The sequence below is a fragment of the Sceloporus undulatus genome, chromosome 5 (assembly GCF_019175285.1).
Source record: "Sceloporus undulatus isolate JIND9_A2432 ecotype Alabama chromosome 5, SceUnd_v1.1, whole genome shotgun sequence".
NCBI classification, from domain to species: Eukaryota; Metazoa; Chordata; class Lepidosauria; order Squamata; family Phrynosomatidae; genus Sceloporus; species Sceloporus undulatus.
Window position 1 is genome coordinate 113,349,383 of NC_056526.1, and position 144,179 is coordinate 113,493,561.

Here is a 144,179-nt window from a genome sequence, read left to right on the forward strand (position 1 = left end):
ACTTTTCTTGTATTATCTGGTATTATCTGAAAAAGAAACATCATACTAAGCAAAATGATCATTTTTACCATCGTCATTTCCTCAATCATGACAAATTTAATCTCTCCCCTCTTAACATGTCCTTCTCAGTCATCTTCATTTAGAAATGAAATAAAATTCAGATTCATCATAACAATGCCCAACTATTCAACTTTCTTCTCAATTTATGTTTATTAACCCACCTTTCCTGTTAATCTTTTGACTGTTAAAGAAACTCAACTTTCTCACTCTTGTTCAGAGAAAAAAAGAACTCACCGAGGCATCAGTCTCACAATGAAAAAGGAAGATCTCTTTTCAAATGTAGAATAGATATGGAGCTGACAGCAGGAATATCAAATCACCATTAGTTGCCGTGATTCCCATTTTGGGAGAAAGGTGGGATATAAATGCCATAAATAAATAAATAGTCCCCACCTGAAAGTCCAGTGGCCAGTCTCTGGAGCTACTGTTGTACTTGAAGGAGTTCTGTGGACAGGCCACATAGTGCACTGCAGCATCTACAGAAGGTGGGCTCACCAGTACAACCAATGAGGAGAGATGGTAGAGGGACACCTCAATCACATGCCCAGGTGCCCTGTGCACAAAATTCCTAAGGTAAAACAGTTGCAGCCATGGCTGTAGGGATGGAGATGAGCCAATGATGATGATGCAGTGTTGGCTCAACTGGCCGTGTGAACAATGCTGCACGACTGCACTAGATGCAGCCACACATTTTTAAAAGTATTAGCTCTGTAGACAATTGAGTTCCATTTCAGAAGTAGAATTCTGTATACACTGGTACCCCGGGTTACGAAATTAATTCGTTCCGCCGCCGCTTTCGTAACCCGGGATACTTCGTAAGCCGAATAGCCCATAGGCGCTAATGGGGAAAAAGCCGCGGCTGCGCCGCGGCTCCATTTAAAACAGCGCCGGGGTTTTTTCGTAACCCGAAAAAACCTTCGTAAGCCGAAACAATAAATCCCTATGGGATTTATTCGTATCCCGAAAATTTCGTAACCTGGGTATTTCGTAACCCGGGGGACCAGTGTATGTTCCTTTCCTTTCCTTTAATTTCCTTCTTCTTTTTTTTTTTTTGGTCACATAAACTAGCTTAAGGTCCCACACTGGGGAAACTGGGGTGTGAATAAACCAATGCAATGCAATATTTTCAATGTGCAAATACCCTCTAATAGTTCTTAAGATAGAGAACTGTTATTTTGGGAGAGAAGAAGCCATGGCTACCCAATCCTTCTTAAGTGAATAGGAGAAACCTCTGTAGGCAATTAGGTCTCTCATTGGAACAGTGAGAGTTAAAATACATAAGCTGCGCAAAAGCTGGGCTCCATTCCTTAGGACTGGATCATGGCTTTGATGCAACTTCTGGACTCTTAGTACGCATGCATCATTTAAACAGCATTCCTTCAAAGTGACCCGATTTTGGCCTGTCTGTATGGGGCGTCAGTCTTTAACTACTGCTCTGCAAAATTCTCTGGCTCCTTGAGAATTTTGGCTGAATATGCACAACTGGTGAATTCACACAGTGTTGTCCTGGTGGTTTCTGGATCCTTAACCCTTGTTCGTACTGGCGTACAACTGTGTCCACATCCAGAAGACTGCCAGCCAGGAAGGCAAACACCACTGCCGAGTCTGGAAGTAGTTCAAAACTGCTGAGGTTCTCCCGAAGAGGCTTTTAATCTTTGCTGCAGCAAAGATTTACAATCACAATACAGCAGTATTTACACAAACCAGCACAATGCCCCCCCCCCATCAACCGACATCCACACCACCAACCTGTGTATTGGAGGATTCATCCTTACACACACAAACACAGTTATGTTTCTGATCCAACCCCCTGCTAGTGTTTCATCAGCTTCCTGTCATGTAGCCACAGTCACAGTGCAGCTTTGGCCTGCTATGACTCATCTCCATGCTCACATTGCATTAGCTTCCTCTGAGTCAGCATTGCCTCTTTAACCCATTGATTCACCTGAGACATTTTAGACAGCCCGTGGCAAAAATATACTGCCATTTTGCACAAGCTGAAGCTTCCAAGTCTTCTTCAAGAGCAGCCCCTTGTAGAAAGCATTACAGTAGTCTTTGGCTGCTTCAAACTCTTTTGTGTTTCACCTGAGAAGGAACATTCCAATCAGGGGTTGGAATCAAGGACCTCACTGCTGGTCATATGTTGAGGCAAACATCAGGAGAAGACAGCATTATTTCCAGTCTACCTTTTCTCTTTTTTTGCTGTCATTGGCTGTATCCTTTCTATTCCTATGCAAGGAAGAAGTGACAAGAGCAAGGAGAAGGATTAGTATCCTCTAAGCTCATTTGTCCTCCCCTATCACTCAGGGTAAGGTATACATTTCCCAAATTGAGATGGAAAATGAATGGACACTAGTGACATCAATGTAGACAAGGTGAGCTGACTCAAGGAGGAAAATATCTTGCCCAAGTTCCCTGCCCATATCGGAGTCACATTGATGGCACTGATGCAGTTATTTTGGAAGTTCACTTTGGGTAAATGTGGGTGACAACTCCCTTTATTTGATCTGACTTTGTCAGGAACAATAAGAAGGAGAGCAATCTAAAACCAGGCAACAAGCTATAATGTTGCTAAGGAAGGTGGCCCCTAGAACCAATTTAAAGCAATTATGTTTGTTGGGAAAAGAATCCTGGGCTGTAAAAAGAATTTATTAAAGCATTTGGCAAGTATGCCCTCAGCCTTTAGGATGGTTAATTCCTTGCCTCTGCCTTTTTCCATTCAGCTCCCTTGGTGCATTGCAATAATGATTTGTCTTTATTTATGTCCCAACTCACTGTCTTTGAAGCCAGGCAATAGCCACAAATCAAACAGTATATTCTCCTTCCTTGTCACACATATACTGGGCTCCTCAAGAACAAGTCTAAACAGACTTGGCTTCACCAAGGATTGTCAGCAATATATTCCCTTCCATACTTAGAAATTGACCTATTAATAAATTGATATAATGAAAGGAGACCCCTTGTTCTTTCACAATGCACACACACACTTTTTTAAAAAGACACCAAACTGGATAAACAAGCCTATACAGCATGCAGAAAGCCTTAATGTAGAAAGAAATCAGTTGAATCTATTTGTCTTACGTTCCACAAGAGAACAACATTAAAGAGGACAGGCAACATTAGAATAAGAAATGAAAAAAGGAGAAAAATAGCTCACAGTGAGAACTATGCAGCAGTTTGGCACAGCAATGTCTAAAATTAGTACTGCATCAATGCTATAGGGTAAAATAATAATAACAAAGTTACCTCTCTGAATTTTGTATCTTTGTAATGTCCCAAGTGTGATCATGAATATGCATATATATTTTTTACAAACTGAACTGTTTGTCTTTATCACCCACTCAGCAACTTGGTAGGAGCAAAGACAGCAAATGGGGAGGATAAAGATTGACCATTCCTACTGGCCAAAAGGTTCCTATTATGACTGCATGCAAATAAACCCTTAAATTCTCCATCCGATTTTTCTCAACGTATTTCGGAGGATAATTTCACCAAATTTCTCCAGGGGGAGAAAATTTCCTGTTACCAGAGGTGAGATTCATCATTATCACTGTGCACAGCTTGTTTCCATATCTCTAAGGGTCATCATTTTGTATTTTCTGCAATGGCTCATGCCTAGCATTGTTCCATGGCTTGGAGCCAAGGAAGTATCCTTATATTTCTACATGGGTGTAGTGTGACAAAAAAAGTTCAACTTTTTCCTAAAAAATATTTCTGAATTTTGTTTTCTTGAGAAGGTTTGCTCAATTGTAGTTGTCATTTTACAAAGTTCAGTTCCTTCAGTTGCTTCCCAAATGTTACACTTCTGAAGGATGAATGTTGCAGACGCTTATAGTATTGCTGTCTATAGTAGTGCTATTTCCTTCCCTGATGTGAGGATTCTGACATTTCTGATGTTTGGTGACATTTTAGTCAATGGTAAGAAAACATCATGGTTACAGTGGATTTTATTCCACCCTGAGTGCTTTATGAAGTTTGCACTCCTGGATAACATAACCTTTCCATGACCCAATAAAAATCAGTAACTGTTACCCTCATATTCCACAAATCTCAATTTTGGTTCTCCCTTCTTGCAAAAGCTAGATGGAACCAACACATTCACAAACTGGCCAAATACCCTTTGGGGTATTTCAAGTTGGGTGACCTTCCATACAAGAGGAAATATGGAGTCTGTTGGATTGCAGAACTCCACATCCAGTTTATGATATGGCATGCTGTTAGCGTAGCCTCTCCCTGCATGCTGGGAGGTGCATTCACATCCAGCATCATACAGTCATGCATCTGACTGATGGCCCCTATTATTCTTTCTGCTAAGCCATCTTCCTTTGGGAGAGCAGGATTTGAGGTACAGTTGGCCCTTCTTATACACAGATGTTTTATACACAGATTCAAGCAACCATGGTAAATGTTAAAATATATATATATAAATTTCAAATATCAAACCTTGATTTTCTATTTTTTATAAGGGACACCATTTTGCTATGTCATTATATTTAATGGAACTTGAGCATACATGGATATTGTTATCCATGGGAGATCTTAAAACCAAACCCCAGCGTATAACAAGGGCCCAGTGTATTATGGAACATGCCTCTTTGCTTCAGCCAGTTTTGCAGACAATGGGCCACCCCTATCAGTAACCAAAGAGCCTACTTTGTACTGAAATTCCCTTTCAATGGCATTTACTTACACCAGCCGACAAAATGCTCCGCTCATCCACTATATACAACACCACCATACAGGGCATTGGAGCTCCTCCCTGATATACATATTCACTGGTAGAGATTTTAATCCAACCCCCCACTGGTGTGATACACAGTTTCCTGTTTTACATGTGCCATGACTTTGCAGTCTTGAAGTTTGGTGACTTCATGCTCTGCCTTTGTGTCATCAGCTTCCTGTAACACCCTTCCATCTGCTTACTCATCATGACTTTCTTTTGAACTTGGGTTACTTTCACCCATGTCCCATATTGTTACATCTGGGACATTTTCCTTCTGGATGTATCCAACCTGACATGACAGTGTTTTGCACAACTCTAGAGAAGATGTGGAGTTAGTGCTAAGTCAAAATCCGCCCTCTACTTTCTTGGATTCTTGCCCCAAAGAAGAGGTTTGAAGCCTTTTGCCTCATTTTTAGGGCAACGTACAGGTTTTAGGAATGTGCTGTATTATTCATTTTCATAAAGGACAACAAATAATTTAATCCATTTTCTCCCTAGTTCTAGACATCTTTGAAAACTGGTTATGTCCTCAATTGGTCCTATGCAGTTTTCAAAGAGTTATCACAGAGGCAGAAGTTCTCTGGCAGTGGGCCAGGAAGGGGCTTTCTTATAGCATATTCCCACATGACACTGGGACAGAGGGCAAGGAAGCCATGTCAGAATATGTCTTCAAGGAATCTTTCCCAGCTCCCACCACCTCTTCCTAATATGACATCACTCACTTCTTTACTACCTCATAAGGAAAGTCAGCACAAGAACCTCAAACCTGGAACACTGTGTCCAGTTCTGGGCACCACAATTTAAAAAGGATGTTGACAAGTTAAAGCGTGTCCAGAGAAGGGCCACCAAAATGGTGAAGGGTCTGGAAACCAGGACTTATGAGGAGAGGCTTTGGGAGCTGGGTATGTTTAGGTTGGACAAGAGCAGGTTAAGAGATAATATGATAAACCTGTTTAAATATTTGAAGGGATGTCACATTGAGGATGGAGCAAGATTGTTTTCTGCTGCTCCAGAGACTACAACATGGAACAATGTATGCAAGCTACAAGAAAAGTGATTCCACCTAAATATTAAGAGGAACTTCCTGATAGTGAGAGCTGTTTGACAGTGGAACACACTCCCTCAGAGTGTGGTGGAGTCTCTTTCTTTGGTGGTCTTTAAACAGAGCACTCTTGGAGGTGCTCTGATTGTGATTTCCTGCATGGCAGGGGGGTTAGACTGGATGGCCCTTGCAGTTTCTTCCAACTATAATTCTGCTTTTTCTATGTAATGTTACCCCAAAAATTTACCCCTTCCAACCTTTCTTCAAAAGCAATTTATTTTCTATATATTTGAATAAGAATGGCCTAAAATATAGATATAGTTTCAAAAGTTAGTATAAATAAAATAAAATGGTTTGGATAGGTGGCTATCTTGTGGTCCCACTAAGTTTTGTCATGTTTTCCCCACATGTATTTAAAACATTGTTCATCCATCTTCTTCCCTTTAACAAATAATATAAATACAGTTTACCGAATAATACTTTTTAGAGGTTTTTTTTTTTTTACAGTTTTTAGAATTTTTACAGCCCTTTTTACAGTTGCTGACTCACACAGGGAAGTCAACAAGTGAAGACAAGTCTATTGCTCAGAAATAAAACTGTGTTGCCTACAATAGCTAATGAATTACTTCTAAAATGTAACTTTCCAAGATCTAGATGAAACACTTAGAAAGGGCAAGATTATTTAAACAAACAAGAAAAAGAGAAAAAAAAACCCTGGCAAAATGGATTAAAGATATAGAATTTCAACTGGTTGGAAAGGAAGCATACACAAATGGGATCCTTAAGGTTAAACAAAAATATTGCTATTGTAATAGCAGAAACCCTTTCAGTATAGACATGTCTCTGAGAAACTAAGGATTTGGAAGATATCTCTTCATAAAAAAGGAAAAGCAGCTGTCTTGTTTCATCTGTGCACAGGAAGGTTAGGTGAGTTCAGTTCTGCCCCAAGAGAAATGAGCCATCTGCCCTGTCTGGAGCACAGATAACACTGGTATGAAAGGAATGGTGGTGTGGGAGGCAAAAAACAGAGAAATTACCACCAATTGACAAAGTCCTACAGGAGTGGTACGACCTGCACTGGGCCTAGTTTTTTGTTTTTTATTCCCTGGCGTCTACAATTGCATGGGTTACATAATGAGTTCTACTAAATGAATATAATAAACAAGATGTTAATTAATATAAGATGATGTTTCCAAAGCATGTCATATAACCTTTCACATAGAAAATATGAATCTTATATACAGCCACACAGACATGTACCATAAAATAATCACACAGCCACACAGACATGTAGCATAAAGGGAAAAAAATGTTTATAAGCTTGAAGTCAGGATATGTTCTGCAAGTGGGAGCCTGCACTGTTTTATCTCTATTCTTTCAGCTAGATGTTTTTATGATCCTGAAAAAAGAGCTTTGATTGTACCAAAGTGTGGGTATAATAACACAGCCAAAGGCCTATATCAAATTGTTAGTCCTAGGCAGAGTGGAAGAGAGATGGTGTAGTGTAGTTTTTTGAGCACTGGACTATAATTCTGGGACCAGGGTTCAAATATCTGCTTGCCCATGGAAAACCACTGGGTGTCCTTGGGCAGGTCAAACTCTATCAGGCTCAGAGGAAGGCAAAGATACACCCTCCTTGAACAAGGAATTTTGCTAAGAAACTCACCTTGGATTAGCCAAAAGTCAGAAATTACTTGAAGGCATAAAACAACAACAACAGCAACAGCTAGAGTGGATTCACTGGATAAGTGGAACTTATATAAGTATTGCCTTATCAAGTTCCCAATTCCCTGGTGGAAATGCCAACCTCCTTGGTTCCTACTCTGAAGCTGAAAAGATCTTTTTCACCCAGTCTAGTGGCTGGCTGTTAAGATAGACTGGGGGAGGTCAGACCAGGTGATGCTACGTAGTTATGCAGATGTAACTAAATAGCCAGTCTAGGATACCAGCAACTCTTTCTTCTTTTAGTCTGACTTTTTTTTATTAACTTTAAGCATTGTTAGGAGTCCTGATGAGCTCTCTGTTCTTTTTTGTCCTTCATGCCCCAAGCTCTTCTGCCATGTCCTTCAAATGTCCTTCTTGTCTGTCCACTTCTTCATTCTTTTAGTACACCAGCTGGCAAAACCAGTTCCCACATTTTTGGGAAGGAAAGAAGATGGTATATCTCATATACTAGTTGTGATTTATGTTTAGTCATGCTAAAAGTAGAAACTTCAGCTGCATCTACAATGTAGCAATAATGCATTTTGACACCACTATGGAATCCTATTGAAGTTTACCAGGTCATTAGCTGTGTCTGCCCAAGAGTGCTGGTGCCTCAGAAAAATATATATATTGGGCGAAAGACAGGATGATAAATAATAATAATAATAATAATAATAATAATAATAACAACAATAACAGTTAAAGTGGTGTCAAACTACATTATTTCTACAAAGTAGATGTACCCTTAGAAATCAATAGGGCCAATTAATTATGGCTGCCTTAACTCCTACTGATTTTTAATGCTCATAGTTGAGTCTGGATTTAATATTATGCAGCGTCTCTTCATTGAATGTCCCTGTGTACTCCCTGTCCTTGGGTTCCCCAAGTCCTATTCCTGAGCTTTCCTTGAATAAAGCTGGTTCTCACCCTAGGCCTATATGAAATTATTGTCACAGCCAAAATGACAACCTCTCCTTTTCAGAAGTTTGACATTTGTTCCTGAGGAATTTGAGTGTTGGCATTTGACATCCATATACCACTTGATTTAATCATTTGTCATGGACTTCACAGTATTTGATGGGTCAAAAGTTCTCCTTTATCTCTGCAGTTCCCTGCTGTGGACAAAACGATAGGGAGGCATTTTCATCAACTTTGGGGATGGGCTGGAGATTTATAGAAGAAACAAAATCAGTACTAAGGATCTAAGTTTCCAATGCTTAGCAGTTTTCTGCTGTTTACTTCCATCCTACTCTTTCCAGCTGTATAAATAATACATTTTGATGTCATGGAGAAGAGAGGTGGTGCTTTTCTTTTGCTCTGTATCTATGTTTCCCCCACATATTAACATAATGGATTTTATATTAAGTTAGTGCCCCATCAGGATTTGGCCCACAGTGTCCTTCCCTCTCTTGGAAGGACAATGTGGTCCAAATCCTGATGGGGCACTAACTGAACATAAAATCCATTATACAAGCAGTTGGACATTCTCAAAGACTGGATAAGTGCTATTGCAAGAGCAACCAGTTATTTTAAAAGTACACACAACTCTTTCACTATATTTTAACTTGGTGTGTTGCTAGCTAGTTGCCCATTGTGCAGTGGATGAAGTCAAAGTGATGACACCCACTGAACAATTGGTTGTAAAACTGATAATTTTAAGGTACAACATTCTTCAAAATGCTTGCAAAAAATTCAGCCTGAATTTGGCAGTGAATTCCAAAGCTCCTTTCAGGTAAAAACCAGCCATAATTTTGAGACAGCTAAAATATATGTTGGTAATATTGGCAAGGCAACATTGAGGGATGGGGTTGTTTTGTTTTTGCACATCTTCATTCTAATTGTTTTCCAACAATGAGGAAAGAAATATGAACTCCAAAGCACAGAATGAACTTAAAAATTATTGGAAGTGGAGTTTTTTGCATTGATGCTTATCTCTACGATAATTAGGCATAAAGAGAATTTCTTTAATTCCCTATCTTTTCAAAAAATCTCATGTTCCTTTGGTTAAGTTAACCTCCTGAAAAAGTCAGTTCCAATCTTCTCCCCTTCTCCACTAAAGGTTAAGAGTTAGGTTTGTGACTCTTTGTTCTCTCTTCTTAATTTATTACTATTCTTTATGATATATATTTTTGTCTCCCAGTTTTTTCCCCATACTGAGATTCAAAGCGGCTTACAGTACAATTAAGAGGGGGAAACAGACAGCTTGAAGTCACCACTTCCGAAGATAGATTGGGGCTGTGGCCCCAATTCACCTTGAATCCATCCGAAAAAGGAGAAGATATGATTTGCTCCTGTTTTGGCCAGGGAAAAGCTGGCTGTGAATTGCTGTGATCCCATGGTGGCTTTGTGACTCTCTGGTGTCATGCAGCATGTAAACACTGCACCGTCAGATTATCATGAAGCCGCCCACATCTAGGCAGCCAGATGGCTTCAAACGAGCTTCCTAGTGTCATCAGGATGTGCAGAGTTTAAGCATCGTGTGCCGATGATGCCCAGAAGCAGGCTTGTTTGAGCCATCTGTTCTGGCCCTACAAACATACATTAAAATAGAATCAAATTATTACAATATTAAAACAGATTGCTCATTAAAACAATAAAATACATTCAAAAATGATAAAAGTGGTAAAACTGTACACTTTAAAACAATACAACACCCAGCCCATTTTAAATGCCTGTTTTAGTCTGCTGATGGAAGGCCAACAAGGAGGAGGCCATTTTGGACTCCTGAGAAGGGCGTTCCAGACTCAGCAAGAAGGACCTCTCTTCTTCCTGTCCTTAGGTCTGAAAGGATGGTGGCATGAGGCTGTGCCTCAAAATGCCTTCTCCTCTCTCCATTATTCATGAGAGTCAGTTTTTAGAGACTCTTTTACCAAGTATAGGTTTTCTAAACCTATTTACTCTCCTGGATATTAGATGGATTCTTTGTAACAATAAAGTAAGTCTTTTTTATTTATTTTTGTCTCACCTTACTTATGTTTACTACCAGATGCTCAGGTATACTGGTGTATACTGCTGTTCTCTTTAATACATAAATTACCAAATACTAAATTCCAACAAAAAAGTCCATAATTCAGCCCATGGTTCAAAAGTCTGTTGTTGCATTTAAAAACAAGAAAAATGGGGGAGAGAGCAGGATGTCTTTCTTAGCTGCTCTCATGAGTGAGTTCATGCACTTAGTGATACTATGGCCTCTTAGCCTTTCTCTCAATTGCCTCATCATAGCTGAAGAGAAGCAGGCTTCCTGCTGAGTTCTTACATGTTGTTTCTGCCAGGAAAGCAGCTAGATCACATACATCTTGAAAAACACAGGTCTGCAAACCAGAGGTTTCCAGGGAGATGGAACATGGAGGGCAATAGGTATTTCTTCGAGTCTTTCTTAGCAAATAAATACAGAAAAGATTATCTAATAAACATATTCATACATGCAAAAGCCCTTCAACATTCTACACAGTCAAATATGATTTTCCCTTTCAGTCTTATGAATCTCTTATTTTAATACAGATAATTTGTGCTGCCCCCACCCTCTTTACCACATTCCTAAAGGCTTTATTCATTTATTCTGCAATAACCAGTCCCACAGTGTTCTCCAAATCAGAATATTTCAGTAAAGAGGTCATAGCAGCTGCTTTTGCTTTAAAGTGGGGAACAAAAAACTTCAGAAGGTTACAGACTGCTTCATCTGACATTCAGCCATACCTGTTAAAGACCAGTGGCATTAAAATACTTCTTAAAGCATTTCAGTACTTGTTTTGTGTTTTCATGTTATTGCCAACTTATTGTGATTTTAAGGTAAACTTATCAAGGGGTTTTCTTTCCAAAATTTGTTTGGGAGAGGGGGGTTCTCATTGCCTTCCTTTGAGTGTGTGACATGGTCAGCTACTGTGCTTCCATGGCCAAGCAAGGATTTGAACCCTGGTCTTGAGAATCATTTCCCCTTTCCCTACAGAAAAATAATAATGTGCATAGATGATTTCTAGGGGAAAGTCTGTATTGGGGACTAGGAATGTATTTATATTTTTTCTCATCCTTGTTGAAACAACCTGTTGGGGGGAAAATGTCAACAGTCACAAGATTGTTCTGCTCTGCACAACAAGAAAAAGCCCAACCATTTTTCTGTCAGCATCTGCAATAGCAGAACATGTTTATGTACAAAAAAATTGGCTGGTATCCTGTTGGTAACAAACACAGACATATATCCCCTACAGAAGTTAATGGACATTTTTGTCCAATGTAGAATTGCCATTTCTCTGCTCAAGGTTGAGGAAGTAATGTTTCACACATGGTGTCATTGCTCATAGTTGCACATTGCACATTAATGTGTGTTTGTGCATGTGGTTTGACAACATCATAATTCTCTAATAAGGCAGAATCGAACAACTACCACATAATTTCATGAATATGAAATTACCTTACACATCGTTAATATAGGAACTTGCCTACATTTTAAAAAATGTGTCAGATAAGGTTTTTTCTGAAAGCCATTGTATTTGGCACAAATAGATTGGCCTAAATTTTTAGTCCTAACAAGAGTAGTATTTATTTACATGTTGATTCACTTTTCATGTGTTAATTGAATGGGTCTACTCTAGTCGAGACTAATCTACAAGATGCCAGTGGGGTTGGTGGGGTTTGAGAGTTTCATAGAAAAAACTTCATGGAATTTTATCTAAAAATTCCCCAAAATGTAGAAATCATTGAAAAATGTACAAAACTCTCACAATCTTTTGCATTGAGAACACTTTATTTTATTTTAATTCTAGATGTGACAGTAAAATTTACATCTCTACAAATACACTAGGCAATTCCTTGAAATACTCATCTTAAATGCCTGTCTCAGAGAGTCTTGAGGTATTTGGTTGTTGGAACAGATGTTATATATTGCAAAAAGCAATTGTGGATATAGTCTCTGATGTCCTTGTTATTTGCCTTCAAGTTGACTCTGATTTATTGTAACCCCATCAGAGGATTTTCATGGCCAGATTCGTTCAGGTGAGGTTTGCTGTTGCCTGCCTCTAAGGCTGAGAGAACGATACTGGCTCAGGATCAACCAATGGATTTCCATAGTGAAATGAGGATTCACATCCTGTGCTCCCACCTGCACTGCAGAAATAATGCAGTTTGAGATCACTTCAACTGTTATGGCTCAATGCTATGGAATCCTAGGATCTGTAGTTTGTTATGGAACCACAGCCGTCTGACAGATGGGGATAAATAACTCACAAATCAAAAATCCCAGGATTCCATAGCACTGAGCCATAACAGTGTGCAGATGCAGCTCTATTCTGATATTCAAGCCAGTATACTACACAGACACACTGTTATCAGTCTCTCATAGAATTGCAGAAAGCTGAAACAAGCTACAGCCTCCTGTAGAAGTGATTATTGTTCTAAATATGGAAGAAAAACATATGTATAAATTGAGGAAGCAATGATGAGGGAAACATTCAATGACAGGAATGGAACAAATCTATTGATTTCAAGTTTTACCATTTTTTCAAAAAAATTGCTCAAATTATTTCCATAAAGTATATGAAGAAAAATGCTGATTATGGTAAATTCTTATTAGAAAACAAATAAGTCTCCACCATCTGTATTTGCTAATTGCAACATATATACCTATCACGAAGCTTTTGTTGAACTTGCTCACCATGTTCTAAATAAAGACAAGGAAATTTTCCGTGAGCAGAGCACTCAAAATAGGTTTAAATACTCAAATTCAAAGCTATAAACCTCGATCCAATACAGGGAGAGACGGGATACAAATAAATATTATTATTATTATTATTATTATTATTATTATTATTCTACTTTTCAGAAAGATGCACTGATGTCCTCTCCCTATGTGGGTGAATCTGTTCATTTTACTTTCTCCAATTAAAAAAAAACCCAAACTCAATTTCTTTCTAACAAATGCATCAAGAAATTGTCAAAATTAGGAAATTCATATAAAAAATGAATGAAGCAAACACTCTCAATCTCAACCGTTGTTTTGCCATTGGCAGCTTTCACAGATATTTTCAAATAGTTTCTTTAAGGCACTGCTGAAAAGAATGGAAATTCTTTGCCATTCTATAACTACCTGCATGTTTCTTGCTCACAAATAAAATCATAACATCTTTGCACATGGTATCAACAGTGTGGTGTGCTTTTTATAATTATCATATTGTTCTATATTTCCATCTCAAAAGATGCCATTTCCAATGTTTAATACAAAATGAAATCAAATCATCCAAATAACTGACGTGGAACAGCTTAGGGGGAAAGCACACACCTCTGAACATCTTTAAATGCGCAACTTCTTAACTCAATCAACTTTTCCTTAGGAATTAATGGGCTGTAATACAGTTTATTTTTAAAGCTATCTATCTGAAATGTTATCACAACATCGAGCTACAGCTTTTCCTATGACTTTACACCTCATCTATACTCCACTCCTTCTCTTATTAGTAATTCTAAATCAGTAATTTATAACAGGTCTGCCTTTAGCTACAATTGCAGCACTTGGGAATGAATTTCTTCATATCTATTCCAAGCCTCTGAAAAGTATTATACAAATTTATGTAGTGCATATAATTTACATAGACATCTGGCCAACTTATTAGAAATGTTGGCCACAAACATGTATTTCAGCCACAAACCTGTATTGCTCAGTGTAATGGGGAAGGTCTGCATGTGTAGGTATACTAGGCTAAGCCATATATCAACCTGGAGGATCTTAATAGTGATGTCATCATTTTTACATCTAGCTATGGCAATGTAGCCAGATGTTTGTACAGTCTTGGCTGATCTGCATGAAACATGGAATGATCATCTGGGGCTTTCAGAGATGTTCAATAAATGGGAGAGAACTTAAGTAAAGGAGGAAATACCAACTGCAGCAACATCTCCCAGAAAGGACATATGCACATATAAGGGAACCATATGCTTCTGGCTGTCCTTAACAGGATACAAGACATGATGTGTAAACAGAAAATAAATGAAGGACCAATTCTAACAATCTTCTGAGATGGCACATCACAAAATATGCTGGATAATGAAATGCATCAGGGAATTCCATAAGAAAAATCAGCATGCACTTTATAGACTACAGCAAAGTGTTTGACTGTATAGACCACAAAAAACTATAGTTTGCTCTTAATGAAATGGGCTTACCATCATATTTCATTGTCCTGATGCACAACTTGTACTCAAGAGAAGAGGCTGCAGAAAATATAATATGCAGAATAGGTTTAGATTAGAGGAACGGGAAGTGAAGATTGGAGGAAGGAATATCAACAGTATAAGATAGGCAGATGACACCATACTACTTGCATAAAACAACAAAGATTTGGAACAATTACTAAAGAAAGTAAAAGAATAAAGTGCAAAGGCAGTTTACTTTTGAACATTAAGAAAAATAATAATGGCCACTTAGGATTTACGCAAATTCTAACTAGGTGATGAGGAAATCAAAATATTTTAAGATTTCACATACCTTGGATCAATCATTGATCAGAATGAAGACTATAGTCAAGAAATCAGAAGAAAACTAAGACTGGGAAGGACAGCTATGGGGAAAAATAGACAAGGCACTAAAGTGCAAACATATGCACTTACCACATTACCTCACTACACGACACTACACTGCTTCTATTCGACTTTAACTGCTCTGTTTGACTCCTATTGCATTCTGAGATGTGTAGTTCAGTGAATCCTAAGAGTTCTCTGTCTGAGAATTCCAAATGCCCCTCCTTAAACTGGAAATCCCAGAATGCAACAGGAGGCAGCCAGAGCAGTTACAGTGGAATAGTAGCACTATAAGAGTGTAATGCAGTATTCAGTTTGAAGACTAAATGGAGGATCTTCCAAACCATAGTATTCCCCATCACCATGTGGTGATATGAATGCTGGACAGTGAAGAAAGAAAATCAATTCATTCAAGATGTGATGCAGGAGAAGAGAGCTGAGGATACTGTTGATGACCAAAAAGACAAACAGATCCTAGAACAGATCAAGCTTGAACTCTTCCTGGAAGCCAGGGCCTCATTCCCACTACAAAATAAACCATTTCTTGAGTCGAATCGATGAAGCGATTTAATGCCAAATAGACATTCACACTATTCATTTTATATTATATATCACATATTACCATTTCAATGTAATCCACTTCACGTTCACATTCATCAGTAGATCGATTCAACATGAAATTGCATCACAGGGCTAACTGTGCCACAGGGAACTGATTCAGACCTGCAGCATGTTCACACTAGCGCTGAATTGATCCACCTGTCTGCATTGAGCACTGATTTTTAGTTGATATACTCCCTGACCTTGGGTTTTCGGGTTCTATTCTTAACTGGTTTAAATCCTATCTGTATCACAGATCTTTCGCAATAGTCACTGATGGTCAGGTTTCGTCTTCCGTCCCACTCTCTGTTGGAGTTCCACAGGGCTCTGTTTTGGGTCCCCTATTGTTTTCTCTCTACACACTGTCTTTAGGTAAGCTTGTTAGTTCCTTTGGCTTTTCTTATTATCTGCATGCTGATGACACCCAGCTGTATCTTTCCACCCCTGATCTTTCCTCAGGTCTTGAACAGCAAGTATCTTCTTGTCTTGCCACTGTTTCTCAGTGCATGCAGCACCGGCGCTTAAAGGTCAATATATCCAGGACTGAGCAAGTTGTTTTTCCTCCAAAGCCTACGGTTTAATACTCTTTTTCGGTTCTTGTCGACAGCATTTCTACTTGTCCTGTCCAGATGGCCCACAGTCTTGGTTTTACTTTTGATTTCTCCCTGTCAAATATTCCCCAAATTCAAGCTATAGCTAAGACATGTAGATTTTTCTTTTATAGCACCGCTAAAATTTGACCATTTCTTTTGGCTTCCACTGCCAAGATTCTAGTCCATGCCTTAGTAGTCTCACATCTGAAGTTCTGCAACTTTTCTCTGGTGGGGCTTCCTCTTTCTCATCTTCGGCCTTTGATTTCTATCCAGCATTCAGCTGCATGTATTATTATGTCGACTCACCACTACAATCATAATTCTCCTTTGTTGTGATCCCTTCACTGGCTCACCTCCCCCTCCATATTTATTATAAACTCATTAATGACTTTTAAAGTCCTGCATGGGCTGGCCCCTCCTTACGTATTGCATCTTCTTTCCTCGTACCTTCCCACTTGTGCCCTCCATTCTGGCAACCAAGGAATGGTGTCCCAGTTGAAGTTTTCTACTTCTCCAGCTTGGATTCCCCCCTTTTTCTTTGGCCGTTCTTTACTCCTGGAACATCCTTCCCTCTCAAGCATGGTTCATCTCCTGTTTACCCAGCTTTAAAACTGGGATAAAGACTATTCAATACAGGAGTACTGTATTGGGGTCCACCCCTCCAAGAAAGACCGGAACCACTGCATAACAGTTCCCCCAAGTCCCGTCCCAGAAAGGTGGCTCAGAAGAGTACCATGGTTGATGGTACTGAAAGCCACTGAGAGATCCAGAAGGACCAAGAGGGACATACTCCCCCTGTCCAGTTCCCTGCAAAGGTCATCCACCAAGGCAACCTAAGCCATCTCTGTGCCATAACCAGGCCTGAAGCCAGATTGAAATGCATCTAGATAATCTGTTTCATCCAGAAATCCCTGGAAAAGGGACACCACCACTCGTTCCAGAACCTTGCTCAAGAATGAAATATTAGAGACTGGCCGGTAGTTATCAAGGATGGCAGAATCCAGGGAGGTCTTTTTCAATAATGGCTTCACCACAGCTTCCTTTACGCAGGATGGAAATTTTCCTTGTTGCAGTGAAGCATTCACCACTCCCTTTCTCACTTGGCCAGTCCCCCTCTGACTGATTTCAAAAGCTAGGGAAGTCAAGCAAAGATAAAGAAATGGAAAGAAGAAAAAGAGAAAAAGAACAATCTCACCTCCAAAATATATAACTAATATACTGGACTCTGTGCATAATAGGTCTCTGAGCACCACCACCACCCATCCTTACTGTAACAAAAAGAAAAATAGAAAAGAAAGAAAAACTACTCTTCTATTTTCCACTCTCAAGGCAAAATTTCATTATATTACATCAGTGATAACTATTTGTATGAAGCACTGGGGGGAGGGAAGCTAAGGAAGCCATTTTCAGTGCTGCTTTGAGATATTTGTCATTGACTATTTTAGAGTAGCAGAATGTGTCATTAGTTATTCCTGGCCTTGTTTATTTTCTCCTGAATTTCAATTCTCCATTATCTTTAATGAGGCTTGTCTTAGAAACCCAAGAGCTTATGGAACATTAAAAACTAGTTTGCTTGCCAAGCAGGTGTTCCTCACTATTCTACATTTAAAGGAAGGATAGTTACAGGCACAAGGAGCAGTTTAGATGCTCGTCGGTATTATGACATAAGAAGCTCACTTAGGTCAGGCCTGCTTTACACATTAAAGCTGAAATTTGTACCTTCTGGTATGGGCATAAACCACATCTAGCTTAATGTATCTTATTTCTGAATAGACACGCATATAAATCTGCTAATGACATCATGGATGGATTTGTAATCTAATGCATGCCAGCCTTAGCTTCTGGTAAACATATCCTTATGATGCACATCTTTGCAAATTTTAGGAGTACAACTGAAAATCAACAGTATGAAGGAGCCCTTGAAGCAAAAATGCATACAGTACAATCAGCGGGCTGCATGTGTCCCTTCTCCACAACTTTCTTTTGTGTGCCCCAAACTTCACACATATCTCCACGGGCCAGATCCCCCACTTATTTACTGATGCATTCAAAACAGTATTAAAGTCCGGCCTTTTCTGGAAAATTTACTCAGATTATTTTTAAATTATGCATGTTTTAGTAGTATCCTAACAGAGTTCATTTTATTTGCTTCTTTGTGTTATCATTAGAAATCCAAGAGAATTCCCCAGTGATGAAATACAATGCAATTTAAAGTACTGAATTATTGATTTTAATGTGTGTGTGTGTGTGTGTGTGTGTTTAATGCTCTTTAACAGGTATTATGTGTTTAATGTATTGTTACTGGGGAAGAAGTTGTTATGGTTCTTATTGTGATTAGTGATTCCCCCCCCCCCTCAAAAATGGTTCTAAACACCCTAAATCCATTTTAAAATGGTTTGCTTCTTTTACCATCAATAAACCCACAAACTTCTTCAAACTCCAGAAAATTGTTCCCAATCATTCCAAGTAGGAACTAGAAGTGACATGATATTACTAACATACCATTGTGACTTGCTGGGGGTATTGTAGGGTGGAAATTGCCCCCTGATGCCTGTGTAGTTGGCCATTTCTTTTTAAAAACAATTTAACAATATACATAAGTATATAAACAGTATGTGTTGTTGTTATTGTGTGCCTTCAAGCTGTTTCCAATTTATGAAAACCCTAAAGTGGTTCAAAATGGGTTTTTCTGGGGGTTAAGGTATGTGGCTCACCCAAGGTCACCCAGTGGATTTCCCTGGCTGAGTGAGAAATTGAACCCTGCTCCAGAGCCATAGTCCAACATTCAAACCACTGCACCACACTGATGCATTTGCAAGTATATACATCTAGGGAAATTCCATAGTTGACTAATCCTATCAGTGATTACAACCAGCCCTCCATATCCATGGATTCTGCATACACCAATCAAATTATTAATGGCTTGTATAGTCTACATATCACCCCATGCCCCCCAAAATCCAAAAAACAAAGACTTTGCCATTTTATATAAGAGACACCACTTTGCTATATCACTGTATATAGAGGAACTTGACGAGACACAGATTTTGATATTCACTGGGATGCCTGGACGAAACCCCACTGTATAACTGTTATAATTCCTGCTTAAAGAGGACATAATGATCTTCCCCCTACATATCTGCTTGTGTTGTGCTTTGGCAAAATTTAAAAGAGCACAAAACCATAATATATTTTAGAAATATGAACACCTAAGAAATGCACACCACTGGAAAATAGAAACACATTTTAGTCAGTAGAAAAATATACAAAAAATCTGGCCAAAGGAAACTTGCAAACAAAACAATTGGGGGAAATGTTAGGAAATTTGGACAAATGCATACACCCCTTTCCCGGTATAAAACAAAAAGGTAGAATTGCAGCAAATCTGAGACTTCCCATAATTGTATGGTTAGTCTCTGTAAGGAACAGGAAGCATGAGTAGGTAAACCTTTGGTCTGATTCAGCAGAGTTTATCTTGTGATCTAAATAGTGAGGCTATTTTTTTTTTAATTTTACAGATTCTCAAATGTTAAGAGTAAAGTTCAATTTCATTCCAGCACATACATGCCTCAGTGATCAGAAGTTTTTGAAGTTTCAGCTTGTTTATAAGTGATGATAGTTGACATCTGCATTAAGGAATGCAGAGGCATAACCTCTCATGTTCATTCGGCCTTTCAGTCCACTCACACAATTTTTGCTCAGTTAAATAAGATGCTGCAAGAGGTTTTTCGTGTCACTGAAGAGCTGCTGAGGTAGCAGGAATAAACCAGTGACTATATGTCTTCCATTTCCTGAGGGCTCTTGACTTCTCCTGATATTATCTCTGTTTAAAGTTGTGAAATAGAACTTCTCAAAACCATAAGGGAAAACCTTGCCCAAAACCTGCGTTTGGGATCACAGTATGATAGCTGATGATGACAGGCCCTGTATTTCTGCACACAATGTCCCTGACGAGAGCTTATTCAATGAACAACAACAATACAAAAGCAAAAACAGTTCTGAAAAATCCTAATTCATTCCTGGCATAAATAAAAGGAAATGATTTTGGCTCATTAAATATAAACAAACAAGCAAACACATGTGCAAATGTTTGCTTGATTGTGCTGGAGAATGCCATTAGATGCCATCTAAATTTGCTTAGAATTCTGAAAACTCTGTTCAGCAGACTGCAATTTATGACTTCCTCTTTTTGTCTTTTATTTAATCAGTGGATAGTCTGGTAGAGTGTTTTGTTCATCTGTGTTATCCTGAGGTCACCTTCCTATTTTCTTTGTTTTATATAATATACGCATCTGCCATACTTTACAGATGAAAATCCCATTTACAAAATCATTTATTTTATTTTATTTTTCAGTAGAAGCCCTCGAACTATAGAGCAGCCCTCTCATTAAATGATAGATTTCAAAGCACTAGGTCTCAGTGCCATGACAAATTACTTAATTGAAGGGACATTGTGTAATGGGACCACACCTCTGGTTCTGCTCCAGAGTTGCCTTGATTCTCTTGGACTGTCCCTACTGGCCACACATAGTATTGACTTTCTAGAACTATGTACTGGTTTTTACTGGTCTAGGGGAAAAGCGCTTCCAGGCACTATCTCTGTCTGCAGGACCTTGCAGGTTGAATGCTTCAAAATGGACAATTAACCAAAGTGACTCTAAGTGAAAATGAGGTGGCAGGATAAGCTGATTCTGCAGCAAAAATAATTATTTCTTTATTTTAAAGACAGAAAAAAGAGTAGCAGTAACCAACAGTTATGCTCAGTGCAAGCTGTTTCCCAGAATAAAAGAAGGGGAAAGACAGAATGGAGACTAAAACAATGAAACAAAACAAAAACTTCTCCTACAAAACAAAGAAGGCTTAAGCTAAGCTTAAAATGATACAGGCTAAAACGTACCTATGGATTTTCTCATCCTCCGACATTAAAAAGGCTAGGATGGCTGAAGGGAAGAGCAGGGAGCCAAGTCTCAGAGAGGTAAGCAGGTCAAAAATAGAGGTTCCAGAGAGACAGAGGGGGAAAAATATTTCTGTCTGTCTTTGTTTTTAAGGAAATGCCTCTGGGTGGGGCAAACATAACTTCAACACGTGCCTGAAAATGTTGTACTTGTGGCTCTTAAGTGGTCCGACCAGGACCAAACCATGGGGCTGCATACACCAGACAAAAAGCTGATCAAGTATAACTCTTTTAAGGTAAAAAGGTAAAGGCAGTCCCTTGACATGAATGTCTAGTCATAACCGACTGTAGGGCGTGGTGCTCATCTCCGTTTCTAAACCAAAGAACCAGCGTCTGAGGACTGCTATGGTGGTCATGTGGCCAGCATGACTGCACCAAACACTGTTACTTTCCCACTGAGAAATGGGACCTATTTATGACTTGCATTTGCATGCTTTCAAACTGCTAGGTTGGCAGAAGCTGGGACTAGTGATAGAAGCTCACCCTATCATCCAGCTCTTGGGCCTCGAACTGCCAGCCTTCTGATCTTCTGATCATCAGAACTGGCATCTTAATCACTAAGCCACCTCATTCCTATTTACTCTCTTTAAAAATCCAGATAGGTTGGCCAACCTCTCTGAAGGCTGCAGGACACTTGATTATGGGGAGCTTAAGCCAGCTCGGCAGGTCTCCATTCTATGGAAGTAAACAAGACAGTTAAGCACTGATTGCTCTCAGTCAATGCATGGGGGTGGGAGGGTTTGGAAATTTCCAGTTTGCCTTTAGAATAAGGCTTGGATTTTCTCCGATGGACAAAGTGTTCAGGCCACTATCAACCTTATATATAAGCAGGAACTAGGGTAGGAAAAACTGAGAGATGGGGGGGGGGGGGGGAGAAGAGAAGAAAGAAGAGATTAAAAAAAAATTCCCAGTCTCACTCTGGGAAAAAGCTGTGTGTGATAAGGGAATATATATATTCTCTTCTCTCAGAAATGCAGTGGCTCCTTGGTATTTGCTGGAGTTTGGTTTGAGGACCCTCCAATGGATACCAAAATCCATGGATGTGCAAGTCCCATTAAATACAATGGCATAGTAAAATGGTGTCCCTTATATAAAATGGCAAAATCGAGGTTTATTTTTTGGGATTCATTTAAAAAAAAAAATTCATGCTGTGACAAGATGAATCCATGGATAAAGTGTTCCTCGATACAGATAGCTGACTGTATTTCTGGTTATATTTGTTTGTTCCTTCCTTACCGTAGGGAATCCATGACCTATGAGGAGCTGCTTAGAGCGCTGGGCATATTTAGTCTGGGGAAGTAAAGTTTAAGAGGTGAAACAATAGCCATGTTTAAATATTTGGAGGGATGTCATACTAAGGATGGTGCAAGCTTGTTCTCTGATACTCCATAGAATTGGACATGGAGCAATGAATTCAAAGTATAGGAAACGAGATTCCACTTGAACATTAGCAAGGACTTTCTGATGGTAAGAGCTTTTCAACAGTTGAATATGCTACCTTGGAGTGTAGTGGAGTCTCCTCCTTTGGATGTTTTAAAACAGAAACTGGATGGCTATCTGTTGGCAGTGTTTTGATTGTGTATTCCTGCATGGTAGGGATTGGACGGGATGTCTCTTGTGGTCTCTTCCAATTCTATGATCCCTTCCTTTCTTATCTCTCATCCTAATTCTCTTTCTACTCCCACATCTCCACTTCATTCCTTATTTTTTCCCCTTCTTTTTCTCTCTATCCCAGCAAATCTTTCTCCTGTGTCATCCCCACAAAGAAAACCTTGAAACCACAGCTAGAATATGTTAGACTTTCATTATTGTAAGGTTCTACATCCTACTGAACGTAAGGGGACTTGTGTTTAAAATAGAGTTGGAAAAAGTTTCATTTTTATGTTTAACTAGCTGTACCTGATCACGTGTTGCTGGTTAAATGGAAAAGAAAGAAAAGAGAAAGCGCACGTTTCTGAAATATTTAATTTCACAATGCTTGTGGGTATACAATATTTTTTGTTGTTCTATTGTCTGTGTAGATATAGAGATTGTCTGGTTTGCTGACTCTAGAACATGCAACATATAATTGTCCAACTAGAGAAATATTTTTCTCCTTTATTAGAATCTGTTTACACACACACACACACACACACACACACACACACACACACACACACCATGCTCTAACTGTGGATGATGCTTAATATATCAAATCATAGACAGACAGACAGACAGACAGACAGACAGACAGACAGTACCAGCATCCTTTCTACATTGCTAATCTACAAGTACAAAACTTATTTCTCTGATTACACATCATATTTTAAAGTATGTAAGTTTATCGTTACTTTACTTCTCCTCATACCAAGGTGCACTACCCACAGGCCTTGGTGGTAAGGGTATGAGTGGTTGTGGTGGTGAGGCAATAACCGGCTATGCTGAGGGCAGGGGAGCATGTAAATTTATACTTTCCCAGCACAATGCAGGCCCTCTTTTTCAATAAATAAGAATCACTTTGTGCACAAATATTTTGTATGTGGGTACAGGAATACTGGAGTAAAAAATGTGTACTTAGGGTCCAGGTAAGTCACTCCTGAGCTTCTTCAGCTCCCCAGTTGCTGGCCCAGCCCTTGACTCCGATTCCTTCTTGCAAATAGTTTGTTTGTCTTGTCTGTTGTTTCTGTACTGGGTGAAAGCTCTTCATCTCCCCCTGACTAGATGGCACACCTCTCCCACATCAATGGTTTTTCTGCAAGAAAACGTCTCTTTGTGTTGCACCATTGGCCCTGTGGCTGTTGGTGTGTTGATATACCACCACAAGAGTTCTGTCTGTGACGCTCACAGAATTGCAGAAAGCTGTGCATCTGTTGTGGGCCATTTGAATCAATCAATATTGATGGAGAGGAATGTCACGGTGACTGTTTGGTTTAGCTCTAGCTATAGGCCTGTTGTGTGAGTTACAGAGGGGAACACAGCTTGCCTGTGTTGTTCAAAAGGTCAAACTAGATTATCATAATAGCCTGAAAATCTATGAAAGAGTAAGGGCATTATCCAGCAGTCAATGAGCCTTGTGAGTAGCTCAAGCCTACTCTAAAAATCTATCCACACTGCCTGGCACTTAATCAATCCCTCCAGGTGCACTTAAACATCAGAATTGCCTCTTGGACTGCAACAGGTAAAGTCCTTCCTGCATAAGAAACAGAAAAGAACACCCCTGATTGTGGAAATGTTACTCCAATTTAAAAGAATATGACCGAGATCCTGATCTGGGAATATACTGAGTTGCAGAGGAAGCCAATATTTTCTAGCTTGTTTGGGTAAATCGTCTTTACTTCACCCCATGATTTTAATTCCAGATAAAATATTGGAGAATGATTTATCTTGTAGTAGATCTAAGATGCTCCTCCAAATAAAATCGAATGTTTTACTCTTACCTTCATTTGTGTTGCAGTGACTTTTTACTTTTTACATTTAGGCATAATCCAAGGAACTCAGCAATTTGTGCTTGGAGTACAGATGAACAAAGATGTAATTTGATTGTTTTTGACTACAATTTAGCAAACTACAAACAACTTTTGTTTGGAAAGATGTTGAGATTTAAAGAGTACAAACGTGAGGGAAACTCACGAGATTCATTCACCTAGGCCTAGACCTTTGATCACTTAAGTGGCAAAAACCTGAGTTTGAGTCCCTGTGTTAGTGATGAATTCGAATTCTCAATTTCTCACTTTCTTTTCCCTGAAAGGTTCATTTTTATTCTCATTGTAGTATGAGTGTCTGCCTCATCAAATGGCAGACAAGGTACAACATGGTCCTTTCCATCATGAGAATTGTTGGGTGAAGTTGATTCGTGCAAATGTGAGTGGATTTCATTTCATTTTAGCAAGATGCACAAATGTGTTCATATTGAGGAACAAAAGAGCTGAAGATATTAAAATTTGAATGTTGGAGAAAGCAAAACTGACAGATGTCCCCTAGCATGACATCCTGTTTTCTCTTTACAGCATTATGGGGTTGGTTGAATTGAAAAACAAAAGAAACACAGCGACATGTCCAAGTACATCCAATAATTTAAAACCAATCAAACAAAACGCAACAACCTCTCAGCCAATATTTGAACCCATCTTTCTCTGTCCCAGAAGCAATACACTCATTTTTACGTACTGAAAAAGAGGGTAATTTCTGTTTAAAGAAAAATAAAATAAAATAAAAATAAAACAAGCATTTCTTATTATACTTGATAGTTTTCAGAGTTTACTAGGTCCTATAGCAGGAGACAGTAAATACAAGTCTGAAGCAGACATTCCAGAAGGAGCTGCCTCTGGCTGCTCCAGCAATGATCGCACCAGGACCACTGTGACCCATGGCCACCACAATCCCAAATGGGCAGCCAGCAGGAGCCGATTTAATCTGCTCCTTTTTAAGATGCCTGTTTTTGCCTTGGCATGGCTTCTAGCTGCTTTGGGGAGCACTATATGCCACACCCCCAAAGTGGCTTGAAACTGCTTTATTTGACCCATCTGTTTTGGGCCACAGTTCCTTCATCTCACACTTTCCCAGTATGAGGGCAGTATAGTCTGGCACAATACGCTAGCTTCCTGGCGGTGTGGGGTTGTGGCGTACAGACGCTGCATTCCCCACGCCACCGTGAAGCTGGCATCATATTACCCTGCTCAAATGAGGACAGCTTTTCAGGGCTCCAGTGAAATGGCATTTAGATGCTGCATGCTGCAGGAGTACCAAAAAACCACAGTGGAAGCAGAAAGGGCACCTTTTTTTCTGGTGCAAAATGAGCAGCATTTTGCCATTTCTTTTTGGGCTGGAAAATGCTGGATCAGGGCCGCAGTGTATGGTTGCCACAGTCCTAACAGGGTGATCAAAGGGGCAGCATCAAGTCATCCCCATCTGTTTTGGCCCTGTGACTCCTTTGGGTTAGAGGACATTTTTGGGGCTAGATTATAGCCCTCAGAGCAAAACTTATTTTTCTAGAGTTTGCAAAATGAGCACTTATATATCAGTGATGATATTCTGTTCTTCTTACCTTCCCTTATTTCATGGGAAGCTATAACTGTGTTCTTGGTCGCTTCCTCAGTAACAAGTTGCCCTGAATCAGGAACTAGTTAGCCACTTTTCAGGGTAGTCCTTGTTATCAAAAATAATCCTGTTCTTCTCTACCACATTCATTTAGGTTTGTAACTTTCTCGAAGAACGACTGACAGGTATCTTAAAAACATGGATCAAATTTTGGAAGATGGAAGAAAGTAAAATAAATCCAACACTGTCAACTTTATGTTAACAGGATTTCTTCGGAGCTCGACTATGGGCTATTCACTGGATTACCACTTAAACAGATCATCTGTCTTCCCATTAGGAATGGCAGTAGCATAATCTCTTCTGGCAGAAAGCGCCTGTTCATGTCTATTTCATACACTTGTTCATCATCAGCTTCTGAAGAAGAAGTGAAAAAGTTTGTCCAGACTAGTCATGTATAATTTAGATTGAGAAGCTATTCGGGTGATTTCTCCTCAATCCAAATGTCTTGTTTTGCACTGAAAAATTTAAAGGAGAGTCTACTACTAGTTGTAACAACTTGTTTTATGCATTTGAAGAGCTATGTTCCATAATGCTGAATTCTGTCACTAGGTGTCGTTGTTTGCTAAGTTTAATTTTCCTCAACAGAATGAATTGATGAATATAGTGTTAATAATTCTAACATAGAAGGTGAAATCCATCCTTAGTGGTGCTAGGTTTTTTTCATAGTATACATTGAATGCACTTCAATTTGTACTACAAACTGATATTCAAAGGGAAATTGCTCAGGGAACATCTTTCCTGATAAACATATTGCTGTCCAAAAGCTCTATAGTCTGACAAACTCATAGCCAAAAATAATTTTAAAGTGTTCAGAGAACATGTGTGTGTATATAAATATATATCTGCAGGTAGTAAGCAGAGCAGTGGAAGACAGGGGGCTTGGAGATGTCTCATCCATAGGTTCATCATGAGTCAGGGTCAACTTGAGGCCAGGTAGCAACAAACAAAAAATGCCACCTTTGAAAAGTGGCCAGAAATTTCAACTGGTCCAATCTACCATCAGATTGCTAATGGGTTCTGTTTACAGAAGCACACAACTCCCTTGTTGCAACAGCTCCCCTGGCTGCCAGTCTGTTTCTGGACACAATTCAAAGTTTGGATTTTGACCTATATGTAAAGCCCTAAATAGCTCAGGCCTGGACTATTTGAAGGGCTTCTCATATGAGCCCGGCCAAGCTTTAAGATCTTTAGGGAAGGCATTTCTTTCTATATGATGACCTTTACAAGCCTGGTTGATGGGAATGCAGGAGACAGCTTTCTCTGTGCCACCTTCCACAATTTGGGACTCCCTCCCTAGGGAAGCAAGGAAGGCTCCTTCTTTGTTGACCTTTTGGCCACAAGTTAAAACCTTTCTTTTCCAGCAAGCCTTTGCAATTGATTTTTTTTTTACAGAAAGACAATTCTTTTAAAAGAATTGTTTAATGCAACTTTATTGTTTCTAATCTTTGTTTTAAAGTGAGATTTTAAATAGTTTTAGTTCTGCTGTTGTTCAATACTGTTCTAATCATAATTTTGTATGTGTTTAGCTATGTGGGTTTTTATTGTATTTTCTGCCTTTTCTAAGTTGCCTTGAGTCTCAGTCTAGGACAAAGGCAAGATATAAAGTGATGGATGGATGGGTGGGTGGATGGATGGATGGATGGATGGATGGATGGGTGGATGAATGGATGTTCTGCAATTCGATTCAAGAAGGAACAGGCCACGAGGCCAACCATATATGAAGTAATATTTCCATCCTTATTGTATACCACAGCCCAGGGAAAATCTATCAAGTTACTTTGGGTCTGGGAGTTTTACGATAGGTGAAGTGGCTGTAGTTTGATGGGAAATGTTTTAGGCCAGTGCTACTCAGATTGGCCCATGAGCTATCACCTACTAGTCCATGGCAAGTTTAATGGAAACAAACGATTATGGCCATAAATATGAGATGGGTGTCTGGTCCATTGAAAAAAAGGCCAATCTCCCAATTCAGATAGCTTGGGAAGCACTCTTCTAGACCATGATGTAGTTTAATTTTTCATTTATTATTGAAATAGATTAAGAGAGAAAGAGAGTACACCAGGTACTGATCTCAGTCTGGGAATATTTTTGCTCCTAGTGGAAATTATGATTCCAGTTTTCTAGGTGTGGCCCCATCTCTCTGCCACCTTTGAACAGGAATGTATATATTTTCAGATAAGAGTGTGCACATAAGAGACAAATGTGATCTGGTTCTCCATTGAGGGGGGGGCAGTTCTCTTGGTGCCGTTAATAACTACTATAACTACTAACAGTTGGGTAATAAATCCACAAAATAAAGGCTGCATTTCGCGCATCATCAGAGAAAATAAAGAGCAAAAACAACAAAAGGGCCAGTGACAGTTTTAGAATGTGAAGGTGAGTTGTTAGACTAATTGCATTACTTCTACAATGCATCTATTAAACATGTTATTTAGCCTCACTAAATACATTAGTAAATCACAAGTACCTTCCCATGAAAGTGATGGTGAGATTAATTGCTGACAAAGGAACTGAATAATCAGACATATGATACAGTGCCCTGTGTATAATCTTTAACACAATCTTCTCTATATAATTCTTAGACTGTGAAAGGAAAGGTATTCTCAAATTGTCATAAAGTCAATTTATGGAAAGCCCAAACTCAACCTGCTCCTTGGTACTGTACCAATCTTAAGAATTGTCCTTTAAAATTAGAAGACAATAAACAGACTGTAATCTCAGCATGTTGAGGGCTTCATAGTGTGGATGGATAAAAATGTTCAGCATATGTCTGTTTATAAATACAGAAAACATCTGAGCTTTCAGTGCTATGGAACTTGGTGAATGATATTATCATTATGCAAAAGAAAGGCAAGCCTACAAATATAGGAACTAGAGAAACAATGAAAGTAAGGAAAGCAATAAACATGGAAAGTAGTATCTGGTTATCAATAAAGAAGGGGAGAGAGAGAGAGAGAGAGAGAGAGAGAGAGAGCAAGATAATTCCCAATCCTATTAGAGAGTTCTCTGGATGGGATGATCAGGAGTAGCAACCACAGTGTTGATCGCAGAAGCTTTGACCCATGAATGTAAAGGGTTTTGTGCCATCCCCTTGGTCATTAAATTATAATTATATAAATAATTGTACAAATAATTCAATAAAAGGATTATATAAATAAGTATAAATATACATTATATTTCTAAATTAAATTATATAAGGTGTTATATTTTTTGCTTGATTTATACCCCACCATTTTTTCAACATAGATGCTCAAGGCAGTTTACAAGATAGAAACAAATACAGATAAGAACAGATGTAGAAAAATTATACCGTAATATGCTTAAAAATGACATTTAAACCATCTATAGAATTAAAAAAAGTGAGAACATTATTTCAATGGTAGATTTTTTCAGGCTTCTTTTAGGTAGTTTTTGGAGGAGGAAGTGTTAATCCTCCCCCCCTTATCCATCAGCCACTGCTGGAGATAAACTGTGTTGAAACATGTGAAGTCAAATGGTTTCATGGCTGGCATCCATAGCTTTTTGTGGGCTTTGGGGGCTATGAGGCCATGTTTTAGAAGAGTTTATTCCCGACGTTTCTCCAGCATCTGTGGCTGGCATCTTCAGAGAATGTTGGCATGAAAGACCCTGCAGACTGGGTCAGCCAGAAAAACCAGCAGTAGCAGAACATGTTATAAACCATCCTGGGCATAAAATGCTGTTTGAAAACACTGCAGTTCTGGACCATGCCAACAACTATCAGGTCAGAATTCACAGAGAAGCCATTGAAATCCATAAACATCTGGACAATTGGCTACCAGTCGTGAAAAACACCAAAATCAAAGTTTTGGCATTGGCAGAGCTACCATCCAATTTAGAGCAGCTATAGCGGGAGCAGTGACATAGAACTTTATTGCACACCTTTTTCTGCCCGTTATGGGAACTGGAAGAGATCATTCATGAGGCGCGTGAAATGTTCTGGTCGGAAGTTTTCTGACCGAGCGAAATGGTGCCCATCAGCACTGAATGGGGACGGCTTGGCACCCGGGGATGGAACGTGGCCTTTTGGAGGATGCTTTGGCATGTGGTAAAATCCGCTTTTGGCAGGTTGCGCATGCACACACGAGCATCCTCTTCCAGTTCCCGTAATGGGCAGAAATAGGTGTGTGATAAAGTTCATAGTCAAGATTGGATTTGTTACTTCATTGATTACAGATCCATTGGTCACACCTGAACTCATGCTAAGCTGGTCTAGACTAATGATATGCCTCTGCCTTCTTAGGCTGAAACAAAGCATTTGCATCTGTTGAAGTTCAAGCCAAGTTATGGTAGAAGAATGGATTTTTAAAAATGTCTTTTAAAACTAGTCAGACATAGAAGAGTGGTCTAGAAATATGTATGTGTGCATTTAGCTGTTCCAGTTTATAATTTGTTTTGTATTTATATTGATTCATGTACAGCTAATTTATTTTATTTTATAAGCAAATAATATTTTGTATGGTTGTTGCTTTCCTGATCTGAGATTCCTTGTTTGACATTAATAAAGTCAGAAGCCTGTGGACAGTGCCGGGTGGAGAGGAAATATCCATCACTTAGACCAAGAACTACTACTGATTCTGGTATTGATTAATTGGTCTTGATTGATCTTAAAGGTCAGATGAATTGTGGAAAGGAGTAAGTTTTCTCTGAATTGCACATATACCTGTGCATAAAGTTGTCCACATGCACACACACATGTTAACAGACAGACACATACACACACACACACATAGAGAGAGAGAAGTAGATCCTACCTTGTATGAAGCTATCTATCTATCTATCTATCTATCTATCTATCTATCTATCTATCTATCTATCTTTTATAGGCATTTATATCTTCGGACATGAAAGAATTTAGATTTACTGACACAGATCTGATCAATTTTCAGTTTTTCATAACACAGTATAGCATACAACATAGTACTGTCAGCAGTATTCAACTTCATACACATACCTATGCTTTCCTCCCTCTCTCCCTCCCTCCCTCCCTTTGAAACATATCTAGCCCTTTAAAGTGTAGTTTATGCATGCTATAGCAATGGGGGCAAAATTTTCAGCAATGGTATTCAGAATAGCTTCTTGTCCCCTAGATCCCAAGATCATTCGTCCACAATACAAATAAGTACAAAAAACCTGAATAAATTACATAAGTTATACATTCTAAGAAGATTTAATTGAATTGGCTCAATTTGTATAATTTATAGAGGTCATGTAATTCAGTTTTTCTTGCCACAGAAGCAAAATTGCCTTGGCATAAAATTTTAATTTTAGCGTGGGGTATTTTGATCTCTGCTAATTCAGCCTTAACATAGTTGAAAACATAAAGATTTAGACTCAGATTTTAAAGATATAAGTATTCAAAGCCCTGAATCTGCATGGCTGAATCCATCAGTTTCAATTCTTCCTGTGTTAATTTTTTTATAAACAAACAAACAAACAAATAAACAAATAAATAAATAATCTAAGGGGTTTTTTTCCATTTCAGAAATAGCCAAATTTAGTAAATTCTTATAAAACATACACTCAACTGAAATCATCATTAATCTGTAAATGTAAAACTTAAGCCTCAGTCCTATACGTAACATTTTATTGTCATTTTCTGAAAACAAAAATAATCACCATGGAAGATCTTAACAAGTTCAATCTAAAGCACTGGTTCTCAACTTTGGGTGCTCCAGGCCTTTTAGACTTCAGCTCCCAGAATCCCTGATCATTTGGGCAAGCTGACTGGGAGTTCAGTCAAGATATCAGAAGTAGACTAGGGGCTCTACAGACTGCCCCTAAGAGGTGGCGGGAGGCCACCCCTTTCCTGTCTGGATCGGGGCCATGGCAGCTTCATATCAGGTGCAAAAAGGAGCTGCAAAAATCTGATCTCTTTTTTTGATAGAATTACAGGCTTGATAGATGAAGTGAATCCTGTTGATATAGAATATCTTGATTTTACTAAGGCTTTTGACAAAGTTCCCCATCATATTCTTACAAGAAGCAGTAAAATGTGCCCTAGACAGTTCTACCGTTATGCGGGTTTGTAATTGGCTGACTGACTGAACCCAAAGGGTTCTTTTCATCCTGAAAAGTGAGTGTCACAGGGATTTTTTACTATGCCCTTTGCTATTCAACATCTTTATCAATGACTTGGATGAAGGAATAGAGAACATGCTGATTAAATTTGCAGCTGATACCAAATTGAGAGGGGTTGCTAATTCCCCAGAGGACAGGATTAAAATCCAAAATGACCTTGCAAGATGAAGGGGCTGGGCTAAAGCTAACAAGATGAATTTCAATTGGGAAAATGTAAGGTTCTCCAACTAGGCAGGAAAAAATGAAATATAACAGTTGGCTAGACAACAGTTCATATGAAAGCAATCTAGGAGTCTGAGTAGACTATAGACTGTAAATGGGTTAGCAGTGTGATGCAGCAGCCAAGAAAGCTAATGTGATTATTGGTTATATCAACAGGAGCATAGTGTCTAGATCAAGGGAATTGATAGTACCACTGTATTCTGTTTTTGTCTGGCATCGCCTGGAATATTATATCCAGTTCTGGTCACCACAGTTCAAAAAGGACATCGACAAGCTGGAACATGTCCAGAAGAGGGTTACCAGAATGGTGAAATGTCTGGAAGCTATGCCGTATGAGGAGCGGCTTTGATAGCTGAGAATGTTTAGCCTGATGAAAAGATGGTTAAGAGAGGACATTATAGTCATATTTAAATGTTTCATATTGAAGAAGGAACAGCTCCAGAAACTAGGCCAAGGAGCAATGGATTCCAACTACATGAAAAGAGATTCAACCTAAATTCCTGACAGTCAGAGTTGTTCGACAGTGGAATATGATGCCTCAGAGTGTGGTGGAGTCTCCTTCTTTGGAAGTTGGGTGGCCATCTGTTAGGGGTGCTCCTGCTTGGTAGAGGATTGGACTTAATGACCCCGTGGTCTCTTTCAACTCTAGGATTCTATAATTCTATGATTCTACCAGCCACTCTCACTGGATATAGGGTTTCATAATTAAAATCTTGCATTGGACATGTTTTGAGAGGTCAAGATGACCTTCAGAAACTAGGAAATTACATATGTAAGGATCACACTCCCCTTAGGAAATGTGTGAGGACTAGATACAAGGAAATGGGTTTGTTTAGCAACTTGCACCCTCCCAGGCTCTTTCCTTTTGCAATGGAGAAAAAGGAAGTCCCAGTGCAAAGCAATAATAACCCACACCTTTCACCTCACTTCATGCTGTGTTCTTATTCATCTTTCGTACTTGACATTCCAGGGATTGACACAGATCTAATCAATGTTTTGATTGCTAAATCAGAGCAAAAGCCAACAACCATTCCAGATTCCTTTGCCAACTCCCTGGGAAAGTCATCAAGGCATTTATCACATCACATATCATACCAAACACCCCTTGAATGTTTGAAATGGGAGATAAATATCCCGCTCAGCACTAGCCACTTTGTTCACAGAGAGAGTCTCTGTTCAAAGACCAGCACTCCATTTCACTCTCTCTGTGTAACCCTCAGTTCCTGTCTAGGCCACTCACCATTTTCCATGGACCTCTCTTTAGGATTGACAATCATGGCCCTCTTGAATTTCTGATTATTCTCTATCCAACCTTCCACAGTTTCCTTTCTGAGAACCTTTTCTTAAGGTTGCATTGTTTTTGTAGGTTTGTAGACATGCTTGCACATTTCTAAACAAAACCATTCTATTAACTGAAATTGGGCTCTCTGCCATTAGCACTGATATACACAGGTGAAAAGTTACCCTCTTCTTGCAGGCTTTCTTTTGAGCTATGATTTCCCCAAACTTTCAAGGAGTTACTGACATTGCAAGTAGGAACCCACAATATTCCTCCCACCTTTTAGGCTAGTCGCAGGAGAAAAGCAGCAACCTCTGACAACCTTCAATGATGGTGTATCTTTGCAATGGGCTCATTGGATACAGGCTTTGCTGTGGAATTTATTCATTGCCTATGTAGCATATGACAAAATGAAATAGTATTAACACATGGTTGTAAACAGCCTGGGCTATGAATTATCCTATAGAACACAGGTGGCTCCAAGCAGAATGCTATGAAGAAAGCACATAGGATTTCCCAAGCCACCTTTTCATCATCTGGGTATGGTAAGATGTTTCTTTTATTGTCTACTGTTACTAAGAATTTCTGCAGCCAAAAAGCTAACTCTGTTCATTTGGTGGCCCATTCACCTCTTCGCTGAGCTTTTCAGGCATGAAAAAGTCAACATTAATCTGACATTGAAAATTAAGAGGGAAGCATACTGCCGCTATGTGCTGGCCTGGGGGTGCAGTCTGAGCACTGCATTTAGATGCTGCCTACTCTGATGCTGCCCCAAGCTGGTGCCACACTGCCCACCCCATCCACATGGTAGGCAGCTTTGCGGTGCTCTGGTGGTGCAGCGTTTATATGCCACACTTCGCAGGAGCACCACAAATCTGTGGCAGTGGTAGAAAAGCTGACTTTTTTCCAGTACAAAAAGGAGCAGCATTTTGCCACTTCTTTTTGCACCAGAAAAAAGGCAGAGTGGGCAATGTGTGTGGTTGCCGTGGCACCCACCCAGCCTTTTCAGGGGCGGCATAACACCATCCTTTTGGGGTGGTCTATTTCACCCCTAAGTTCCATCTGACACTTCAAAAATTAGAGATCAAGTGTATTCTGTTGGCCTTTGAAGGTGATGTGTGACTCTCAAAACCTATTTTGAACCCAGCATCTGACAATGGCAAACACTTCTTGTTTATTTCAGCAGAGCAACAACTCTCCCAGGATATGTTACGTTGCAAAAACCATAAGCCAAAAGATGTTTCTTGAACTGTGTCGCTGTAGCATTTTGTGAACCACTTTTCATTTGTAACTTCAGAATCATCATTATATACATTGTTTCCAAATCCCTTGGAAACACTGTAAGAAAGTCAGCAATATCAAAACAGATGTTTGCAGGGATAATAGAATCCCCATAGAAATTCTTTTTCCATGGTTAGTAACCTTTAACTTGGTAGCAAAAATATCCACAAATCCTAGAAATACAATGGGGTGAGATTCTGATGGGCACAAAATTTAGAGTAACTTCCATGAAACCAACTGACTGTAATACCATTGGGAAGTTCGTATAACACCAGACTTGATTCCCTGGTTTCCATGTAGAAAGCTTTTCCAATCCACAGATTCAAAGTACAATACATACACACAATTTACTTCAATTGTTTGGTAGGGCATGGAGCAGTACTTTTCGGTGTGACAATGCATCCCTTTTCTTTGCTTACTTTGTCTTATAGAGAAAGACTTCAGACATCATAGTCTTGTCAGGTGTAGTGGAAATGCACAGGAAAAGTGCAGGATAATTTATATTGCTGGAATGTCGAGCAGAATTTGTCTTATTCCTATCAATCTAGCTTCTCTAGCATTATCAGAGGCCGCCTAAAATAGGTTTCAAATACAAGGAAAAGGTATCAAATGTAGAAAAGTGCACTGGGGACATTAGTTCACCAAGCTTCCGATAAGGAAATGGCATTCATATAATTAATTGCTCTAGAATTAGAAAATACCAGGTGAGTGGTAGAAATGCAATAAGATTTGTATTTAGCTGGAGAGAGAGAGAGAGAGAGAGAGAGAGATATCCCATTTTACCTTGTTTTTCTTGAGGATTATCTAGTAATGTATTTATTTCATTTCATTAAAGATTTATGTTTCACATCCAAGGTCCCCACAACAATCCAATGAGTATAAGATAGGAGAGGAAGAAAGGGAACAGGCCCATGACACCCAGCCACTTCTTCAGAATAATGGATTTGAAACTGGATCTCCTCAGAAAAGTTCTGTTCTCTTTAAGGATGGCTCAGTACTTTGTTTCAGTAAACAATAATTTACTACTTTTTTTAAAAAAAATCCTTTTTATTGAAAATTATTCCACATACATAGTACATCATATACAGTTTTCTCATCAAACATTATTATAATTTCCCATAATCCCTTCTTTTCTTTATCTCTTAGATTTAAATTCATGGTAGTTTCTCAAACACACTTCCTTTCCCATTGGTAACTGGAATTCCCTCTACCTCTATTACCTTTTCCATCTTCTTAATATTTTCTTGTGACTCTAGTAATCCATAAAAAAATAAAACTCTAAATAGTTTCCTCCCACACTATAAGTTTGCTTATATTACATTCTATTGATCTGTATTAGAGGGAGCTCTTCTCCTATACACACAGTAATCTTAATTTCCTCCCTCTTAAATATCTACCAATTTCCATCAATGATTATAAAACAACAGGATTTCTCCATAAAGTAATATTCATTATTCTTTGTACTTAAACTCCAAATCCTCCTTGAGATTATCCTTTCATCTATCAAGCTTATTACAATTACATACCATCTTATTATACCAGTAGCATAATTATATACAAAAACTTATAATATCACAATATTGAATCTATGTATTCATAAAAATAAAAGATATTTAAGCTTTCAAATCGGTATGTCTTGATCAGATAGCATGTTTTCAACCTTACCCCACTTTTTTCCATATAACTCATAGTTTTTTCCCAACATATCCTCCAAATTTTGTATGCTTTTATTTATTTCATGTATTTTTATAGTTAGCCCTCCATATCCATGGATTTTTTATCCATGGATTCAGGCATCCATGGCTTGATTTTTTTTTAAAAAAAATGTAAATTACACAAGTCAAATCTGGACTTTTCCATTTTATATAAGGTACATCAACTTGGCATCAAGCCTCAGAGAAAACCAAGGGCCCATTGTACTATTGTAGATGCACTGAGTGGCATTTATGAAATAAAAATGGGATATAAATGGAATAAACAAATGCATAGGCCATGAAACTCACTGGATGACCTTAGGGGAGTCACATGGCAAACCTTCTCTGACCAAATCTTGCCAAAAAAAAAAAAAACCCATGATAGGTTCGCTTAGGATCATGATAAGCTGAAACAACACACACATATACACACACAAACACAAACATGAATGGAATTGATGACTGAAGCCTCAATTCCACTGAAGTAGTGAGAAATAATAGTGCTTACCTTTAGATAGAACATCTACATTTGTCAACACATTTAAACTTATTTACCGTATTTCATTACATAACTGACATAAGATAATGTTTAAAAACTAGTGTTTGAAAATAGGTGTCAAGTGTCCAGACTGCTTTCCATTTCAGTTTCTATGTACTCATTAATCTGCATGCTTATTTACTAAGAGTTGTAGAACTGTGTCAGCAGTGGCAAAAATGGTACTCTGTGGTGCAAAAACAGTGGCAATCTTTTTTTAAACAGAGGCTGGATGGCTGTCTGTCAGGGATGCTTTGATTGTGAGTCCCTGCATGGCAGAATGGGGTTGGACTGGATGGGCCTTGTGGTCTCTTCCAACTCTATGGTTCTATATGAGGATTGATTTTATTTTGGTGTGCATATTCCACTGCAGAAAGTGGTGGGAATCATGCAGTTCACTGATTAAATAGTCAATTTATCTCCAATTGGTGTCCAAAAACAGGAGTGTTCATTTGGACATACAACAATTACTCAAACAATTCCTTCCCAGCATGATGAAGATGAACCCCCTACCTCCTGAAATGATAATAAAAAATATTCCATGGGCACCAATGAGATAGTGGCCTCTGTTTTGTGTTTTCCCTAAGGATCATTCCTCTGTCAAAGAAATTAGCACAGATAACCACAAAAGTTAATTCTTTTCTTTCTTTAAAGAAAGAAAAGAAAAACCAGTGGAAGGTGAAAATCTGATATCTATGAGAGATAGACTCCTGCACTTTCTTTTATCATTGCACCCTGGAGGCTTCTTGTGAATGACATTTATGTAGGCAACTCATGGGAGTGACATGTCATCGTAACATCACAGCTGATGCACATCTATCAGTATGTGCAACTCTAGTGCACAGATGTGAAGTTCAGCAATGGTCTTGGGCCTTTAGATGTCTAACATGATCTATTTAAATTCCATCTCGCTACTCACTGTACCTCCCTGAATGGTATGTGTCATTTCCCATAGCAAAGTGAAGATTTATTGACACGTTCATGTCCTATCTATGCTATCCAGGAATGAGAGCAGACAAATAATGGATGCAGATTGAAATGAATCTTGCAGCTGCCAAATATAATGAATGCAGAATCAAAATGAACTGTGGACCTGCCAAAAGGGCCTATTTCAAACTTGGGAACAGGAACAAAGAAATATAATTTTAGGCATATCAAATCTGAATCTAGCTCATTGTCCTGTCTCTCCTGTGGTCAGTGTTCAGTAGGAATGGATGAATCAGTCTGATTTCAGTCAGTGTCAGTTCTGCATGAGATCAGTCATAAGATTGTTCTATTTCATTTCTGCATCCGTCTCCATTTAAAAAACAAAAACAAAAAGCCTACACATTTATTTTGTATGCTATTTCACTTGAAATAAGGATTTTTGTATGTGTGCAGTTATCCTTATTAAAGAAATTTTTGTGCCATGAAAAATAAAAATCAGAAAATTACAGAATCTGAAGTATAACAGCTCTCTACTCCTAAACTAAATTAGTTTGAAGACATTTCCTTTTTGGACCACATCTTCCAGAATCAACAGCCAGAACAGCCACTTGAAAACATGCTGGAAAGAGTAACTTGGGAATTGTAGCCCCAAAATATTTTTGTCTAAACTCTGAAATTTAACTATGGAGATTATCACACAGAGAAAAAGGACAGGAGAGAAGCTGGATGCTCCCATCCCTATTACATGATTGTACTAAGATTATCACATACTATCCCACAACATCACACTCATCCCATCCTTCTCCCATCAATGAAGTGGATTGGTCCTGTCACTTTTCATTAATGGGAAACTACCATTAATGAAAAGTGACAGGACCATTCCACTTCATTGATGGGAGAAGGATGGGATGAGTGTGATGTTGTGGGATAGTGTGTGATAATCTTCACACAATCACACGATAAGGATGGAAGCATTAAGGGGGAAAATTGAGACATAACATTGAATGTGGACATTTTAATGTGTTGTGAGCCACTTTGATTGTCTCGTCAAAGAAAAGTGAGATAAAAATAAAAGTTTTATTTATTTATTTGTATCCCACTTCTCTCTTGACTTTTTTCTCCATGTGATAATCTCCTATTATGTTCACTTAAAATACAGACTGGAGAAAATACTCTCCTCTCTTTCAGTATCAGAGAAGTCAGAGAAAACATTCAAAATTTTAAGACTATAAACTTCCCGTTCTCCTTCCCTCTCTCCCCTCCCTCCCTCCCTCCCTCCTTTCCTTCCTTCCTTCCTTCCTTCCTTCCTTCCTTCCTTCCTTCCTTCCTAATTTTAAAGTTAATATTAGCATTTGTTTGTTGCTGTACATCTTCAAGTTGGTTCTGACTTATAGCAGACTTAAGGTGAATTTTGCCAGCGCACAAAGCACTCTGGTCTTGAAAATGCCATGGATGTGTGAACTGGGATAAAGATAACAGGTTTACTACAGTTCAAGTGGCAGGTATCAGGAATCAGTATTTGGGAGCTATGAATCATGGGAAAGCTGATGCCACAGGCACTGGGGATGAAACCAGCCAGTTTCAATAGTGCAAGTCATAGCTGTCACATGACCCCAAGGGGGCAACCTATATAAGGGTGAAGAACAAAATCTCCCTGTTGGTTGTTGTTGGTTGTGGTGATTGGCAAAGCACTTTGATAGTGGGTATAGCAGTTGTGAGTATTCAAGATGGAGCAGTCTGTTACTCTGTACATAGTTTGTATTTACTCTGAGACCAAGATTAAAGCCCTCATTGAGTGAGTCCTGCTGTCTGGCAATCCATTCTTCAAGAGAAGCAGCAGTCTGTGTGGGAGGATTTTTCATGTGCAGCTTGGAGCAGAACCTCACACAGAGGCTATCTGCTAGGCATTTCTGCCTACATGCATCAACTCTGAATGTGTGTATGCTAGACTCCACTTGTCTACATACTCCAATCTATCATGGGGTTTTCTGGGGCTGAGAATGTGTGACTCACCCAAAGTTACCTTGTCAGTTTCCATGACAGAGTGCAGAATTGACATGAACTCTGATCTCCAGTGATGTAGTCCAACTTTCAGCTCTTGTCTCATCTTAGTACAGCCTTTCCATTTTTTAAGTCCCCATACCTGAGTAGCATAGATTTGCACATTATGCAAATTTCCATAATATGGAAATGAAGTGCATTACACACATCTTAATAATGTGCCAGTTAGTGCATGGGATTGCCTTATTATAAGGCAGAGTGAGATGCCTTCCTCAGCTAGTAGGGTGAATGATAAACTGAAATGCTTTGCTCACTGAAAGGATTCCAGTGGTTCTGCTTCCCAATTCAATCCTACTCACTTTGCTGCATTGTCCACCCACTACCTCTCTATGTCTTAGGTTTCTAGTCACTCTTGTGGTGCTCATCTTCCTTCTTGCTTTTCTATCACCTCATCCATTTCCATTTCCTGCCCCACTATTGGCCACTTGTTTACCCACCCACATGATCATGGCTGCTGTTGGTTCTTGCTGCCACACTCCCCGTTACCTCTGTTGTTTGAACAGTGGTGGTGGGTACTCTTTGCTTATCCTTGATGCTCCATCTTCCCTTTGCCCTCTTCATGTGCTGCTCATGTGTGCAGCAGTGGCAGATGTTCCTCCTCCTCTTTGTTGCTGCATACTATCTGACACTCTCCTCCACCTTTCTCCTACTCACTTGCATGGATATTGCTGTTCCTTCTAGCTAGATTTGCTTGTCCAGAGTTGGAAGGAATAGGGCAGCACTTTCTAAAATAACAGGACAGTTGTGAAAAGGTAGCTTCAAGAAGGGGATAGTAGCAGCTGCGTTTATCTCACCTCAGAAAATAGGAGAGCTTACAAAAGCCCTATCTGTAAAAGCTTACAGTTGTAAATAACTATGGGATGCAGCTGGTGTGATTCAAAACAGTCCTGAGTCAAGAAGCTCATATCATTTCTCCACAGCCAAGTAGAACAAACTGTGTGGAAGAATGGGCAGAAGGACAGAAAAAGCCATTACCAGAACTCACCAAAAGGCATAGAAAGCTGTGGCTGCATCCTTATCAAAGAGAAGTATATCACCTGTGCCAAATACAGGTTTAAGATATTATGGCAAGCAGAACACTTACTAGTGTGTGATGAAGGAATCACATAACAGGTAGGAAGTAAAGGAACCCAATATAAAGTAGGACAGAATTAATTGCTTTTTTGCTGCATCAGACAAACATGTCAATCTCCCTGAAAAAAATTGAAAATGTCATGTATGGAAAATATATATCTTTCAAAACAAGTACAAAATAATGCAGGATAATTTTTTCCTATCACAGAACACCAACCTCACATATTTTACTTCTTTTTCTCATCTCTTTATATATATCCTTTTTTCCATCCCCACCGTGAAGTAGTGAGTGACTTTCATGTCACTGGGATGCTGGAACTACTCTAGGATTTAGTCTATACCTTTAAGGACTTATTGGCCCAATACACATGGGCATGAAGCGCTGTGTTGGCGCAGATTCTAGGGTTCCGGAAACTGAATGGTCCAGAACCCTAGAACATGCAGATGCCATCATCATGGCCTCCTCCCATCCACATGGGGGCTGCCATGATGATGTGCACGACGCATAGTGTCCACATATCTGCAATGTGAAGAGATTTAAGGGCTGCGATGCAGCCCTTATGACATCTCAGGAAGAAGCTGCTTATGTTTTACCTTTCGTTGTCCAAATATTTTGTTCTGTGGCATTCCCAATGAGTCATTGTCATTGCTCAGTGCCATTGCCTTTGATGTACTGTTTGCGGGAAGATCTCTAAAAAGAACCCTTAGCTCTGTACAGACTAAGCTTTTCTCCAAAATTGCAACATCTACCCAAGGAATTAGGAGAGCTGCATTATACATTTAAATCTATATTAAATTGTAAGACCTTATTCATTGACCAAACACTGAAATGCAGTAGCACATTTTTTCTCTCTCAAAACAAGCAATATATTTTGCCTCATAATTTGGCTTCCAGAATGGCTAGAGATTTACTTAAAAGAAGAAACTGGGGGTAGGGAGGAGGGGAGAGAGCTTGTTTAGAGTCTGGTTAATATAATCTGGCCAACCTGTATTATTATCATTCATAATGTTTCAGTTACTTCCAGCCCACTTTCTTTGCACAGTTGCAGTACCTACATTACCATTAATTTAACACTTTTATACTGGGGCTAAATGTTGGATTTTAAAAACAAAATCTTCTTCTTTGACAACTCTGGACTTCATTTCATTTATAGCCTGTTGTTTAATGAAATGAATCTATTTTAATATATTGAATCCATTTGTGAGGCATCTGACTGTGAGTACAAGAATTGGCTTATATGTGAGAAAAAGGAAAACAACAATAAATCGGTGATCCTAATTTTTTAAACCTGAGTAGAGTTAAAAATAAAGTTTTAATATGTTCAGTATTTTATTCAGTGTGTCATTTTTGCCATTTTAATAAAGAATATGAAACATCATCCTGCTCATAATGTGTGGTCAATTGCAGAGACTCTCCCAAGAATGTTCCAGGGGTGGAAGGGCAGCTTGAAGATACCCAAGTGTGTTCCCAGAGTGGTTGACTGGTTGGGGAATGGAAATACCTCTGACAGCCATGCCAGCTACTGTGGTGCACCCAGGACAAAAGAATGTTCCACAGGATGGTTCATGATACCTCCTTCTGCAATACTTCAGAAAAGATTGCATTGGCATAACCAGATGTTATGTTAGTTTATGTAACCAACTCATTTCTAAAAATACAGTGCATCCTTGCTATCCACAGGGATCCGTTCCGAATCACCCCATGGATAGTAAAAAATGTGGGACCTTATACCTGTTGTTTTCAATGAGCACATGCTCCTGCTTGCACTGCAGTGTGCACTTGGCCCATTTAGAAAACCAAGGATTGTCATCCATGGAAACTCAAACCGCAGATGGCAAGCCCGTGCTTGGCACACGTGGACTATAAATGTCATTGCAGATCAACTACTAAATACCATGGCTGTCACTCACTCAAATCATCTTCTTTTATTAATCATATAGATTTTAATTGTCCAATAACTATAGAATCTCTTTCAGAAACAAAGGACTATTGTGTATTCATTCCTGGAGCTCTGAAAAGCAATACTGGCCACCTCCACTAAACAAACTTAAAATCCCAACCCTAAAATCACAATTCATAAACACTGAATAATATACAGTAAGATCAACTATGCAAAAAGGCATGAAGACAAAAGCCTGGCTTTTATCTCAATTTCTCAGACCTTCCTTGACCATGGGTGAATTGATTATTCCTATCAATGAACTGAAGTTTTTTTTTAAATCCCCCGTTTTATTCTTTCCCTATGATTTTATTATTTTAATATGTTTTAAAATATCATTCTAGGACTTTTAATACTTAACTGTAGTGTGCAGATTATTTGTATTTTATATTGTATTCTTCAGCCATTGGTTTTCTTCACATTTCTTTTAAAACATTTATGTGGTCAATATTTTTCAGTCATTCATTAGTGTATTTTATTTAATCGGAATCCTAATTTTTCTTTTGCTTATATAGGTGGCATACTTTATATCAGTTTAGAGCAGAGGCCATGGGATTCAGTGGAAAATAAGAGATCACCAGGGCAAAAACACTGGCAGGACACTCTAGATGTTTTGGCAGAGCACTCTGCCTGCACAGGAGCCCTAGTGGTGCAGTAGTTAAATGCCTGTACTGTAGTCACTCCTTCACAAACCATAAGATTGTGAGTTCAATCCCAGCCAGGGACTCAGTGTCAACTCAGCCTGGCATCCTTCCGATGTCACCAAAATGAGTACCAGCTTGTTGGGGGCAATTAGCTTACAGTTGTAAACCGCTTAGAGGCTGCTAAGTGTAGTATGAAGTGGTATATAAATGAAGCTGCTATTGCTATTGCACAGCATGTGAACATACAGTGGTGAAATGTTTTCAATAGGATGGAATTATCATGGCAGATATAAGTTTTGTAGAAACGTGCACAAGAAATGGATCAAAGTATTGGTTTCCCTGGCTACAATCGTATATCTGTTTCCTTGAAATTAGACACATTTAAATTCAGTGAGATGCAGCTGAAAGCAGTGTGAGACTTAAAACACAACTGTAACTGGCCAGGAAATCCAATGACCAGTTTAGTCAACACTAGACCAGCTGAAACTGTGTTGAATCCAAACTCCTTCCACTTAGGGGTAAAATTACCTTAGAACTACCTTGATACCAGTTTAATCTTGTCCTGACATTGTAGGTGTGTCTCTGGACCAGTGGACTTTGCTTTGGTGGGTATAACTCAGCTTCTCCCTCAACTTGCCCCTTCTCTGCTCCCTTTTGGAGCTGTTTGTATGTAGCAAAGTAAGTTAGTTGGGACCAGGCTCCTCTGTTAGCAGATCTCTGAGATCAGCTGGTAGAATAAGGTTCTGCTGGCAGGCAAAAGAGCCTTGTGACTATCTAATGATAGCCCTTACATATGGTCCATCTTTGGGTTTAGACCGAACTGCTCCCTTCACAGAAATAAGATTGTGCCTTGTTGAAATTTTTCAGATGTTGTTGCTTTTGTTGTTGTGTGCCTTCAATTCATTTCTGACTTATAGTGATCCGAAGATGACGTTTAGGCAAACTTACAATGGGGTATTCTTAATAGGATTTGTTCAGAGAAGCCTTGACTTTGCCTTCCTCTGAGGCTGTGAGAAGGTGACTTGACAAGGTCACCCAGTGGGTTTTCGTGGCTGATCTAGGATTCAAACCCTGTTCTCCAGAGTCCTAGCCCAAGGCTCAAACTACTAAACTATGCTGGCTCCTATCAGATTGCAAAGACTTGCAGAGTTTCAAATAGAATGAAGCAAGCACCTTTGGTAATGCAAATCCACCAGTCTTGCCATTGTTACTGCATATTTCAGCTGGAAACCTGAGATTTGTGAAAACTGTGCTGATGATTATATAGTTCCTTAGCCAAATCCAAGGCACTTCATTGAATCAAAACCAAGGCTGCAGCTTCTTCCATGTATAAAATTGATTGGAATCCTTCTTATTTGAAATAGGAATAATTTTCAAAAATATTCCAAAACAAATTGACTAAAATGTGTGAGAAAACTCAGATTGGAATGGCAAAATTCTTTGCAGTTCAAGACTAATTCTGCAGAAAATTCACAATATAGTATAGAAAATGCTACTTCCTATGCAAAAATGTGTGAATTTGAGGCAAAATAAATCTGTGAATAATGTTTGAAAATTTTACAGTTTTTGAAGACTTCCCCACAACACAAAGAAGATTGCCAAAATTAGCCATCACTTCCTTCACAAACAAAATTAGTGAAGAATTACATGCCTATTTCTGATGGGACAACATCCTCTCCAGTACAGACTACCGTATGAGCTTCAGGATAGGTCTTTTGGAGCTTTCCACTCCAACAGATGTTAAGAGCTACATACTGTCTCATAGCAATTGCAACTTGATCTGATCTGACTGCTTCACTTTTTCTAATAGCAAGTTTACTTTGAAAAAGAATGTCAGCCAAAAAAATGGTTGAAATCTTATTGAAAAATGTATGTTTCTGTTTACAACCAATGAAATTTGAAAACCCAGGTGGTTTAAATGAGCATAGGTTCAGATTTTAAATGTATGGATCACTTCCCAGAACTAACTACTATCACTAATTGTTACCTGGAAATAGAGGGAAATAACATATGGATCTAATTACTGAATTTATACTAGCTAAAGATATAGAGAGCAAAATCTTCATTCCATAAGAATCATTCCCCCCCAAAACACACACATATTCCCCAGGCAGAAGCAGGTCTAGTGGAGTTATCCAAGTAGTGGCTAGTTGTAAGACATAACAAACAAACAAACAAAAACATTTTAACATGTAATCATCTGATGATTCTCTTGAAAATATTTGTGCTGAAAAAGTTGTGGCTTGATTCCTAAAACTGCTTAAGCCAACTGATCCTCAATGGAGTTCATTTAGGAATAGTGCCCATGTTGGCAATGGAAGTGAGAAGCATTATTTCACATGATTAAGAATAGTATCAGTTTTGACACCTTACCACATGCTCACGTACAGTGCTATAATTCATTGTCTTCTGTCATCTGGGAAGCTTTTGGCTCCAGCGAAAGTAGCAGCCGTTTTGCATAAATGAACTGTAGAAATTCAGGATTTTTCTTTCTTTCAACTGTAACTTGACATATTTTGGGGGAATGAAGTTTTACATTGAAACAGTGCTTGCACAGTTCCTTACAGAATAAAGATTTCATTCTATGGGACTTTGCCTAATATGAATTCAGCTATTGCATCCATTCCTCAGATCTTTGTAAAGCGAGTGGAGTACAAGTCTTCACTAGAGTACTTTAATGGACAATGTAAGCAGCCAGTCTAATGGTCCTGAGGCAGTTTGGAGGGTAGCTTTCCAGCACATTCTCTGACTCTTTAGTGGTCATTTGTCAAAGGGAGGGGCTCAGCTGTTCTTCTGCATTTCATTCTATTGTACTGAAGGTGGACAAGGAAATGTCCTGTTCCCATGTAAGTTCACAGGTTTCTCCTTATGCAATCTTATAAAAACTAGAACAACCAAGATATAAGCTAGTCTAGTGTCATAATATAATTTTGTCCCATATATTGGTCTCCCTTCTCATTTCTATGGAGTTTATCGAACAGGGCACTTAGCAGGTTCTTTAGTTTTTAAGTTTTGCTTAATTTTTGAAAGCTTGCATAAATAAAAATGTCTTTGCTTGCTGTTAAAAGAAAAGCAGGGAGGGATCCAGACTAGGCTCTCACATAAGGGAGAAACCTTAGGTTGCATCCGCTCTGCCAAAATAATCCAGTTTGAGACACCTTTAACTGCCATGGCTGAATGCTATAAAATTCTGGAACTGTAGTTTGATGGATGCCCCACCAAACTACATTTTTCCGTAATTCCATTGCATTGAGCCATGACAGTTAAAACAGTATCAGATGGGCTTATTTCTAGGTGTGGACACAACCCTATTCTGCTTTAATGTGGTAGGGGGAAATATAATTTTAATTCACTTTGCTGCACCTGTAAAGCCTCCATCACACATTTAGTTCATTAGCTTAGAAGAGTCATTGAGGGTAACGTGCGTCAAGGGTTTAGTCGTAGTGTCTATATTTCATCTGTTGGGCTGCACAGCCTGACATACATAGAGAATCTTAAATATACAGTGGGCCCTTGTTATCCACTGGGGCTTGGTTCCAGGAACCTCCGTGAATAACAAAATCTGTGGATGCTCAAGTCCCATTAAATACAGTGGCATTGCAAAATGATGTCCCTTATATAAAATGGGAAAATCAAGGTTTGATACTTGGAATTTATACTTTTTTGGAATATTTTCAAGCCATGGATGCTTGAATCTGTGTATTAAATCTGTGGATAAGGAGGGCCAACTGTAATTTTCAGTACAGCAATGATGTGCAAGGCAAGTCTTAATCCTTCATCCACCCATAATTTCTTGCCTGCAAACTTCTTTCTCCCATTTCTTATGTTCTAACACAATACTCCTTCTATTCTGCAAACTTTACTGGATTTTACAAGACACTGCCCATAGATACAAGCGTAACAGGTAATAAAAAGAGAAGCAATAAAAGGATAGTTGGAAAGCCATCAGGTTGGATAAGGCTAATCTAAAATTTCACCCCATTTTACCTATTGTTATAATGATTTACAACCCTGGCTGAATCTCCACTAAGCTCCCTGGTAAGATCTAACCATAATATCTCTCCCCCCCCCCCCCTGCACACACTTGGATCCTTTTAGTCAACTAAATGAACACTTTCAGAAAATTAATGGATACAGTTCAACTGCCTGTCCATCAAAAGCCAGAGAGAAAGAGAGGTAATGTGTGCACAAGGGAGCAAACTGTTCGTTGTAAGTGGAAAGCAAGGTCTTGTTTATCTGTACTGGTCAGTCAAAGCATATCAGCTTGAAAGAGAAGGTATGTGTGATTGACATTAAAGCTGACTGGATCCTGAATAATTCAAGAATGTTCACATATTAAAAATATAACCCAGCTAGAGATGCAATTTAATGTAGTTCCAAGTTGTATGGCAGCTGTTTCTGACGTTCATCTGAAATATTCAAAACTTCAAGGGTGTTTCTGAAACAATATTTTCATTCGCCAATCCCTTCTGTTTCTTCTATCATTTCAGGAATAGATGGAAAAGGATTCAATAAAGGTGGAAGAAACTATGAGAAAGTCAGTAATTCTGAACTCAGTTCTTTGTGATTTAATCAGAATATCAGGTCAGTCCCGACCAGGTTCACCCAGAAATATGTCCCATTGTTTTCAGTGGAGTTTACTGTTTCAAAATAAATGGATTTAGTGAATTTGATATAATTTATTTTGCTTTGTTTCTCACTGTTCAAATCTTAATTTCTGTTCTTTTTAAATTTTGATTTTTTTAAAAAAAATTGTGTGCCAATTAGGACACACAATTTTCTTCCATCATCATCCATCAACCTTTATTGGGCATCTCAATAGACAATATACAACAAACAATACAATACAAAATTAACTAAAATAGTCTACATGAATACTTTAAAATTTATCATCCTTAAAATCATCTAACACTAAACTCTAACCATTATTTAATTTGTACCAGATGACTTACCTGGCAGGGGAGACACCATGATCACAATTTTCTTGTATTTCTCTCATTTTTCTATACATTATTGCCTAATGTATACAAGTTTTCATCATTTTTCCTAATATAATGTGCCGTCCACTTCACTCACATAAATGTCTTTAATTTTAATAAGTTTACCATAAACAAACTATCACAACAAATAAAAAACAAAACCCATTTACAATTTTTTTTAAAAAAAGTAATTTATTCCTACTGTTCTAACTATTGGTTCTAACTATTATTTGCAAAATTTCCATTATCATCTCTTAAATGATCCTCTACCAATTAACAATATCAGTTTTGAGTTAATTCTGATTATATTATACCAAGATCCTTTTTATAACTTTCTCCCCATTTTTGATTCAAAAATTTTGTCAGGGGTTTCCAGTTTTTCTTGAAATTTCCCAGGTTTTTTTTTTTTAATCAAACAAATTAATTTATCCATTTCCTACAAGTTGTAGCTGTTAAGAAGCCAGTCTTCAATTTGTGGTACTATATTTTCTTCAATTTCTGTGCAACGATAACTCTTGTTGCCATCACCATATGCGGTGCAAGACATTCATGTTCTTTCTCCAAGTTTTCATCTAGATCGTGTGAACATCTACAAAGTAATGCCATAATCACAAAAAGTCAACATGGGTTTCAGAGAAAGAAGTCCTGCCAGACAAATCTAATCTTTCTTTGATAAAATTACCAGTTTGTTATATGAAGGGAATGCTGTGGATATAGTATATCTTGATTTCAGTAAGGCTTTTGACAGGGTTCCCCATGACTTTCTTGCAAACAAACTAGTGAAATGTGGGCTAGACAACGTAACTGTTACATGGATTTGTAATTGTTTGACTGGCTGAACCCAAAGGGTGCTCAACAATGGCTCCTTTTCATCCTGGAGAGAAGTGACCAGTGGGGTTCCACAGGGCTCTGTCCTGGGCCCAGTGCTATTCAACATCTTTATCAATGACTTGGAGGGCAGAATTGGGGGCATACTTATCAAATTTGCAGATGACACCAAATTAGGAGGAGTAGCTAATACTCCAGAGGACAGGATCAAAATTCAAAATTACCAGAATAGATTAGAAACTTGGGCCACAGCTAACAAAATGAACTTCATCAGGGAGAAATGTAAGGTACTGCACTTAAGGCGGAAAAATAAAATGCACAGATATAGGATGGGGGACACCTGGCTGAATGAGACTACATGTGAAAGGGATCTGGGAGTCCAAGTAGACCACAAGTTGAACATGAGTCAACAGTGTGATGCAGCAGCTAACAAGGCCAATGCAATTTTAGGTTGCATCAATAGAAGTATAGTGTCTAGATCAAGGGAAGTAATAGTGCCACTCTATTCTGCTCTGGTCAGGCCCCACCTGGAATACTGTGTCCAGTTCTTTGAAGCGTGTCCAAAGGAGGGCAACCAAAATGGTGAAGGGTCTGGAAACCATGTGCTATGAGGAACAACTTAGGGGGCTGGGGATGTTTAACCTGGAGAAGAGAAGGTTAAGAGGTGATATGATAGCCCTGTTTAAAGATTTGAAGGGATGTCATATTGAGGAGGGAGCTGACTTGTTTTCTGCTGCTCCAGAAACTAGGACCCAGAGCAATGGATGCAAGCTACAGGAAAAGAGATTCCATCTCAACATTAGGAAGAACTTCCTGACAGTAAGGGCTGTTTGACAGTGGAACAAACTCCCTTGAAGTGTAGTGGAGTCTCCTTCCTTGGAGGTCTTTAAGCAGAGGCTGGATGGCCATCTGCTGGGGATGCTTTGACTGAAAGTTCCTGCATGGCAGGGGTTGGATTGGATGGCCTTTGCGGTCTCTTCCAACTCTATGATTCTATGATTCATCTGCCATATTGAACAAGTAAAATTCTGGCTTGTTTTCAAGTTTGATATTTAAAGTCTTTGTTATCATCTTTTTAATTTGAAACCAGAATTTTACTGTTTTTTCCCCACACAACCACCACACATGAAGAAACCTCCCAGTCTTGTTACTACACTTCCAGCATATGTTATTTTTACCCTTATACATTTTGTCTGACCTATCTAGTGTAAGGTACCACCTATACAACATTTTATACATTTTATAGTAGGTCTCTTTTAATCCCTAATTTAAAGTAAATTTCATACCTTTAGACCACGTCTTTCCCCACTTTTCTGGTTGTAACACATATCTAACATTTTGGGGCCATTTGACCATATACTATTGGGCCCGAACAGATAGGCCAAAATAAAGCTGCTTTGGTTCACTTTGGAGGTATGCTGTTTAAATGATGCATGCATATAAGAGGTCAGAAGCTGTGCCAAAGCTGTGCTCCAGTCCTTAGGACTAGAGCATGGCTTTGGTGCAGCTTCCAGCCTCTTAGGACACATGTATGATTTAAACAGCATACCTCCAAAGTGACCCGAAGCAGCTTTATTTTGGCCTGTCTGTTTGGTCCCTACGTTAATAAATCTAAGATCAAAACCTTTCAATTGCAAGAATCTTTTGTTTTTCAAAGTTACCCAACCTCCTAGCCAATCTAAACAGAAGCTTGAAAGTATTGTTTTTAAGTTTCACTCATATAAATGTTACACTGTTTTTGCATATATCTTCCCAAATGTATGTGCTTTTACCCCTCTCCTACTTTTAGGTGAATTTTCATTGCAAAATTCAAAGAAGTGTGCATTTCAAGGGATAACTGAGTTTCAGTTCATGCACTGATTTCAAACAATTACATTGGGCATGTTCACATTCAAATGTAGACCACAAAAGAATTTCTCCATTCTTATCTAAGATGAAAGTAGAGATGGTAAGCCTCTCTGATTTATCCTTGGACATGGCTACGTTGGTAATCTTGAATGTTAACCTCATCCAACCAGTACTCCTGGGCTATCGACTAGCTTACAGTTTTGTATTGAAAAAATCATGGAGGCAATTAGAATCCAGCTACAATATCCTGATTCATTGCAGTTCAGTATCAATGAGTGTCATATTCAGAACATTTCAGCTTGTATAGCACAGAAGGATAAATAACAATAAACTCAAAATCCAAAATAGTTGAAAATATAACTGCCCAGAGAATGAGGTTATTAAATATATGATGCAGAACCAGGGCTCTGCTGCCAGGAGTTGTATTTTCTGATTAGTTGGCAAATGGAGCTCTTTAAAAAAAATCTCTATGCTCTCATATAAATATATGTGTTGTTCATTTCTAACCCTCCAGTATGTGCACATCTTCTTCAAGATAGTCATGAGTATGCAGCAGGAATCAAATATATATTTAAAATAATTAATTAAAACCTATATGCAGCCCAAAGTTTGGCGATTTTAGTTTTGGCCCCTGCCTACTTCCAAGTTGTTCAGGTCTGGGCTAGATGAAGATTAAAATACACCTTGGGGGCAACATGTGTTTAATCTCTCTAGCAAAATGAGATCCATGATTTCACAACATACTCTTCAGTGGATGAAGAAATACTGAGTACAATGGCATTATTTCATGATGCATGCTTAACTTAGCCGTTTCTGGGTGGATATGAAGTGAAGGTTGTCATATCCCTTCCATAGCAGAGTGTTTAACCCAGAATGCTTGGCATAATGAGTGATCTGAAAATAAACAGCAAGTATTGAATAATGATGATATTTAGCATATATCTAGGGCAGAAATGGGCAATGTGTAGCCTTGCAGATGTTGCTAGACTACAGTTCCCATGATCCCTGTCATTATCTTACTGAGTGGGACTGATGGTAGTCGCAGCCTAACAACATCTGGAAGACCATCCCTGCTCTTACATAACAGGAATCCATACACATGACCTAATTCATTTAACATATTTATAAGCTAATAAACATGTATGTGTATGTGCACATGTGAACTTAGAGGAAAATTTCCAAGTATACCAAGTTTGTTAACAACGACCATTTTTTGTTGTTTTCTCCCCAACAAAATTCCCTGAGGTATTACCTTTTCATGATGAGTTAACAAAATTTGAGAATGGCTCATAATAGACAAAATATCTATGCAAATTAAGGCTGCTTTGCACTGTAATTTCAAGGATGATTTCTTGATGGAAAAAAATGGTCTCTGGTGACTTTGAAAAGAATGTATGCAAATAAAAAAATGCAGTCTATGCTTTACTGAGAATTTATTATCTTTAATATGATTGATTGACGGTGATTATGATGATGAATAGTAACAAAATAATTTATTGTCTTATATCAAGATGTTTAGAATTTAGTTTATCTATATATTGTGGGCTTTCATTCCCCTTTGAAACACCCTTCTGTAGTGGAACTCTTAAGCATGTTTTTGTAGCAATAGGCTACACAATAGAATCTATCGTATTTACTTGTGAATTCTTAGTTTAAACATTTACTTTGAAAATGTTCAATTTATCATGTTCAATGCTTCATTTTTAGGAACCTCTGGAGATCTTGGGTTGCTGCATGGGGGTCAAAGAAGTAGATTAATAAAAACCAACCCAGTAAACTGGTTGAGACAGACAGAGGAGAGGGTCTAGGGCCTTTTTGGCAACCTTGGCTTCCTCCTTCCTTCTCTCTTGAGCTGGCCAGGCTAGCCTCTGTACGCTTCAAGCCAGGAGGAATTGGCTGAGTTGCTTTCTGATGATCTGCTCCCTCAACCTTCTGACAGCAGTATGGTCTTCCCAGAGGTCCCTGAACAAACATCAAGAGTGATAGGGCCAATGAGGAAGGTGTTGCGGTATCTCAGGTATCTGCCCACAATCCCAGAAGCACCATGAATGAGTGACTGACTGAGAGAGGGGGGAAAGGCACCAAGGTGACTGATAGACAGTTTGTAAGTGTGGGGGTAATTTAAGTTTCCTAATGCTTCAGCCTCTGCTAAGGAAACTTATATACTGAATATCAAAAATGTCAAAGCCAAGCCTGTTAGGGTCTAGCTTTAAAATATCATAGTAGCATAAATGTGCTCTTGTCTAACTATGGGCCCAAACAGACAGGCCAAAATAAAGCTGCTTCAGGCCATTTTGGAGGTATGCTGCTTAAATGATGCATGCATACTAAGAGGCCAGAAGCCACACCAAAGCCATACCCTAAGGACTGGAGCGCAGCTTTGGTGTAGCTTCTGGCTTCTTAAGATGCATGCATCATTTAAACAACATACCTTCAAAGTGACACGAAGCTTTCCTAAAAACTGAGACCGACTCAAAACAAAAACAAAAAAACCCACAAAGTTTGTAGTTTAAAACAAAAGAGGCCAGAAGTCATGCCAAAGCCACACTCCAGTCCTTAGGAACTCAGTGGGTGGGCTTGGGCAAGTCTCACTCTCTCATTGTCAGAGAATGGAAATTGAAACTCCCTCTGAGGAAATGTTGCCAAGGAAACTCCATGATAAGTTAGTCTTAGCATCATCATAAATTGGAAAATACCTGAAGGGACAGAACTGCTACTACAGTGAACCCTTGTTATAGACTGGGGTTTGGTTCCAAGATCCCCCATGGATATCAAAATCTGTGGATGCTCAAGTCCCATTAAATATAATGACATAGCAAAATGGTGTCCCTTATAAAACAATGGAAAATCAAGGTTTGATATTTGAAATTTATACCTTTTTTGAACATTTTCAAACCGTGGATGCTTGAATCCATGTATAAGAAATCCGTGTATAAGAAGGGCCGACTGTATATTCTAATAACAACAGAACTGATCAGTGAGAGGGAAAAAGTGCTGTTAAGGCATAATCTAGATTTCTCTTGTCTAATTTATGTTTCCAAGAAGATTATCCTGTACTATATTTGGGAAGTAGCATTATGATTGTCGTCATCATCAGACACCACCACCATCACAACCATCAAACATTTTGAAAATCCATTTAATTGTATAAGTATTGTGCAGCCACTGAAAGAGTCACTGCTCTCAGATTCACAATCTAATAGAATACAACAGGAAGGAAAAAGTAAGTAAGGGAACAGCAGCTACTCAGGCTGGAGTGGTTGGTTTTTATTATGCCATACTGTCCTTTCTGGGAGAGAAGAGGTGCCACCTCTCACTAGCCATTGGTCTTTTGGCCCATGGTTTGGGCCATAGTGCTGTTTAACTCTACAGTTCCAAGACAATTGTAATTTGGAAGTGCAGTAGGTTTTATCTGGCATGGAAGGTGAATCAGGTTCTCTGTAGCTGCTGCAGTGACCAATGAATCAAAGTTAGTTGGCATCTGCATCAGATTTGAGAGAGAGAGCGAGAGAGAGATTTTCTTAATAAGCAACCTGGAAGGACAAAAATAACTTCTTTAATCATTAAAAAAAGGTGATCTAAGGTTAACTTTCTGGTGTCCTGACTTTGTTGCAACACATTAAATTTAATTACTGGCTGTACAACATGATAAGTAAGGCATCAGTCTGTAAACAATTTTGTTGCTTAGAATAGTAATTACGGGAAGGGATATCAGAGTTCATTAACCTGGGAAGGCAGTTGGGCTATCAACTTTTACTATGGGAGCAAATATGCATTTACAAGAGTAGTTTACAGTCAACAAAGAAAGCCATGGGAAGAAACAAACTGAACATACTTAAAAGGTTTTCATTCAAAGAATGTATTCATGATGTCATAATCAATCCTTTTAGGTGAAGACCCAGTAGTGGAGAATGCATCCATGAATTATTACAATAATAGGCCTCAGCTAGTCTGAAGTGACACCAAAGTCATTCCTAGTTTCTAGCAATATGATGCTCTCTATTAGAGGCCTTCTGGGAATTGGCCTTAAATCAACTATTCCTACACACACACACACACATACACACACAGAGAGAGAGAGAGAGAGAGAGAGATTGAGAGAGAAGTCTTATATTATGCTATGATTTGTTCATAATTGTGTTCTACATAATCTGCAGCAACATGTTTTAAAAGGCAGTAGAAGTATTTTTAGTAGAGAGCCAGCATGGTGCAGTGATTTTAGTACAGCTCTGGAGACCAAAGTCTGAATTCCTGCTTAGCCATGGAAACTCACTGGGTGACCTTGGGCAAATCACACTTGCTCAGCCTTGAAGGAAGACAAAGGCAAACCCACTCTGAGCACATCCTGCCAAGATGGAGTTACCATAAGTTGGAAATGACTTGAAGGCACATAAAAGAAGTATTTTTCAGACAAGTCATCTTGACAGAGAAGTTATGCACACTCTGCAATTTGCTTAGTCATATGCACAATCTTTAGTCATAACCACGATCCAGTATACAACCAATCTTGTGTCCTTTAAAAAAAGAGAATAGAAAATGTTTGCTCTTTTACATGTGAAGTGACATATGTCAAAAGAAACAGGGTTTGAAAAGTGAAAAAAGCTACCTATGCAGAATAATCCATACAGGGACAGGTATACAGTGTATGTGTTCTGTTCACATCTGCAGAATCCAGTGAATGCATGTGGGATTTGCTCAGTATTAAGTGATTCAGGTAGATATCCATTCTCCTTGCTGATATCTAGAAATTTAGATCATAGATGCATATACAGTGCACCCTTACTTTCTGGACTCCCCACATAAAGCAAATACTGCCTGTGCTTGAGCGCCATTTAAATTATTGGGGCTTGTGCACATGGTGGCACAGCGGCGCCCATGCACCATGGGAGAGCCCCCCAATTAGTCCCTATGGGACGCACTACCCCTTCTCCCTGCGCGGCTTTTAGCATATGCTGAAAGCTGCATATGACGCAGGCGCACTGTACTCAGCTATGTGATGGTTATGTGGCCTCTAATATTTTAATCTAAGGCAGTAGTTTCCTAACTTTGATACTTCAGGTGTTTTGGTCTTCAGAGCCCAACCAGCTTGGCCAACCATCAGGAAAACTGGGAAGTCCAAAACTTCTGGAGGATGAATCACTGAGCCAGGGCAACCAACTAGCATGAGCACAATAATAAATACATGGCTTGTCTGTCTTTATTGAAACCAGTAGAGAAGCCATTTGGGCCACATCTTTGAACATCAATGGAGTGGGCTAATGTGGATACTACAATATTGCAGAGCTCTTGATCATAGCTAGAGCCTCTTCCTCATTTGTCTAGAAACTTAAGGGGTAGACACATCCATCAATTTCATTTCCCCCACACATTTGAAAGTGTTAAAATTGGTATTGTTAGTTGCCTTTGAGTCAATCTCGACTCAAGGTGACCCTGTGGATAAGACATCTTCAAGAGCCCCTTTCCTCCGCTGCTATGGTTAAGTCTTGTAGATTCGTGTCCATGACCTCCCTGATTAAGTCTAACCATTTGGCATGTGGTCTTCCTCTCTTTCTGCTGCTTTCTACATTTCCTAGCATTATTGTCTCCTTTTGCCCAATCAATGAAAACAAGCAACATCACCAAGGCCCAAGTGAGTTCCAAAGTGGCTCGTTTTTGCTTGCTGAGCAGCCCAGTAGATCATGTTGTGGCCACATAGTAGTACTTGAGCTTTTGATGACCAAGGGCATGGCCATTACTGTTAAATGGAGCAACTCTCTCTCACTCTGTGTGTGCACAGAAAAGTTTTAGCAATGTGCTTCTTCCTATAATCTAAGGTCTAAGAATACATCTGGGTGAAGGACATTTGTCTGGAAATCTGATTTGTTGCCAGACAACTGGAAAACTGTGATAAGAGCTGTCAAAATCAGAGGCAGAAGTTTATGTTTCCCCAGCAGTTTTCCTCATGGAAGCTATTTTGCCTAATGTTTTTTTACTCTGAGATAGAGTGAATCCCAGAATCCAGAATCCCAGCTCAGGGAGAATGGCTTGGGTAGAGCAGCCTGTTTTAAAGACACCTTTCTACTTTCTCACTGCAAACTTCAGCGTCATCTTGATATTTTGCATTTGTGCAGTGGAATGCACACTTTAGCCATTAGTAGTATAAAAAGTAAATATTTTTCACTGGAAGATATTCAGCCATGTAAACACTTCACGTAGGCCTTCTTTTCTTTCTGGCCATGAAGGCCATGAGAAAAGATGGAGGAGCTGGCATATGACAAGGTTTATGGTTGCAGGCATTAAATAGTGTCTTGACAATAACTGTAATTAGAATTGCCACTGCTTTGACCTGATTAAACACAGAACAATGCTACTGCCACTCTTTGACTACCTTAGGCCGGTGAGCATCTGATGATATATAATATCTTTTGGCAGCTGAGTTAATTATAACATAGCTCAATTCATTTCTTTAAAGGGAAAATATTTAAAGAAATTAAAGGGAGAAGGGACCATAATGAAAGTTGTCAGAATAATTCTTGACATTGCTAACAAGCATATCTGCTATCTCAGAAATATGTTAGCATTTCATGATTTTTCTCCATTAAAATGTGTATTATCGCCTTTCTGCAGATCATAGCAGACATACATATCCAGTGGTCGAACATTTACAAATAACCATACAGCTGCTCTCAGCAAGTTTTGCCTTGATGAGAGCATAAAGGATGCAGAAACCAAAGGCTAAGCTCAACAAATATGCCTCTATTAGTACTAAATGATTGGAGCTGAGATCCACAAATCACTTAAATGGTAATGCAGACTTCCATCAATGTTTCCCCCCTCAGCCCTTTCCATTAAAAAGCTGACACTGATATTTCCAATATATTTCTGAGGAAGACATAGTAACAGCTGGATGGGTGTGATGTGTTCAGAGCAGGCCTAGTTGAGTAATGATAACTAATACCATTGCAAATTTCTACATTCTCATTTTATTTTATTTGATGAGATATATTAATTTTCCAAGCTCATTTTATTTTAAAATTTCCGAGGAGTAGCTGTGTTATAATGTTGCAGGAAAATCAGAGACATGCAGCACCTTAGAAGCAGGCTTTATATGGCACAAATTTTCCTGGACTGCGGGTTGCATTTGACAAAATTTTGTGACAACACCAGTTTGTTAGTCTTGATGCCAAAACAGGACTCAATGGCTAACACCCTATTAGTGACATATGCAAATCCAACATACACCTCTATGGGTTTTTGTTTTTTGTAATTTAAGAGATTAGTATTTTCTTTGAACCTCACATGTGCAGCCCTCCCCTGGGACAGAACATCAGAGCAGAGCTGTGCTCATGAAGATGCTAGCAAGGTACAATCCTGCCCCTCTTCACCTGCTTTCACCCACGTCCCTCTTGAACTGTCTGGTTTGTGTATGTTGTATTCACATCCATTAGAGGTGTCACACTTTCACATTTATCTATAGCCACCTCCACTGCTTGGGTACAGCAACTCTGTTCTTTTTTAAATGTGCACCTGAATTGGCATGTTTATATGCAGGGGGTTAGGAGAGACCACATCTTTAGAATTGCTCTGGTATCAGTGAGTTTATATGCACTGTTTAAGGTGTGCACCTTTCAGGAAAGAGCTGGAAAATTCAGCTTCTTTTTAGTACTGCTTCCCCTCACCCTTAGAGCTGGCCGCTTTGGGGGTGTGCACCATCTAAACACCATGCCCCCAAGCAGCTTGAAACCACTTCTTTTGGCCTATCTGTTGGAGGCCTTTAAGTCATTTTCAATGTATAGTGACCTATCATGGGGTTTCTTTGCAATTTTAGTTCAAAGGGAGGTTGTCATTGCTTTCTTCTGAAACAGAGAGTGTAACTTGCTGAGTTCACTTGACCAGCGGATTTCTGTGGCTAAGTGGGGATTCAAACCCTGGTCACCCAGAGACCTAGTCAAACATTCAAACCACTACACCATATTGCCTTTCTGCTAGTGGAAGTACTTCATAATAATATGTAATCTGGCATTCTTTAAGGTGATGCCCTACGACCCCCAGGATAGCACCCCAGGGCTCCATAACATTATGTACTCCTACCTTTTTTTTTAATGGATGGTGAGAAAACTACACTCTCAAAATAATATCTCAGAAGTAGCAAAAATACAACCTTTGTGCTCTCATCAGTGATGCTTTCCTGTGGGTGTTCAGGTTGCAGAAAAAGATTTGAAGCTCTCCAGTTCCCTCAACAATCTCTCTAGAATGGCAGGAAATGTTTGCCAGCCCTGGAGCCAGTGTACATTTTCCCTCTCCTGTTAGATGGAAATAAAATCATACCGGTGGAAGATTAAACAAAACAGGAAAGTGTAAGTCTGGCAGGGCTTTGGTTCTGGTGAAGAGCCATGAATTATCTCTCATCCAGGATGATAATGACTGTTCTCCCCCTCTTTGACCTAGCAACTGTCATTCACATTGGGAGGAAATACAAATAGGTGAGTGAAGGCTTGTACATGTGTGGTAGTAGTAGAATTGCCACGGTGAGAAAAATTGTCATCATGATAACAGAAATAAGTAAAATCCTCTCCTTATCCCCTGAAGTGTCAGTCTTCATTGGCATACTATGGCTTTTATCTATATTTTCAAAAGCAAATGCATTAATTGCACTAATGCAATTAATATTCCATCTGGTTTGGCTTCATTTATGAACATATAAACATTTTTATTCTTGCTATATGCCTTCAGGTCTGACTTATTGCAACCTTATCTTAGGATTTTCTTGGCAAGATTTATGCAGAGGAAGTTTAACAATTTTACCCTTATACTGTTTAATCCTTTTTGGGGGGGAGGGGGAGGAGATATATTATGTATATATTGAGGTATTTTAACCTTTGTAAGCTGCTTTGATTGTCTCACCAAAAAGCAGAATAGAAATAAAAGTTTTATTTATTATTTATTAACATTGCTTTACTCTGAGACTGACAGAAAGTGACTTGGCCAAGGTCATGCAGTGAGTTTCCATGTCTAAATGGAGATGTGAAACCTGACCTCTCAGACCATATTTCAACACTCAAACCATTACACCATGCTGGGTCGCAGAGTAAAGATACAGAACTATATTTCTGATGTTTAACTTGAGAAGACCTAGGGATGGAATAGAAAACAGAAGAACTCAATAGCATATTTATGTTGCATGCATACCAAGTTTTAAATAGACATGCCTTCCCAAATCTAGCCAAGATGATCAAATAAGGGCAAGAAAGACCATAAGGAAATGCACCATTACATACAGTCTGCCCCTGGTAATCAGGAGGAGCAAAACTAACTGATAGTCTATCATTCTCTTTTTGTTTTTAAGAAAATGCAAAGGCAGGCTTAATGCTGAACATAAAGGCTGCATCTGCACTGCAGAAATAATCCAGTTTGACATCCCTTTAATTGCCAGGTCTTCATGATATAGAATTATGAGAATTGTAGTTTATTGTGCCACCAGAGTCTCTGACAAAGCAGGCTAGTAAAATGACAGTTCCCAAAATTCCACGGCATAGAAACATTTCAGTTAAAGAGGTGTCAAACTATATTATTTCTGCCATGTGGATGCAGCCAAGGAAAACAATAATGTCCACAGAAGACATGTATAAATCTAACCTAGACATTCAGGGAATTGAAAGAGTTAGAGTTCTCTTACCTTAGATCAAACATTGATCAGCATGGTGATGGCAGCCAAGAAATTAGAGTTAGATTGGAATGGGAAGGACATCTATAAAAGAACTAGACAGGTTGCTAAAGAGTAAAGATATGCAACTGAGCACTGAGGTTAGAATCGGCCAAGCCATTGTATTCCCCATCACCATGTGCAGATGTGAAAACTGGAAAGTAAAGAAGGCAGATGGAAAGAAAATCAGCTCATTTGAGATATGGTGCTGGAGAAAAGTGCTTATCCATGCCATACTAAAAAGACAAACTAATGGGTCCTTGAATAGATCAAGCCTGATATCTCCTCGGAAGCCTAGGTTATCAAATTGATGCTGTCATACTTGGGCCACATCATGAGAAGGCATGGTTCCTTAGAAAAGACAATGATGCCAGGAAAGTTTAAAAGTAGTAGAGAGAGTAAAACCACACTCTAGATGGATAAACTCAATCAGGGAGATCACGGAAATGAATTTACAGGACTTAAGCAGAGCAGTGGGGAAGGGGATCGTGGAGATGTCTCATCCACAGGGTCACCATGACCCAGGGTTGACTTGAGAACAGTTAACAACATAAAACTAATGGGGAAGGGGGTGGCTGAAACAAAGTTCTAAGAGGATGGGTGATTCTGTCCCTACCCTGCATCCTTTGAAAATGGCCTTGTACTGAAAAAGGAGGTGGCAAATAGTCACTGTACAAATAGCATTTCTTTCTAGATTGAAAACATTGCCTAACCTAAGGCTCCTCATTAGAAATGTGGTTTTCAGTGCCTGAATCACTATTCACTACTTTCTTCTTAAAATCCCATGACCTGATTTAGTCATCTGAATATTGACTTTTCAAACAGTGTACATGTAAACAAACTGAATGATTTGCTGATGGATGAGAGCAAGAACAGTTTTAAAAGGTAATGGGAAGGGGGCACAATGAGCCTCATAACTTCTCTTTCGCAAATGGAACCAACTATACCAGTAGATAGAAAGAGAAAGCTGAAGTAGCAGAGTTTGAGTAACATCAACAGGCAGCAAAAATAGTTGTCTAATTTATTGTTATTGTCCCAAGTCTCGTAATGATGTATCCTAGCATTTTTTCAGATTTTTGCAATGCATAGTTAATGGATTCCATCCATCTCTACAGTGAGATCTCCAACAGCCATCAACTCCTAGGCAATACCCACTGTTTGTCTTAAAGTAATTTCTTTTACTTGTTGCCAATTAAATTTAATCTCCACTATTGCTGATACTGAGACTGCTATATGATTCCATGGGCCCATTCACACTCAACAGTTATAGCACCATTATTCCACTTTAACTGCCATGGCTTCATTCTATGGAATCCTGGATTTGCAGTTTGGTGATGTGCCCAATCTCTCTGGCTAAAAATTCTAAATGACACTCCTTAAACTGTCCATCTCAGAATTCCATTGGATGAAATCATGGCAGTTAACGAGGAATTATAGCACTATAATGGTGTAGTGTGAATGAGCCCTATATCTATGCTTTGAGCCAAGTAAACCAGTGAGTTTGCAAAGGACAAGATGTCTCAGCCAGCACTCTATTCAGTGGAGGTAGGGAAGGACCATTAACTAATGCTTGAAACAGATGGGCTTAAAAGACTGGATTCCACATGGCTTGGGGGTGTGACGATTACATGATACACACCCTAACCCAAGAGGAAGCCCCACTGAGGCTGTGCCAGGTCCATCTAAGGTGGCTGAAAAAGAAGCAGATCTTTTCTGTTTCTTTCCACAGTCCATTTGGGACCACAGCAGCAGGCACCCTTGGGCCCACAGAGCATGTTCATTGTGGCCTCAGGCTGATTGGGCCAGTAGCAGCTTCTGGTTACTCCTCCCTGCTCATCTGTTTCATCCCTGTGTCTCCCAACAGGATGAAAAGTGATGGCTTAACATATTTCTACTGAGCTTTTAATCTCAGGGGTTGTGAAGACGGGCAGCTCCATGCCTCCTGTTTTTGCCCTGGAAGGAGGCTGTTGCATCCAGACACCGTGGCCTCTGGAGGGATCAAAAAGAACCCATTTCTGGGTGGGTTGTTTTTGCAGCCATGAAGGGGTGTCATTGGTGTGCTTGCATGCCATGAAGATGCCCCTTGTGTGTAGTGCCCGAGGGATGTCATCATGGCGTGACCCTGTGTGGCATGCCCCAAGATGGGTGGGGGAACTAAGGCTTGGAGCATATGAGGCTGGCACAAACTGCTGGTCTGTACAGGCTCATAGTCTTGGAGCTGCAAGTACAATAGACAATAGGTTGTGGGCGGTGTGTTTCTGTTTCTTCCTCTGTACCATTTTGCCCAATGAAGAATTCTGGAGAATTCAACAACTTATATACCATTTAGGGGGTCTGTACTGCTTAGGGGTTTATATCACTACTTATATACCACTTAGGGGCTTGTACCACTTAGGCTTTTGTACCTCCGTGTATATAACACTTAGGGGTTTGTAGTTGTTGTTTTGATTGGAATGGTGTTTTTTCTTTTGTTTCTATTTTAGTTCAGTTTTTGTTTTCTGTTTTGTTTATTACTTATGGATCACATAAGCACCTTGTTTGTTAAACAAGGTGATTATTTTTTTACCCTGAAAAGTACTATTTGTTTCATATGATCTTTGTAGAAAAAAAGAACTAGGTTTTCTTCATTTTTATTGTGTAGCTGTTAATCCATTTCAAAAAAAGTATTATGCTAATTATAACAGTTCGTTGCACGTTCGGCATCTGAATTGCTCATTTCCAAAGGTTTTTTTCCCCCTCCTCTAAATTGTAATCTGTTAATTACTTGTTTAATGGAGTGTGTAATTACCTACTTTAAGTTAGGAAACTGTTTCCATTTCAAAGTGAGAAACCCATTCTAGAAATGAAAGCATGTAAATGCAGTTCCTTCCAGATATAGTCTAAAACGCTTTGGTTCTATAATGGCTTCAGTTGCTTAGAAAATAAATTGGTGCCTACCATCTCTATTACAAACTGTGGAACTGTTTATTAGAAAATGTGTGAAGAAGGGCTTATATTGAGAGAAAACAGCTTCTAAACTCAATAACCTTAATGCAGCTAGGAAACCAAATTCAGCATGTACTTTGTCTTCCTTTCACAAGGAAATTTCCAGGGGAATACTTCATTTCAACAGATAGCAGACTATATATTTGAAACAATTCATTATGCAAAATGCAGGGAATGGTTACTTCTATCCTCAGCCTAAGCAAACCTGGCCTTCAATACTCATTCAGCAATCTTTGTCAAACTCCCCCCCCCCCCAAAAAAAAAGCCTATACCCATGTTAGTAGTTGAAAGCTGCCAAGTCTAGAGCCAAGTAGTGAAAGCTGATAATACACAACCTGTAAGAATTAGACAAGTGTTTCTGCATGGTTTTTATGCTTCCACATGAGCATCAGTGTGAATACATGAGGCCTAAGGTTTGGATTTATACTATTTTAATTCAACCCAGTTATGCATCCATATTGACAGAAAGCTAAGGCTGTGAATATTTGTTAGGGTTTTTTTCTCTCCATTGTATTTATCAGGATCCCACATGCATTTTCAGCCTCACCAACTTACATATCAGGTTGTATCCCTATAGTGTATTTTTGTAATCCCCTCCCACAGATGTTCACTCTTTGTACTTATGAACATATATAATTTATACATAAAAAGGAAAAGAAAGAACGCTTCCATTTTCCTCCTAGTTATGGGAAACCAAAATATGTATGCAAAGGTTTTAGGTTCTCCTTTGTTATGCATCAATTTCAGAACTACCCCATGTGACTGTACACCCTTTGTATTCTACATTTCCCCTTTCCAAGAGTTGCCTATTAGGGACACAGATTGGATGCTGTTTTTAAGCCTCTTTTCTTTCATATGCAAAATCAGACAGTCAAACAGAATTAGTTAAATGATCCTGCCACTAAGGGCATACAAGGTTATGAGCAACGGTCTTACTCTGAATATTTGCATCCAGTGATATCATCATCAGCTGAACTGATTGACTATTCAGCGACATCACTGTTTTTAGAAGAAGAAAAATGCACAGAATTGCAGGCAGAAAGGAAGGGATTCTTTTAATTGTCCCCTTTGAATTCTAACAAAATCCAAGACAGGATCATCATATTTTTCACAATTTCAGTGTCTGGTTCACTTCTTGTGAGAAAATGAAAATGACAACGGCAGCACCAGGAACAAGAAGAAGTCATTTCCTTGAGCCATATTTGTTTGTGCATTCTTTTGTCACTATTGGTGAGGCACAAGTGCTTTCTGGCACAGAATTCTAAATGTTTCTTCCTAAAAAGAAAATCCCAGGATGCTTAATTGGGCAAAAAGGAGAAATGATATCTTCCACAATGATCATTCCAGTTTCCAAACATTTTTGGAGGGACATGCCAGGAAGTAAAATGGAAATAACCCACGGCCTGTACATTAGCACTAACTAATGAGTAATCATGCTTACCATTGAAATATGATAATAAATTGTTGCCACGCACAGGGATTTCAATTGTATTTAGCTGTTTTTGGATCCCATCCAAAGTTGTTGTTGTTTTTAACGGTGTCTTTCAAGTCCTTATTTTTTCACCATGTAATAAGTAATTTCTTGCTTTGAAAATGGATATGATACAGTCCTAATAGCAGAGTCAATAGTGAAACCAATAAGACAGAATCATGACAGATAATTAAGGTACAATGTTTTTTCAGACTTGAACAGATTTCATTTTCATGCTAGTTTTTGGTTCTGCAATACCTTTCTGATATACTAATGCTTGATTTATTCCTGTTATCTCCCAGGGATTCTTAGCATTTTTCCATGCAGACTCTGACCTCAATGAAGATGTGTCTCTGTATTTTGCACTTACATATTTGCATATATTGATTTTCGAGGAGTTGGTGTCTTGCTGTGTCCTCTGATTCCAATTTTGCTTTGCTGTTAAATAGTGTTTTCTTTCCAATTCTTCTCTCCTCCCACTTCTAACACAATTATTTTTAATCATTTGTTTACCCCAGAGTAGTATTGCTGTTGCAGTGAAACACTATACTGTGAAAAACTTGTCAGTCACAATCCAATGTGGGACACAAAACAGTGTCTGGATACAGTAATCAGCTTGATGAAAGCCAATAAACAGATTCCCTCGAGTCCAGGTGGATATATTGTTACAGGGACGTAGCTAGGATTTTAGGAAGGAGGGGTCCAGACTAAGTGCCACCATTATAATGGGGCTTGAGTGCGGCGGTGCAGCAGTACACACCATTCATTTTTCTAATGGAAGGGGGGGTCCGGACCCCAAGAACCCCCCCCCTTGGCTACGTCCCTGATTGTTATAGATAGTTCATCTTCCCACTTGAGTGGAATTAAACCTTTTCTGTAGTGAGTTGCACTGCAGATTTTAGACTATATCACCCATCAGCCTTGGCCAGCATAGTAAACAAGAATAGCAGTTTTTCAATACATGCCTTAAAGAATAAGACTTGCCATTTGGAAGTGATCCTGGACACAATGTTCTCAGCAGAGGCATAAGAGTTCTTACTAACCAGGGCTCGTTACACACGGGCATAAAGTACGCGCTCCGTGCGTACTAGGGTTAAAAAGGGGTGTCACTTCCTGACGCCCCTTACTCTAATACGTGCGGAGCATGCACAAAATGGTGGTGCCCGCTCCACACGGGGCCCGCCATCTTTACGTAGCAGACGCGCTCCGTCCGCACATTGCGCGGCGCATATGACACTGCAAGTGCACCACTGGCACCTTGCGGTGTTATATCTGCGCCGTAGAAAGAAGCGCCATTTTGGGGCTTCTTTTTGCTCCCCAATGGAGCCACGCGGTTTGGTTGCTGCAACTCCCTCGCGGAGCAACCGGAAGCAGTGCAAGACTGCCCCTTCTGGGCGGTCTGTAAAGCGCCCAGGATAACTTGTTGGCTAGGATGACAGCTTATGCTAAAACATATATTTTTATTTAAAATGTATCTATTATGCCTTTGGAAGAAAAGCCTCCACAACATTTACCAGTTTAATATATCTAAAAAATGTGTTTCACTAAAACAGCAGCATGAAACATTTAAAATGACAGCAAATACCCAACTAGATCTTGTTTGCCAACCTAACAGATTTCATCAGGTACTACTGGAGCAAGGAATCTGTGGGTGTACTTAAGACCTTATTTTGGCACATCACAGACTGCCAAAAAACGGCAGCCTGCCGGCGCCTGTTTTTTCTCTGGAGCAAAGCCACAGTCACCAAACCACATGACTTCCCTCCGGTGGAAAAAAAAACCGTGAAAAGCGGGTTCTTTTAAAGCCGTAGGGATGGTGTAAGAAGTGCATCACTGGCACACTCATTACGTAAGTGCTGCGCAGCAAAGTGCAGACACCATGCGGCACTTACGTAACAATGGCGGCTCCCATGTACACAGGGCTCCGCCATTGTTACACCACCATTATGTTCTAGGATTAGGGACCGTGCTGTTGCCGTGCGGTCCCTAACCCTAGAATTGGCCCTTGTATGCTACTTATTGACGGTATGTACTGGGCCTATATATTATTTAGATACGTATTGTGCTCCAAGCCATTATACTTTGAGTTTTAACTGGAAACATACTAACAATAAGTACAGTGGGTGTTATATGCTTTCTCTGTTCCCTTCAAGCAACCAGGTAGTTAACTTTTGGACCAGATGAAACTTCTGAACAATGTTTAAATAGCATGTTATTGTTTTCATGTAACACTTATCAGCTTTCCAGGGATATTATGGGAAAATACTGCTGGACTAGATAGATCTTTCATCTGATGATCCAGCAGGGTTTTTCTAATGTTGCTATTTCAAGTGTCTTGTTGTGTCATACCAAACCCTATTGTACAATATCAATACTAAGAGATTTGAAAAGAATGCAGTTTGAATTTTTTCCCCCTGTATTTTAGTTAACAGGCCATTTGCTGCAGTGTATGTGTGTGTGTGTGTGTCCTCTTGCATATAGAAAGAGACTGGAATGATCAGCTCAAAGTATGAATGGGATCCAACTGCTGTAAGCTTCTTCCTCCAGTAAACTAATGCTAGAAAACATGAATATCATAGCCATCTATGGGATGGGTGTTTCTCAAAGGAATTCTCTTCCTTCTGCACATGCTTTCCTCTTCTGGCCACTTCTGGTAGCTTCTAGGACCTAGGAATTAGAACATATAGAAAACATGGTCAGATAACTTTCTTCTGAGAAGAGAGAGGCTAGCTCCTTTTTTTTGTTCTTTTTTGGGGGTGGGGAGTAGAGATGTTTACTATTTGCCAAAGAATCATGCCCTGGAGCTTCAGTGTGTCATAACACTGTATGACTTTTGCCAGCTTTCTTTTGCTTTTGTTGTTCATAATCTGCATTCATTTGCCACAATATCAATAAACCTTGTACTGTCCTTTGACAATGATACTGTTTTTCCCCTTCCTGGTTTTCTTTAAATCTGTTTTGATGGATCCCTGACTGACTCACTTATCCAATGCTTTGGAAGAATTCCAGGAAGTTGTAGATATTAAATGGTCCACCAAAAATTAACAATAAGTCGTTAATGGTCTATTTCCTTCCCCTGCTCAGAGGACCATTTAATACAGCGAAGGATTCTGTACCAGTTATATGACAATTATTGCCTGCCGTGAACTACTTTAATGTTACACCTATATAGGGCAAAAAGAAGGTTATATTGAAGCAGTCAACAGAACTCCTCAGATTATGGAGGAAATTAATGGAGGGGGTATAATATTCTGTTTATTTGAGCAGTCCAACAACAGCTGGAAGGAATAAGTATTCATACATTCCCTTCACCATTTTATAGGTGAAAACTGGCACATGTGTGCCCAAGTAACACCTGAGCATGGTCAAGATGGCAAAGGTTATTAATGAGGAAGAACACATAGACTAAAAAAGGATGTAGCAGTTTTCTTTTGCCTGAATCAACAAGAAATGGCAAGATTTTGTCCATTCCTCTCTTCCCTCATGCTGTGGTTAGTACAAACTACTTTTGCCTTTTGCATTCAGTTTGTAGCAATTGAAGTAAGCTGAACATAAAGGGGGAAATTGGGAGGAGGAAAGAGAAACTGAGTCATTTTAAAAGCAGCTGACAAAGTGGAATGACAAAAGATGAGTCAGAACTTTCCCTGCAAATTGGAACAGTTGAAAGTTGTGTGTGTGTGTGTGTGTGTGTGTATATATATATATATATATATATATATATATATATATATATAATTTGTTTTATTTATATACCGCTATTCCAAAGATCATAGCAGTGAACAGCAAGTAAGCTAATTAGCAAGTAAGCTAATTTGCCCCCAACAGTCTGGCTACTCATTTTAGCGACCTCGGAAGGATGCAAGCTTGGGCCCTTATGCTGGTCTTGAACTCGCAACCTTGTGGTTTTGAGTGAATGGCTGCAGTACAGGCATTTAACCACTGCGCCACCAGGACTCCTTGATAGTCAACCTTCAATATCCACAGATTCATTATCCATATTTTTAACTATCCATGGCTTTAAAATATTCTAATAATATATAAATTTAAAAAAGCAAACTTTAATTTTGGCATTTTATATAAGAGGCATCATTTTACTGTGCCACTGTATATAATACAGATTTTAGTATTCATGGAGCATCCTGGGACTAAACCTCAATGGATACTAAGGACCGACTGTGTAGTTATATATTTCATTTCCTAGAAAGTCTATACTTAGTGGAAAAAACAAGATGCACCAGTTCCTTTTTTAAAGCATCTTTTACTCCAACATGTATAGATTAGATTAGATAAAATAAGATTAGAGAGACAGAGGGGTGTGTGTGGAACATGTAATTCTCCAGATCTTTTAGGACTGCAAACCCTTCCCAGCATAAGTCAGTGGTAAATGATCATAAGGAGTTGCTGTTCAACAACTTGTGGAAGGCAATGTTTCCAATACTTGGTCTACAGTTTTGCTGATTGATAGATTACGGGGGGGGGGGGGTTCTATCTAGTTTCAAGAGGGAAAGGAAGTGGGCTGTCTCACCTTATTAAAAATATATTCATAGGTATTACCACTGGGAGGTCATGATAATAAAGATGACATGGATCTAAGGAACTTAGCCAGTGACTAGTCAGCAAAGGCCCAGAAAATTATTCCTGGAACCTTAAAGAGGGAGTTGTCAAAAGGAAAGAAGATAAGAAGACAAGAGGATGGAATCAAAGACCTAAAGTAATCAAACAGAAGAGTGATAAATATTGCTGGGCTGCAGGAATTTATATTACAGATGCTCAGATAATCTCTCACACACTGTGTTCTGTACACATGCACAAACATTTCTAGTGATGACAAGAATATTTAAAGACTAAAGGATGGAAATACAAATGGGGGTTCTCAAGTTTTGGGGATCCCTGATGGACTGATCCCTCCTGAAACTGTTCCCTGGGCCTTTGAATAGACTGGGAGGACACTTGTCCACCCAGCCTCGATTCATTTTCTTTTCTTTCTTCTGACATGAGCACATAATGTCTGCAGAGAGGAGGCCATCTGAGAACTGTTGCCAACTATATTTTGATACCTGTATACAATGATGATATAATCTTTCAAGACCTCTATAAAAATTCCTGGAATCCTGGAGGATCATTGTGTGCTGGCTATCAAAACACAGATTACAATTGTCCTCAGATATATTATACCCCCTTGAAATAGCCATGTTGTGCCTTTGGGGGAGATTGGGGGCAGCTGAGGATTGTCACTGACTTTGTTGTGATCACTAACACATAACAATGCAGACATCCTCTGGAACCTCCTTGGGGCTCGCAAAGACCCTAATGGGTGTCACTGTTGCAGTCTCAGCTACCAATACATTCTCACTGATACTCCTCATCTCCTCCTCCCCTTCTCTCTGTCTCCCTGTCAAGTAACGGGAAAAGTGAGTCTTGTGGTGGGCAGAATTTCTCTGCCCTATGAACATCTTTGAAAACTGCATCACAGACAAGAAGAAAAAAAGATTATGGCATTCATTCTCCTTCATGGGACTAAATACCTTAGATAAGCACACTCCAAACCAGATTATAAGAACACACATGTTCTTGTCTGATTTTGGACAACAAAATCAGGCATTTGCCTCATGTCAATATCCCTTCAGTACAGCATAAGTATCTTCATGTGGACTTACACTATGCTGAGCCATATACTACCCCCTCTGGCTCAGCACTACCTCATACGTTCTGTCCTTCAAGGTGAACAGGCAGGAATGGAGATGGAGTGGTTATCATGACCCCCCCCCCATATCTTAACACACAGTGCTAAGATCCATGGGCATCCTTCAAGATTGCAGTACTGTAATAGCTGTGTGTCAAGTGGGGGAAAGTTTCTGGACACTTCTCCAATCCTGCCTGCATGGAATGCGCATGTGAGGTGGCTTTGAGTAAGTTGGGAAGGGGACTTTGAGCACTGAGTGAAGAGGAAGGGAATACCAACCCCTGCAATACCCCAAAAAGCACATTCACATGTGTAAGGGATATTCATGTGCACAGATGTCCCTACCTGAATTACAGCCATAGTTAGTATTCAGGATTTTCAGGATTCTCCAGGTAAGAATCCTCTCTAAAGCCTTAGATAGCCGGGGCTAGTCTTTGACAATAATGAGCTATATGTACCTATGATTTGACTATGATTGGACTTCTGTGTTCTCGTTTGTGTTCTGTAGATGAGATTTGGATAAGATTTGGCCTTTCTCTGGGGATGCTTGACATGCATTTGCAGATGCTTGGTGGGTTGGTGGGAGAGCATCCTTGTATTTATATACTATATCCATCTAGAATTGCTATACTATATTAGAAGGGGAAATTCAGAGAATACTTTTGCAGAGATAGCACCTAGTAGTACCTGTCTGAGCAGGGAAGGGAAGTATGTAAGCTTCCAGTGGTGGTTGTACTTGAATGGTGGGAATGATAACATTTGCAGTCTAAAAACATCCAGAAGTCAGCATATTCTCACCCCGGTCTAAAGACATTATGCAGCTTTCACATCTGCCTAACAGATTTTCTATGGTAAAACCAAAGGTTGAAGAAGTAGCCAAAGACAAAGACACCTGAACTGCCATAACATTTCATGCCTGTGGCAGGATATCTGCAGAATAAAACCCTTACCTGGAAAGAAAATGAGCAAAGATGAGGAATCACATATTGATTTGAAATAACCAGTAAAATCTTTGGCTAGAGGCTTTTAGCACAGACAGAACGTGCTGCTTGCTTAACGAACAAGACTTTCACTATTTTGGGGGAAAAACACCAATTCAATTCCTATTAAGGTCAGAAATGAGTGGGTTTGGAGGTCTCATAATTCCAATGGAACATCTGTCCCCATCACTAAGCCCAATGTGGGGGTTAGTGTGATTGACAGATCTGTCCAGAAGGGATTCTGGCTTGGATGGAAAGAATGTCACAGCTCAGGCTGAATGAAATGTGTGGGAGCTAGCACAGAGCTGTTTTATATTCTGCCTGGTTTTGTTATAAAACATAATGAATGAGCAGCCAGAGTGTCACCCCTCTTGCTCTAAGGGGCCATTAGGCTTTGACAAAAATTTAAAAAATGGGGGAATTATCATTTTGAGATGTAATTGGAAAGGAGGCTAATATCAGAAAGCATAACCTTCATACCTTTTTGGTAAAATTTGCATTGTCCTTGGTCTCTTTATTGCAGAGTGAGTGAAACACAGATCATCCATGCAGTTCATAGCATTCAAGGTTTTTTTTTTCCAAAATGCAGAGAGAGGGTCAAAACAACATGATGGATTCAATACATGGAAATATTGATTATGAATGCCAGAAGTCTAAAATCATGCAGTTTGCTAGCTCTTACTCTTACAGGTTCACTACCCACACACTAATGCAGGAGTAGGGAAACCATAGGATGTGAACCATGTGTGCCCCTATAAAGACCTGTTTCTAATGTCTAAAATAACTTGGTCATGTCTCCCCCCCACCTGCAAGTGTTTGGAGTAAAAGTTACTCAACCCTTGCATCAAAGCACCTTGTCTGGAATAGCATCCCCAATACTCCTGACTCTCAAAACAAAACACAAAAGCATAGATGTCAATCAAAATTTGCAGGTTTTGACTATGTAACCTTCAATTTCAGTGTAAGTGTGGCCCTCAGAGGGGGATAGGGGGACAAAAAATGGCCCTCAGACACTCTGGTTTCACATCTCTGTCCTGTTGAAGGAGTGACTTAGGAGTACTTTCCTCTCTTTTCAAAATGCCTAAATTGATGAGAGATGGACATAAGAAGCCGAAGCAAAACATTCCAAAGCATAGGGAACAAAGACAGATTGAAATACCAGTCACAGTTTGGTCAGTCCAAGAACAAAGTACTGTAGGTGAAAATCAAGATGGGTTCATCTTTATGTGATAGAAGATAGATAAATAATAGATGGACAGATCATAGCTAGGTGGATAGATGGATGGATGGATGGATAGACAGAATCTCCTATGTGAGGTGGCAAGAATTTTGTTATTGATTTGAGGGAAAATGTGAATTTGTGTGACTGATTTTTGTGCATCTCTATAAAAATGGACATAATTAGAAAATGTGATATGTGTTGCTTTCTTATATGAGGTTTTAGGGAGCTGCAATGAGGGTGCAACAAGAAGTAGTTAACCAAATAAGAGAAATTTGCAGTCTGGAAAGGGAGCTTTTAAAGGAACAGATATTGAAATCTGGAATGAAGAAAGCATGGCTATGAGCTAGTGTTTATGCAAGGCAATCTAGGAGTAAAAAGTAGCCTACCCAACATGTAAAAACAAGCTAAAAATAGGATTGATTGCATCTATACTACAGAATGAATGAATGCAGTTTGACACCATTTCAACGGCCATGGCTCAGTGCTATGGAATTTGGGGATTTGAAGTTTTGTGAGATATTTGGTTCCTGTCAGAAGGCTCTGGTGCCACAACTACAAATCCCAGGATTCCATAGGAAGCATAGCCGGTGTTGTTTTGGCTAGTCTGTGTCACTATGCTTTATACAGAAGAATCTTCTGAAGACATTATCTACTTTTCACATTGAGAACTGGAAAAGTTTCACTTGATGATTTCTGAAGAACAAACTCTCAGTGAAGGCACAAAAAAAGAACAAGCTATTTTCTTCTGTAGCAGTTATGGCCTCTTGATCGCTGGCTGTCAACTTTATTCCTCTGGCAGTTTTTGACTTCAATAATTCCTGACCATTAGTCATAAGCTCACTGCATTTTATAGTAGATGGGGTCTAAAATATCTGGAGGATCAATTATTGTTCTAGCCAGGACCAGTGAAGGAAACATGTTTGACCTTCCTTGACTGAGAAACCCATTGTCCTCTGCCTACAAAGAGGCCTGTGGCCTCACAGGAATGGAGCTATAGTGGATTGCAAGAAAAGAGTCCAAGTTGATATGCAAATGGACTTAAAATTTCCTGGACTTTGAAAATCTCCCAATTGTCACATGGCCAGAAGGAGGAGGAGCCAGCCTGCAAAATTTAGCCACCCCATGCCATCTTAACTAAGGACAGAAACAACAAAATGCAGGCATTCTTACTACCATCTCCAAGTTCTCTCCTGTTTTGTTTGTAAGATTTTAAACTGTCTTTGGCCCGATACAGAACGTCCTAAAAGGATGCTCTGCTGGCGCCTCCTTTTCCACAGGTGGAAGCCGCAGTGGATAAACCGTGCAGTTTCCCGCTGGCAGAAAATGAACCCGCAAAAAGTGGGTTCTTTTCCTGGAGCACTTGTGACACCCGAGTGCATCAATGGAGCACTCGCAATGTCACAAGTGCGTCATGATGTGAGGATGCTAAGCATTGTCACATCAAAATGGTAGTGCCCATCTGTACAGAGTGCCACCATTTTGACTTATGGAATACGTGCTAGTGTTGCGGGGCATCTGTAAGTGATGCCCTGAGGCAACCCTAGCACTTATTCTTTACGTGCTATAGTAAAAGGCCCATTTGTACTGGGCCTTTGTAAACTATGACTTATTTATTTAGAATTTTGCAATTCATACAGTCTATATGGATATTGCAGTTGTGGGCTTTGTAGCATTTTTGTGTTTTTTAGACAAGCGATAGAAATGGAGATGGAAGAGAGGCACACTTATTTCTTAATGTGGTGATGAACATATTGTTTAATATGCTTTGTAAATGAGTGGAGAGATGTAGAAAATGTTATAAGAATACTATAGCTATAGTGGCTATTTCCATTACCATTGACTCTACTTAGTCTGGCAGTGAATTGTATCCCAGACAGATAAAACGCTGTTCACAAGGCAGGCTGCATGGAAAACAGTTTTGTTTGCTGCTTCAGTTTAAAGATCTGCTATCTGGGGGCAGCAGCCTCTTTCAGTCTAAAGATAGGGCCAACCACTTCCATGATTCCAGTAGTCACAGGATAACACAGAAACAGTGATAGAGGTGAGCATAGTTCATGGACTTACACTGGTTGTTTGATGGCTATAATTTTGAATGTGTCCCAGAGGATCACTGAAGGGGTGTATGTACATGCACATCTCCAAGTGACCTCATGACCTATGATGACCTTATAAATTTCATTGGGTTTTCATAAGCAACTAATAGTCAGAAGTGATTTTCCCAGTTCCTTCCTCTGAAATATAGCCTGCCATACCTGGTATTCATTGATGTTCCCTCATATAAGTACTAACTAGGCCTACAACACTACAAATAGGACATCTATCTCATCTGACAGTGGGTCCTTGCTGGGGTTTGGTTCCAGGAGCCCCCCCCCCCCCCCCGGTGGATAACAAAATCCGTGGGTGCTCAAGTCCCATTAAATATAATGGCATAGCAAAATGGTGTCCCTTATATAAATTGGAAAATCAAGGTTTGCTATTTGGAATGTATAAATTTTTTTTTTAAATATTTTCAGGTGGATGTTTGAATCTGTGGCTATTTGAATCTGTGGATAAAAAATCCGTGGATAAGGAGGGCCAACTATACTATGAAGCAAAGGTTTTAATCTAATTGCTTGGTCTAACTAGAGTAGACACATGGAATCAATTGCTAAATTGTTAACAGTTATGGAATTCTCACCAGTTTAACAGCCCTATTCTGGCTGGATTTAGCCCAAAGCTTTTTTTATGGAATCACTTCACTTGTTTGGTTGCCAAGTCATTAAATGTGCTTTGATCAACTGGTGGTATTCTACAAAAATGTCATGATGCTAGGCATCTTTACTCAGGAGTGTCTCACGATCTTCAGAGGAACTTACTCCTTTGTGATGGTGTCCAAAATAATATCCTATGTAAACCAGCTATTTCCTAGAGCAATAACCTTATGCTAAATGTTACACATGCACACATACACACAGGCACACACCTTATTCGCTTTATTAAAGCTATTTTAGCTAAATTAGTGAACATTTACAAAACAGTAGGCCAGGGGAGGCTGGATTAATTCTCAACCTTTAGACATGGGTTCAGCTGGAATTTTAATAGTACCAACTGTACATAAGACTGCAACTATTGTTTCTAAAGAATGAAGTCTGAGGTACTTATCTCTTTCATCAATGCAGAGAAAGAGTAGGAACAATTACTCATGAGGTTTATGCAGAATTTCAATAAGGCAGAGGGAATAAAAGTATAATTAACTAAATTCTAACTTGCCCTTTACTCAGTGGAAAAATGAAAATTGTTGATGAATTACTTACCATTGTTTCTACATCTTTCTTTTGTGTCTTAAACATTACATTATGTTCATGCATTTTATACAATTAGACACATTGCTGTGTGTAATGGATTTTATTTAATTCAGAGTATATTTTCTTTTTTGTTGGCAGCTCCATATTGATTTTTAAATACACACAAAAACACACCTTTTACTATATTATTCTGTTGTGCCTAAATTGTTAAAACATATAATTGGGATTTAAGTGGGAAATTGCAAAAAAAGGGGAAAAAAGGTTTTCCCACTTAATGTAGGAGGATGCAATAATTCTGATGTCCTTTATTTGGCTGCTTGAGTAGAAACAAAAGCAATAAAATAGGTAGGCGAATCTACTCCACCCACTCAGAGACACACACTTCTCATATATTGATGGCTATGCTATTCTTTGTCAGGAATGTGTTGGGGACTACACCTTTAGTGGACAAAACTAGCAGACACCCCTCCTTGTGATAATATTGTAATACTGTAATATTATTACTCTAAATGATATACTGCCTGAATAGGGTTATTGATTTGGCTTTGCTTAAGATAGTAGCATAGAATCTACCCACTGTACTAGATTTTGCAACGATCATTGTTGCTCTGTGCATTCAAGTCGTAACCAACTTATAATGACCGTAAGGCAAACTGATCAAGAGTTTTTCTTGACACGATTTATTCAGAGGAAGTTTGCTATTGCCTTACCTTGAGGCTGAGAGTATGTGACTTGCCCAATATCACCTAGTAGGTTTCATGGCCAAGCGGTGAATTGAACCCTGGTCTCCAGCATCACAGTCAAATGCTCAAACCGCTATACCACTAAGTGGGCTTATTTTCCCCCTTCTGACACTGTAAGAAAGAAGTGGCCTTTTAAGACATCTGTTATTGTCAATTCTTTCTGTTTACATGGTTTTCTTTATATGTATGATTAAATTGTCTTTAATTCCACCTTTTTTTTGCTTGTTTAAAGGTGGTAAATCAGACTGAAAAACCAATTATCTATTTATCATGTGAGGCTGACGATGGGCCTGACAATAAACTGAATAGCACAGGCCAACCCTGTGGTGTCCTGGCTGCAGTTTCCACTTGGATCAGTCCCTGAACTGGTGTGGCAATGTGTGGTTGTTCACGCGCACGCACGCACACACACCGATCTGTTGCTGTTGTGTGCCCTTGACTGTCACTTCCATCACATCCAATCTGAAGGCACCCACAATAGCCTGTAAGGGCACAAATGAAGCTCCTGGCTACACACATGTGACTAAGTGCCCACTTCCAACATCACAGGCCATGGCAGGGTCCTTCAGAGAGGATGTGATGATGACAACAGGTAAGGATGCACAGGCCCATCAAGTCTGCTGGCTGTCATAGGACTGGGATTTAGATAGATCTACTACATCTCCAACAATTCTACCTGAACCTATCCCATTATACAGACAGAACAATGTCAGGATGATGGGGAACATGATTTTTTGGCTCAGACAGACAGTGACCAGTTATTATATTAAGAGATTTAGTCCCAGCTGACCAATAAACATCCTTCTGTGAAGTCGAAAGCTTTCATGGCCGGCATCCATAGTATTTTGTGGGTTTTTGGGCTATGTGGCCATGTTCTATAAGAGTTTATTCCTGATGTTTCGCCAGCATCTGTGGCTGGCACCTTCAGAGAATGCTAACCTGAAAGAGAGTGAGTATATATGCTATGTGACCCTGGGTGAGAAGGAGTGATTCCCATGTTAATCTCTGTGTTGTTCTGTTGTTGATGGCTTCCTCAGGGTAGGAGTATATGCAAATGAGGATTAGTGTCTGCTAATTGGTGATCATTGTTTGCTGGGAAAACCTCTGACCTTGAGTGGTTTCTCATTTGCATTTGCTGATTCCTGGTTTTGGTGTCCTATGGTTTATAAACTGACCAAAAAAAATCCAGCAAATGCTACGCTCAGCAAAGGACAAGAGAGGCCCTCTCACCATCACAGGAATTTACCGCATACCATGCAGCTGCAGACAAGTCTACATAGGGACCACCAAACACGAATCAAGGAACATGAGAGACACTGCAGTCTGGGTCAGCCAGAAAAATCAGCAGTAGCAGAACACATTAGACACCATCCTGGGCACAAAATGCTGTTTGAAAACACTGAAATTCTGGACCATGCCAACAACTATCAGGTCAGAATTCACAGAGAAGCCATTGAAATCCACAAACACTTGGACAAGTTCAATAGGAAAGAAGAATCCCTCAAAGTAAATAAAATTTGGCTACCAGTCCTGAAGGACGCTAAACCCAGGACTCAGCAAATGCAAATGAGAAATGAGAGTCTTGGATCTGTTGGGTGTGGTTTACAGGGCTCTGTACCACTGAATCAAGAGTCGACTGGAGACCCAGGGGTGCCTAGAGCACTGTGGTGCTGCCATTATGGGGGCAGCACCGATTCAGTGTCCTCCAGTGACAAGGGGCAGAGATACGGCTAAGTGATCAACCAATTAGTTGAACTGTGGATGGGTGTTTAAAGGTCAGCCCCCTTTGTCATCCCGAAGCTTGGCCGTGATCAAGCAATTGGATTCATTGATCAATCTGGGATTGATGGATGACAGATCCAAACCTCATATTTTGAGGCCAGCCCTACACTTTAGCTATATATTAATAAAGTTGTGGCCTTTTCCATTCCAATCATGGTTTGATTGCCATTTTATGTGCTGGCTCCTCTCCATGGCAATTCCCTGAGTGTATAAATGGGTTCATAGTCATTACATGGTCCATGCTAGACATCTTTTTACAACACTTGCACATTTCAGAAATGCCTGAAGATACATGAAAACCATACAGAAAAAAAATGTATCTGACCAAAAATGTATTGAAATTCTGGGTGGTTTGTATATGACTCAGAAAATGGCACTAGATGTACATATCATTATGACCATGAAATACGTGCCGTACAGATCTTACTTGGGGTTAAATTGGGAGTGTGCAGTTTTTGTAAACAATCAACACAGTGGACACAATTTGAGTAAAGAGAATAAAGGGACTTTTGGCATCAGATGGCATCTGTTGAGTTAGGCTGCAGTTCATTAAAGCTTATACAAAATGAAAGTAGTTATTTTTAAGTGTCAGAAGACTGTTACTTCTGCTGTAGCAAATTAACTGAGCTATCCACCTAATCATTTGAATGAAATAACCTAAATGCAGAATGGGGTGACTACAGTTAAACTAATGAAAATAGTTAAATTGTCATGTCAGAAAGAGAATGCCAGCTGTATTTCCCCTCATGCAAATGTCAAGCTGAACTTAAACATTCTTGTTCAGCAAAACATCTAAAAATAATGATGGAACCAAAGGTGTTTCAGTAAGACTATGAAATTTCACAGGAATCTACCCATAAAAATAAAACTGATAATAATTTTACAGAGAAATTATTAGACAGCTCGCATAAAATATGGATTTCTAACCACCACCGCCCACCTGCTGTGCTTAAGAGAAGCAAATTTTTTAAAAACAATATCAAGGAAATGTCCCAGGATGGGGGAAAGCTGTTGAATTTGTACATTTCTTTAGGAAGTATACTTTAATCAGTAATATATTAAAGCTAGTGTATTGCATTTTAATAAAGTTTCTTGAAGATGGAAATCCCATGAAATGACCTAATCTTAAGAAGTCTTTGCTTTTTGTTCTACATCCACTGTCTCATCTCTGAGAGCTGGAACATAAAAGGATGTCAGTGGTATAGGGGTGATGGGGATTTTATGTGAGTCATGCCAGCTTTTATATGACAGTACAACCTTCAGCTCAGTCTCTTTCCCAGTGACTTTCCCCCCACAGTCACAATCCCTTGGCATAACTCAGAATTTTTCCTGGTTACCATTTACAGGGGCCCTCATTGACCTAGAACATGACTTTTTAAAAAAAAAACATACCTGAGTGCTCACTCACCTGAAAAAGATCTAATTCACATGTTCCTTATTGCCTGAGGGAAACTATGTCTGTGAGTGGGTCGGGAATCCCTTGTCCCAAGCAGAAAAGATCTCTGATTGGTTCTGAGCTGGAAAGGTTTTGCACAAAAGAAGTCTGGCTTGACATAATCATCAACACAGAATATTAACATGCCCCATTTGCTGCATGTTGCAGATTTGTTTTTAAAACAGTGTAGCTTTGCTTATGCTCCATACTGGTGACCTGCATCATTATTCCAGTGGGAGGGCAGGGATATACAAATCAGAAAATTTAACTGGATTGTTCCCAAAGGACAAGTTGGATCCAAGAAGCTAGGAGATGGACTTGAAAACAGCTCAATTTTCATTTGACTCATTGTATTCAGAAGAGCCAGTACATGAACATACCTAATCAGTGGACCTCTCTATGATACCTGGACTCGCACACTTAGGAGAGAACATGCAAACATATCATTGGATGTAAAGTATTGATGTCTGAGGAAGATGCTGACACTCCCTATTTTTGTTGTTGTTGTTATTTTCCTAATGGTCTTGGATAAATGCCTTCCTGCTGTACTAAAATTACTTCTCCTCTAGGGCTTGGAAAGGTATCTTTTGTATTTCAAGTTCCAGTAGCCTCCAGTAAAATGTCCAAGCTATGGTTATTCTATCAGGTTCTTCCGAGCAAAATAGTACTTTCAACTAATACTATTCATCTTTGATATAGCCAGAAGGGTCATTTCAATCATTTTAAGTCAATTTTACATATAAGCCGAGTAAAGACGTTGTGGTCAAAATTATGGATTTTATGTGCCCTGTGGATACGTCGAGAGTGCCAATGCTGCCTTCATCTCACTGCTGTCCCCCTTGCCTTTCAGAACTCCTCTGTGGGAAGTAATAAAGAGGCCCTGTTGTTCTTTGGAATCCTGGGGTTTTATGTCATTTCTCTGCTGCTTTGTTGGTCACTCCCATTTGTACATTGGACAATCTCTGTGCAAGTGAAGGCCACCAGGAGTCCTATTTATTTAATAGCTTCTTGCAGGCAGGAGTGCCTCAGACTGCCAGCTATAGCACCTTTGCCTTTTTCCTCTCCCTTCACCTCCTCTCTCAGTTTTGGCTTTTCAGCTTGAGGAGCAATTGTTAGGTTTCTGTCATATTAACTCTTTCCTTTGGGAAAAACAAAAACAGAGCAGATAAACAGACCCTTAATCCCGCTCCCCTTTCCCCCAGACATTCTCTCATTCACGCTGGCAAAATCAGCCAAGTTAGCTCACTCAAACCACCATTCTTCTCCTGCTCTGGCATTCAAAAAAAGACTGGAAGTGGCAGAGTATTGGCTGAATGAGCTTGGATGATTTTGACAGCATAAATGTGAGGATGTCTCAGGGAAAGGAGAGAGGGATGAAAGGTCCGTTTATCTGCTTTGGTTTTTTTTTTTGGGGGGGGGAGTTTGCAGAGAAAAGAGATGGGGAGCCAAATTTGGGAGGGAAGGGGAAGGGGAAGGAGGCCCTTGTTCATGCCAATGAATTCAATCAACCTTGCTCACCTGAGCCCAAGTTTCTTCCCCTTCTCCCTTACCTCTCAGTTTCACTATGTTAAATCTTCCCTCTGCAAAAAAGAGGGGGAAAAAACAACAATTCAAAACTGCAACACTGCCATCCAGAAATTAACACAAAAGAGCTGTCACAACAGAGAGCTTAGAAGAAGCATTGAAGCCCACTTATCCCCACCACTTTGGGAAATGCCAAAGATCCACCCTCTCCATCAATTTTTTGAGCAAGCATTACAAAAGGCCAGAAGTGGTGTTGCAGCAGACAGGAGTGCCACATTGACCTGTGTATAAGTTGACTCAGGGTTTTAGTCAACCTTTAGTCTTTTAAAAAAACTTATACCCTTATATATGGCATTATTCTCAAACATTGTAACTGTGATTTCCAAATATTGTTATAGTTTCCTCCTTATTCTATTTTTAAAGGTTATTTACCATGCAAGTACCTTCCCCAGCTAACCACAAGATCACCTTAGCAAACCATATCCTTTTGGGAGAGACCAAGAGCCTATCCAAGAAATCACAGCGTAAAGCCAGGTCAACAAATGGATTGAGTGAATGCAGAGAGACAGTTAACTAACAAAATCTGACAAAACTGAAGGAGCTATGCTGTGAGAACTCACAGTTTTGTATACCAATCTGTAAGTGACCTGAATTAACAGTAATGCTACAGAGAAGGGACTGCTTTTTTAAAACAAAAAAGAAAGAAAGAAAGAAAGAAAGAAAGAAAGAAAGAAAGAAAGAAAGAAAGAGATCAAGCAGAAGCCTTGTGAGGAGAAGGATAATATGCAAATTCCAAATTGAAAATTTCTTTCTGATGCCCTCTGGAAACAGAATTATATGACAGGAAGGATGAAGGGATTACACAACTACATCTTAAATTCCAGTCCATGTCACCAGAAGATACCCACACATGAACCAAAACGAGTCACTTTTACGAACCACACTAGTTAAACTGTATATAGAAGATCTGGGCTCTTGCACCTACAGTGGGCAAATATTTTTCCAGTGTTTTGTATGGATTTTCATTATTTCTAACTCAATTTTTGTTCATGCACTCACTGACTGTGTAGTAAAAAGAATGAAAGTTTATTTGAGTCCTAAATATACCACATATTCCTTTCTCTTTTCTGAACTTTAGTGGTGGAGTACCTTCTCTGCATATCCCTGTTTTAAATCTAGCAATCAATAAATTCATAGTGTTGGAGTAAAAAAAAAAATCACATATTGAAATTAATGTATGAACAGATGATATGAGAATGCAATTATCAAGTAGTAAAGTTCATGATTCACAAATTAGGTTTGATTGTCAGGTACTTCAGTCTTATTCCCCCTGTTGTGAATTCTATTTTGAGTTTTTCTTGGCAAAGTGTTCTTCCATCTGTCAGGGCTGAAAAGGAACAGGGGAAACCAGAGGTGAGCAATATGTATCCCTGAAATATGATAGGAACTCCCACCAGCCCCAGGCTTTGTGATCCAACATAATCTTGCTTACCTGTAGTTGAACATGTTAACCAGGAACTTTCAAATTTAAATTTCACCCCAACCAAAGAGTTAAGAAAGTCATTGTAAGCAAACTACAAGGCCCTCAGTTTCAAATTACTTTTTCCAAAATCTAAAAGGGAATATACATTTCACATCATAGTTTGTAGGTTGAAATGGGCACGTTTCCTTGGTTTCAGTCGAGAGTAAGCTAACTTAAAATCAGGTTCACTTTATGCCATATATGGGTTAGTGCAATTGAAGATCAGTTGCATTTAGAGGTCTGCATCTTTTTTTCTGTCACTGATGTCATTGGGAAGACACTGAGGTCTGGAGTTTTCTCTTTCCCATTAACTCTTTGAGAACTGCAGACACACACCTGCAAAGATTGCCAGTCCTCCCACTGACATATCTTGGGAGAAGGGATTGACCCTGTCACATTTCAGACAGGTAGCTTCAGGAGATTTTGTACTACACACATGTAACATTTTTAAAGGTAGCATTTTGAAAGCATATACACACTTTGGAGTACTCATAATTTTATCAGGTCATGCTGATTATGTGCTGGTAATGATTTCCTATTATTGGAAACATGTTTATACTGTGCTTAGGGACTCCTTCAGCTTTACATTAAAGACCCTGCACTGACAATGACACATTTAAATAACAAGAAATAAGCTAAATAAAATGACTGCTGTGAAAATGAACACAATGGTCAATGAGCACCAGCCATGCAGCAGTGCTTGTTAGAGGTGGACAGGAAAACTGTAGGGATGAGAACAATATTTGAAAGTATTTGAAAAAAGGCTAGAAAACATGTTTTTCAAGATGCAGAGGAAGCCTATAGCACCCTTGGGAACTGAGAGAAAGACATTGGTAGTATAAGTTTAGTAAGCTTAGGACTACCTCAGCACAAGCAATGTTTTTGAAGAGCTGAGAAACTCTGAAATGAATAACTCTGGGTTTTTGAACCAAAACCTCATTATTTTGTAACTCTGACCTACACGTATTTACTGGGGCAGGGACATGGTGAAGACAGCAGGATTTAGTTCTAAATAAACTTGTGTAGTTCATTCATTTTTCATTCATTCAACCTTTATTAGGCATATAACCACATATATTTACAATAAAGCTTTGGGATCATTATTATAAAATTTAATTTAAATTTAACTTGTGTAGTTTTATGCAATACACTGTTTTTTAGCGTACTAGGGGGCTGAACCAACCACCTCTTTCAGTGCTGGATCAGGGCTGTGGCAACTATATGCTGCGGCCCCAATCTGGCCTTTCCACAGCGCATAAAAGGGGCTGCAAAAAGCAGCTCGTTTTTGCACCGCAGAAAGAGTGCCATAGCCATTGATGCCATGGCTTTTCGGTGCTCCTTTGGCACTATGTCATCTAGAAGCAGTGCCAGAGGAACACTGTGACACTGTCTGCCCTGAGGTGGAGTGTGCAGCATCACACTGGCAAGAGGCAGAGTTGGGGCATGCATTGTGCAGATGCCACCCCTCCACTCCTCCCCAATGCCAGCTTTTATCGCCAATCTGTCAAGGCTGTAAGTTATTAAATTTATTTTCAACCTGGCTTTATAGCCAGAAGGAAAGGAAGTCATAATTTCTAATTTAGCAAAATATTATTTAGAAATCCTAAGGGGAGAGAGGCAGTTGTTCAAACAGCAAATACCACAATCAATTAGAGGATGGAATTCCTTGGTATGAAATATACGATCTATTGGCACAACAAGAAACATTTTTATTTGAACTTTCACAAGGAAAAGGAGGAGGTGGCAGGAGAAGGCTGTTAGCTCCTAGCTGCCTATTTTTTCAAATATTATTTATAATCTATGAAGTGTCTTAGGCCTTGTCTACATAGGTGATTTATCAGAATTGCTCTTCTTGGCTCCCTGTATCCCATTTATATGACACAGGCCCCAAACTCATATCAGGTCCAGACTATCTTCTCAAAACCCAAACCTGATTTGAGGCTTCTTCCTCTTATCCCCCATTTAAATACCTCATCATTTGCTGTTGGTTTTCAGTGGGTTTTCAGGAGCAACAACTGCTGACTTTTCATTCTCAGTCCCTATGGGTTCCCCAGTGTTGCCACTGTGGGCAAGTTGCTCTGAGATCAGAATGAGGTACCAAGTGTCAATAGTATAGCTGGGTATCTTATTCTGATCTCAGTAGTGGCACCAGACAATGAATGGAGTTGACATGTGAAGGCAGCTACCCATCGTTGCTGGAGAAGAGGGGAAAAAACCCCAAGGTAAGGTAGGAAATCAGGATCAGAATACTCTGGGGCTGCCTGGTGTATTCAGGAAAGTGTTGACAAGACCTTTGTTGTGATGTGCTCTGAGAGTAGTGGCTTTTCAATTAGATAGTTCATTCTTACCCAAAGCAACTTGTTGTCAAGGATCTCTAGTATACCATCATCAAAAGCACTGGAGATCACAACCTCAGAGCTGGCAACTTCTGCCACTGCCACCAATGACTTTGGTTCCAGCAGTGATTATACCAGCAGATGCAACAAGATCCCAGCAAAGATTGTCATAATGTTTCGCCTAGGAAGGCAGGTGAAGAAGATTCAAGGAACTGCTTCAATTGTACTTTCCCTTCCTCCTCACCACATTTCACCGCCCTGTGGAAAGAATTCCAAGAGAAGAAAGGTTGCTCTCTCCTGTCTTCAAAAGGGGCACTGAAAAGCTGGGGTTAGGGCCAAGTTGCTATCTTGCAGAGACTCCACTAGGACTTCTGAGAGCATATGCTGAATGGAAATATCAAGCAGTATTAAAGTGATTTCAAACATCACAGCCCCTACTAAGAAATCACTGCAAATACTGCATAGTGTTTTTCCTCCCAGGAACTTCAGTTCCTATGAATTCCATTAGCACTGACAATGCTAACAACCTGTATGAAACTACAGATCCCAGGGGAAATTTATCAGATATATGCCAATTTAAATGCATTATGTAGACAGTACACTAAAGTTACATGACAGAACAGGACTCATGAGCTCACTATAGTTCAATATTCATTAGTATCTAGTGAAAATATTAGCATAATATGATGTAACTGTATTTCTGACTGCAATGTACCATTGCAGTAATGGATGATATTCACCACAAGTTAAGGTGATGGCATCTAACTTAGGTGTTTTAAAAACAAAAACATAGTCAAGTTTTCCAAGCATAGGTCAACGGATAGGTAGCAATTGCAATAGGTAAATGGATCCCCATATTTCAATATAATATATACACCTGATCTGCTAAGAGATAAGTAGTTTATCTAAGGTCATTTAATGATCCAATGTGAGAATTGCTATTATTTGGGATTGACACAAACACTGAAGAAATAACAGTTTGACACAATTTAAATGTCATTGCTTCATCCTATGGAATCTTGGGATTTGTAGTTTGATTTGGTCTTAGAGCTCTCTGACAGGAAGGCTACATATCTCACAAAATTATGAATTCCAGAATTTTGTAGCATTCAGCCATGACAGTTAAAGCAGAGTCAAAATGTATTAATTCTGGTGTGTGGTTGCTGCCTATATCTTCTGAATGGAGAAGTGGAACCGGGACTGCAAATACTCAGAAAGAGAAAATGCTGAGAAAAGAAGCAAATAACAAAGTATAAAGAAGTGTCTTCTCCCTAAATAGCATGGTAGAACATTTGTCCTGTGCTTATTTTAAATCGAAGACATGAAGCAATTGCCAGTGAGTTTTACTACTGATCTGATCTTGCCTGATGCTTCAGTGTTCTTTTCGTATGAGTTTTTGAAAGAGGAGATAACTTGCTGTACATGTTTCTAATATGGAGCTGGCAATGTGTTCTGGGTGGAGGTATGTAAGTAAGCAAGTATTTAATATAGTGCTTAGAAGTCCATTGTGCAATTTCACAGTGATGTCAAGATTTTGTAGATTGTTCCAGACTTAATTGATAGTAGCATAGAAGTTGATTGAAATCCTACACGAGGTGTTTGCCCTCCATGTAGCCAAGTTACAAAAAGGTCATCAAGAAATTACAAAGGAAGACTAGAAAGAGAAAGTAGCTGAACTGATTTATATTCACAAATTCCAATCCATTAGCAGAGGTATGAACAAAGATGATGGCTTCATGGCACACTTCATATATTAACAGAAGAATCCTTGCTACTGCACATGTAACAAAGAGAATCTTTTCAGAGAGAGCTTTCAGCTCAGGGAAACTGACTTTTGGTAAGCAAACGTATTGCTGTCACACATCAACAGTAACTGACCCGTACCCTAACCCTAACCCTAGTAATGACTTGATCACCTTAAGCAGCCCTTTGAAAATTTAAGGGTAAGTGTCACAATATGCATTTTTCTGGATCCTGTAACATTCTATCCTACTCCCATAACTCTATAAATATATTTTATGTGTGAGGCCTTAATACTACTCCATACTGTATCCAAAGAACTGGGTCTATATCCATGAAAGCTCATGGATAAAAACAAAACAAAACACAGTTAGTCTTAAAGGTGTTGCCACATTTCCTTTTTTGTCTCCCCCCCCCTTTTTTTTTTTTTTGATGGTTATGAAAGGACCTGGGAAAACATCACACTGCACATTTGTTACTAAGCTGTCTCTGTTTATTGTTACAAGATGATCAAAGGTATAGGAAAGGAATTAAAACAGAATGTGCTGGTATTATTGGAACATAGACAGGAAAATCAATCCTGGTCTCTGTTTATACATATGGGGTTGGCTGATGGTTTTAAATTAGTAGTAGCTGATGGCTTTAAATTAGTGGTTTTAAGTTAAATCAAATTATTTTAAATTAGGATTTTAAATGTGATGTGGCTGAGTTTTAGACTGCATTAACCGGTATCTGTATGTTGGAGAGCTACTGTTTAACTTTCTAAAATTAGAGGGTAACTGTTCTAGAATATTAAACAAACATTTAATACAAAATATTTATGTCCATAAATTTATAATTTTAATTTTATGAGTAGCAACTTTTGCTTAAAAAGGCTAAATCCAGGTGAGTAAGTAGTCCTAGAGATTATTATTTCCTGGCTTCTCCCAGAGTAGATAACATTTTTTTCAACCATTGGAGAAAATAACTGAAACATATTGCATTCTCACAAGAAACCACTTTGACATTTTATTCAGTGATGTATCATCTCTTCTACTGCTGGTTATACAGAGTGTGAACAAGATAACAAATGCATCTTCAGAGACATGTAACTTAGAAAATGCAAGAATTTGGGGATTTACTTCTAAAAGCAAATTTTGTGAATGGCCAGAATGAATCGGCATATTTTCCATCAACAAAACCAATTTTTTTTGGGGGGGGGGGGGATTGGAGAGCCTGGTTTACATTGTTGTAACATCTGAAGAACATATAAAGGCAGAGCATACCTCTGTAAGAAATCTGAAAAATTTAGGGAAGAAGCAGAAGCAAATATCTAGCAATCAAAGGAGCCACTTGGGTCAGAGAATTTTAAGCAGATGTCTTCGCAGACTTAGAGTTTACAGTGTGATTTTGTTCTGAAGCCCACTTAAATGTTATCTACTCTGGGAGAAGCCAGGAAATAGCCCTGACCATTTTTCCTCAAAGAAAATCTCATATTGTGGATGAAGGAGTCTGGCATCTTAGCTACCTTGTGAAGATAGTCAAATATACAATAGATCTGAAACAAGAAACATAAAAGGTGGAGCTCCTTGAAAAAGATATATCACCAAATCCTCCAAACACCACAAATCCTCCAAACACCACAATTCCCAGTACATGCACGCACATGCACATGTACATGTGTGTACCTCCCCCCCACCCAACAAGTGTCATGCACACAAAAAACATTTCCTCCTACACAGAAAATATCATTTCTACACATAAAATGCCATCTTCTCTGTAGGAAACTTGGTTTTGCTGAGAAAAAATGTACTGTATTTTTGTTGTCATTGTTGCTGTTTTGCACAAAGTAGGTCCTGAGCTGTAAATAGTCTTCCAAAACTGCAGTTTTTTTATTAACTCATCAAAAAAGAAAGAAAGATGGTAAATAAATAAATAAATAAATAAATAATATTTTCCCATCTCTCCCAAGTGGATTTAGGGGGGATTACAATCTACTATAAGTATACAATTACAGAGTTCGACAATAAAATATAAAACCATATAACAATTAAACAGTTTAACAATTAAAAACACATGATCAAAAGCGACAGTGGGAGTAAAGTATTCCGATCCTAATCAAAAAGATGGATCCATGTATCTCAAACAGAGTCATTGGGTATTCATTTTTGCCTGCAAGAATGAAATGTATGAAATTTGCATTCCTAATTCAAATGCTAAGCTGATACAAGCAGAAATTAAAACTTGCTGTCTTCTGAATAATAATTTTTTTCTCCAAAAAGGTAAAAAAACCAACAACATATTTTAGTTATTCAAACTGAGCAATCACATATTTCAGTCTGTGACTCCATCTATTTCCTCTATGGGAGTGACACATGATAGGCCTTTGAGTCCATCAGTTCTAGAGCCAAAAAAATCAAGTAAAGCAATATTAGTTGTGTTAGTGGTTAACAATAAACTCCTCCACCACTACCACCCAAGGTTAGGGTTGCCATAGGCCCTTAGAGTTGGATTCCCAAAGCACCAGCAAGTTGTATTAAATTTTTTTTCGTGGTTATAGGGTAGGCTGGTAAGCTGGCATCTCTACTGGGTCTTTTCTCCCGAGTCTTTTCTCCTTTTCCCTCTCCCTTTTCCTGGACAACACTGTACCTCTGGGGTAAGATGTGGTGTTGTTCCTCCTACTCCAGCCTGGGCTTATGGTAGAGAAGACCAAAGTCAGATAATATTCTAATACTGCTGTGCAATACTGTACATACATGGTAGTAATATAGCATGTGTGGGGAGGAAAGGAGATATTAAAACCCTCCAAGGACCCTTTAGAGACATTTTGATAATATTGTATTGCAAGAAACCTGAGCAATAGATCACATCGACTTCCCCAGGCATAACTTACATCAGTGTCTACCTGCACCCCCAAATTTGAGTAATGCCAGATAGTTCTTTTATTTCAACATGACTGAGGGCAAATATTTGTAGATTGTCAAAGTGGATATATCCTGGATGGAAAAAATTATGACTTCCAGTTTTATTATGTTATCATTAATAAATATTTATGCATGCCCACTCTTATAACCTCATGCTGACCCAGATGTATGATGTAAATTAGACACTCTTTAAGACCAAATGAGGGAACAGATAGTGGTATCAATAGTAGGAGATTATTTTTAATAAATGCATGCCTGTAGTGCACATTGAATAGAGAGACTGAGGCCAGATAGCACACCCTTTACTATTCAGTTTTATGTTTGCTGAGATATGCAATACCAGTTACAGTAAGTGTTAGTTCCAAGAACATTACTTTAAATTGTGGCTATTATTATTATTATTATTATTATTATTAACCTTTATTTATGAAGCACTGTGGATGGATTAATAAAAAAAGGTTGTCTTAATTCTGTATTGGTGTTTGGATATATAACACTTATATTAATCAATGGCCATGTGTTGTTGAATTAAGGTTTGCCACATTATACAGAAATAACATCAGGAATATGAAAAGTTGGGCAAAACATTTTCTATATTTTCGATAATTTGATGACATGCATATTTTGATTGAATGTTTAAATTTTGATTCTATGGACCATAATAAATTATAGCATGACTTGACATTTTCTATATTAAGGGAAAGAAGAACAGGCTGAATGTGTATATTAACTAACTGAGTAGTTGGATGCGTTTGACTTTATAAGGTAGAGGCTCCATTTATTGCAGTGTGACCTTAGTCCATTTTGTTTGCATGTGCTGCTCTCTCTTTCTTCCTCCACAGATTTCTCTTCAAGCTATGTAAAAAACTCTTAAGGGTAAAGTTTCCATCTCCAACCATCCCACACACACAGCTCCAAAAAAGAAGGGGAGGTGAAATTGAAAGATGACCTGTCAGTAAGCTAATCAGACTGACAGATTGCTCTCAGCTAAAATATTAAAGGCGATTCTGCAATAATGTCAGGAGAAAGGGAAGCTAGTCCTTTACCATTAGTAAAGCTTTCCATATCCCTGTTGCTGTGATTGTTCTTTTTCAGCCATAATGACCCAAGGTTGTCTTTTAAGCCAAATTATTTATCATTGGGTGGTACAAGAAAACATTGGCCTGAACTCGAGAAGTATTTCAGTTTAGAAGCAGCCTTCTTTCTCCAGTTTCAATGTTTGTATCTTGAATATGAAATACTGCATGCTGAATATAAAATGTAAACATTTACCATTGTGTGTGTGTGTGTGTGTGTTTGAGTGTTTTGTGTTGCAATATTATGAATTTTTAATCAGAAGAAAGCCTTGTTAGAAATTATACTCCATTACACAACTTATATTAGGGAGCAAACAGAAAATGCTTCTCCATCTTAGGGCATAGTGGGAAAAATTTGCCTCATAGAATCTTTTTGGATGGGTTGTGGAAAGAAAGATGCAGACTGGGACAGCTTACATTCTTATAAAGTCAAACTTATTTATGTTAATAGCTCAAATAATAATATAAATTAAAGTTTTCAACACAGTTTAGGCTGCATCCACACTGTATAAATAATCCAGTTTGTCAGCACTTTAACTGCCGTGCCTTAATGCTCTGGGAACTGTAGTTTTGTGAGACATTTACTCTTCTCTATCAGAGAGCTCTGATGTCACAACAAACTATGATTTCCAGAATTCCACTGCATCAAGACATAGCAAAGTGCTGCCTAACTCGATTACTTCTGCAGTGTGGATGCATCTGTACAGAGTATTTCTGAAAGATCAGATTAGCCCTACACTACTGTAGCTACACAATTCTCCCCCATTTCCTAAAACATACAGTCTTTTTAGTACATCACACCAACTTAAGAAGAGTTTTCCACTCTCTTCTGGTTAAGCACCCCAAAGAAGCAAGAGACAATATGGATCTGATATTACATTCTACCCAGTGTCTCAGTTATTTAATCATGAGCATCAGTAGGATGACTATAAGTGCCCACATTTAAGTAATAAATTATTTTAGAGTAATTCCAATATATTGCTTATTACACAAATAAACATTTCTTGCTCCTACTCACTGCATTAGCACCCTCCTCTCCCCCAAAGTAACTAGTTGTGACTAGCTCATCTTCACATTATGATCAGAAATGTCTCATTGGCTTGAGGATCAGTGTAAGATGCTCCTGGAAGATGCGCATGAAACTGCCACAAGAAACCTTTTCTGACTATAAGGAGTTCCAATTAGTATCCAAATAGAAATTCAGTATAGATGTTTCATCTCAGGGATACTCCAGTTCTATTAACATATTCAACAAGTAATGAAGGAATGTGAGTTGAGTAGGCAGAAGTCTCAAGACACTTGACGTCTTTAACTGGCAGGAGAAACATCATTCATAGCATTCAGGACAGAAGTAATTATAAGCAGAATTCAGTTGTGGAATCCTCAGAATGTGATAAGACGTGATGTTCCAAGGGAGTAAGCAGAAGGAGATATGAATTCTTATGAATACATCTTCAGGAGAGGAAGCTAAAAACTCTTTCACTAGTAAAGATGTGCAGATCTTTCAGATCCTTTTTCTGTATCTTTTTTTCAGTTGCAGACTCCTTTTCATGATTGTTCCATTTGAACTTCTTTTTTTAAGAAATGAGGAATTTTATCTGCATTTTTGAGAATGTATACATTGTTTCTACTCATCAATCTAATGCCTAAACTGTGTTGCACATATTTTTGAAATACACATTTTTTCTACAGTCACTTTTCAAATGTGTATATATACACATATATATATTCCCCGATGAACATGGTATGAATCATGAACTGTGACGCTTTCTGAACACTCAGTCCATATTTATATGTGGGTGATATAAACTGGGAAAATCCCCAACAAAAACATCCCCACACAGCAAATTTTCTATACTTCCCTATTTATTAGCAAAGAACCTCTCAAAATATGCGCAATATTCCAAAAACCACCAGTAGGTATTTTTAATTGCATTTTTAAATTACATTTCTATGCATTTGTTTTGTGCAAGGTATGTTTCGTGCAAAGCATGTCAAGTTAAAAAAGAATTTGGAAACAATTGTGACCTTTCTTTAATTTTTAAATGAAAATGTAAAATGATTATTTTAGTGAGCTAGCAAAACACTCTGTAAATACATGTGAATCACTGTTTTCAAAATGAATTACATCTTGCCTCATTGTTTCTACTTAGCAAGAGAATAATTAGGATATGTCTGCCTCATCTGTATTCACAAGTTTGTTCAGCTGGCTTTAGTTCATTCACATTACAGCCTTGTTCATCCACGTGATATTAATTCTGAACCCAATAAGTTGAATTCATAATGAGTTCATCTAGTAAGACAATGATATATTTAAGGATTTTTAATTATACCATCCTTTATTTATGATTCCATAGTGGCATACAACATATTTAAACAATCAAATGCAATGAATAATTGTATCTGATAACCCCCATGACAATAAACAGATGTTCCAAAGTAATAAAATATATGAAAGGCATGAAAGTGGAAGTAACCTCCCAAGACACCTAAAAATAGCAACTAGGTGCCAGGTGAGCTTCCCTAGGGATGGAGTTTCAAAAGCAGGTCATTGTAGCTGAAAAGACCTGCTTCCAAGAGCTTGTGAAAGTGCTGTGTTGTTCTCCTGAACTCGTTGTAACTCCTTGATGATGCATGTGAGTGGTTTCTCTCACAAGCTCTACAATTGTCTCCATAGGTCTACTCTAATTGGTTCTGGCTTTACAACTATAAATCTCCTCATTTTTATCAAACTAGTTACAGTTTATGTGATTTTTATGTTTTTATGTTTGAGGTTTTCTGTCTGCAAGAAGAGAGGTGGTGACTACACAAAGGACATTTGTTGTCCTACAGTGATCACATGCAACAGGATACATAACATGGATGGAAATACCAGGACAAGGCCTTGCCACAAACTGAAATGCCAACTCTGTCCGACATCTACTCAGCAAGCAATATTACAGTAGCCAATAACATCATCCACAACATCTGGGGTTCATTTCCTTGCTCTTTTTGCAATGTGATATATGTCATCCTATGCCAGCAATGCCCCTCTACATTGTACAAACAGGACATTTTGTATGTAAAAGGATTAATAGACACAAATCTAAGATTAGAATTGGCAATGCCCAAATATTAATTGCAGAAGAATTCAGCCTTGCTGGACATAAATTAAGGTATATACAAATCACTGTCCTTGAATAACGAAATTACAAAGGAAGACTAGAAAGAGAAACAGCTGAATTGAATTATAATTACAAAATTTAGCCCTTTAGCAGAGGTATGAAGAAAGACAATGTCTTCATGGCACATGGCATATATTAATACAAGGGTCCTTGCTATATAACATATAACAAAAATAATTTTCTCAAAGAGCATTTAAAAATTTAAGGCAAGGGTCATGATCTGTATCCTTCTGGACCCTGTTATATTCCAGGCCACTCCCACATCTGTACAAGTATGCTTTAGTCCTGAAGTCTTAATAGCAGTTGGTACTGCATCTGAAGAAGTGGGTTTATATCCAAAAAAAAATATATGCTAAAACAAAAACCAATTAGTCTTAAAGATGCTGCCACATTTCCTATTTTTTCCTCCCTTTCTCCTTTCTCTGCTGGAAGAGATTAAGGAGTTGTCTACATTACTCCAAAATTTCATATCCACTTCAGTTCTACTGCTTTAGGAACACACAACATACAAGAGTTTTGTCAGTAAAACTACTTCTTTTACACATAATGAATATATATAGATATATTCCAAAAAGCAAATCTCCTTTTTCCCATTTTACATAAGGGGCACCGTTTTACTATGCCAATGCAATTAATGGAACTTGAGCATCACAGATTTTGATATCAACAAGGGGTTGTGGAACCAAATCCCAGCAGATACCAAAGACACACTGTAATATACATTTTTCTGGGAAAAACAGGGTTTTGACTAGGCATGTCCTATCTGGATAGGATTGGGTAGTTTTAGAGCAAGACACATCGTCAAGGCACTCTCACTGGATGCCTCCAGCATTCAGTTCCCATTCTCCGTTCATCCCTTTTCTTTCTCTTCACCCTAGTGCAGTGATGGCAAACCTTTTAGGGGCCGAGTGCCCAAACTAAAAGGCCTTCTGGCACCAAGTGTTACCTGGAGCCAGACGTAGAACTTCAGGGGGGAGAGACTTCCAGGGCAGTACAGGGGAAACGGACATCTAGGGCAGTATCTCCACCCTTCGGGGTTGGGTCTTCTTTCCCCTGCCCTCCTGGGTCTTCAGATACTTCTGTGGGGGGAGTGCCTGTTCCTCCTCTCCCCCCAGCACTGTGCCATAGGTTTGCCACCACAACCCTAGTGAGTGATCTATGGGAGGAAACTGTCAGTTTTCTTTCTCTCTGCTTCTTGCTCCACCACTGTTAGGAACTCCTGTTCCTGCGACTTCACTCAAACAAAGGGCTCCCCTCCACTTTAGGAAAGCAGCCCTTTGTAGCTGGGAATGCTTACTTGATAGAAATAAAGCTGCCTGAATCACCGGGCTGGCTTAGTTGCTGCTTGGGGGAGATAGCTGCGGGATGAGAGATGTCTTAGCCCATAAAAGCCCCAGCATGTTTTGTGTCGGGCTTGTTAGGCTGGGATTGGGCTATGGGGGCTTAGGGGGTGAAACTTCCTGCCCCGGCACTGGGACTAAATTTTCCAGTGGGCGCTGTGGGTGGAAGTGCCACTAGAATGGCTGGCATCATGGGCAAGCAGTGCCTGTGATTGGTTGGAGGAGGCTGAGGTGAAGGAACGTCCACCCCTCCCAGCTCTTGATTGCTGAAAAGGCCCATTTAAAGCCATATGGTGCATGAGAATGGTACCATTTTTGCTCAGCTCTTACTACTTCCTCCCTCTAGTTGGAGATAAGGGGTTGTTCTGTCACAACTTTCCAAGTGTAATAGCACAGGTCTTGGATCTGGTAGGTGTGGTTTCCAGGTCTGGATTGAGAGTCCAATGGGGACCCGGGGTTTCTGGGAGTGTGGCAGTGTTGCCATTGCAGGGGCAACACCAATTCAGCATCCCCCAGTTAGAAGGGGTAGAGATTCAAACATACAATCAGCCGGTTACCAGAGATGCAGATGGGTGATTATCCGGTCATCCCTTTTGTCATCCTGAAGCTTGGCCACGACCAAGCAAAATGGGTTTATCAATCAATCAGGGATTGGTGGATGACAGATCCAGACCTCATGCTTGGAGTGCCAACCCTACATTACAGGTGTTGTCAATAAAGTTGTGGCCTTTTCCTTCCAATTGAAATGTGTTGTGGTCTTTCTTGTGGTGTCTCCCCTCCATAGCAAAGTCTGCGGCAACTCAGTGGGACAATCAGGAGTCAAGATGCTACTTTTTTACTGTCTCCATTAAACATTGGAGTGGGGAGGTTGATTGTGGTATTGACCCCCACCCACCCTGTGACATTCAGCTCATGGAGGCACTCACAGATGGCCTCATTTTCAACCCCCCTCACCTCATGTGTCTACCGCTCCAGAGCTAGCAATACCTTGTGCCCTGTCAGCTCATTTGAGCAGGCTGTAGCCTCAGTGCCACCCCCCATTCATAAGAGGTAAAATAAAAGGATACCAATAAAAAAAATATATTTGGGAGTCTAGGGGAAGCATTCAGGGCTAATTAGATTAGAGGAAAAATGAGCACATTTTGGCAGTTTGAAGTTAAATTGCAGACAATTTGCCACAGGAACTAAGTCTTGCTCCCTCCTCCCTTCTCTTTCCCCCATTAAATTTCTGATAGTGGTGGTGCAAAAGAAGTAAATTCAACTGTACTATTTTGTGCAAAGTATTTTTGAATTCTGTATGAAACTGATTCTGTAAGAAACTGATTTTAAAAAACAGAACAGGGGATAAGTGGGTTTTACTTGTTCATAAAGTTCTCTATCAATAAGTACAATTCATTTCCTTCTTTCGTTCAATGCAGAGTAATTTTCATCCTCATATATCCATAAAACATTTTTCATAGGGATCTAACACTCTATCAACTTTGTACTTTACTGCCCTGCATATGACATGAAGTCTAGTGGCAAACTTGAAAGGGAAAAAAATGCCATTGAAAGTACTGTGGGATACCATGGAAATGTAAACACTGATGTGCCATGAAATTGGCCTCTTTATGTCTAGAATGAGTCTTGCAGAAAGATGCTGATATTAAATAATAGCATGAAAAACAGATAACAACTATCCAGGAGAGAAATAATGACAATAAGTGGATGTCTGCTAAATGGACACTCAAGAGAACACAATAAATCATTAGAGATGTTGGAGCAAAATACAGTGCATAGTGTGTACAGGACTCTGAGTGTGAACACAGTCAGAATTCACTTTTGTTTGATAAGACAGGATGCCAGGACGTTTGACATCACCCAAAAAGGCACTCTTAGCATTGAAGTCATCCACAAACTCCATAATAGCTCTCTTGCTGAGCTGAAAAAAGGAAGCAAGCCTTCCAGCTGAATGTTAACGGAAAACCCATTGACAAGATGATATTCACTTCAACAGCAGGCAGTAGTAGATGGATAGATGAGTCAAGCCATTTCATTGATGCAGCCTTAATATACAGTCATAATCAGTACTGTGAAACAGCCTACCTCATTTTCTTTTGATGTAAGAGAGGTATTTGTATTCTTCCCTCTCCCCCATGGACTTTGTTGTCTTACCATTCTTGAAACCTACTGTTCTGACTGATGACATGATTTCACTTATTTTTCAAGATGTTGAGGGACAGGAGTGACAATGCAGGAGCTACATTTTTACTTTCTTGAAGCAAAGTGTCTATTCACTGAGTGTTGAGCAGTCTGTTTGCAGAGTATGGACAAGACACAAACCAACTCAGAAAAGGGTTCTTGTTCTTTTGGGGGTCAGCAAGGGATATAGTTGAGTCTTCATTTGACATGTTTCTAAACTATTAATTTTAGGCCTTGATCTCTTTCATACAATGCAGTTATAGCACTTTGATCTGTATTTGACTGTTTTGGATGCATTTTACAGAATTGTGGGGTTAGTAATTTGGTGAGATTCTAGAGCCATTAGCAGAGAATTGTGAATGGCCCTCTCCAAGCAGCAAATCCCAGGATTCCAGAGGATGTTGCCATGACAGTTAAAATGGAGTCACACTTGTGCAGTGATAACTGTGCAGGGTGAAATCATAAATATTAGTTCATGTATAATAACATTCATGTTTGTTTAAATAGTATGGATGAAAAGAGGGGATCATGAAGAGCTTTCATTATTCTTTTTAAATATTATTGTTTGTATATATTATGGGTCTCTTGGATTTCAGTTTATTCAGTGGGTTGGTATAGGAACCCTGGTGGCACAATGGTTAAATGCCTGTACTGCGGCCACTCACTCAAAACCACAAGGTTGCGAGTTCAAGACCAGCAAAAGGGCTCAAGCTTGACTCAGGCTTGCATCCTTCCAAGGTCGCTAAAATGAGTACCCAGATTGTTGGGGGTGAATTAGCTTATAGTTGTAAACCGCTTAGACACTGCTTAGGCAGTATGAAGCGGTATATAAATGAAGCTTGTTTGTTTTGTTTATGCAGAACCTCTATTATCTGCTGTTCTTTTAGAGTTTATATCGTCAAAATATTTTCAGTGGAGAATTATGAAAACAGTTTTGAACACTGCATTATTTAACTTTATTATAATTTAGGTGGTGTCTGTGTGGTGTCTTAGGGATATACCTCTTCACTAATTTCATTCTCAAAGCAAGCAATGTGTAATTTCAACATTTTTTCTCTCCCTCTACAAGTAAGTCTTCAAAAACTGCATAGGTTTAAAAAGTTAGTCACAGATTTGGGATCTGTTCTGCATATAATTTGCATGTAGTGTTTGTCTTTTTGCACAGAAAGCAGCATTTTCTGCACAGAAAATGTTGGGTTTGGCTTTAAAAAAGACACCCAATAAATTTGACATAGGCGAGATACAGACCGCCTAAAAAGGGCGGTCTGCCGCTGCCTCCATTTCCGCCGTTGGGAAGCCTCAGCCTCCAAATGACGAGGCTTTCTGACAGCGGAAAAAGAAGCCGCAAATAGCCATTGGCACACTTGTGATGTCACCTGGGTGCCGCGACATGCAGATGCTAGGTGACTGTTACATCAAAATGGCAGCACAAGTGTGAATAGGGTGCCGCCATTTTGTACGTACTCCATATGTACTAGGGTTGGAGGCGTCTAAAAGAGACACCCCCAGGCAAGCCTAGTACGTATGGACTACGTACTTGGGTGCCCATCTGTTCAGGGCCCTAGTAAGTCTCAATCTGTAAAGATTCTCATCAGTCCATAATCTCCCTCATCAGGGTTTCCCAGCATTCAAAAAGCACACTTGACTAACTTTACAGAAAAAGTTTAAGGTTGCCATACAGACAGGCCAAAATAAAGCTGCTTCATGCCACTTTGGAGGTATGCTGTTTAAATGGTGTATGCATCCTAGGACTGGATTGTGGCTTTGGTGTAGCTTTTGGACTCTTAGGGCGCATGCATCATTTAAAAAGCTTACCTCCAAAGTGGCCCTAAACAGCTTTATTTTGGCCTGTCTGTATGGGGCCATGTGAATGTTCTTTATATCCTTGGCAAGTGTACTTCCAAGACAGAAGAAGATTTTTTTTCTCAAGTGCCAATATAATTTGACTGTCTTGCATAATTTGAACCATGACTTAAATAATACATTTTTCTAGTTTGCCTGAGACAGAAAAATATCTTGGGACAGTTGTGAAAGCTGCCACTGCTGAGTGACAAGCAACGAGGATGGCTAAGGAGTAGGAAGGTGAAGATTGACACAACTTCCTCCATAACCCCCCCCCAATCATGCCCACAGTATGATGATAAAATTAGATTTCTAGCTTTTTCAAGACCCTGATATGATAAGATTCATTTGAAAAGTGTTCTGCTGCTTTGAACTTCTATAGGTGGATCAAAAAATATATTTGAAAATTAAAAAAGACCCCCCCCCCATGCAGCATCACATCTCATTATACAATACATTTGTTCTGGGCTTATGTTCAAAAGTCATGTAGTGGTAGAGGGAAAGTATGTTACACTACTGCGTTGATGAGTCAGATCAGTGATTCTGATTCCATTATTTTCAGATGAGAAATTCTTAAATACCATGTTTGGATCATATAAATCAGATATTGTTTATTTGTTTTCTAAACAATAAATGAGCTTAATTAGAAAATATTCAGATACCTTAGATGCTTACATGCTGATAATAGAATCTTATTTTTTTTTCCTACAATGGTTGAAAATGAACATATCGTTGTTGTTGTTGTTGTTGTTAACCACCTTTGAGTCAATTCTGACTCATGGTGACCCCGTGGATGAGACATCTCCAAGATTCCCTATCCTCTAATGCTCTGCTTAAGTCTTGCAAATTCTCACATATGTACATGGTAACAGGGAAAACTATGGCTTGTATAATTCTACCTTTCATGCTCAGTTGTATATCTTTACATTTTAGAATCTTTTCTAGTTCTTTCATAGCTGCTCTCCCCATTCCCAGTCTTCTTATCTCTTGACTGCAGTCCCCATTTTGGTCAATGTTTGACCCAATGCATGGGAATTCTTTTACCATTTTGATTTCCTCATTGTCTAGGCTGAATTTGTGTAGATTTTTCATGATCATTGTTTTTTATTTTCCTTATGTGTTCAGCAGTAAGCTTGCCTTTGCACTTTCTTCTATGATCTTTCTTAGTATTTACTCTAGGTTTTATAGGTTGAATTTGTGTAGATCTTTCATGATCGTTATTTTTTTGTTTTCCTTATATTCAACAATAAGCCTGCCTTTGCACTTTCTTCTATGATCTTTCTTAGTATTTGTTCTAGGTCTGCAATGTTATATGCTAGTAGTATGGTGTTATTTGTATAGGTTAGATTGTTGATACTCTTCCTCCTGTCTTCACCCCTCCTTCTTCTGTGTCCAGGCCTGCTCTCCATATGATATTTTCTGCATACAAGTTAACAGGTAAGGTGAAAGGATGCAGCCTTGCCTGACCTCTCTGTCAATTGGGAACCATTCCATTTCTCCATAACTTCCATAAAAATAGTGTCCTGACAAATTTTGTTTTCATCACAAATTTGGTCATCCTTGTTTCCCTCACTATTATTGATTTAAGTATGTCATCCAAAATCCCATGCACTGAAACCCAACAGTCCATAGAGTGAAACACCTTGAATGATCTCTCTGTGCTAGAGATGCTTGAAGCCACTGTGGCCAAGAAACTCTGAATTCAATCTTCTTTGCATAGTGAAAAATACCTATTATTGTATGAAAGATTTGTTACTAATAACATGTTCAAAGAAATGGCTCTCCATTTCCTTATTAGAAAACTCTGGCCTTTGATCTAAGAGCTGAACAGATCATAAGATAACTGAAGAATATTATGTCCTAATACTAATCAAATGACCTGTGGAATTATAACATGAAATAAACCTATTTCACATGGAGGGTGCTTTCTCCTTCATGTCATTGCTGAATTGAAACTCTCTTAACAGCATATAAGAGCAAATGATTTAGACGAATTTGAGCTATATATCCTGTCCACATTTGAAAATTGTATGTGTGTGGTGAGGTAGGATATATGATCAATTGCCTTACTTTTGTCCAGTGTGAAAAAAATCTAAAATAATAGGATTCAATTTTTTTTAAAAAAATATTCACAGTTCAGTTCAATTAAAACCAACCAAATTAGTGTGTTCCAACTAAAATTTCCAACCAATTGCAATGGGAATTAATCTCAATTATTTTAAATTATTTTAAATTATTTTGAAGTTTATTTCCCCTAAATGTTCATTTGTTTATTTATTTAATAATTGGCCATAAAAATGTATTGGCAAGTATCATGTTCACAATAGCTTCAATTTCTTACCTGCCAGACTGTTGACAGTTAGCACTGACATTTTGCCAGAGTGAAATATGAAGTAAATTTTGTCCTGATAAGAAGTGAAACATTTGAGAGATTGGAAGAGAAGCTGAATTTTGATAAGATCAGCAAAAATTCTCATTGTGGTTCTATTCCTGTCTATTCTGTGTTATGATCTGATTCAGTGAATTGTGAAGTTTCTTGCCAGTAGAATATTTTTTTATAGATATATCTTTATATGTGCATATACATACATATGCATGCACACACACGTGCGCGCGCGCACACACACACACACACACACACACACACACAGAGGGGGTGTGATGGGGAGAGATTCCATGTCATAGAATACGGTACCTAAATTCATGAGAAAAACATAGGAATCTTTGTACTATGTGGAGGACCCATCACAATGCTGCATATATTCATGGATAGCTAAAACCTCTAGGTGAAGATAGAGGAATAGTGAGACTAGGTAGATAAGTGAGCCTGAACTAGATGTAATACTTTATAGAATAATGATAGAATGTATTGAAAATCTTCTGAGAAAGTTAACTGTTCCGATCTAAACTATTTTGGCTGACATGGAACTTATCATTTGTTGTGTGCTTTCATGTCATTTCTGACTTATAGCAACCCTAAGGTACCCTCTCACATGGTTTTCTTTTCAAGATTTGTTCAGAGGAGATTTGTCATTTCCTTCCCCTGAGGCTGAGAGTAGGCAACTTGCACCAGTGGGTTTCATGGCTGAGTTGGGAACTGAACCCTGGTCTTCAAAGTTCCAGCACTGAAACCACTATGAAATACTGGCTTTCTAGAACTTATCAAAGCTGCTTGAACAAGAACCTTTACATGTACCTTACATTTAATGTTAGTAAGACATGTAGTAAACACATGTTTATATGATTTCATTTATTATGTATACAATGCACCCGCACCATGCACGGATGCATTTAACGTGACTTCCAGCTTATGCGGAAGTTGCTCAGGGAGAACAACAATGGCGCGTGCCACATGCACAGGCCCCATTATTTCCTATGGGGCTCGAGCATAGGCAGATTTTCCCTTACGCGAGGGGATCCCGAACAGATTGCCCACGTAAGGAGAGGGCCCACTGTATTTTGGCATTTTGATGAATATGAATGATGTACTCTAAACTGTATTCAGATTTGAATGGACTCTTAATGGGAAAGGATCTTCCCCAGTTTATCTAAATGGTGTATAGCAGTTAGCAATTTTCACAACATTTTTTTTTTTAAATTTGAATTTAGAAATCTAGGTCATATGTTTTCAGAAGAGAGTGATGGATTAAATTAAAATTTGGAGCTATCATGCAGCATTAAGAAGAGAAAAAGACAATGCCTCACAGTAGCTTTATGTCACTGCCACTTTGGCTAATTTAAAAATCTTTTAACAATTTCATTATTCTCTCAGTGTGGCCAAGTGCTATAGAAGTGTTTGATTTTACTGAATATAATGAGAATGCTATAAAAAAAATGAAAGAGAGCCTGATATAAGAAACGTTCCACTTTACACTAAATCAAAAGGTCACAAGGGGCTTTTGTTACTAAACAAACCTCATCAGTGTAGTTCATTAATACAATTAGACAAAGTGCATTCTCCAATTTCAGATATCTATTTACTCGGAGGCACTTTCTGCCTTACTTAATCAAATTTAACTTGGGAGGATTTTGTTCCCAGTTACAGAATGTAAATTAAATGGAAAGGATCTATGAAAAAGTCCATTATTTTATCAGCTTAATTTTTATGTATAATGATTCAGAAGCAACAGTTAATTAAAGAGAGCTTTCAATGAAAATTATACTTGGCTATTGGAGTAGGTTTTGAAAAAGTCTATCTTCAGGGAATCTTTCTACAATGAATTGTTTTTTTGAAGGCCTTCTCCATGGTCATAGATCTCCCATGCATGAAACAGAATTCCAAGAGCTGTTTTTACAGAGGAAGAGCAAATCATCCATGCAGAGTACTGACCAGTTCTATTGGGTAGCATTACTGGCCCAAATAAGACAAGGTTCTGGAACAAGATTATGGTTATTTCCATATCTGATACTATATATATTTTAAAAAGTAATAGATGTTTGATTAATCTTGTTTGTCATTTTGTTCTTTTTGGTGATACTAACATGAGAATTTGGTATAATTCACTTGGAAATTGCCATGTTTCCATTGAATGCTACTTGGCAATTTTTGGTATAAAACTTTATTAGTGCACATGTGGAAAATTCATATGTTGTTTTGAGACATTTTACAACAGGGGTTGAGTCTACTGTTCAGTTCAGTAATGAGAAACTACACATCTACCTGGCATTGCCTGGGTTGATGTCAGTGCCTTTGCTTATGTTTTTAATGATCTACAATCCTTAATATTTGCTTCAATGCAAAAGGGCCTGAATATAGCATTTTTTTCAGAAAAAGTTTAAGCTTGCCAATCAGTTCCAAACTTAAAAGAACATATTCAATATGCCAACCTAAATCTAAATATCATATTTGGTCAAAATTGATTTATAATGTGAATGCCAGAGCAAAAGAAATAAAGAAATCTGAAATTTTTGCTCAGAAGGTATCCAGGATAGTTGACAAGCTGATGCAAAACCTTACTACTATCTCCATGTCAGTCGCATTAGGTAACACACCAAGTGTAGCTCAGTCGTATGAATTTCTATAGTAAAATAAATGCACAAATATTTTAAATTCTACCATAGACATAATACACTCAACCCATTAGCCTTATAGATCAGTGTCGTGCATGAATGCTGTTAGAGTTTTCTTATTCATATGATCATCATAAGTTGACATTGACTAGCTTGGCATGCAACAACATTTGAAAGAAAGGCAGAATATAAATCAAGTCAGATACAACAGGAGACTGAGATAGGCGTTTTCATTAAAGGGGTTCAAATTCTTATATATTTAACCTGTTCTTGTATTTTGTGTGTGTGTGTGTGTGCATGTGCGTGTGCATGCACACATTTGTATGTGAACATGGTACAAATTGGGAAGAGTGGTTGTGAAATATTCTGCTACATATGCCAAAATAAATTAAGTTAACTTTGAATCTCATTTTCCTTGATTTGGGTGAGTAGTCCAACCACTTGTTCGGCTTCCAGTAGCAAAAAGTTTAAGATTGAATGTATTGATCTAGTCAAATTTATTGTTATATTAAGTTCATGCACCAAATATACATGCAAAAAAATAAGTTTGAGAACCAAATGGTAGGCAGCAAGTACATTCCAGGCTTGTGCAAATGCTCCACATTGGGGGAAATATATGTCCATTCACTTCCATGGCATGTAAAAGATAACAACAGAAGTCTGGCAAAAATCTATATGTTCTACCCTTGAAGTGCATAGCATGAAACACATAAATAGTAGCTTAGAGTTCTTGCAGTGCACAAGCATGCTTCTTTCTTGATTTTCCCATCCATGAGACATGTGTACCATTCACAGTGGCTGGTATTACATATTTATAGTAAGCAATATATACGCATGATTGTTAGTACCATCATCAATGAACATTCACATGGCTCCCTATAGCTGTAGGATATAAATGACAACATGATCAAATAAAGCTGACAAAATGAAAATAAAAGGAAGCATTTTAAAAAATGGTTCTTTGGGCAACAATAGAAACTGGGCAGAACTTTTTTCATAAACAAACAGGAATTATAAATAGTTTCAGCTCATCCTTAAAATAGTTTAATGCCATGGAAAAATATGTGTGCACATCAAGGCTTTAACATTATGCATTTATCTTGTTAAACATTCACAGTTACTTCTGAACAAAACACAAAAATAAAACACAGACACTCTAAAAACTGGGAAGCAACATGGAGGAGTCCTTGTTCGTTATTGTTAGTTTAATAGAGCGAGACTCATCTCATCTATTTTGGTAAATCCATACGAATATTCATCAGTCGGCTATTTGTACAGTAGGGTCAGTGTTCTATAGAAATGCTAACATATAATAAACTGAAAGACTCTTTCATTGCATTCAAAGACTCAGTCTTAGGACAGTGGAATGCAAAAGGTTAAAAACTAACATGGTTCCTTCTTTTTTCTTGAGGAAACAGTAGAAAACAATGAATTTCTATTGTGTACACAAATGAATAACACAGTTTAACAGAGAACAGCCAGCCTTTCCAATGAAAAATGCAAATACAGTATTTATGAGTTATTCATGAAGTTTTGTAGTCTGCAATTCACATTTTTGAGCATTTAGATGTTCTGACAAACAGCTTCAGCTTGATACTAAATGTTGATTCTTGAATGTCAAATATAATGATCTAGAACAATGGTTTACTAATTTTCCACCTTCAGGAAATGCTTTATGTATTGTACTTATCTGCCAAGGAACAAAATCACATTCGTCATGACACTCTTTTGTTGCTGCTGCTGTTGTTGTTGTCGCTGCACAGGATCGTGATAATCTTCTGGAATGTGGGTAGAGAAACTGTGATATTAACGGAAGCTCTTCTTTTGATTTTCTTTCTTTCTTTCTTTTTTCTTTTTGCTATATGAGAAGAGTGCCAATAAGGAAGAGGGAGGGAGGGAGGGAATGGGAGAAAGAATGGAGAAGAGAAGGGGTTGAGGAAGCAGTCACAGAGAGAAACAGCATAGAAGCTGTTAGTTTTCTTTAGAAATACTGTGGAACAAAACTGGGACTTTTTAAAGTTCATAACTCACAAGTTCCTGGGTGCTTCAGTTGTGGTAATAGGAGGGCATTCTAAAAGACTTAAACTTGCTCTAGGAAACTTGTAATATTTTTCATACGAATGGATCTACAGTTGCTCACCATGACTCACATTCATTATAGTTTTATGTTCTGAAACTTAGTATGGATTGGTAAGAATTGTTAAAATGATATGAACAACTTCTTATTCTCAGTGGCATCACTAAGGGGCTGCAGGGGGTGCAGTACAGGTGACTCCCCTGAAGAGGGGTGACACCCAGTCCACTCCTCCCTCCACTGTGACCCTCTCAGCTTGCCACCATGATGGAGGCCTCCTGACATGGAAGTGAAGGAGAGGCCTGCACACACCTCTCCCAGCTTTGCTTGGTGGCAAGGGCCTCCTCACAAGAAGATCTCTATTGCCACAACAAAGGAGAGGGTTCAGTATGTCCTTTTGGCTGCCACCCCCACTACTACCATCCTCCACATTAGGTGACACAATACTTAAGGAAGTTCTATTAGATGATCAACTGGAGTCTTCATGTGTATTTAAAAAGGGAGAGATTACAGAGTTCTTAGTCATAGTCTTAAAATGTCTTTTTGCTGTATAATGGTCCAAATGCTGTTGATGTCATATACACCTATAAGTTCCCTTAAACATGCAGTTGTGCTTTCTTTGTTGTTGTACAATAGAGCCACAGTTAGTCCTCCTTATCCACAGATTCTTTAGAAATGTTTTCAACTATTAACAGCTTAAAAGTATTCACACTCCAAAAAGAAAAGCTTCATTTTGCAATTTTATATAACACATACCATTTCACTGCCATTGTATTTAAGGGGAGTTGAGCATCCATCGATTTTAGTATTCACAGTGGGTCTTGAAATGAAACCCCAGCAGATACCAAAGGTCCACTGTATTCAATTCATAGTTGTGTCTGGAGAGTTATGCAAGTGTAAAAAAATTCACATGGAAGTTCACATTCTTTGATTGTGTCTTCACAAACTGACATTTGAGAAATAGTGATTGTGCATTCTCTATTGCACAAAAGGACAATAAGCAAACACATTAGCAGAAATGCAATTGGTTTCACATTGATATTCAGAAGAATGGTGGTGTAGCACAAACTGTATGTATGTATGTATGTGAATGTAGATTTATACACTAGCACAGTTAGGATGTTGGTTATTGTAGCAGAGATGAACAGAATGTCTCATAGAAAATCTGGTGTCTATGGATGAGTGCTCAATTGCATCTGAATGTGGGTTAACTATATATACAGTGCAGTCATCAATAAAATGATGTCAATCTAGAAAATCTAGTCATGAATAGAAACAATATTTGAAAACATTTGAAAAAATGTTTGAAAACTGACATTTCGACTGTCAGGAAACACTGGTGAGGAGAATCCAAGGAAAGCCAGAATCATCACAGTTTCAGACTTATTCTGCATGAAAAATGCGTATTGGGTTTAGCTTATAGAAAATTCAATTTTCAAAGAGTAATTTTCAAAAACTGCACAGTTTTTGATGACTTTCTTGCACCAAGGAGAAAAATGGTAAAATCATTCATTCTGTCCTTTGAGAATTACATTTATGAACCTGTACATTCCTGATGCTGGTAGATGACAGGGCATCATGAGAAAAGAGTTGTCATCTGTAGAGTCAACTTGGATAAAGACTCAATGAAGACTTTATCAACTACTTCCTTGACTAAATGTAAGCTGACAGTGGTTCGTATGGCAAAGTACAAGTCTTGTTTGAATTGTACTGTATTCCAGTGCCAATGAAAAGTGTTACTCATACCAAAGACATTGCAGATAGTGTGGCAATTGCATACCATATCGCAGACATGAATGTCTCAGTGCAAATGCCACTGTCAAATATGTAGACAAAAGCAGAATTTACAGTGTATTTGGAACACAAGATAACGGGCAAATGTGGTAAACAGAAACATGCAGTTATAGCATGGAGAAGAACAATGGCAGCCACTCACTGTCAACTGTCCTCCCTCAGGGAACACACAAAAGAAAAAAACTGACACTGAAAGGATACTTCATGTAGTGACAGAACTTTACAGATTTCTAGCTTAGTCTATATCCGCTCACATGCTATAGCTGTTATGGAACTAACACTTCAGTAGTACTTCCTACAGTCTCTGTAAATATTTTGAGCAGAGCAGTAAATACTCAACTTTTTGGTCCTCACATAGAATCATAGAGTCATAGAATCGTAGCGTTGGAAGAGACCACAAGGGTCATCCAGTCCAACCCCTGCCATGCAGGATATCAAAGCATCATTGATATCAAAATCCTGAACATGAGCATCCTGGCCCGTGGAATGCTCATTGGCATTGTCTTGGGCACATAATTGTTCTAGGGCAGTGATACAAAAACATATCTCATTACCAGCAACCTCTTACCAGAGAACCTAGCAGTTTTATACCCTGAAGGCACAGGTGGAATGTAAGCAGCCATTTCTGATTCCAACATATGTAACCTAGATAACATCTCCCCCCATGGAAGTTCATCATCACTATCATTATCAGAATGAACCCCGCGAACCCACTTGGATGAGGCCTTCTAGGCTGGACCTTTGTCCTTATTGCCTCCTATTCCCTTTTTAGGAGCCATTATGTCAAGGTATAGAGGTAAAACAAAACCTGTGGCTTTCGTAGCTATGCAAGGTAATATAGAAAGCACGCCACCCTTAACAGGATAAATAATGCACAACTAATTGGTTCGTAAGGAAATACAAGAGATATTGAACAAAATTTAAATTTGGACTCCCATCCAAAAACCATCTGGAATAGAAATTGCTTAGCAAAAATATTGAAAGGGGGCTGCATCGAAACAAGATGGCCACCTACTACAAAATGGCCACCCAGTAACCCAGTTAGCCCCTGAGCCCTGTCATCACCCACAGGCCCAACTGCAATATAGGGCTATTCAAGGGTCCCAGTCCAAGAGAATCACCTCCCAGCTGCAGAGAATCACCTCCCACTCCAGGTCTCCCTAGGCCTCCAAAGGACTCAGCACAACCCAAGCCGGCCTTTCCCAGGTCCCCAGTCCGCGCAGGTAACTGCTCTGATTGACGCCCCAGGAGTCTTCACAAGTGGCTCCCCAAGAGATGCATGTCCCTGGGTGTTCGCTTGCTCAACTGGGACACAGGGTGTTCTCCAGCCGCCACCCCAAGCCTGACCAGTCTATTCTCATCCCTGGGAGCACGCTGTGCAGATCACGCTCTGGCCAGTGTCAAGAGCCTCTCTCAGCCACCACTCTGAGCCTCTCCCAGCCACGCTGCAAAGCCCCCGAGCCTCATATGGCCACGCATCAGCTGATCTGCCCTGAATGAAGCATCCACCAAAGATGCCGGCCCCACTCTATTCATGGCTCCAACCTCTCCATGGCTGCCAATGATGCACTGGTCAGGGAAGGACAGAAGAGGCCTTCCTGCTCCAGTATTTTATGCAAGTGAGAGCAAGCAGGGCAGGTGAGCCTCAAGCAGGCAATGCCCTACCCCATTTCCTCCAACGGCCTGCAGAGTGCACCATTTTTATTTAAATTGCTGGTCTCTCCAATGAGCGGGCAGCAAAAACTCATCCCCAGACCCCAAGGTCAGGGAGAATCAAATCTTGCTAAATTTCTTGTCAAACCCCATTCTTGTTTCATGTATCTGATTTACTCTTGTGGAAGGAGACAAGTACCTATAGCTATATTGGAAACCTTAACTAGAGCTCTTCTAGACATTTCCACTATTTAGCCCTCACCAGCATAAGAAAGAGGTAGAGGAGTGATATACACTTCTCCTTTACTCCTGGCCTCCATCATCCTCCCTCCCTCCCTGCATGTCATTGGCAGGGTGTATGGCTGTGATGGAAGCAGCTCTTTTGTAATGAGAGTCTGCTTAGCAGACACTCTAATCCTGATATGACTATTTCACTCCTCTCTGACATCAGATTAAAAAAGGCAGGGAGAGGGAGACAACATCAGTCCCTCATGTTAGAGCTCAGATTTTAGCCTTAGAGCAGAACAACCAGTTTATCCTATGGGCCTTGAAACACCATCCCAGAGACAATAGGACTGCACTGGTATTGGTTCACAATTACATAGGATTAACAATTATTAATAGCTTTTCCTGATTTAGAAAAGAGATATCTTGGTAGCAGCAGTTCTTCAACCTTTTCACTGTAAACCACCAGCCTAGATTTCTTCACTTTAATGAATTCCATTTTCTTATATTATAGTCTTATTGTATTAATTTTATAGAAAAGATTCTATAACCTCTGTATTCCCACTATAGACTTCTCCATTTAGATTCAGATTACCTTGCAGTTTATCAGTATGCCATACTTTTAGGTTCCAGTGCAGTGTGAGTTTTCTTCCTTCACTGTCATCCCATTTATAAATGGATAAATTGATTTTTTTTCCCCTCCTTCCTAACTTGGAAAATATATTTGCTCCTTTGCCGAGACATTAGGTTTAGTCTCCTGCTTGTGAAATCTAAAATCTTTTGAGAATGCAGGGTTATTAATGGAAGTGCTGACACAACCTTCACACTAATAGCCTGAGGGTACTTATTCAATAACTCTGATACATCAATACATTAAAGTATTTCTCCTTTGATTTGATTATGGCATGCTGTAAATAAGATTTTTTTGGGGGAAAAATCTCAATGCAGTTTGCTTTCAAGGGATATCTATGCAGGTTCATTCACAGGTCTTGACAATTTGTGGCCTTTTCACAAAAGGTATAGTTCTTGAAAGGACAAGCCCCTCCCCCCTTGCAATGCGCTGAACATCATTTGCATGAGACCTTTGCCTCATCTCTTTTATATACCCAGCAGTTACAATCAAGCAAAAATACTTTCCTTTTGCCTTACATCCAGGAAGTACAGTCTGCAACATAAAGAGGTGGCAGCATACTTATGGAATGCCTTTCCAAAGCAAGAATGTCTGGTACCTACACTACATTCCCTCTGAGGCAAAGTGAAGATTTGTTTTGTGTGTAATTTAAATACAATTTAATAATTCTTTATTTACATTTAAATTTGAGAAATGTCATAGCCTGCAGTATGATTCAAGTTGCTAGCTTGTTTAAATATTAAGATGAAGTTTTAGTAGCATATTTTAATGGTCTTGTACATGTCTTAGAATTTTTTTGCACCTGTATTTTTTACTGTTATGGATACAGGAAGAGGACGCTTGTGTGCACACACGCGACTGCTCCAAAACAGATTTTACCACACACCAAAGCGTCCTCCAAAAGGCCCCGTTCCATCAGGGGAAAATGGCGCCCATCAGCACTGAATGGGGCCGGCTTGGTGCCAGGTGACAGAACTGGCCCTTTTGGAGGATGCTTTGGTGTGCAGTAAAATCGTTTGGGGGCGGTTGCACGCACACACGAGCATCCTCTTCCCATACCCGTAATGGTAAAAAATACAGGTGCGATAAAGTTTTCAGACTCCCAAAGCTGAATGAAATTCTCAAGCAGTGTTGTTCCAGCATTGTTGTCAGCAGTGCCTGGATAGTAATATCAATAGCATCAGTTGAGTTGACCTCAACCTATAACAGCCCTATGAATGAGATAATTTAAAGAGATCCTTTTGCTAACTCCTGTTCAAGTGTTGCAAACTTGCAAAGTCCATGACTTCCTTTATTGGGTCAATCTATCAACAATACATTTGTCCTTTTTTTCTTATTGTTTCAACTTTTCCAAGCATTGCCATTTTATTTCAGTGAATCATGTCATCTCAGGATATGTCCAGAGTACTGTTTCAACACAGAACTTTTCATTGCTGTGAAGAAAATGATGTTTCTGTGCAGAATTTTCTGTTTCTATTCAAATCAAATATGTGCAAATTTTATGCAAGACAAATCCCCAAATGTAGCTTTTCTTTCTTTCTTTCTTTCTTTCTTTCTTTCTTTCTTTCTTTCCATAAGAATGAAGAGTTCTGGACTGAAATATTATTTTCCACACAGAAACCTCTGTTTTCTGTGCAAAAGAACTACTCAGAAATGTTCTATAAAATAAGACATGAGATGTAAAGATTCTCATCTATCCAGGATTTTCCCTTTTCAGGGTTTCTCAACACACACACACACACACACACACACATTTTTCAATCATTTTAAAAAAATATTTTCAAATATTCTTTTCATCCCTACTCGATTATCACATCTCACCTTCCGAACAGTTAATTTGTATAGTATTTTCTGAATCAACCTTTTAGATAACTCTTTTGGTTCAGTTTTCTCCAGTGCTTGTTTCTTTCTACTGGTGATTAAATATGCTGAAACAGTGGTGACTGGTGTTTTCCAGGTCAGTGGAGCAATGAATCACATTAGGGATTCATTGTTTCAAGAGGTAGGCTGAACAGCTGAAGGCTCCCCAAAATAGGTCCAGCATTTTGAACACCTTCTTTAAAGTTAAGATTAGAATCCAGAGTGCATCACACACACATACACCTGACATGGAAACCAGCAGCTACAATGGAGTAGGAGGAAACCTTGTAGTCACCTGCTGCAGCTCCTACTCGTCCTCTCCCTGAAGCATGCCTCACTTCCACCTAACACCCTCCTCACTGGCTGCTATTACTGCACCACATCATCTCTTCCTATCCATCACCCCTTGTTTCATTTTATGCTGCCTGCCTGCCCACTAAAATAAAACCGAGAGAGAGATGTCTGCACATAGCTGCTGGTGCTGCTTTAAACAGAGGACAGATAAGCAGGCTGCTGCCTCTGTTGCAATACAAGGAGCAAGGAGCAAGGAAGATAAAGCCAAGTGGGGTGAGGTGGTAACAGAGGCACTGGTGGGGTGGAGATAAGATGGCAATAATGAAGATGACTCTTCTTTCCCATCAGTAGCAGATAGTGGCAGAACTCTAGCTTTCCTTCATAAAATGGGACTTGATATTTTCTGGATGCCCAGTAAAACATACACAGAATGCTGCTGCACCAAACGTCACAAGAATAACAGACCATTCACAGTTCAGCCTTTATTCTTCTGAAAATTTGCATCTGGTATTTTTTCATAAAAAAACAGCATTTATTTATATTTTTGCATAGAAAATAATAATCTGCACATGAATATAATTTCCTGTGTAATAAATGCTATTTCTTCTGTGGAGAAAATGCTGTTTTTTGCACATAACAACAACAATAAAAAATCAAGTTCAAAATTTTCTCCTGAACTGCAAATATCCTGATCTGCTCAGGATTCTTTTCTCAAGGGGTTTATGTCACTTTCCTTTTTCTCTGTGCAATGAGCAGGTCACAAATGTCAGTAATAAATGTGAGAGTTCAGTTCACTCAATATTTAAACATATTCAAAAAGAGAAGAAGGCTTGGTTCTTTTGGCAAAACTACTGCACAGAATAGTTGCTGCACACTTTATCCCCAAACTCTGCTCCTAGAAGGGCTAGAAACTTGCTTTTTCTTAGAAAATGAAAGGTTTGAAAGCAATCCTAACCAGCACCAAGTAGCATACCTATAAATTAGGGTAAAATCCAGGCAGCCAGGTAATATGGCAACCCTGTTTGAGGCTCTGTGGTAGCTTTTCCTCTGTCCTAAGTCCTTGAGCAAAGAAGAAATGGCAGAAAAAGACAGACACTTTAGCACCTCTATAGATCATAAAAAACTTAAAGATTACCCTAAGTGTTAACTGAATGTACCTTTGTTCATAGCCACTGAATAATACACAAATGACATTAGTATAAGGTCCACATGTATCCTGTGGCCTGCTCATTGCCCACCTTGATTTAAATCCAACTATTAGTTTTAACCAAAATGCACCCAGTGACTGAATTAAATCTCTATGTGAGCTGGCTTCCCAAGACCCCAACTCTAGTTGGGGCTAAATAAAAGAATGTAGGCTTACTCTCATGTAAGTCAAGATTTTTTTAGTGTATTCAGACAGAAACTTTTCATTTGCACATAGCCTGTATTAAATGTGTGTTCTCTGGAATACCTGGCTTATTTGATTCTACATTGTCTTTTTATGATATTTATTAACTGAGGAAAAATATCCAAGAATGGTTAATGAGTTGTAGAAAGGATATAAAGGCCAAATCTCTGTTTTTCTCTAGCACCGTTTATAACTATCATGCACCCAAGGTCAAATAATAAATAATGTCTGTTTCACTCTTGTCTCCTTTTTCTCTCCATGCCTTCTTTCATGTCCCATCTCCTGTCACACTTATTCTGGCTAGCTGTCTCTCATTACCTCCTTCCATGACCTTCGCTCACCCTACCCTTCTTCTGCTCTGGACAGATGCAGCATGGCCCTCTGTCCTCTTTCCCACTTCTACCTCACTTCCGGTTCTGCTGGTCACTGTCGCTCCTCTCCACCCCACCCCACTTTAGTTCCTAACTTCTCTCTTATACCCTGCTCCTCTTTTCTTTTGCAACCTCATATCTTTTCTCATATCCCCTCTTGCCTTTTACCTACCCCTCTTCCATTTCTGTCTTCTCTCCCCTGCTGCCCCTCCCCTTGCAGAGTTCAGAGTAGGCTGGAAGATGAAGACAATGGAGTTTATCACACTGGGGCAAATTTCAGCATTAGAGAGAGATTAAAGCTCATTTAAAGCATCCCATAAATAAAGCAAAATGGTGAGTAATTGTGCTAATGATTATCACACGCAATTGTGCAAATAAATGCATTGTTGCTGAAAGCCCAAAAGTAAAAATATGTGCGTCAATGCTTTTTTGTGACCACTTTAATAGCGGTTTTATGCAAAGTTGTGTGAAATTGTTTCTCTTAATTACGTGACTTTTTCTGGGATATTCATGGGATAAACTCCTGATCTCCTTCATGTGATAAACTCCAATATCAATAAATACAAATAGGACATAAGAAACCAGGAAACCACTGGAGATGGAGCGAGAAAGAGATTTTCATAGCCCCTGGCTGACCCTATTGTTATGCCTTCCCTAACCAAGGCCTTTTGAAGTCTTACCCCCAAACTAATGCTCCTATACGGGCTTTGGTGACATGGGAAGGGGGTCTGATACCAGGACATACAGACATGGGGGAGAAGGATCACACCCCTTGGAGCTACCTACATAGTCCTGCTGGCTCATTTACTGACCATGTCTATGCCAAAGACGCCCTGATGGCTCAGGGTGGCAAATCACAGATTGACTGATTCCTAGCAGTATGCTCCTTGGCTTGGTCATAGAGGAGAAAGTGTAGGGGTCAGTCCAGATGTGATCACAGCAGATGTTTCCACCCACAGTATATGATATATAGTGGGCAAATTTGCTATATATTGGATGCTCAGAGTTTAGTTTCCTCTGAGCCACTCTTCACATTGACACATACTAGATTGAGAAATATTTTTGTGTGGGTGGATCTTATGTGATCCTGGTGTTTTGTGAAGCATAATTGTTCTCTGGGTGAGAATTCTAAATGCCCATCCCTAAATTAAAATTCCCAAACTCCATAGAAAGGAACCATAGCTGTTAAAGTGGTTTCATAGCACTTTATAGTATAGTATAAAGGCCCTTGGAAGACTTAGGCATTCTCAATATGGGAATAATTCTACAGAGAAAAAACTATATTCCTTATTCACCCCTGCATGCACATGTATCTTAGTGTACATGTGTGTGTGTGTGTGTGTGTACACAAATATACCCAGTATACAGTCAGTTTTACCTGAACTTTGTTTTATTATGCAGACTGCAGCTTGTGTCCAAGCATCTATAAGAGCTCATAGTGCTTTCTCCAATAATATGGATACTTCATAATTCTACTTGAGACAAAGCCACAAGTGAATTATAAATGTCTTTGTTCTCAAAGTAAAATTGATTCTACACAGTTCAGCAAATGCTTATTATGCATTCTGCTTATTCTGCAGGGAAGGGAACAAAATCTATCTTTTTTCCCTATTCTGTTAAAATATGAGCATGCAATACAGCTCATTTGGTTTCAGAGAGAGTTCAAACCATTTTGATACCTAAAGCAGCAAATCCAAATGGCATACTTCCTTTTATAGTGATGTAAGCATCACAATAAAATAAACAACTAAGCATGAATGGGAAGCTCCTTGGGGTCTGGATCCTGCACTTATAAATTCTATAATGTCCCATGGAAAACATGATGGTTCTACAACAGTAACAATGTAATGTAGAGTAATGTAGGTTCAACCATGTCCTTTTGCTCTGTTCTCATTTTGCTTCCAGTTTTCTTTCACTCCACAATAGTCATTCAATATTGCATACTCCTTATAAACTCCTGGTTTTGATTTATTTTGCTAAAGTGTTTTGTATGCCTGTAAACCTTGGCATTTGCCCAAGCCTACTCTTGCTTACAAATGGTACAATTTTGACTTTGCAAGGACCCACTCTAAGAGAATATATGTACAGTTGGCCCTATATCAGCAGGGCTTCAGTTCCAGACACCCACCCATGGATAAACGTGGGACCACAAGACCCATTACTGTCAATGGATGCCAAGGTGTGCATGGCTGCATTGGTGTGGCTGCATGTATAGAATCATAGAATCATAGAATTATAGAGTTGGAAGAGACCACAGGGACCATACAGTCCAACCCCCTGCCTTGCAGGAAATCACAATCAAAGCATCCCCGACAGATGGCCATCCAGCCTCTGCTTGAAGACCTCCAAGGAAGGAGACTCCACTACACTCCGAGGGAGTTTGTTCCACTGTCGAACAGCCCTTACGGTCAGGAAGTTCCTCCTAATGTTGAGGTGGAATCTCTTTTCCTGCACTTTGCATCCATTGCTTCGGGTCCTAGTCTCCGGAGCAACAGAAAACAAGCTTGCTCCCTCCTCAATATGACATCCCTTCAAATATTTGAACAGGGCTATCATATCACCTCTTAATCTTCTCTTCTCCAGGCTAAACATCCCCAGCTCCCTAAGTCGTTTCTCGTAGGGCATAGTTTCCAGACCTTTCACCATTTTAGTCGCCCTCCTTTGGACACGCTCCAGTTTCTCAATGTCCTTTTTTAATTGTGGTGACCAGAACTGGACACAATATTCCAGGTGGGGCCTGACCAGAGCAGAATATAGTGGCACTATGACTTCCTTGATCTAGACACTATACTTCTATTGATGCAGCCTAAAATCGCATTGGCCTTGTTAGCTGTCGCATCGCACTGTTGACTCATGTTCAACTTGTGGTCTACTTGGACTCCTAGATCCCTTTCACATGTAGTTTCATTCAGCCAGGTGTCCTCCATCCTATATCTGTGCTTTTCATTTTTCCGCCCTAAGTGCAGTACCTTACATTTCTCTGTGTTGAATTTCATTTTGTTAGCTATGGCCCACTTTTCTAGTCTGTTCAGGTCATTTTGAATCTTGATCCTGTCCTCTAGGGTATTAGCTATTCCCCCTAATTTGGTGTCATCTGCAAATTTGATAAGTATGCCCCCAATTTTGTCCTCCAAGTCATTGATAAAGATGTTGAATAGCACTGGGCCCAGGACAGAGCCCTGTGGGACCCCACCGGTCACTTTTCTCCAGGATGAAAATGAGCCATTTTTGAACACTCTTTGGCTTTGGCCAGTCAACCAATTACTAATCCATGTAACAGTTACTTTTTCTAGCCCACATTTTACAAGCTTGTTTGCAAGAATATCATGGGGAACTTTGTCAAAGGCCTTACTGAAGTCAAGATATACTACATCCACAGCATTCCCTTCATCTAACAAGTTGGTAATTTTATCAAAAAAAGAGATCAGGTTTGTCTGGCATGATTTCTTTCTCTGAAACCCGTGTTGACTTTTTGTGATTATGGAATTGCTTTCTAGATGTTCACAGACTTTTTGTTTAATTATCTGCTCTAGAATCTTTCCTGGTATTGATGTCAGACTAACTGGATGATAATTGATGGGATCCTCTTTTTTCCCTTTTTTGAAGATGGGGACAACATTTGCCCTCCTCCAGTCGGCTGGAACTTCTCCTGTTCTCCAGGACCTCTCAAAGATTATTGCCAATGGCTCTGATATTACATTTGCCAGTTCTTTTAATACCCTTGGATGTAATTCATCTGGTCCTGGAGACTTATATTTGGTTAGGTTGAACAGGTATTCCTCTACTATCTCTTTATTTATTCTGAGCTGAAATTCCTCTATTCTGTCCTCTGCTCCATTATCCTCAGGTTGAGCACCCTTTGCCTTTTCTGAGAAGACTGAGGCAAAGAAAGTGTTGAGTAATTCTGCCTTTTCTCTGTCCTCTGTTAGCATTTTGCCATCTTCTCCACGCAGTGGCCCTACCGTTTCCTTCTTCTTCCTTTTGCTGCGGACATATCCAAAAAAGCCCTTTTTGTTGTTCTTAACCTCTCTAGCAAGCCTGAGTTCATTCTGTGCTTTGGCTTTTCTGACTTTACCCCTACACAGGCTTGCTATTTGTTTTAATTCCTCTTTGGTGATTTCCCCATTTTTCCATTTCTTATACATGTCCCTTTTTAATCTTAGCTCAGTTGAAAGTTCTTTAGTCGTCCATCCTGGTTTCTTGAGACATCTCCCATTTTTCTTCCTCATTGGAACTGTTTGAAATTGTGCCTTCAGAATCTCCCTTTTAAGAAACTCCCATCCATCTTGAGCTCCCTTCTCTTTTACTATTGTTGACCATGGGATCACACCCAGTATTTCTTTAAGTTTACTAAAATCGGCTTTCCTAAAGTCTAGAATGCGTGTCTGGCTCTGCCTGGCTTCTCCTTTCCATTGTATAACAAACTCCAGGAGAACATGGTCACTTCCACCTAAGGATCCCACCACTTGCACCCCGTTAACCAAGTCATCCTTGTTGGTTAGGATCAGATCTAGAATAGTTGAACCCCTTGTTGCCTCTTCCACCTTTTGGACAATGAAATTGTCTTCGAGGCAAGTGAGGAATTTACTAGACCTTGAGGATTTTGCTGAGTTTGACTTCCAGCAAATATCAGGATAGTTGAAGTCGCCCATCACTACTACATCTCTCCTTTCTGAGTGTGTGGTTATCTGTTCTAGAAAGACATCATCCAGTTCCTCAGTCTGACTTGGGGGTCTGTAGTAGACGCCCACCATAACATCCTTGTTGTTTCCCTGCCCTTTAATTTTTATCCAGATGCTCTCCACCTGGCTTCCAGGATTGATGTCATGAATCTCTTCACTGATGTAAATGTCCCTGACATATAAGGCAATGTATGTGCCACTATTGATTATAATAGGGTTATTTGTGGATGTTCCAATTTGTGGATGGCTAGCCCGCTGATATGAAGGGCCTTCTGTAAATGTCTGTGTAACCAGGACCAGTAGCAGCCGTCACCATTGCCACTGTGCTACCACCCTATGACCACCACCACTGCCACTAGTATCTCTTGCCTGAAGTCAACTGACTGGCCCTGCCCAATAGCCTTGTTTGGTTTTGGTGCTATAGTTATTGTCCATTAATAAATTTGTCATAGGAGTGGGGATTGTAAAAAGAAAGAGTGGGAATAAAGAAAAGAAAAGACACTGCTTTGTTTCTTTTCCTCTATACAAGGAAAGGAAGTACCATATTTGTGTTAAAGAACCACTTTTCTTTCATTAATGGAGACTGTGAGCATTTTTTGCAGTACTTTTGTACTCAGATAAATATTTCTAGATGAATGCAGAGAGATTTCAAAAGTCACTTCTGAAGAAGTAATTATTTACAGGTAGAGTTACAAGCCCTCCAAATAATTTCCATTGTAACAGCTGGAAGTAACTTTAATTGTCAACATTTGGAAATAATTGGGATAAATAGTTTTTGATTATTTTTCCTCTCTCTGTATAAGAATGTTACAAGCTGCTGCCTGTTAATGTACAGTATATCTAAGTAGCCTAAGAGAATATTATTATCAGAGCTGTATACTTTATCTGTTCTCTGAAATTAATTTAAGAGGATTATAGTACCTTGGTGCAAATAAGGAACAGCACAAGTACATAGATTTTCAGAAACATTTGTACATGCGTATAGATAATCAGAACACATGTAATATACTAACATCTCTTCAGTTTCATTTTTCATTCTACCTTTCCCCTTCAGATTACCTTCTCTGGACATTCCTCTTCCTTCTACCATATACCTCTGTGAACAACTTACACTGTCCATCATTCGTTTCCCTTTTGTGGTTTTCTTTTTATTGAAGATGAACAGTCCTGCAGTTTTCCTGACCTCTTTCTGCTGTCAATCACAAATCCATGACCTTGCCACCCTCAGTCAAGAACACCTAGACAAACAAGGCATAATTCATTTCCATTCTCTGTGAGGATCATGGCCTCTTTCAGTTCAATTTCCTTATTACTCTTGTCTGGCATGCTATTACTGCCATGCGTAGGTGTAACTGGTGGTTAAGCCTGTTTATTTACTTTGAGAAGGAGATATTCAGGGCCTTCTTCCACAAGGCTGGGGGGGGAGCAGTGCCATATTCCTGGCCACTGATCAATTGTGGCTGGATTTGTGTCAGCTGCTCTTGACCACAGAAGGAGAAAAGAACAGTCTTACATTAGGGGTAGAGACCCATCCTTCTTCCCTGTGTACTGAAGCACAGCCTGAATTAAACTGGATGGAATTCCACAGCCAATAAAGAGCTGGTGAGAGGAAACCTAGCATCTCCCATCCATATTCATATATATGAACAATGGTGGTAAGTTACAGGAAAACATTAGGAGGGACATCTTTACAGTAAGCTGGACAGGCATCTGTCAAGGGTGCTTTGATTGTGAGTTCCTTCGTAGCAGGGTATTGGATTAAGATGACCCTTGTGATCTCATCCAACTCTATGACTCTAGGATTCTAAGAGTCCCCAGCTCTTGTCTCACACTGGGGAAAACAGCCAAAGAGTGGGAGCACCATCTGGAGACTAACTTGAAGTAGGATATTGGCCTCTTTCACCATTCTCTTCCAAACAATTCATTGCTCACCTCATTACCATATGAACCTCCCAAAGCTTTAAGATCATGGGGAAGGCATTCTCTCAGTCCCACCACCATCACTGGCTTGCTTGGTGAGGACATGAGAAAGAATCTGCTTGGTGGCTGCTCCTATTCTCTGGAACTCACTTCCACAGGAGGCTAAACTGGCCCCCTCTCTGATTTCATTTTGTCAGAAAGCAAAAGTATTTTTATTTAAGGAAGCTTTTAATGGTTAAGCAGTGAAGATTCTTAAGATGTTTTAGCATGTTTTTGTTGGTGTAATGTACCTTTAAACAACAGAAAATAATTTGAGTGATAGGTAACATGGAGTGACACATATTCCACAGGACAGTCAGAAACTGCTGCATCAGGAGCACATGGCATGATGTCATGTTGCTTCAAGTTTGCATCATTCTATGTGGCACTGACTGATGACTGAGGAACACGCTAATATATAAGTGGACCAAGAGGGTGGGTAGTTGTAGATTAGTTGGGAGCTGGTGGAATTGGTTGGGACAGACATTGGTGTAGTTGATTGGATGTTGACTGAGAGGAGTGTGTAAATACGTATCATATTGTACACAGTACAGTGGAAGATAAAAGCCTCTAGAACTTTGGATGAATCAACTGCCTGTAAGTTGTCTTCTTGTGTGCATGAAAAGTGGTCAGTACATTTCTTCTACCAATAGCTGAATGTTATTTTTTTAACTCTGCTGTGTTATTATTATTATTATTATTATTATTAGCAGGCATCTGGGTGATTTGTCCCCAGATTGCATCAGGATTTGGCATTCCCTTTTTCAACACTTTTATCTGTGTTTAACTTTTAATCAGTTTTATACTGTTTTAATGTGACAGTTTTAAATTGGTTTTAAATTTTTTTGTAAACATTTTAATTTGTTGTTCTGGGAGATACCTTGGTTCCTGGAAGAAAGGCAGCACATAAGTAAAGTAAATAAATAATACCAACAGAGCATGAGGGAGTAGTGGGCCAGTGTGGTGTAGTGGTTTTGAGCATTGGACTAGGACTCTGCAGATCAGGGTTGGAATTTGGATTCAGCCATGTAAACCCACTGGGTGACCCTGAGCAAGTCACACACTCTCAGCCTCAGAAAATCTCTGTGAAGAAATTTGCCAACAATTTGCAAACAAAACTCCATGATTGGTTCAGCTGAGAGTCACCATAGATTGGAAGCAACTTGAAGGCACATAACAACAACAACATGAGGGAGCACAGCAGACAGCCAGCGGGAAATGTGCTATTCCACCTCCACACCATTTACTGTGCCCCATAACAAGAAATAAATAATAATTTTGAAAACTTATTATAGATGCATTGAAAAAGGAGCTGATTTATTCATTCTGGCACTGTAGTGTAATACAGTTACATCTTCTATAAAAGGATGTGGAGGGAAAAATAAGTTCCAGGTTATGTATTAAATGCATACTTGTGTCAAATATGACTGGAAGGTGTACGCATATAAGAATGTAACCTTATTGTTAGACACTGTCTCTTTCAAAATATTAATGAACTGGAGCCCTCTATCAGATAAGCTTCAACAGCTCCCAGGTCACCTATGCTGGGAGCACGCTTTGAGTGGTATGAAAAATGTGTCTCTTCTGTGGAAAAATGTATCCGTTCTGTATGAGAAATACTCATACAGATATATGTACTGCTGTAGTAGCAGACATATCTATGAATATATGAATTCCCACTATTCTATTGTTGACCAAGAAAAAGGAGTCAAGTTCTGAGAAGCTGCTGACTTAAATAAATGCATAAATATTACAAATTTCACAGGCACATAGTTTAAAGACAATAACATCAATCAGTGAAACAGAGATGTTAAGGTCAAACATCATTCTTGATAAAAGAGCAACCAACTGTTTACTGGAGCTGTGAACTCTGAACCAGTCCTGTGAAGTTCATAAACCAAGCTCATTCTTCACAGGAAGTCTAAATGTGCCTCTCCGTTGAAAAATGAACTGTGGGTCACAGTACAAAATCAAATAAATGAAACCTGCAAGGAACAAATTGTGGAGCTATATATTAGGCTTTGAGTAAGCACTTCAGTATTCCACATGTGCCTAGCTAAGCTAATTCTCCTGTGCTTGTGAGAGACACTTTACTAATCTAGTGGTCAAATGATTTAAATCCAAAGATAACCATACACTGAATGTATTTGACCATGATGCCAATTTAAACAGTAAATTGTGTTGAACTTGTAATGTCTACTACAGGACAACAAGAACTACAGAAATAGCATCTGGGATTCTGTAATGCCTACCCTCATGTTAATTACTAGAGATGAACCTGTACAGATTTTCTTGTTTCAGCTTCTTAAAGTTATCACTAGTTACAATGGAGCAATGAATGGCTGGCAGTGTTGATTTAAATCAGTTGTTTCCAAACTCTAGCCCTCCAGATGTTTTGAATTTCAACCCCCATGATATCCAGCCAGCTTTGCCTAAAGTCAGGAAACCTGGGGCGTGAAGTCCAAAACAGTTGGAAGACCAAAGTTTGGGAACCATTGATCTAAATAAATGACAATATTATGTTATTCTTGGGTGAGTCACACACTCTCTGCCCCAGAAAACCCCATGAATTAAGAACCTCTTGAGTTGAAAACAGCTAGAAGGCACACAACAACAACTTTGTTGTTAAAGGAGAATTTTCATTTTATTGAGAAATTATTTTGTCCCGCACCCCTAACTTGAATGTTCTTTTTTTTGTCTCCATCTGTTGCGCCATTTTTTTCAGTGCTTATCTAACAAATCCCAAAATTCCTATAGTATTAGAAGCACTGCAGAAAGATTTAAATAATAAAATAAAAAAAATAAAACTTTTATTTATATCCCACTTATTTGTAAAAAAACAATCAAGCGTTTCCAACAATGACAATAATACAATTACAGAAATTAATAATATAAATAGATCAACCCCCCCCCCCAAAAAAAGGAATTAAACTGTCCTGGGATTAAAATTGAGACATTAAACAACACATTTATATTAAAATAACACAAATAGCGTAGCAACAAAACAGTGGGCAAAAACTCATCATGGCCGGATTGTACAAATGCTCCACATATGGGGAATCTATGTGCCTCATTTTGGGCACAATGGCGGGATACACACCGCCATTTAGTACGTATAGGATACGTACTAGGGTTAGGAAGGGCGGTGCTTCCGCACCCCCTAACCCTAGTAGTATCCTATACGTACAAGATGGCGGCGCCCTTTCTACATGGGCGCCGCCATCTTTACGTACTGGACGCACAGCGTCCAGACGTGTCGTGGCGCCTATGACGTCGCGAGTCCGCACCAGGCGCCTCGCGACGTCATAGATGCGCCGCAGAAAGAAGCTCCGAAATGGAGCTTCTTTTTGCTCCGCGCGGAGTCGCGCGGTTTGGCTGCTACGGCTCCGCACGGAGCAAATGGTGGCGGCGGGGGAGCGCCGCAAAGCGGTTTGTACCCGCCACATACTACCTCACAGTTGATCAGTGGAACATTCTCCAAACCCTTGTTTACTAGCTATCTGAGCCAGTTTTTGCAGGACAAACTAGGATTTTAGAGGAAAGAGGGTTGCACCCTCCCTTGCACCCTCCCCTTCAATGGATGGAAGCAGTTCTGTCATCAGAAACACCACATTGAATACTTCCCTATAGTAGTTATGATCTATATATGTTCAAGATGCATAGAGCTGTGGAGTCTTTTCACAACATGTAACACATGACTGTTGAGTAATGGAAACTTCTCCACAGATTGTAAATTGAAATTCTCACTGGCCTCAGTCATAACTTTACAAAGCCTGGTAATGATCCAACAGCATTAAACAGATCTAAAATATGCAATGAACAATCCAGACCAAGCCATACAGATTCAGTCCCACTGACCTCCATGAGACAGCTAAACATGAGTCAACCTACATCTGTTATCACCTCTTCTTGTTATCCACCTCCAGTCTCTCTGCATTCAGCACAAGTTCCTGGGCAAAAGTTCAATGCTACATTCTTCATACAGCCACAAACACTCTGTCAGCCTTTCAAATGTGTTATCATCTAAGCCTCATGTTCCTCTGTGAAAGACTCTTGTTCATTTGATAGAAGCTGAAATTTTCAAAGGTGCCCAATTACCAATACGTTGTTGACATCTTTTTTCTTTCTCCTTTCTACTCCTTTGAAATTTCTGTTCTTCCAAGCTGAAAACAAGAATCACAGCTTTGGGAAAGTCTGAGCTGAGTTGAGCCAATAGTTTGTTTCACCATAGATGCAAAAGAAATACTAAACAGGAGCAAGCAAATCTGAATGAAAAGTGGGAAACTTGTCACTAATGGTGCTGTGAGATTTCTATTTGATGGTAAATCTCAGAATTTTTGCTGATTTTATACTCAGCACCTATGCATTCATTTAAAAAGTTGTTATTTTTTTCTCAGTGATAACAGAAATTAAAGAATAAAAAATATATTCCAGGCATTTTTGTTTTTAATACTTTTTAATTTTTATGTTCATAAGGTTTTTTAAAAAACAAAACAAAACAAAACACTAAACTATGTATGAATTTATTTTTTAGCAGACCCTACACCATTTTAGTCGCCCTCCTTTGGACACACTTCAGTTTCTCAACATCCTTTTTGAATTGTGTCCAGAACGGGACACAGTATTCCAGGTGGGGCCTGACTAAAGCAGAATAGAGTGACACTATTACTTCCCTTGAACTAGAGACTATACAGTCAGCCCTTCTTATATACAGATTTTTTATACACGGATTCAAGCATCCACAGTTTGAAAAGGTCAAAAAAAGGGTAAATTTCAAATATCAAACCCTGATTTTCTATTTTTATAATGAGACACCATTTTGCTATGTCATTATATTAATGGGACTTGAGCATCCACGGATTTTGTAACATGGGGATCTGTACTTCTATTGATACAGGCCAGAATCACATTGGCCTTTTAGCTGCCACATCGCACTGTTCAGTGATGTTCAACTTGTGGTCTACTTGGACTTCTAGATCCGTTTCACACATAGTTTCATCCAGCCAGGTGTCCCCCATCCTATATCTGTGCATTTCATTTTTCCACCCTAAGTGCAATACCCTACATTTCTCCGTATTGAATTTCATTTTGTTAGCTTTGGCCCAGCTTTCTAGTCTAGTCAAGTCATGACTAATCAATCGCTTATCATGTTGTCTCTGAATTTTTAATTGCAGTCATATACTGACTACCTAGTGCACCTTCAGCTTTATATTTCCAATTTTGATTATTGGTGACCTTCTGTATCTCACATGATATTACCACACTATGATGTGATTTTTTTTAATTTTTTAATAAATTTATTATTAAAACAGTTGTGTATTGTACATAAATAATGTTACAATCAACTACATAATAAATAAACATATACAAAACATCAAACAAGTAAACATAGAAAGAAAAAAAACAAAAAAAAATTAAAAAAAAATCTCATTCGTTACATTCATATAATTTGCCGGAGGAAAACCTTCTTAAATTTTATACCAACCCTCTTACCTATTAACCCTCAACTACTCCTACCCTAATCTTCCTTCTTAACTCTCTCGCTTCCTCTTCCTCAACTCTCCAGCTTCTTTTAACTACTTACTCTAATCTTCTTCACTTGCTTCTTCTTTCTCAACTACTAACTCCTTATCATTCTGTTTCCTCTTACATTCCCTTCAGTCTCATCTGGGTCTACCCTCCCATTCTCACTTACATACACACATAAACTGACTTCCTTTCACCAGTATGTGTTCTATTATTGATTAATATTGCCTTTCTTAAATCACAAAAATATATTAACCTAGATCCACTTACTCTAAATTGCCATGTATATTATCATGTACATAGTCTTAAAACTTCAGTCCCTGTAAATCTATATCTTTTAAATAAACAGCTTATCCATATAAGTATCTCATACAAACATGTAGCCATTTTGCCCCATTTGGATTCCAAAAATTTGAAAAACCCCTCCCAATCTTCTTTAACTTGGTCTTTAGATTTATCTTTCAAAACTGTGTCAGTCTGTCCATTTCTACTCCTTCGTACAGTTTATAGATCCAGTCTTCAACCGTCGGGTTGTCTGACACTTCCAATGTTGCGCAATAACATATCCTGCCATAACAACCATGTAATACAACATTTTTTCCTCTCTCCCTTTTATATCCCTTCAAATATTCCCAATAAAAAACATTCCGGCTTATGTTTTATCTCTCTTCCCATAATTAAATTAATTTTATCATTGATGTCTTTCCAATAGTTTTTGGCAAATTTGCAGTCCACCAACAATGGTAGAAGGTCCCAATCTCCTTCTTACACTTCCAACATTTGTATTTAGTTTTTGGACATTTTTGCAACCTTAACCGGGGTTAAATACCACCGGAAAAACATTTATAAAGTTTTCTCTTAAATTTTGAGAGACTGTAAGTTTGAAGTTATTTTTCCATGTTCTTCCCCATTGGTTCAAATTATAGAATGCCCAATATTATTTGCCCATAACCATCTGCCGTTTCACAACCTCTTCTTCCAAATCCCAACTTAGCAATAATTTATATATTTTCCCAATCACTTTTTCATTGTTTTCCAATAAGGTTTGTATAAGTGCTGACTTATCCCATGTGGAAGCGAACCCAACGTCTTTCTACCTCTCGGAATCTTTCTTGTAATTGCTTGTAAGCGAACCAATTGATATTCCACCTTCTTTATTCAGTTGTTCCTTAGGTTTCATTTTAATTTCATTTTCCCTTTATCAATGATATCACTATATCTGATCCATCCCCTTCTTTTATCATCTCTTTTCTATGGAAAGCTTCTTGCGATGAAATCCATCCTGGTTATTTTGGAATGCCCTATCTTTGTATCTGTTCCAGACTTTAATTAATGAACCTTATACAATGAGTTTTGAAAGATTTATTTTGTTTCTCTTCCCATAAATCAAAGGCATGCCAACCATAAATATCCCTGATTCCACATCCAACAGTATATCGTTTTCCAACTAATCCAATCTTTAATCCATAGTGACAACAGGCTCATAATCAACCAACTCAATTGGTAAATTTAGTCCACCCCTTTCTTTCACACCGCAGCAATTTGAATTTAATTCTTGGTTTACATCCTCTCCAAATGAATTGAGATAAATCTTTATCCCATTCTCTAAAGGTTTTATTAGATAAATGATTGGCAAAGTCTGGAACAGATATAGAATCTTTGGAAGCACCATCATTTTTATTGTTTCTATTCTCCCATAAGGGATAATTGCAGCTTGTTCCATCTAATCAAGTCTTTTTTTATGTTACTCCATAATTTTTTATAATTGTTTTTCGAATAGTTCCACTGTTTTATTACTATGCAATCCTAAGATGGCTTCTTAACAACTTGAATACCGGATTCTTCTCTAACTTGTCTGTTCTTCCCGTTCATGTTTTTAGTCAAGATTCCCGATTACCTTTATTCAGCTTGCATCCTGACACTTCACCAAATTTATCCAATATTTCTACAATCTCCCAATATTTCATTTGGATTCCCACTAAACAAAATAATATCGTCCGCAAAGCCCTAATCTTATAATGTTTCTTTTCAATTCAATCCCTCGATTTCTTTAATCCCATGGTCTTTTAATCAAAATTTCTATCACCATAAGAATAATGGGGGATGGGGGCACCCCTGTCTTGTACCTCTTTGGATCTCGATAAAACTGTTTTCTCTCCATTAATTCTAATTTGAGCTCTCTGGTTACTATAAATCTTTTTACCCAATTCAAGAAGTTGTCACCTACTCCAAATACATTCAGTGTTTTTAGTAAAATACCAGTTCACAGAGTCAAAGGCCTTTTCCAAATCTAAGAAGAATAAGCCCAATTTTTTATCATTATGTTTACATTATGGGTGATTTAACATTCATGTGAATGACTCACAAGATCCTGCTGTGCTACATTTTCTTTCTTTATTGTCTTCTTTGGGGCTTAAATTTTGTTCTAATTGCCTTCATACTCCCTGGCCATTGTCTTGATCTTGTACTTATTAAGAATTGTTCTACCCCTCTTGCTTTTCAGTCAGAATTTCCTTTGTCTGATCTGATGTGTGTACAATGTGGAAGGAGAAAAGACACCAATGGCTTAGAGAAACATAAGTCTTTAGCTTGTTTCTCCATTATAAAAGGAAGTTACTCAGGGTATTAATCTAATCTACATTTATTCGCAGAAATGATGCGGAGAGGACTGGTGTGAAGCAAAAAAGGAAGGAACATCCCTAAAAATATCAGTTTATACACAGGGTCAGGATAAGTATAGAAAGATGGAAGACACTTTTGGTCACTTAAACATCTAACTCTATTACTGCTACCTGCTCTGAGGCATTTTTGACACTTTGTGCTAAGCATTGTTTCACTTCTACCATGATCATCATTTTTTTTCTTTTGCATTGTTCATAATCTACCTCCTGTTTATACTGCTGTTCGCTTCTTCCAAGAATAATCTGTTAATCCTGAGACCTTTTTGCAAGCATTGGTCTCCTCTCTGTCTTACTTAGTCCGTTAGTTCCTTGGATTCAGCTGTTTCTTACTCAGCTCAACTCTTGTGGTTTAGCCATATAACATGTACAGTTCCTGCTTCTAAGACTCAGTCTTGGTTTACTCTTATACAGTGGACCCTTGCCTTACTTGGGGATCCATTCCGGACACAAACACCCCCCCCGCATATGGCGAATTTTGCCTATGCTTGAGCCCCATTCACTTGAATGGGGTTCATGTGTGTGGCGGTGTGGCGGTGGGGGCGCGTGCACACCACAGGCACGCACATACCACAGCACACACCCCATTCATCTAAATGGAATGTGCCACCCCTTGTGCCCCGTGGTCCCACGTGGCTTGAGTGCGTATGCTCAAAGCCACGTATGGCGCTCCCACGTATAACGTGGGTGCACTATATATGATATCTTTCTTCCTGTTCTTGAGTAGCTGAACATTTGTGAGAAGATGAAAGTAAGCTGACTACATTATTCATTCTTTCCATTCTAACCATTTTCTTTAGTGGCCAAAGAATACACTATTATATCACGATTCATGTCTATTCACTTTTCTAATGGGCTTTTTTTTCTTATAATATGCCAGAATCAGATCTTTTTTCTTGCTTCTTCTGCTAGATTAGTTCATTCCTTGATCATTTTCCCCTTGATTTTAATCGTCTTTTTACTGGTCTTCTATTATCTCCCTTAATCTTGGATTTCATCCAATATCTGCTGCTAAGTTTAGCTTTTCACCATCATTCTGATAATGTTACCCATTTTAGTATCTCTGCTTGGTTACCTATCCCTTTTAGGATTCAGTACAAACTTCTTGGTTAACTTCAAAAACCTACACACCTAGCTCCCCCTATCTTTCAGACCTCCCCCCCCCCTTTTACCAGCCGCTCAACATCTGCATTCTAGGAATTCTAGGCTTCTCATCCAACTAAAGCTTTCCACTTCCTTAGCTTGGCTTCATCCCTTAACTTTCTCTTTAGAATAGCCCCCTGAACATTTGTGGACTGTTTCTTCCTTCATTACTTTTACATTCAGTTTATAATAGTTTTAAATATTGAATATTTGATTAGATGTATCTGACCATTTGTTATATTATAATGTTGTTGGGTTTTTAAACTTTTCTTTGCATTTTATCTGGACAATTTTTCTACAATTGATTGTTTCAAAATTAACGTTAAAACTGTTAATATCCCCTGATATTATTTTGAATCCTTCCAAAGTTAAGCTCAACAATTAAGAACTCCTGGGCCACAAACCACACCTAGGAATTAATATGTGCTATCAAAAAGTTGGTTCAACCAAAACTGTTTTAATATGAAACAGGTTTTGGTAGAGAAATATAGGGAATACAGATAAAGGAATCTACAAATTATTGCACCTGAAAGGCTCGAATTAAAGAAGACTATAAGAGACTGGTTAAAAAAAAAAGGCACAACCTGGATGAACTATAAATGCAGCGAAGGATAAAGAGTCAATTAGTTTAAATTCTCATTACTTCTTAGCAATAACAATTGGCAGTACATTTCTATACCGCTTACAGTGCACGTAAGCACTCCCTAAGCGGTTTACAAAGTGTAAGCTAATTGCTCCAACAATCTGGATACTTATTTTACCAACTTTGGAAGGATGCAAGCCTGAGTCAAGCTTGAGCCTTCTATGGTATTGAACTCACAACCTTATGGTTTGTGAGTGAATGCTGCAGTACAGGCCACTGTGCCACCAGGGCTCCTTCCCTTCTCTGATACATATTTTAGATTGCACGCCTTTGTCAGGGCTCATTTGTTTTAATTGCTTATTTGAAAAGCACCATTTACATCAGTGATGCTATAAACAGCAACAGCAGCAATATATAGATAATGATATCCAAAAAGTTCTCCTTGAATACAATTAAACAATTTCTAGAATTATGATTTATGCATGTATTAATTCTATTAAAAGCCTTTTTAAAATTCATTCTATTAAAGCCTTTTAAGTTCATAAGTCATGCTCTTTAGTTCATTACATAAATGTTTTATAGATGCAACTAATAAATATACAAATAAACAGAGATGACTTTGTGGAGAGTCACTGGCAGAGAGGAGTTTCCCCAACAGCTAATCAGAGAGAGGCTGGCTGCAATGGTGGGGGCTTCCTGAGGAGTGGACTAGAATAACAATTGGAAAAAATAGGGGGCAAAGATCGGCTAAAGTTGTCAGGCTGTCAATAGCTTTAGGTGAAATATAGGACATTCAAAAAATTGGAGGACATGACCAAATAAAAGCTGGAAGCATATAAATGTAAATCCATACTTCTTAGCCATGCTCAAATTAGAGGACATTGTGGAATAATCAGAAATAGTACAATATTCACCAACAATTTCATATTTTTGTTCTTAACTTGATTTTGTTAACACAGATGCCATGTGTTTAACTTGAAGAATAAACTGCCATATACTGCTGACCATTGATATAGTATGGGCATTGGTCAAGCTTGATGGATAACTCACTTCAAAAGCAAATATTTTGTCAAAGGCATGTACACCAATGAATGAATAATTAATCTGTTAGCATAAGAGAAGCTGGCTGCTTTCACCCCTCCTTCCCTCCTCCTCCTTTCTGAAGGTGTTGTCAGTCTAATATTATCAGTCTAATAACAGAGGAACTTTCACGGCAAGCAACAATGTTTAACATGACAATGAATTACTTAGAATTCTGTGTTGGAGAGCTCTGGTGCCTGAAGCTCAGGGAATTAGACTAGAGGTTTCTAACAGGGAATTGTAAGTAAGTCACCATATAATAATGTCCTGGATATCACTATAGAGCTGTGTACACTGAAATGGTATGAAACTCTATAATGTGTAGCATCGTTACACCCTGTAGCCAAGATCCTGTACAGAATCACAGAATTGTACCATGGAAGGGGAACAACAGGGAAATCTAGCCCACACCTGCCATGTAGGAATTCAAAACTAAAGCACTCCTTGAAAGTTGCCTATCCATCTCTTTTTGAAGACCTCGAAAAGAAGGAGAATCCGGCACTCTCTCAAACAGTCCATTCCACTTTTACAGTAAATATGTTTTCTTACTAGATTGAATCCTTTTCTTGTAATTCAGAATAGAATATATTCTATTCTCTGGAGTAACAGAAAAGAAAGTTATCCTATATTCTACACAACATACTTTCAGATATTTAGGTACTTATGGCATTACACAAGATGAGAGGCAATGAGACAGAAACATCTTTCTGCTTACCTTCTTGTATGCCCACAAATCATTTCTGTTCTATCGTGATGAGACGATTTGGAAACGTGTCTTTTATCCTGCTGTAAAAATCTATTGTCAAAAGCCACATTTTTACACGTGCTTCCCGCGGAGAAAATGTGAGTACAGTGCACCAGTGCCATACGCGGCGTGCCATACGCGGCCTGAGCATAGGCGCTCAAGCCACGGGGCGCGTGCAGGCGGAAGGGGCGGCGCATATCATTCAATTGAATGGGGCCGCGCGCCTGTTGCGCCCCGCGCGCACCCACGCCACCGTGCCGCCGCACACGAGCCCCATTGTTTCCATGGGGCTCGGGCATAGGCGGAATTCGCCGTACACGGCGGGATCCGGAACAGATCCCCCGCGTAAGGCGAGGACACACTGTACTACAAAGTTAAGCAGAAAGCCGCTCTATGTCGATGCTTCTCATTTTTCTTGTAATGCAACAAGCCTCTAAGGTAACTATCATATCACCTCTCAGTCTCCTTTCCTCCAGTCTAGACACACTAGCTCCCTTAGTTGTTCCTATAAGACTTGGTTTCCAGACCCTATATCATCTTGTTCCCCTTTTCTAACATATTCAAGTTCTTCAAAATTCCTTCTTGAATTGTGTTGTTTTGGCCCAGCTCATCAATCTATCATGTCATTTTGAATTCTGTTCTTGTCCTCTAGAGTGCCACTGATCCACTCATATGATGCCATCTGCAATGAATAAGTGTGCTTCTATTCCATCATCTAAGCATTCATAAAGATGTTAAACAATACCCTCCTTAACCTCCACTAGGACTCACAATTTAGCCCCTGCATTCTTTGCATGGGCATTCAATGGCTGATGGATAGTGGGGTGGAGAAAGACTGGAGAAGTATCCATCATAGTCAGATGCAAACTGATGCCATCATCCTCTGAGATCCAAAAGGGTCCTCAGAGGTCCCAGCAGGTGATGTCAGCACTCTGCATCTAGCTATGGTGACATAACCAGATGCTTTCCCAATCCCCCCAACTCTCTAAAAGCCACGAACTGGAAATAGTGAGACCAGGAGGAGGGTGGGGGGTCATTGCAAAGAGAGGTAAAGAATATTAACCTCTGAACAAGTGAAAGGGAAATATGCAGATGCACGTTTCACTAACTGGATCATCGTTGCATGTCTGAGTTTGATCTTACATGTTTCACTAACTGGAACATCCTTATTGTCTGATGTTATCTACATGTTCATAACTGGATACACTTGCATGTCGATGTTGATCTTACATGTTCACTAACTGGATACATCCTTACATGCTGATGTTTGATCTTACATGTTTCACTAACTGGATACATCCCTGCACGTCTGATGTTTGATCTCTGGAATGTAACAAGGGGTTAAGAATTGGTAAGGTAGCTGGATGGAAAACACAGCATCAACATTCTCTTTATCAAATACCATGCTGTTAAATAACTTAAAAGAAACTAAAAAGGAGGATTGAGGGAGAACTGTGTATATGAAGAACCCTTTTGTTAATGGTTACCTCTGAGGTGTATAACACAAAGTTAACAGGATTTGGTGACAAAATAAAACAAAGCCCAAAATCCACAAAAGAGTGCTACTATTACTGACCAACCAAAATGCATAAAGTACACCATGAAAGCTTTCAATGGGAATACACACACACACACACACACACACACACACACAGAGAGTCATTGACACATTGTTCTTACATGATAATTCAAAGGGCTTAATGATTCAAGCATTTTTCTCTCACAAGTCTCATTCATTTTGTTTAGCTCATACAGGTGCAATTCTTGGTACACAGCACATGGAGAAGTCACATTTTCACATCATAATTTGTTCCCTCTGGTAGATGCTTTGATAACCATACAAAGACACATACACAAAAAAAATCTCATATGGCTCTTTTTCCAGCTGTGGTTTTAAAAACCACCAATGCCCCCTCTACCAAAACCAAACAAACACATATTAGCAATAAGTTAGTAATGTTTCTTTATATTATATACTTTCTGTTTTGGCACTGTTAATTCAGTATTAACACACAGATTTTTTTGCAATTTACATAAAATATAATGTGCAAAATAATGTATGCCCCCCCCAAAAAAATCATTTCCCCTTTTCCCCATTGTGTGACGCTAAGCCACACAGAGAGACATACTGTACACACAAACACACAGTGAGCAGGAAGAACAGGAAAGGTTGACTGGTCACAAAGACATAAGCAACCTAACCAGTTCTATGCAAAAAAACACTAGTTTTCACATTTTACAGTATTACTTATTTCACATATACATATAAACTGCCTGTGAAAATCAGAAAATCTTTTTTTGATACTCCCCCAAACAACAACAACAACACCTCTCATCTTGTAGTAGCTTTGGACAAAGAAAATCTTTTTCTGAAAATATTCTCAAATACTAGGTGATGACAAATCAAGTCGGGATCATTTATATCCATCTACAATACAATCAGATACAACATAAAGTTGCTAAATTGGTGAAGTAAAGTGCTTTCTTTTATTAAAATTGTGATTTTTGTATTCATAGGGTTTAATTATTTTGTAACTGTTATTTTATTGTAAATGTTTCAATCCATTTTTTTCCAATAGAACAAAACAAAAAGTTGGACCTAGGTGCATTGCAGCTGCCTTTCCTCACTGGTTTCCAGCTGGTTTGTGTAGATGAGATTCTAGGAATACAGAATTTATAGCCACAGGCAAGTCCATGTCAAGAAAGGTACCTGGGGACAACACTGTACCACAAAGAGGTGGCTGTGTAAAAGAGCAAAGCCACAGATCCTGTAACTTTGAACCTGAAGATGACAATCTGCTGACAAAAGTATGTCATTCTTTTCCACAGGGCCAAATAGCAAGTGAAATTTTGCTTACAGCCAGTTTGCTTGGGAGCAAACCAGAAAATGGAAAGAACAACTTCTGAAGTTCAGCTCAGACCAGAGTTGTTTGTGTGCTAGGCATGTTCAACAGTAAAGGGCAAAACACAAAATAGTTTGGGTTCAAGCTCTGGTTGTCTTGAGTCAAACAGTGAGTAAAAAAAGATAAGAAAAGAAAGAGAAAAAGAGAAGGAAGGGAAGGAAGGAGAGAGGGGGTAGGGAGGAGCACCCCTAGGTCAGTTACAGGGACCAACTTGGATGCATCACAAATGAGCTTCATTGTCCCACTGCAATGGGGCTATAGAGAGAGTGGCCCACTGCAATGTTGGAGAGAGGAAAAGCCATCTGCCGGCGCAGTCTTGGGACAAACAGCCAGAGGTTTTTGAATGTCTGTAAAGGTAACACTATTATTTTCAGAATCATTATATGCCAGTACACTGTAGTGGTTTGAGTGCTGGACTGGGACACCAGGATTCAAAGCCCTGCTCGGCCTTGGAAACTCACTGGATGACTATGGGCATGTCACACTCTCTCAAACTCTGAGAAAGGCAAAGCCAAACCCCTTCTGAACAAATTCTGCCGAGAAACCTCATGGTAGGTTCATCTTAGGGTTATCATAAGTGAGAAATAATATGAAGACATGCAAGAACATAAGAAGCTGAAGGAATGAAAACCCAGAAGCAAGCAATGTCAATTTCAGTGAGAACAGAGGGATGGAAAGTGTTCCATTAATACTAGCTCTTGTTAAGTAGTTGGGAAGATAAGTCTCATCAGCTAAGGTTTTGCCCTCTGACATCAGACTGCTGTTAAGACAGGACTTTGGGAGACAAAACTAGGGCGCCCTATAGCAGAATTAGTAGGAGGGCCTCCAAGTGTACCATGAAGTAACACTTGGGGCACCCTAAGGAGTAGCAAGGGTGATTAATTAAATTAATTACCATTATTAAGTCCAGATTCTGGAATACTTCACTCCATCACTACTTCTCAATGAGGAGTTTCTCCTCCACCATCTTGTAGAAAAGAAATTCCTTGTGTTAACTAACTTTCCCCTTCAAAAATATCTAACTGGCAATGGGATGAAATGGGCCTTGCCTAAGGGGCTAAACAGACAGGCAAGAAACACTGGTATCAGGGTGGAGTGGGAGTGTGGTGACCACATGCCACATGCCCCAACTCTGTTCCCATCACGCTGTCTGCTCAACTGCACAATGGGTAGCATCACTCCATTTCTTTGGTGCAGCATTTAGATGCACTGTGCCAATGAAATGCGGAAAAGCCACTGCCATAGCAGCAAGGGTGGCTTTTTCTGCCTTAAAAAGGAAAAGCATTTTGCAATTTCTTTTCAGAGCTGCAAAGTGCCAGATTGGGTCCACAGCATGAGGTTGTTGTGGCCCTGATCCGGTACTGAAAGGGGTGGCAAGACGTCACTCCTTTGGGGCCATCTGTCGAGCCCCTAAGAAATCAGTATGTTTCTGAGGCTTGGGATACATTTAACAAATATACACAATACTATGTGTACACTGTGGAAAAATACATAACTGAAAATGGATATATTTGAATATTACACAGAGCTATATTTTACATGGGGCAGATGTGATAAAATTCATATTCTCTCTCTCTCTCATACACACACACACACACGCGCGCGCGCGCACACACATGTATGTTAACAGTGTCTTGCAACTTGATTTTAAAAAATATGGGAGGAAATTAGAAGGCCAAAGTTTGGGCAATTAAATTCAAATTAAATGAGCACATTTTCAGGTTCCTACCTCAGACTCTCTACAGAATATTTATGCAGTGGTGTAACTGGTGTTTTTCATTAAGTTTTGTGATAGGTCTCAGACAGGAAAAACTAATGTACCTATGAAATTTTGCTAAAGCTATTGAATAGGGTCCCATTCAGGAGAAAAACAGGATACAAATCCAATAAATAAATAAAATTCTGTTTTCTGCCTTCTTTATCAGCATAGTGCAGAAGAGTAAACACCATGAAAGAGGACACAAAAAAATGTTGTGTTGTTCCAGGGCAGCAGAACAATGTGGTAGAACAATTATGCATGAGATCCCATCATGGAAGTAATCAGCCTTCTGCTTTTGCTGATTATATGCAACTACATAAACAAGGCTGCTGTTCACTATATATGTTTGGTAAAGCTTGGTCATTCATAAATCACACAAGTCACTCTTATAAGATTCTCACCAAGCCGTAATCACTGTGACTTTAAGGGATGGCTTCTTACAAATCTTTTTGCTTGCAGCACAATTATTGTATACTTTATTTGGTACAAAATATAAAAAGTAATGGGACGAGACCTTCTTTTGCCCTTTCTCTAACCAATACCAATACATCGCAGGGGCACAGAACATGCAGCTGCTGCAAATTGAACAGGTGAGTTATGTAAATGTAATGGGTGATTTACATATGGAATGTATCTGCTTTGCATAATATGCAAATTAGACTTCTAAAGATTTTGCAGCTTTTGGTTTTTCAAGAATCTTAACGTAAATGTAGTAAACAGTAAAACATTTCGGCATACAGTTTATTGGTTCTCTCCTCCCATTTTTCTTTATGTATAGTCTTCATTTGAAATATAGATTATTTCTCAAAAATGATTCTGCTGGTTAGGACTGCATACTTACAGCTGCCACAGAATTTCATCTACATTTAATTTTGAGAAGTATTTTGGGGATTCCTTGCTAGCTCAAATCATTCATAAAATTTCAAGAGAAGACAAATTTCTCAACAGTGGCATTAGAGATGGAAAGATACTTCATTACATTCCACAGTCTTGATGTAAATAGCATTATTGCATTTCCTGGGACATGTTGCAAGAAAATCCTTGCCTCACCTTGAATGTTCACACATTTACAAGGCTTGGAGGGTGCTTCTGAGAACTAAAGTGCACCCTAAACTGTATGCTTAATTTGAAACACAAAGAGGTAAAATGATCATAATTAACTAAAGCACACAGAAAGACATTCCTGTCCATGAGGGAAAACTGTGTAAATTAGTAAACTCCACAAATTAAGAAAAATGCTTCAAAAGGTATAGATTTCAGTCCCGGGGAGGGGGGGGGAGACACACATGAATACTTGCAACCTGATACAAAATCAGGCAGTAGTTGTTGTTGTGTGCCTTCAAGGCATTTCTTGGCAGAGGGAGTGTAAATTGGCCAAAGGGTCTTGTTTTGTTTTGTTTACTTGCTCAAATCAACTAGTGGGTTTCCATGGCTGAGCAGGGGTTCGAACCTTGGTCTCCCAGTGTTTTAACCCAACATTCAAACCACTACCCCAATCTGTTTCTAAATACAAAACCAGGATGAGATGAAAATACAAGTGGGATTAGAAGAACAAAATTAAGACTTAAAGGCCCCATACAGACAGGCCAAAATAAAGCTGCTTCGGATCACTTTGGAGGTATGCTGTTTAAATGCTGCATGCATACTAAGAGTCCAGAAGCCACACCAAAGCCACGATCCAGTCCTAAGGACTGGAGTGCAGCTTTGGCGCAACTTCCAGACTCTTATTATGCATGCATCATTTAAACAACATACCTTCAAAGTGACCCGAAGCAGCTTTATTTTGGCCTGTTTGTAGGGGGCCAAAGACTATTGTATCCCTATGAACAACAAAGTGGCATCAAATCATTTCCTCTTAAATTGATACATTACTCATTATTACATTTATCAAAAGGATCAGATATCTTCACCATGAACTTTCACTGATCACACCAATACCTGCACCCACTTTAGTGTACCTCCTTGAAACCAACAATTACATTAGTCCTTTGTCTTGCAATGAATGAAGCCAACATGGTATAGTGGTCTGAGTATCGTACTAGGACTCTGTAGACCAGGGTTTGAATCCTGGCTAAGCCATGTAAACCCACTCAGTGACCTTGTGCAAGTCACACTCTCAGCCTCAGAGAATGGCGACAAAAACCCCTCTGTACAAACGTGCCAGAAAAACACCAGGATAGGATTGCCATATGTTGGAAATGACTTGAAGACCCACAACAACAGTAACTTGCAATAAATAAATAAATAAATAAATGGCATTATCTTTAAAAGATATATGTATTTGTAGTTAAAATTTTGAATTGCCTTTAAAAATTCACTTAAAAGCAAAATTCAACATGAATTTTGAGGTTCCTTTTCAGGTGTTATATCTGGAGAATGGTGAACACCAAATGGAGGCAACTCACTTATTTGGACATCCCTCCTCATTCAGACCAATTCAGAAATTTCACAGGAAAACAAACGTGTTTCTTTAAAACTAGCAATATTTCTTGGGTGCATGGGAGAATTTAATTAGTGGAGGTAATTTCCTTAAGCATTCATTTACTCAATGAGCCTTAGCTATTATTAACTTCTATTTTGATACTGTTCTACCAGTTCCAGGGTTACAAATTCTGATGCGTTTCCTGTCCAATTATTCCTTCCGAGAACAATGTGATACAATTAACAGATCTCAGGAATATGTCTGCAACTTGATTTTCTTGGGAGCTTTCAGTGATTACAATTAGTGGATAGATGATAATGAAATGAAAATGTTGCCAAAGAACCTCTTAACAGCAGATTTTAAAACTAAATGGCAAAAAAGATCTTCGGTTCTAGTTGTTTCTCTCCACAAAATGTTAAATACTCTTATAAGAAGCTAATTTGAAGAGGCAGTTTAGGACTCAGCAAAACCACTGGCTACTTGTTATGGGCTTTGTTGCTCAACACCAAGAGAGCAATAATGTAATGTTGCACTGACAGTGGCATCTAATGAATATATATATTCAGAGGTAAGCCCCACAGAATTCAGTGCAATTGACTAGAGGGCTTGTAGACCATTTTACTGGGTGTACAATGAAATGTAAAGGATGGCAATTTAAAGTCTGAACCTGCAAGAGGCCTGTTAATATGGCTTTAATTTTGGTATGGTGTGATTGGGATTTTTTGCACTCTCTAGCTTCAGTGCTGAAAGGAAAATTATCTCCCATTAGTTAACGTTGTAAAAGATGATAATCAAAGATGGCAACCATTATTACAACTATCTTGATAAGGACATATTTATGTAATGAAGATGAATGTTAGGGCAAGAGTGGTTACAAGAGGGTTTTTGTCATGAAAGTGGAGGCAGGAGTCATAGTCACTACGTTCTTTGGAAGGTTCTATATAGCTATTCCACATTTTCTCCTTACTCAAAAAAAAAGTTCATGCTCAAAAAACAAAACAAAAAACAAATAAAAACATGAAAGCATTATCAGGATGTTGCAAATAGCTTCCCAATGTATGCATATTTCTTTTTTCCATAGTGACCATGGTGAGAGATCCAAGTGATAGTAGTGGATCTCTGAAGCAGAGTAATAAAACTGGTAAAGTAGAAGCTGAAAAACAGCCAACCCCATACCCACCCACCTACAGCGTCTAGCAGATAAAATAAGCTTAGTCTTCTTTTTAAAGCATAAAATAGGTTTACTTACAAAACTTGTTCACAGTCTAATAAAATAATGTAATGGAGAAGGGGCAAGAAGAGGAAATGGTTGCTGGTTAGAATGATTCACAGAGTGTGAGTGTATGGAAAAAACAAAAAAGACCTAACCATAAATATATACTGTACCTAAACTCTATAATTAGTTCACTTGCTTTCAATCTAGAAATAAGTGAGACTAGCCATGCAAAGGTTCCAAACCCCAAGAGAGTATGGACATGTTATAAAGTGTATCCACCAAGCCCATTTTTGTCCTGTAAAAGAGAGTAAAGGCCTTTTTGAGACATTATAAAAGAGGCATCATTACTTTCATAACATTTAAGTGGGTGAGAAAAATGTTAAAATGTCTCTATCTTGGGTCATCCATGAATCAAAATTGCAACTGCAGTCAACAAATCATTAGAAGGCTAAATCTCAGCAAATTAAAACCCCAGTATGCCATAGGATGCAGCCATGGCAGTTCAAGAAATATAGGTCAAATCCACACTGCAGAAATAATCCATTTTGAGACCGCTTTAACTGCCCTGTCAGGTGCTAAAAGTTATATCAAATGTTTTTGATATAACTTTTAATCAGCATGTTTTTCCAGATATACTCCAAATATTTTTGACAACACTTTCCTGTGGTTAGGAGCAACTTAGTGTACTTTGGGTACTTTGCAGTTGCATTGAAATAGAGGGGTAAATACCATAAAAGATTAATTGTATCTAAACAGCAGTGTGGATTAGCCATTATCTAATCTGTGCAAGCATTTGGAAGATGGACCACATAAGCATGCAATGTGTAGACTCTACACAGCAGGGGTGGGGAAAGTGCATCCTTGAGGCCTCATATGACCTTCAAGGCTGTATTTATGACTCATTTACACAGACTACTCGAGCTGCCCTTTCTGGGGCCCATCTCAAATAAGGTGAAATTGCTTCTCTTGGAAGCATGCAAGAGTGGCCATCCATTATTTAAATGGTTTCTTCTATCATAGGAATGGGTAAAGTGATGTCTATGTGTAGCTTCTGGACCCTGAACCCTGGACATTTGCTACCCCTGAAGCTTCCCCATGACTCTCCCAAAACCTGAATTTTCAGGCAGTTTTTACTCCTAAAACATGTAGAAAGCATTCCCCAAAGGCAAGAAAACACCTGAAAAGTTTTGCTTAAATAGAACCCATACCCCTGTGCAGCCATAAAAGAACTAGACAAGATTCTAAAGTCCAAAAATATGCAACTGAGCATTAAAATTAGAACCATGCAAGCTATAATATCCTCCAATACCATGTATGGATGTGAAAGATGGACAGTGAAGAAAGCCAACCAAATGAAAATAAACCCATATGAGACCTGGTGCTAGAGGAGAGTGCTGAAGATATTGTGGATGGCTAAAAAGGCAAACAAATAAGTCCTAGAACAAGAGATCAAGCATGAACTCTTCCTGGAACCCAAGATGATGAAACGGAGGCTGTCATACTTAGGTCACATCATGAGAAAGCATGACTTACTAGAAAAGATGTTAATGCTACGGAAAGTAGAGGGCAGCAGAAAGAGAAGAATAGCACACACCAGATGTAGTCTTCCTTCTATGA